The sequence below is a fragment of the Thermobia domestica genome, chromosome 10, assembly GCF_964235325.1.
Source record: "Thermobia domestica chromosome 10, izTheDome1.hap1.1, whole genome shotgun sequence".
In the NCBI taxonomy this organism is placed as follows: domain Eukaryota; kingdom Metazoa; phylum Arthropoda; class Insecta; order Zygentoma; family Lepismatidae; genus Thermobia; species Thermobia domestica.
Window position 1 is genome coordinate 258,591,728 of NC_137463.1, and position 144,179 is coordinate 258,735,906.

Below are 144,179 nucleotides of genomic sequence, written 5' to 3' on the forward strand. Positions count from 1 at the left end.
ATGCAAGAAGACATTGAAGAGAAATAATCAAACAAATATCGTGCAGGCAGCTGTTGAACAAAACCAACGTTTGTACACATTGTTTGACAAATTTGTTTCGTATTTCAGTTGATTCATTTTTGCATCAAATCATTGCCTGCAATAAAAATGGAAGGTACCATTTAACAATTTTACATACTTTATCCCATTACAGAGATATCTACCTCTTATACAAGCACATTTCAGATAACTTTGTTTCGTAGATACAATTTGCAAAAACTGAGGTTCTAAGTTGCAATTTCATCATTCCTTCCCGCTTCACCCACTTACGGAGGGAGGCTGGAGCGATAATTTTCTAGGAATTAAATTTCTTCCTTTGCATTATGACACTTTCACTCGAATAGTCTTTTCCTCTATTCCAACATTCTCGAGCCGTAAAATGATAAATACCCTCTGTGACTTCCTATTCGAATTTTTGTTCTGGTGTTTTCATATTGGTGGTACTGGCAGTTTTATCTGATACAGGCAACATGTCTTGTGGTTATTTTGAAAACGGCGATCCACATGAACAATCTTTTGCACAACGGTTTTTAGGTTTTAAAGATCTATCAAACGATGTATCACTTGCCACATGTTTCCATTTAAAATTTTAAAGTTGGGCCCCGGGCCCCCATGAAAGGCGGCCCTGAGTATCACCACGAAATCAAAATTCGATTTGCACCATGGTATTTCCTATTTGAGTTTTCGTTCGGTTTATGTATGTTCAACCGTTTTCGAGATATTTCCGTGGGAAGATTAAAATGGGCAACCCTGTATATATATCTAATACTCTTTGCACTGGAATGTTTCAACATAGAGAGTTCGCATATTGGAGCATTCATAAATAATGAACTATATTAGACTAGGAATACCGTTAACCATTAATTCACTCACTAATTATATGAAAAATACATGCTAATTATATACGACTTACTGTAATTATTTAATTTTGCAAACTTTTGATAATTGTGTCACTTTATCTACCCCCTCCAGTAAGTCTTTATGAGAGAGATTTTTCTTCAAAAATATTAAGTGGGGGAAAATTCCCTTTTATCCTCCAGGATATTGCACCTTGTCTACAGCGATTTCTGCAACAGAAGGTTGGATTAAATATTAAAAACTGCAAAAAAAAAAAAGAATCGACAATTTCATTTGTAACGTGTTAAATTTTCTTTGTGCGTATTTTCGCCCGTTCATATTCATACTCTTGCAGCACATACAGAGGTAAGTGTGCGCAGTTGTACGTTTTAGTTTATCATACTGCTGCATTCTATTTTAGATACATGCATGTGATGCAAATATTTTGTGCTCTAAACTTTAAATTCAAGTAAAAGTTTCTTTTATTTATTTATTTATTTATTTATTTATTTATTTATTTATTTATTTATTTTTGCTTTAACCATTATTTTTCAGTAATACATTGGTTTGATGAAAATTTGCGTACTCTTGCCTCTCATTTCTCTATATCTTCATTTTCGTTTGTGGTTTTTGATCTAGTAATAAATCAGTACAAGCAAAGACTTTTCGATTTCTCCTCGTATTTAATAAATTATAAACATTTTAGTACGTTTTTAAATATTTCTTGTAAACGTTTATATGATTGTTTATCTATTTAAAAGGTGTTTAGTTAATCAAAACATTCGCAAAACGTTTAACTAAATAAAGAGCTTGAAAAATAGTTTAGCTAATAAACTAAAAGATAAAGTTGCTGAACGTTTCGCGAAACGTTTATGTAATAAGCTAAAACATGAAGTAGCTTAATGTTTTGCAAAATATTTAGTTAGTAAACTAAAGTTTGTAGTAGCTTAACAAAATGAAGTAGCTTAACGTTTTGGGAAACATTTAACTAATAAACTAAAAGATGATGTAGCCTAACATTTTTATAAAACGTATAGCTAATAAACTAAAAGATCGAGTAGCTTAATGTATTGCAAAACGTTTAGGTAATAAAATAAAAGATGATGTAGCTTAACGTTTTGCAAAACATTTAGGTAATAAAATAAAAGATGATGTAGCTTAACGTTTTGCAAAACGTTTAGGTAATAAAATAAAAGATGATGTAGCTTAACGTTTTGCAAAACATTTAGGTAATAAAATAAAAGATGATGTAGCTTAACGTTTTGCCAAACGTTTAGGTAATCACATTTTTGTACAACTTTCAATTTCATCTTTTAGTCTCAAACACTTCGCAGAACGTGTAGCTAAGAAAAATCTTTTGTTACTTAAGTTTGGGGAAACGTTAACTCAAATTTAATATTTTCACAACAAAGTTTAGTTGTTGAGCCCTTTAGTTAATTGAACGTTTCACTAAGGGTGTAGTTAATAATGCTTTCATAAAACATTTTGCTCATTAAATGTTTCGCAAAACGTGAACTAATAATTCGTTTCCAACTATTAAACGCTTCAATAGGAAGACCTAGTTCCTAATAATAGAAATTACTAATTAAGACACTTGCAAGATATTAACGTTCTTTAGACAATAAAATTAATTTTATTCTGACCAAATTAATTTAATATTACGAGTACTTATATATCTTTAGCATTTCAATGACATTTTTAGTTCTCAGTGTTTTGTTATAAGGAACAGAACATGCGGAAAGAGAATTGCAACATAAAATGAGACAATTTTAACATGTAGTTGAATAATAAAATAAATAACATTTTGTACAGAACAGAACATGCGGAAAGAGAATTGCAACATAAAATGAGACATTTTTAACATGTAGTTGAATAATAAAATAAATGACATTTTGTACAGAACAGAACATGCAGAAAGAGAATTGCAACATAAAATGAGACAATTTTAACATGTAGTTGAATAATAAAATAAATGACATTTTGTACAGAACAGAACATGCAGAAAGAGAAGTGCAACATAAAATGAGACATTTTTAACATGTAGTTGAATAATAAAATAAATGACATTTTGTACAGAACAGAACATGCAGAAAGAGAATTGCAACATAAAATGAGACATTTTTAACATGTAGTTGAATAATAAAATAAATAACATTTTGTACAGAACAGAACATGCGGAAAGAGAATTGCAACATAAAATGAGACATTTTTAACATGTAGTTGAATAATAAAATAAATGACATTTTGTACAGAACAGAACATGCGGAAAGAGAATTGCAACATAAAATGAGACATTTTTAACATGTAGTTGAATAATAAAATAAATGACATTTTGTACAGAACAGAACATGCAGAAAGAGAATTGCAACATAAAATGAGACAATTTTAACATGTAGTTGAATAATAAAATAAATGACATTTTGTACAGAACAGAACATGCAGAAAGAGAAGTGCAACATAAAATGAGACATTTTTAACATGTAGTTGAATAATAAAATAAATGACATTTTGTACAGAACAGAACATGCAGAAAGAGAATTGCAACATAAAATGAGACAATTTTAACATGTAGTTGAATAATAAAATAAATAACATTTTGTACAGAACAGAACATGCGGAAAGAGAATTGCAACATAAAATGAGACATTTTTAACATGTAGTTGAATAATAAAATAAATGACATTTTGTACAGAACAGAACATGCGGAAAGAGAATTGCAACATAAAATGAGACAATTTTAACATGTAGTTGAATAATAAAATAAATGACATTTTGTACAGAACAGAACATGCAGAAAGAGAATTGCAACATAAAATGAGACATTTTTAACATGTAGTTGAATAATAAAATAAATGACATTTTGTACAGAACAGAACATGCAGAAAGAGAATTGCAACATAAAATGAGACATTTTTAACATGTAGTTGAATAATAAAATAAATAACATTTTGTACAGAACAGAACATGCGGAAAGAGAATTGCAACATAAAATGAGACATTTTTAACATGTAGTTGAATAATAAAATAAATGACATTTTGTACAGAACAGAACATGCAGAAAGAGAATTGCAACATAAAATGAGACAATTTTAACATGTAGTTGAATAATAAAATAAATGACATTTTGTACAGAACAGAACATGCAGAAAGAGAAGTGCAACATAAAATGAGACATTTTTAACATGTAGTTGAATAATAAAATAAATAACATTTTGTACAGAACAGAACATGCGGAAAGAGAATTGCAACATAAAATGAGACATTTTTAACATGTAGTTGAATAATAAAATAAATGACATTTTGTACAGAACAGAACATGCAGAAAGAGAATTGCAACATAAAATGAGACAATTTTAACATGTAGTTGAATAATAAAATAAATAACATTTTGTACAGAACAGAACATGCGGAAAGAGAATTGCAACATAAAATGAGACATTTTTAACATGTAGTTGAATAATAAAATAAATGACATTTTGTACAGAACAGAACATGCAGAAAGAGAATTGCAACATAAAATGAGACAATTTTAACATGTAGTTGAATAATAAAATAAATGACATTTTGTACAGAACAGAACATGCAGAAAGAGAATTGCAACATAAAATGAGACATTTTTAACATGTAGTTGAATAATAAAATAAATGACATTTTGTACAGAACAGAACATGCAGAAAGAGAATTGCAACATAAAATGAGACATTTTTAACATGTAGTTGAATAATAAAATAAATAACATTTTGTACAGAACAGAACATGCGGAAAGAGAATTGCAACATAAAATGAGACATTTTTAACATGTAGTTGAATAATAAAATAAATGACATTTTGTACAGAACAGAACATGCAGAAAGAGAATTGCAACATAAAATGAGACATTTTTAACATGTAGTTGAATAATAAAATAAATGACATTTTGTACAGAACAGAACATGCAGAAAGAGAATTGCAACATAAAATGAGACATTTTTAACATGTAGTTGAATAATAAAATAAATAACATTTTGTACAGAACAGAACATGCGGAAAGAGAATTGCAACATAAAATGAGACATTTTTAACATGTAGTTGAATAATAAAATAAATGACATTTTGTACAGAACAGAACATGCAGAAAGAGAATTGCAACATAAAATGAGACATTTTTAACATGTAGTTGAATAATAAAATAAATGACATTTTGTACAGAACAGAACATGCAGAAAGAGAATTGCAACATAAAATGAGACATTTTTAACATGTAGTTGAATAATAAAATAAATAACATTTTGTACAGAACAGAACATGCGGAAAGAGAATTGCAACATAAAATGAGACATTTTTAACATGTAGTTGAATAATAAAATAAATGACATTTTGTACAGAACAGAACATGCAGAAAGAGAATTGCAACATAAAATGAGACAATTTTAACATGTAGTTGAATAATAAAATAAATAACATTTTGTACAAAGTTTTAGTATAGAGCCATACTTATTCAACGCCCATGGATGATGATATGGTTAACCTACAGAAACATTATTTACTTCAAATTTTGCAAATGTTTGGAGCTAATCTTATGGGATTTGAAGAATGAATTCGACTGGGACAGATATCGAATCCGGATTTCCAACTTCAACTGCCAGAGACTTAACTACTATGCTACTTACACTGAGAAAAAGACCTATGTAGCGTATGTGAAAACGTATGTTACATGCGTATCCTGTAGTTTTAGGACTTAACGTACAACCCTATGTAATATTCTGCAGAAAATGTACAAACTGAAAATATATATTTCATACGTACTTTCCACATAAATGCTCCGAATAAACGTGCTTTCCGTACGACAGAAAAAACTGCATATTAACAGTAAGGGATATCACATATAGATGTACATATATATAATATATAGCTCACGTATGTAACATATGTGTGCGCGTATATCAAATATGGAAGACTGTTAGATGTCAGACATCTGCAGCGGTATAATGTAATATCCAAGCGAAAAACGGCATTACGTATGTAGCATTTGAATAGCCGTACAGATTTCCGCAATAAACATAAGGATTCCATACATTTGTACAATCCTACCGCTGTTCGGATAACGGATTTTTCTTAGTGTAATCCCAAGGATGTTATAAATAGAGGATCTACCCATGTGTATCTTTATCCTATTAAATTGATGAAGCCAAAAAAACAAACGAGGATTGGCACGTCTGATTGGCTACTCTCGTTTCCGATATCGTCTGATTGGATACTTTCGTTTCCGCCATGTTTGTTGGCTCAAAACATTGCGATCCTATTGGTCGGAGTGGGCAGAGTAAGGGTGGTGAAACTGTGACGTATGGCTTCAAGATTTTATTGTAAGGGCAGATCCTCTATTTATAAGATTCTTGTGTAATCCGGTATCTGATCAATGACTCTCAGTCTTCAACTATTCAGATCCCATGGACTGTATTCGTAACCCTGTTGTATTAGGATAACTCAGTGTCTATATTATTAAATGTTTTGACAGTTGAATTTGATATTAATATTGTAAACAAGAATATGAAATAATTTTTAAAATGTTTGTTTGTCATTTATTTAATATAGTGTTATGTTGTTATTAATTTGGGGAATTGTTTAAAAGAAACCTGTAAAACAATGGATTAAATCTGTCTTCACTGATAAACATCTTTAATATATTTCTCTCTGCTTAACAAATTGCAGAAAATATTTTTTGTTTTATTATTGCCAATAAAAATATTTTCCTTCGTTGAAATTCTAATCTTTTTGTAGAAATTCTCTCCGAAGTATTAACTTTAATATAATTTTTTTAAAATATTGATTGCGATAGGTTCAATCTTTTTAATAGTTTTAAATATTTATTAGGTGTAAACCAATAATGTATTTTACATTAATGTTAACAAATGTTAGAATAACGTTATTTGACATTAGCATTAAATAGTTAATGTTTGAAACTATTTTTAAATATGTTCAATGCTAACAATTATTTATAAAGTTTTCACATACTAAGCTTGTTATAACATTGAAGGTGACATTAAGTGATTGTTCCAAAATATGATTATACTTTAATACACACAATTGCGTGTGTAAGGGGGCCATCCTCCCTGAGCAAGATGTTATGGAAAAATAACATTTATTATATTAAGATATATACGAGGGTCTGTCAAAACTTTCCCGGAATTTCGTTGTAACTATTTATTACCACACTGTAGGTACACCGCCTTCAAACTAGGTTCCTTGAGAACATACGAACTTGTTCTACCGTTCCTGCCAATGATGAAAGTTCTGTTTTGGTATGTTCCGAAATTCAGCCGTCGTGTTGGTTTTGATGTCTTCTACGGCGACGAAACGGTGCTGTTTTCCTTATAGCACTGTCACGGTATACTGATTTTAAGGCTATCAAAGCAAGTATCTGAAGCAGATGTCCCCAAGTTGCACATGAACTTGATGTTTGTACTTTGGTTGAACCGCGATATTTCACTAACTGATCACCAAATACTCCTCCTTTTAGCTATACCAGGGGTGCCCACAGGGGGGGGCTATGACGCAAAGTGCGTCATTGAAATAGTTGGGGGGTTAAAAAATCTGTATAAACATGTTTGAGGGAGTGTAAAAAATAATCGAAAAGAAGATTTTTTTCATGGAAGAACACCTACGGGTAGACAATTGGGGGGTGCGTCATGCACATAAGGGGGGGCACCACTGGCTATACTATCGGTAAACTGTGTGTTATGACCTGTTCACACTTGTTATATTCATAACTAGGCAATGTAAGGACTGAATTGTATTGGATTGTATCATAAATGTCAAAACTAGAAAAAACATCTTTGACAGTCCTTCGTAAAATTCAAATGTTCCCTAAAATGAATTGAACTCCCTCTTGATGAAATTGTATATATGCTAATATATATATATATATATATATATATATATATATATCCAGTGGCGGATCCAAGGGGGGCTATAGGGGCTATAGCCCCCCCTTGACTCTCAGATATACACGGAATAAAATGGGCTTCAATCCTGCTTTACACTGGATAAAACGGCGAAATATGGTTTAGCCCCTCCCTTGATCATATCCTGGATCCGCCCCTGTATATATATATATATATATATATATATATATATATATATATATATATAATGACATTTACTATGAAGATGGTGTATTAATTTATAAAGAGTGATTAGTTTAAGGTTGATTGTAAAATAATGACACGTATCTATTAGGTAATACTTTATTTAATGACATTTTTAAAAGTTCCGAAACAATGTTTACACGAATAAAGAATATACAACGAAATACTTTGTGTATATATGGAAGGAAATTAAATTTCCAAACAAGTTTATGTATATGACAATATTATTGAAGTTTGTGTGTGTATTCCTGTATGTTTATGATTAATAAATTTCTTTACAAGAACAGTATCGTTGTCAGTATATTATTGATGTTGATTTATTTTCTGTTATCATCTCCAGAGCTGTTAAGTTCCAGTTTATGTTGGTACAAAATGTTAAAGAATTTTGCATTTTTTTTATATATATATATATAAAAGTACGTTCTTACACATACAAGGGTCATTCTAGGTTGACCGGGATCTTCGTACGTAAATAATCGATGAATATACGGATCATGATGAAACTTGCAGGTGATGTAATATATTCCTTCTCAAGTAACTAGCGCCCGGCATGACATATTTGGCGAATGCGCAGCAGTTGCAGCGAACATGGCGGGAAGCAGTGTATCTGTGGCTGTGGAGCAGCGGTGTGTAATAAAATCTCTTGTGAAGGAGAAAGTTAAACCAGCTGAGATTTTCAGAAGATCGCAAGCACAGTATGGTAAACAAACAATGTCACAGACGAGAGTGTACGAATGATGTGAACAGTTTCGCAAAGGACGGGAACGCAGCCGTCCGCTGGAAAAATCATGGCAAGTGTCTTCTGGAACATGAAGGGTGGATTTTCTGGACAAAAGAAGCACAATTAATGCCCAGTATTACTTTACATTGTTGAGTTATGCTGTACGAAAGTCCATTCACAAGAAAAGGCCTGGGATATTGTCTGCAAAATGTCATTCTTCCCCATGCCAATACCCGCCCTCACACGACCAATGTGACAACAACTCTGGCTGAAATGCGCTGGGAAGTTTTGCCCCATCCCCCTACAGCCCAGATTTAGCCCCCAGTGATTATCATTTGTTTGCACCCCTTAAAGACCATCTGGGAGGGAAGAAATTCGCGGCAGATGAAGCACTGCGGAAAGATGTCCTCCAATGGCTACGACAATAACGAAGTTCTTTCTACGCCAAAGGGACCAGGGAGCTAGCACGACGATGGCAACGATGTCTTAACGTGCACGGAGAATACTTTAAAAAGCTGACATAGTTTGGTGCTTCTTGTGCTATCTGTTTCCTGTGAAGTAATAAAAGTCCCGATCAACCTTGAACGACCGTTGTATAAGATGCTCGGGGAAGACAATGGTGTCACTTCGGTAAAGGAACGACTATGATTGGGGTCATCCAAGGATAATCGTTCCATTATCTTACTAATGTAACAGGTTTTGAGTAAATGTAATTTCTGTCAATATTCGATACGAGACAGAGATTAAACTTAGTCTCGTCTCGAATTATAAATGTCTGTCTCGATCTTATCTCGATTAATAAAGGCCCGTCTCGATACAAGACGAGACGATACTCGATATAATATGCTTTTGATAATTTGGTATCAGGTCCTTTAAACGAAGGGCGTTTTGACTGTGGCTCTTCTGACGCGGGACTATTTCGGCTCGGCTCTATTCATGTGGGGCTATTTGAACATAGGGTCGTTTTGACCTTGGCCCCTCCGACGCGAGAACGTTACGACCCAGGTCCTTTTTGGTGTGGGGCCGTTTTGATTCGGATTCTTATGCTGTAGGGCTATTTTGACCAGGGCCCTTATGACTCGCGTTCTAATGCCTTACCCTTTCGTCCTGGCCCTTCCGACATGGAATCAAGATAACGTGAAATGATACCGATTTATAATTATCAGTATCACTTTGATTTTGAAGTTATCAGAAACCGAGAAGGGATTAAATAATTTTCAGGACAATAAACCTGTGACACTGGGACACGCTTCGTAGTTAAAACCCAAAACTTTCCTGATATTTGGTAGTCTACAGACAGAGAACATTCCGCGAATACTACCTGAATGTTACTTTTCCACAATTGGCGAATATTCCCTGAATATTCTATGTGTCTAAACTGATCAACTGCGAACACATTCTGAATATTTGATTTTAATACTCAGTGAACATTCGAGGAATATTACTGCACTATCTTGGATTACTATTCCCAATTTGAAAATGAATTTTTAGCGAAACTTTTTGAAATGAACCATTTCAAATCGTATTGTAATGTGACTTTGGTTTCCGGTTCAGAGAACAGAACCGATATATCGACATGTATTTCGGTTCTGTTCTTAGAGCAGAGCCGGATTAAATGTTTTATTTAGATTCTGGTACAGGAATCCAAAACATTGTGGTTTTCAGTTCCGGTTATAGACCCAATATGTCGAAATGTGTTCCCAGAGCAGAACCAAATAAAAACTTACATTTAGGTTCTGGTAGCAGAATCCAAAATATTTTCAGTTCTATTACCATTAACAACCCTACCTTAAATTTATATCCTCCATGCAAATTGAGACTTTAGTGGTACATATACAGGGTGTTAATGCACTATACCGACAAACTAAGAGGTGATTCCTCACATCAAAATAAGAGAAAAAGTTCATATGGACCTATGGCGAAAAGTACAGTTTCAGAGCTAGGGCTGTCCAAAATCGCGGAAAAAAAAATCAAATTTCAACAGGCCTTATTTCGAATTCCAGAAACGTTGGATGGTGGTCCTTATCAGCGTAAAGCAAGCCACGCATACACAATCCAAAAGTGCATATTTTGTCAATTTTCAATACGTATACAGGCTATTCAGTACAGGGTGCAATTCTTAGATATGCTCTCAATAGAGTTTTCAGATATACTGTATGTAGGTACCTCCTTTGGATTATAACACTGAATATAATCATTGGATCCACATGATTATTGCACACAGCGTAGAGTGATTTTTACCTACTGGAACGTGTGAAAATCTCAAATTCGCTAAAAATGGACCTACCTGGTTTTTGCATCCAAGGATGTTATAAAATAGAGGATCTGTCCATACATATCTTCATCATATGAACTCATTGAAGCCGAAAAACAACTGACTTGTGAGCATCGTCTGAGCTGGCACGTCTGATTGGCTACTCTCGTTTCCGCCATGATTGTTGGCTCAAAACATTGTGATCTTAGTGGCGCGGAGTTGGCAGAGTAGGTGTGGCGAAGCTGCGACGTATGGCTTCACCATTTTGTTGTATGGGCAGATCCTCTATTTTATAACATACTTGCTTGCATCCAATCCTTCAATTGTTCAAGATTACCACCGGGAATCGAACCAGGCACTCTGTACAACAAAGGCGGGTTACGGCGCTATACATTAAAATTTATATGTATATGTCAAATTTGAGGGATATATTTACCACATATTCTCCCCAAATGATGCCCATGAATGCATTGAAAATAAAAGTCTGCAGACATCGACGAAATTCCTCAGTTTGTTTTAAAGAAATGTATCCATCTTATCTCGCCTACATTAACGGACATTATTAATGAGTCATTTTTACAATGAATTATCCCTGATACATTAAAACTCACATTTACCAGACCACGGGCGTGCCCTCCGGCGGGATGAGGGGGACGCGTCCCCCCAGAAATTTTCCAGGAGGGGATTGTCTCCTCCCAGAAAATTTTATAGTAGGTATTCTTCCCGAAATACCTCGGCAGGGATTCTTCCCCAAAACGTCGATTATCATTTGATGATTCCTAGAATGGGAAAAGAATTACAACTTCATTGAAGAAAATTCTTCAACAATTACCGAGGTATATAAATGAAGTACAATACATAGCGAGACTGTATTAGCTACAACGAAAACTACCATAAAGCGTAGATACTTTCATTTGCAGCGAAAAGTAAGTTTTGAAACATATCTTTATACCTGAAAATAGTAGATTTTAATTGAAATTACACAGTTCTTAGTACGTATTTTTATTTTGCACAGCTACCGCTTTGTGAAAGATTTATAACTTGCTTCTAAGACAAAATATTTCGAATCTCACTTAGTACTTTTCAAAATTTTCATGGTAGTTTCGGATATTTCTGATTTGAGCTTTTATCTTTAGTTTTCCAAGAAAGCGGTAGCTGCAAGACATAAAATGTCCTAAATAACTAAAGAGGTTCCGATCCCTCTACAACTATAGCACTATAAAAACAAAATAGAAAATGGGGAATGAAACCTTTCATAATATATTAACTCTTGCTATATCGGTTTCGTGTAAAAATAGCATTGTTGCCAACCTCGACAATCGATGAAAGACTTGATTACAACATTGTGTTTAATTTTGGAAATATGACTGAAGCGAGTTCATTCTAACGCACTATTCAAATTCGTCAACTGGGCTGTGCGCGCGTGCACCATTGTTTTTGAAGAGACATGCTTTGCAGCCTGTTTTCTCCAACAGTAATGATATTTAGACCGCTGTGTCCACGTGTGTATCACTGTGAATATAACGTTGATCTGAAGTTTTTCATCTGTTGCTGCTATTTAATGATTTTCGTTGTTTAAAATAGATAATTTGTCATAAGAAAAAGAAAAGAAGACAGTACGTGGACCAAAGCAGTGCCATTTTCGAAGAAAAGAAAAAAATAATTCAAATAATAGTTCAGCTGATGGGTTACCTGAAACCGACAATGGAAATTCAAACCTCAATACTAGGTCAACATCACCATCAGTGTCTATAGGAGAAACCTTTCAATCTCCATGTCTAGCAAGTGGTTCATAATCTCCCCACCCTTTCAAATTTTCAAAGCCCAATCAGACTTTTATATTACCAACAAATTTTCCACAAGTCTCCGGAAAGCCAAACATTGACATTTGTATCAACTTGGTTCTAGACATTTCCCTGGCTAGACTTTGATCCAAACAGAAGTAATGTCATTTTCTGTTTTTATTTTATGGAGTTATTGAAAAAATAAAGAGTTCTTACTGAAAAAAGTGCAAGACGCTTTCACTACTGTAAGATTTTGCAGCTGGAAGAAGACTAAAGAAAAATTCCGTATGTACGAAACTTCAAAATACCATAAACTGGCTGTACTGCGCTAAACGAAGAGAAAAAATCGAATAGAAAACCAATTAAACAGACAAATTTCAGATGAACAGCTGAAAGCCAGGTAATGTCTGAAAAAAAATAATAATTCGGAACTCGCATTTAGAAGACATGATTCCAGGTCCTGGAGTTTATTTCAGTTGATGAGCCTTCGCTCTAAAGATTTTCCACCAGTGAAGAGGTAGATAGATGGAAATATGTAGAGATGCGATTTCGTGGATGGTAAAATCAAGAACGAAGTTCTGGAAATCATGGGACAAGAAATTGTTTTTGGGTCAAAAGATGCAGGGGCCGCGATGGCTCAGTGGTAGAGCGTTCACCTCTGGTGCTTGGGATCCCGGGTTCGAACCCAGCCCCCGCCAAGTGAACTTTGTGGTTGACAAACACCGTGTGCGTGGGTTTTCTCGGGGTTCTCCCGTTTCCTCCCATTTCCTTCGTTCCACCATTTCATCCATTACTCATCATCACCGTCTCCTTTAGCCTAACCGGCATAACCGTGGGACGTAAAACTCAACGATTTCATTTCATTTCATTTTCAAAAGATTCAGTATATTTCAATCAAAGCTTTTCTTGTACGCTTTGTATTTTTGGAACAGTGTAGCTAACAGTGTAGCCAAACCCAAACTATTACTTAACCCAGTATGATGTGCTTATTCCGCAGCAAATACGAAAACTCGATTTAGGGGCCATTCAAAAATTTTGTGTCCCCTGAACCAGAAACTAATTATTGGCCAAGATCACAATCTTTTGATATATTTTTTGGATTATTCCTAAAATTCCAAGATTGGCCAAGATCGCAATCTTTTGATCCATTTGTTTGGATCATTTCTAAAATTCTTTTTTACATATGTAACAAAATCAAATCTCAAAACTCTCCTCTGTTCTCTATCATGTCTGATGGATGTGAGTGATGAAAAACAATTAAGTACTTGTGCCACCTGATTTAATGAAGATCTCTGTTCTCATGAAAGTTTTCTTGGGTTCTACAGTACATCAGAAACTTCTGGTGAGTTTATAGCTTACGTTATTCTGGATGCGATGGTGAGACACCAGCTTCCCATTGCTCAACTCAGAGGACAAGCTCATGATGACGAAAGAAATATGAGTGATGCAAATATTGCTGTTCAATCTATCATATGTAAACAGCAATCTTTTGCCTTGTACGTACATTGTGGAACTCACTGTGCTAATCTTGTGATTAAGGATGTCTGCAATGCGTTAGAAATTGTGAGAAACTCTTTTTTAAACAGTAATGACTATAAAAATCACTACTGGGATGTGAGATGTGGGCTAGTAGCTTTTTTCTTGGGCTAGTAAAATTTTGTTGCTTATTTGCATTCCTGCATTAAACCCTTGTGTCTCACTAGTTGGATTTGTAGACTCAGTCAAATAACGAGAGTTGTTGAACATTAAAAAAAATCTCTCTACGTTGGAAGACATGAAGACTGAAGGAATTTTAACATCTTCAGGATCAGTAGCTAGGCTTTTGCGGCTTTTTGAAGAATGTTCTACGTTTCTTGGGCTCACAATGGCCACAGGTATTATCAGCGGGTTGTAGCTTCTTAACAGGACACTTCAAGACCCATTTTCAGTTTCAAAGTGGGAAACAATGCAACTTATAAATGAAGACACGAATTTGAATAATATACTGTCACTGGCCTTAAATTCATTGTACTGTCATGACATTTACAAGTCAATGTGATGGCCCTGGAAACCCCTTTAATTTTAATATTTATTCAGCATCACCATAAATAGAATTTTTTGTTCCACTGGAATAGAACTTGTTACCCATAATTGGTAGGATTTATCCCAAATTGCAGCACTTTAATGCATGGCCTGATGTGACATTTTGAAAATTTGGAGAGGGGTGCAGTGTTTTCACCTTTCTTTAAAGTCGGTCCACAATGTTGAGTGAAAGGTACTGTCCCCCACAGAAATATTTTGGTGGGCACGCCTATGACCAGAACCTTATTTAAAGTAGTATATATAGAGAAAAAAAATTATCATCCAATCTCTTTATTTAGTGTTTCAAAACGTATTGAAAACCTAGTATATAAACGATTATTAAACTTTATTAATGAACAAGATAATCTCAAAATCGCAACACGGCTTTATAAAAGGCAAATCCACAATTACTGCTGTATGTGAATATATCAAAGTAGCCATAATAATTCTAGACTGCGCGGGAGAAACAGTATGTCAAAAAACATATGTTTACAGGAGGCGGTTTTTTATTCTACCAAGCATAAGTATGAATCACTTATACTAACAGTACCGAGAAGCGATTATTCAACTCATGTTTAGAATTGACTTATACCAAATTAAGCGGGGCTGAAGCATGACACATAGATCTTAAATATTTACTTATTTCATTTTGGCCAATTTCTGACAGTTTCTCCCGCACAGTCCAGAATTGTTGATCAAAAAAATCAATCCTGTAGGCATATATTGTGATCTTTCAAAAGCTTTTGATATGTGGAGCATGATATAGATCTTAGTAAATTAGAAAAATATTTCATTAGGAGTATTACTTTGGAATAGTTTAAATCATGCTTATTAAATCGTAAACAAATCGTACAGATTTTATTAGATCGTACAGAATCGTAAACGAATCATATGGACGAAGCACTAAAGGGCTAAAACTCTCATCAAAATAAACTCCAATGGGCATGTAAATAGAAAAGATGGTCCACAAGGACCAGTTCAAGGACCTAACCTTTTTCTTCTGTATCGTAATGGTTTATCCTTAAATATAGAAAATGATAATACAATCTTTTCTGCTGAAGTTAAAAAAATAAATAGCTTGCAAGAAACCATTGGTCTAACAGCCCAACTTATGCATTGGTTGTCTGCAAACAAGTTAAAACTAATGCAGTTATAACAAAGTGTATATATGACCATTCATCCTACAGAACACTACACCAACTACCACACATACCTATGACTCATGAAGTGTTTTTATGTTTACTAATATCGTAAAATGTTTGAATATGTATATGGATGATAAATTTTCATGCCAAGAACACGTACACAAGTAGCCCAAACTATATTTAATACAAACTATAGTCTTAACACTGAATTTACAATTAATTATGTCCTTGTGTCATTCCATATTATATTCTAAAATTAAATACAGGGTTGTCTTCTGGGGGACTTCGCCACAACTTTAGAAGTCCATTTCTGGGGGACTTCAGAATATACTATACTCAAACGCATATTTTTTTTCACACTAAACCCTAGACATACACGTAGGAACTAAATACACATTTCTGATTGGTTGCAGTTTGCGATTTTCCAAACCTTCTGGTGTATTAATTTTTTTAATTATAGTGATAGAAAAAATTGTCATTTTGTTGAAATTGAAGAAACAGCTAAGGTTAAATTTATATCATGGGGATCAAGGTGGAACAAAACGAGCCGTGAGGGACTTCTAGCCCATTCGTACTACTACTACTACTACAGCAACTTATACTAAGGATTCGTATAGCAAAACTACACGCGTAACGTAACTAAATCACTTTTTTGGGTATAATTTTCATCTTATTTTAATGAAAAAAGTGTTATGAAAATTTAAAAAAAAAAAACTTCCTTGGGCCGGGTTTGAAGCCATGCCAAAATTGATTATCATTACTAACCTGTTGCGCTAGCACGCTCGTTTATGAGGACCAACAGCAGCAGATGTTTCATTTCTGCTATATGCATACTAAGTGGCGAGAAACGGATAAATTCAACCAATCAGAAGTGTGTATTTAGCTCCTATGCCTAGGGTCGAGCGTTATTAGAAATATGCTATTCAAACAACAAAAATGTCATAAGAATCATTACAAATTCACAGAAACGCACTAGCTGTAAACACTTGGATACTATTAAAAAATATGGCGAAACTCAAAACTATCCTGCGCATAGAAAATATAATTTATCTACTTTGTATCAGAGCATCTACATATGGAGTACGAGGGTCACTACGAAAGTTTTGAGATGTGAAATAACTTACATACTTAAAATCAATTTAACAGTTACATTTTCTCAAAGTATTCACCATTACACTGTACACACTTTTTTATCCTCGAAAACCACTTGTGGAAGCAGTGTTGCCAGTCTTTTTCTTCAAGTGTTGAAAGTTCATTCTCGTAAGCCACTACAGCTTCTTCAGGGCTGCGAAATCTCTTCACACGCATGCGATCTTTGATCCTGGGGAACAGAAAAAAATCACACGGGGCCAGGTCAGGGCTATACGGCGGATGAGTCATAAGTTTGACCTCCGTAGATTCTAAAAACTGAATTGTGATGCTGGCCATGTGTACGGACGCGTTGCCATGATGAAGCAGTATCCCACGCAATCCAGTTCTTGAACGCCGTTCCCGAAGCTTGTGGAACACTTTTGTTAGGCAAACAGTGGTGTACCACTGAGCAGTAACGGCCCTTTCTTCTTCAAGTGGAGCAGTTGCAACATGGCGTTGCGACCATCTTCTTCCCCACACTTCGCGGTCGCTTCACTTTCGTGGGTGGATTTTCGTCTGGAAAAATCCAAACTGTAGACTGGCGTTTATTTTCATGGTCAAATTGATATATCCAAGTCTCATCCCCAGTAACAATGTCAGAGACGCGTCGAGAATTGCCTCCATCAAATCTTGCAAGCATTTCTTCACACCATTCCACACGCATGCGCTTCTGCTGTTCAGTAAAAATGTGAGGCACCCAACGAGATGAAACCTTCCTGAGCCGAAGATGATCATGAAGAATTTGTTACTGCTGGCGATACAATGTTCACTGTAGATTCAATATCCTTGAAAGTTGTTCTAGGATTTTCTCGTATCATTTGTTCCACAGCGGCAATGATTTCATCTGACACAGCTGTTGCCGGACGTCAGGCTCTCTCTTCATCTTTAAGCGATGTCCGGCCTCTTCTGAATTCACCAAACCACCGAAAAATTGTAGCACGGGAATTAGCAAGGTCCCCAAATGGCCCCTGCAAACGGTCAAGGCTTTGTGTCTCGTTCAAACCACTTTTGAAATCGTAAAGGAATATTGCCCGAAAATGTTCCCTTTCGAGCTCCATTCTAAACAGCCGAATACTGCTCACATCAACAAACAAGTGAAGGCGATAGGGCCACGCCGATAAGCGAGGCGAGTTGAAACTTGCCTCGCTTCTTCGCTCTGTATACCACTACCGAACGCAATTGTTGGAATTCAAATACTGTGCCACAACAATGCGTATCTCAAAACTTTCGTAGTGACCCTCGTATCACTTATCTATATGGATGTAAAACTGCATACATAAATAAAACTCATAGAAAGAGTTTATTGTCAATTTAATGTGTAAATTGCTTTTAAATAAAACATTTTACACAGATGAATATCTAAGGAACTCATTGTGCAACTCCAAAAAAATAATTAATTTTCCTATTGTACATATGGTCAGGCACGTAGCCAAGGGGTGGGTCCGGGGGGTCCAGACCCCCCCTTCAGAACCAGAAATGTTAAAAAAATAAGGAAGAATTAAACAAAAAGAAACGAGAAAAAGAAGAATCAGCGTTAAAAATATAAAGCTATAGCCAGCGTTTGGTTACTCTTTCTTATGAGGAGCTTTGTGTGGAGGAAACTGGGGGAGGGGGGGAGATCAAGTTGAAAATCGATATTATTGTAACGGAGCATTCCGAATTCCATCTATATCCATGCTAATCCTATGGACTACAAATGACGATCGATAAACCGGTTCGATCAGATAGACTCTCAGAAGAACTTAAAAAACTCGGAAGATTATATTTTTTTAATACTTTTTGTTACATTCTTTTACTCGAGATTCTTCATAGTTCGTTATTAAAATACTTACTAACATATCCTCATTTTATTGTCTTAAGAAACTAATATGGATGCGTTGCCAGTAAAATAGTTTAGATTGATCGAGCCCTTGGTGTGTAACCAGAGTATTTCATGTCATGCTTCCCCCCCTTCCTCATTACGAAATCCTGGTTAAACGAACCAATATATGTTTCCAGTAAACTAGTTTAGAATGATCGAGCCCCTGGTGTGATAACCGCCGTATTTCGTCACGGACCCCCCTATTATGAAATCCTGGCTACGTGCCTGATATGGTGAATACAAATAAACACACCAGGGGCTTGCCAGGAAGGTACTTTCTAGGCGGCCCACTCACATGTACGCACTGCCCCCTCCCTTGACCATAAAAGGGAATTTGTGAGTGTCACTCGGATCAAGTATGCTGGAAAGTCTTAAAATGCATATTTAAAACTTTTTTAGGTAGTAATTTCTCCCCTGACACTGACTGATTTGACGTAATACCCAATCCCCCCATTCTTCTCTTGCAACTGTACAATCATCTCCACAAGCTCTATTACTAAACACCAATCATGTGTGAAGTAGACATAATTTCGGTGATAACTGGGAAACAATAAACTTATTCTTATATTGTTTATTGCATATTTTAAAAAGCGTACTGCTGGAAGGCTTCCGTCCTTCCGGAAGGACAAACACACATCCCTTCATTGAGAACAAGGATGTTATAAAATAGAGGATCTGCCCATACGTATCTTTCTCATATGAACTCATTGAAGCCAAAAGACAACTGAGCATCGTCTGAGCCGGCACGTCTGATTGGTTACTCTCGTTTCCGTCATGATTGTTGGCTCGAAACATTGCGATCTTAGTGGCGCGGAGTGGGCAGAGTAGGTGTGGTGAAGCTGTGACGTATGGCTTCACGATTTTGTTGTATGAGCAGATCCCCTATTTTATAACATCCTTGATTTGAGAAGGTGCGTCCTGCCGGCAGGACGGAGGCTCGTGTACTGAAGTCTTTCCTGGAGAGCCTTCCGGTGGGACAGAGGGTTGTCCGTTCTATCATTAAAAAACATGACGTAAGTCACTCCTAATTCATGGACCTTTTTATTATTTTGTTTCAAGTTATGACATCATTTGAGATTTCCATTTACCTGAATACTTCAATATTATCAAAATTATAAAGCAGAGTGGGAAATCAAGGGTTGAATTACGAAAAATGTGAAAGGCTGTTTCCGCAACATCACACAGTAAAAAATGGTTTGTTAATTCAACTCAATTTTAACACAGGGCAGTTCTTCCAAGGTGAGTACCACTATGCGGTGTTCAACACAGACCCCACGGTGTTGGCGTTTAACACAGGGGGTGTGTTACGTCTTTAACACACAACCGGTGTTGAGTGGTGTTAAATTCGGATGTGTGTTAGTATTTTCGGTGTTGATTCGACACCATGTCAGGGTCGGTAGTGTGGTGTTAATTCAACACCCCCTGTATTAAAATTCAAGGTCAGACCACCAGATTAACACCGTTTTTGGTGTTAGTTTGGCTCCATTTGTGTTACTACGACACCTATTTCGGTGTTGAAGTAACTCCGTGTGTGCTGTTGATGTAACCACTTTTCTGGGTTGGAAAACCATGTGGTGTGAATTCTTACGCTTACTGAAGAGTCTACTTTTAAAATAAGAATAGTAAACTATAGAACACTTCATATATAAAATCTTCACAAAAATTCTTGTCGTCCACCCCGATATTTATTGTAAAGCATTTCTTGATGGTCCGAAACACAAACTTCACTAACATCTTGTTCAAGAATGATAGAAAACTTACCTATATCCTTATAATATGTTTGCCTCTCAATCGTGATTCAACTTGTTTTCCGCCATTTTTGAAGCACAGTCCCTGGTGTTGACTGGTGAGCTCTAGTGCAATGAAGAAGTGACACAGTAATACGATGTTGTTTCTTGCTGTTGACACATTTCTTCAGAAACATTATGAAATTTTGTATATATCTGGATTCGTTTAAGTATTTCTTTCTACCGTGTTTGTCTGTAGCTTCAATTCATAAGCCTTTATAATTAGATGCCCAACATATTTGGCATCATGCAGAAAACAACACCGAAGATTCTACACTTGTGTTAATTTAACACACAGGCTGCGTGTCATTTCAACTACCGACATTTGACACACAACTCCAAATGGAGAGTGAGTTATTCTAACCACCTGTTTGTGTTATATTTTAACACAATCATGTTAACACATAGGCATGTCGTTGAAATAACACAACGATTTTTTACAGTGCATGGGCTGGGAACGCTGGTCTGGGATTAGCTGGCTGTATTGCCTGTACTCGACATGTTATCGCCCTCCGTTCCGTTACTCCCATATGCGAGAAGTGCGTGACATGTGCCTTTTTATACATATATCACTAGTTAAAAAACGAGGCGAAGGGCCCACCGGGAAATTTCCCTTTTTCCCGCCTGGTCAGTACGGCCTTGGTAATTGAGATAGTGAGTAATTAATTCCATGTATACCATTATTATGTAGATTGTAAAAATCGTTTCTGATTTTCATAAATTGTTTAGAAGAAGTGCCCGTTGTGTTTGTTTTAAGAACCATATCTGTTTTCAGTATTGACAAGACGAGTTCTATACCATTTTGTACAAACGTACACGTAATATTGTTCACAAAATTGTTAGTAAATCAAATCTGATTAAAATTATTTATAGATATTGCTCTCGATACTCAACTAAATTTAATCTGCACTCAGACGTTTCCGTTACAGTTTTTATGCTCACTTATACCTATTCTTTACATGCACTTCCATACATTGTCCGTATATTGAGTAAGTTAATACGTGGGGCCTTATTTCGTAAAAGTCTTCCCTTAAATTGCATAGCATAATTTACCACAAAACTTGCAAAAATTAATTATAACTGATGAGCCTATTATCACCAAGGAAAACGGAAATTTTGCGTTCCGTTGACACATTGCGTGAAATGAATTGGGTGTCTGGGGTAGAAAATGGCGTACAAGAAAGAGGTGAACCGTATTAGCTTTTCAAATGTCTATGTAAATTCCTTGCAGAAGAGGATTATGGGAAGAGCTACGTCATAGAGTAAGCTATTATATCGGAGAGTTATTGAGTTCTGTGGTAAGGATCACTTTTTAACATTACTTTTCGTACTATAACTGCCATTGGATTTTCAATCTAGCAAAGAGAAGCTGTTTTGTACGTGTGAAGTGTTATTTCCAGTTTTTGTGTTCAGACAGAGGTGGTGACGTTTTGCATGATGTCATCCTCAGGCGATGTCGAGGTAATTACCAGCGTGGATTGCCGGCTTAAATTTTATTTTTTTAGTTATGTATTTTTGGGCCTTATACATTACCCACTCACCATGTACTGTATTACATAAATCTGTATATCTTTTTTAATGCTTTATTTACATAGTAACCTTTGTGAATCGTAATGCAGTGTAGTTTGTTGGTATACAAAAAATGGGTAAAAGAAGTAATTGTAGTAATTAATTCTATGCAAATAATTATAAGGATCTAATAGCATTTGTATTTGAAAGTTAGTATAATTGATTACACAGAAAAACTATGTAGCGCATGGTCAATTTAGAGTATTTCAACACAATAAGACCATGCGGCGTCAATTCGCCGCCTTGGCGCTCTTACCGGACGCCATCTTGACAATTGCGGGAATGCGCCGTTCGCGGTATTGAGCGTGTATAAGCAACGCCTTTGTTTATTTTTTTATTTTTGTTTTAAAAAAGGAGGTGGTTGAAAAGATGAGATACTCTATTAAAATTAAGTGCATTAATGGAATTTCAGAGTAAGTTCTACTTTGTATCATCCAATTGGTAGTTCCGTGAGACAAGTTATGTACTTCACGTGATATGTGATACCTGTATTCATCTTGCATCTTTCCAGGTATAACCAAAATGAGTTACTGCTCTCTGGGTAAATATTATTTTTAGATTGGCAAAGCCAGTACAAGCTTTGCACCAATTTTTATGGTACCAGTTAAATTTTCTTCAGCAAGAACAGTTATACACGTGTTTCCAAAACTGGTAGCGTCATTCAGGGGAAGGGATGTTGATATATATTAATTTCGGGGTATGTTTAGTACAAGGGGTCCAGAAGCACGTAAAAACGCAAAATTTACAGGAGAAATGAGTGATACAAGTACTTAGACGTAACATGACGTTACCAAATCTAACCTAACCTAACATAAACCAACGTAAGCTAACCTGAACTAACCTAAAGTAACGTAATATTAGTAGAAATAAGCGAAATTCTATCATTTTTTGGAAAATTATGCGGGATTCTTACACTAATGTAACATAAGCTAAACTAACCTAACGTAACCTAAACTAGCCTAACCTAACTTAAACTAACCAACCCTACCCCAAACTAACCGAATGTGAGCAGAAATTACCAAAATTGTAACATTTTTTAAACAAAAGAGCTGGACCCCTTCTGCTAAACATAGGCCTTAATTTCCCTTTATTCAGAACATTTGTTTGTATTCTTCGTGCAGATTAAGAATCCGGGTGCCTCGAATAATAATTTAGTCACGCTTCTTGGTCAAAATACTCTTCAAATTCATTCAGAAATGCAGTATTGTTCGCTGCTTACATGTGTATACATGTTTATTATATAGTGTTCGGGTTTACTTATGGTACACCACTCAAAGTAGTTATTGAAAAAAATATGATTCTCTCTCTAATTTTCTTCTTATTGTCTCCTAAAAGATTTGCACTGGGCAACATGAAAATATCTCGTGGCATAGATAAAATTCAAGAGGGCGATCAGAAGTAAGGCTTGAGTTGCCCCTCCAGTCTGAAGGTGCCCTTGGACTTTGTAACAAAAAAACAGTGCTTAAAGTATTACAAATTGTTACATTTCACTTAACTTCAATACTCCGTGGGCTTCACAAAAATTTAAAAGGTTTCGAAACCTTCCGCGAATGCTTCCGCATCCGGCAAATAGTACTTACTTCCACATATCTTTTCTCGTATTAAACATAACTCTCCTGCCGACCTTACATTCCTAAACATCGAATAAAAATTTCAGATTATCATTTCTTACCTCATTTCTCCTGTAAATTTTCTTGATTTTTATAAAAAGAAGAGTGGTATCTCTAAATTTAACCCAGAAGTAATTGTTGAAAAAATATGATTCTTTTGCGATATGCGTATACATAAGCCTTCCGGATGTGTGGCATAAAAGGATAAATTTTAATTACGGTAGGCCGGAATTTTTTCTGTAAAAATTCACTTTTTTTGATAACTAGCCTAATTTTGGTTAGGTTACATTACGTTCTACTTCCTTCATGATTTGCATAGATCGACAGTAGCATTCAAAATAGTGTGCACTGAATTCTCTTGTTTCACTATTGACCTGAAAATTAATTCAACAAGTCACACTGTATTTCTGTTCCATTTACTTTACATATTACTTCCACATTAATTATACTTTATTACCAACAACTCATTTCTACTGTAAACTTAGTTCATTATCCACTTTTGCCCCTACGCAATTAGAATTAATCCGTCATAAACACTACAGTGCTAAAAGCACAAACTAACAGGTGGTAAGTGGCCACTAAAAAGAACTAATACTATCTAACCGACTCAGAGCAGGGCAAAGCTGGTGTTCCTTTAGGGAGCATCGCGTCAGTGTTGGTGGTTATACACGTAAGCGAAGGTAGTGAAAAGAAGTGGATTTTGGCAGTGGTAAAAGTTCAGAAGCACTTGTCATGGTTTCATATTAATAATTCTTAATTTGTAAACATAAAATACTGGTTCTGTATACCATGCAGTAATAGAGCGCCGGTGGAAAATGGCGTCTAATAGCGTCGTGTTTCATATGCACTCGCTTCTTTTATCCGCCGTAAAGGACTTGTAATTATTTTACCCTAGTAACCCTACGCTTGTAAACTTAAAATACAGGTCTATTACTTCGTGTTTAATTCTGTTGTCTACAGAAATTCGTTCGTTATAAATGTCTTTTCATGCCAAGTATTGAATTTTACGTGTGACTTCCAAAACGTGGTTTGCCAAAATTTCACTAGAACCCAATAGGTTGCAAACATCGAACGAGAATAAATTTCAGCATAAACTATGGGTTAACTTTACAATGCCTTCTCCACCTGGTATAGTTACCCAGAAACAGGGTTGTTGGAATTTTCACCAGCCCAAAATTTCCCAGTAGGTTTTATTGGCTAAAACCCATAAAAGTTAACCTCAAAAAATACACTTCAAAACTTGGAATGAAATATTAATCGTAATATTATTATAATTACTTTCTTTTAATTGTACTTAGTGTATGCCTAGATTCAAAATTAGCATAATGTATGTATTTACGGCCAGAACACCATTGAAAAAAAAAAGTTTGGGAATCATTCAGGATGAGAGTTTCCATTTTAAGTGGGAAAGGGAGGCATTTTGTATAATTTGAAAGCGATTTACCTGTTGTTTCTGATCACATCACACGGGGAAACGGTTAAGCAGTTTGAAATGAATTTTTGAACGTAAAGAAGTAGTTATTTCGTACCCTGAGCTGGGATTTTTATATTACTTTGAGTCAAGGGCGCATCCTAGGAGATGGATTGGAGGAAATTCAAAATTCGTGTAGTATGTCACGAGCTCGCCAAGTGAGGAAGGTTAAACTCGGTATATGAACTTTTCGTTGAAAATAAGCTGGCATGTGTTGTAGTGTTTCTGAAAATTTTCGTTTTAAGGGGAGGGGGTGATTTTCCATAATTCATTTGTTCACATTGAAAGCGATGTTGTCTGTGATCGCGTCTCGGGAAGTGCTTGAAAAGTTTGAAATGAGTTTTAGAAGATATTTAGTACCTACCTCAAACTAGAATATTATTATGTAACTTTCTTTAAAGGGCGTAAGGGAAGGGGAAGGTACATTCCTAAGGGGAAAAAGGGGTTAAAATTTCATGCCAGAAATAGAATATCTTAGTACATTTTCATTGATATGCTTATTCTAAGGGGCAGGCGAGGCTCAAACATTTTCCTTGCGCCTAATTCACTCCGTACAAAGAACGGGCACTTAAGCTAGTATTTAATCAAAAGTAATGCAGCTATACTTCCTTTGTTTTTGTTACATACTTGGGTATTAATATAAAGAGAGAAAATGTCTCTCCATGTGTCACTTAATTACAAAAAGAAAACGCTTCACTTGAAATAGGAAATTACTAGATATATCTCTATCTTCTCAACACTAACGGCAATTACATCGTGGAACTCCCTAATTCTTCTTGCGTATCTGATGGAGGATCTGAAACACAGTAGAATTATTGTATGCTACAAAACCCCTTTAATCGTAAAATATATTGTAAGAAACCAAACTCGCAACTGAAAATGGGAAAAAATCTATTTCCAACATTTCAGTTCTTAAAAAATATCTAGAAAAACAAAATCCATTCAATAAAGTCATTTTTTATCTCTGGCTCCTGAATTTGATGTACTATCCCAGTATTTGCCCCGCGTGTTTTCATTGAAACTCAGGACGGCTGGCTCAGGGATTTGAATCATAAGTGTAAGACGAAATTTTATTCCTATTCTGTATTACGTAAAACTATCGACCTCTTTACTCTAGAGAATTGTGTACTCCCTACTTGCTAGAAATCGAAATATAAGCGAGTGTCAATGGTGCAAAGTGTGTGTCACGAAACGCGTATGGAACTTCACTGATTTCTTGTGCATTATTATTATTATTATTATTTATTTATTTATTTCTAAGTAAAATACAGTAGAGAAAGATGCATTTTCGGGATAACTCCTTCGCGAAAGAAGTGCTCGGGAAATTCCCGTAATTGAACACACAAAGCATCGGAAGTGAATACTTCAAGAATAAAACTATTTAGTTTACGCAGGTAGATATAATTTTCATTTAAAACATTTTGAAACATTTACTTTATAAAGTATGAATTATATCTTTGTTAATTCTGTTAAATTAGTTTTTGGGAAAGAAAGGTCTTGCAACAAGTTATCGGGAATTTCCCGTAATTGAATGCAAAAAATTTCGAAAGTGAACTTCAACAATGAAACCATTTATTTTATAAAGCATGAATTTTATGTTCATTTTAAATTAATATATTTGGTATTCATATTTGGCTGCTCACTGAGGCTCCTGTGATGACTCGATTTAGATTTGTTTGTCCCACACACACTACAGATTACAGCTTTCGATTTTTTAAGTTTAAATTTTCAAGGTACAAGTACGAGATCCCTTAAAAAGTAGCGGGTATCCACGCTACAGGATGCAATTTTTCGGTCTATCAGGTTGAAATTTTGGGGTAGAAGCATGAGACATTCAAAGATTGTGTTGGTGATCCAATGAAAAATTTCAAAAATTCATTTTTTCAAAACAGCAGTGAATAGAAAATTGTTGCAAGTTGTGACAATGATAATCTTGATATATATAAAATTTTGATATTTTTACCTCAAAGACATTGCAATTCGAAAAATTCCAATTAACCCCCCCCCCCAAAAAAAAAACATGGGTCAAGGTGATTTCGGTTTTTCCAAAAAGTCTAGGTTTTTCAAACTAGGGCTGACGTTCATCGGGGAGCACACTATCTGGGTAAAGGGAAGGAAGCGCGCCTGGGACCATTATGAGGTACCATCCCGGCATTTCCTGGTGAGAATGAGGGAAAACTAAAAAAAAAAGCCTCATTCAAGATGGCTGGCCTCAAAAAGCTGTTACAGTTTTCCGACCGAGTGTTCCCACCGGGAATCGAGCCCGGGCGAGAGCTTTAGCGACTGTGCCACGCGGGGCCACAGTTAACGATTTAAAAACCCTATGTTACGAAGAGAAGACAGCAGGATTCACCCGTTCAAAACGGGATTTTTCCTAATCATCCTCTGCATGATACTAGTTTTCATACTGTGTTGTACATGCATTTGAGTCTCATTGTATTATAATTATCTTCCATAATCAAAATAGCAGAACAGAAACGGGATTTTACTTATTTTCACTTTATTTTGGAATTTGATTTAAATCATCTGTTTTTATTTAAAAAAAAAAATCAAAGGATTTAAATCGGACTGATTTAATCAACCCTGGTTATTGGCCATCAAATTTGGAGTTCGACTTAGTGAAAAGTTATACGTGGTATGCTATCAACGATACTAGTCCGATTTTGACCAAATTTGGTTTGAAAAAATCCGGGTATTTTTGAAAAAGAGCAACCCACCTGGGTCCATATGGGTTTTTTTCGGTATTTTCGAGTTTAATTATTTTTTTTCGAAATACTTCAATGTCTTTGGGGTAAAAGTGTTAAAATGTAATTTATATTTTAAGATTGTCATTGTCGTGACTTGCAACAATTTTCTGTGTACTATTGTTCAGAAAAAATATGACCGCCATTTTGAAATTTTACATTCAATCGCTGAGAAAATCTATGCAGCAAATTTAGAATGTCTCTTGCTTCTACCTTCAGAATTTCAATTTAAGTCAGAAAATTGCGCTTTTGTAGCGTGGATATCCCGCTATTTTGAAAAAAAAAAAAAAAAAAAAAGCCGCCTTTTTAAAATTTTACGTTGGTATGCCGCCAAAATATATGCTGGAAATTTAGTGCGTCTCGTGCTTGTACTAGGGATGCAAGGGCTCGGAAGAAACAGGCTTTTTTGTGGAAAAGACTCGTGTTTTTTCTGCTTCGCTTTTTTACTTGGGAGATTTTGGCCTTTTTTCAAAATTGTGCTTTAAATTGATAAAGCAGACTTTGTTTCGTTTTTCTAAAACACAAAGCTCATTTAATTAGTGGTTGATGCAGATAATAATATAAAACCTCTAAAATAAACGATGAATTTTGAAAAGATTTTTAAATTAACATATTTACATTAAGAATTCCAAAGGATTAACCAATATATACAGGGTGTTTCAAAACAACACCGCCAACGTTTGAAAGGTGATTCCTGACACCAAGATAAGACAAAGTATAGACCAACCTGGGTGTACGAATGCTTCCTTTCGGATTTACAGGCTGCCAAAAACTTGACAAATGAAATTTAAACGCCTATAGCTTCAAAACTGTGATACCTTCCGTAGTCGGGTCAGGACTTCATTTAGAAAATGTGCACTATCCAAAGATACATGTTTCAAAATCCTAAGGTATTCATCAACTACCTTTATAAAAGTCGTTGCGGAAGTACTGCAGGATTCTGAAAAACGGATATTTGGATAGGGCACAATTAGTACCTAAGTGAAGTCTTGACCCAACTACGTTAGGTCCTATTGTATTAGAGCTATGGACGTCTATATATATATATATATATATATATATATATATATATATATATATATATAAAATTTATTTATTTATTTATTTTCGGCAGCCTATAACTCCGAAAGGAAGAATTTGTGTACCTACGTTGGTCTACTTTTCATCTTATCTTCATGTCTGGAATCACCTCCCAAACGTTGTCAGTGTTTTGAAACACCCTGTATAATATTTTTTTAACCTCTTATATACAAAAGAGTACTTTTTTTAAAAAAAAAGTATATACACATAACTAGCAAAATTGTATGTAGTATTTTTACTTCAAAATATCACTCTCTCTTTTTTAAACAAAATAAAACATGAGAGAAATACGGTGCCTCCGTTTCAATTCAGGCAGAGCATGTATTATCATCATCACAGATATTGTTGAAACTTTTTTATATACCAACTAGACATGTTTTTAAGAGACCCATATTTTTTTGTTGTAATAAATTTTCCCGCCAAGTAATGACGGCCATCAAAGACAGGGAGTGCAATTTATGAATTGTAGAAGACATGGAAAATGGTCAACTTCGGAGCCCCACCATTCAGCTATGGTGACAGGTAGTTATAATTCTTGTTGTGGTATGTGCATAGGTATCTAAATAAACTATATTTTATTATAGTTTGGTTTGCGCATGCTATCTTTTTCTACATAAATTAATAAATGAACGTCAGTTTATCTGAAAAGTCGAAGTTCTCGATTTTTTTTTGAGCACTTCCGGTTCCAATTTTAAAATTGTTTTCACGGTTGGTAAGACATAGCTACCCGCTTTCCGAAAAAAAAAAAAATTATCGGTTCTGTGTGCAACAGTTTTGTCGCAAAAAATTGAAAAATTTTCAAAAATCGCCATTTTTGGGCGCTATTTTCTCGAAAACACCATTTTTTAAAATTCTGAAATTTTGTCAGATGATTCAACTTTACATGAATAATGCACACACCAAGTACCATTCTTGACCAATGCTTCATGAATTAACTACATCCGTTTGAAGTTAGTGAAGTTTCGTTAACTTTGTCACAGTTAGCAACACTGCAAACAATAAAAGTGCAATGATTTAATGATGTTTGTGGTTCACATTCATTAAATGAAGAATAAAAGGTTTTCTTGACACGTTTATTATTATTTTGATCAAAAAGGCTCTCTGAAATAGTAAAATGAGCCTTGCCCCTTCTCCTCAGTTTTTTTTTTATTCCGAAGTAATCTGAGATGCAAATTACGATTACGAAACACACAAATTTTAAGTTTACTTGAAATGGCCATCAAGTAAATTCTGATCTATAAAAAGCCTGGACTATTACCTCAGTGATGATTTAAAATGTTCCAGACAAGATCTCAATTAAGTGCGATGTCATTATAGTGATCTAAAAAGGACAAAAAGTTAAAATTGAAACGTTTTCTTACGCGTTCCATCAAAGAAATTTACGGACTTTTGAAACAGATCAAATCCAGCATAAGAATGGACATATTCAACTAAAGTGGGACAGTCCGCAATCTGCGAGGGAAGTGTGTGTGTGTGTGTATTGTGGAAATTTTAAGTTAGTGGTTACTGCGTTAAAACAAATCAAAGGTGCAGCCTGTATTGAAGCTGTAATGAGTGATCTATTTCCTTTAGTAGTATGATCCGTAGATAATGACAACTGTCTTCTTCAAGAATGTGGTGAATGTCCTGGAGTGGACGGAATAAGTGTGGAGTCTTTTAATTATTGATCCTGATGAAAATAAGTGTTACATATGCCATATGGGAAAACAATGATCTCGTTAGAAAACTGTGCCACTTTGTTTTCTTATCGTACATTGCTGGTTTAACTTTAAGAATTTAATTCATGACCACATCAAGAAAATCCAAAGAGAATTAATTCCTACCGAAAAGCATCATATAAAATTTCAAGATACAAATTCTGTTTTACTTTATGTGGACTTCGTTGAAAACTGGACTGTTATTCTGCAAAGTGAAATTCAGAGTTATCACTGGAATACGAAACAACTGACAGTTTCGTTGTAATAAGCGACGTCAAAATACACGATTCGGCTTATGTATTCATAGCCATAGACAAGATTCTAAAAATACTTGAAGAAAAGCGAAAATATATTTTATAGAAAAAGGTTCGAATACGTGAAAAAAGTGAGCTCCCTCGTGGCTAAGCGGTTGGCGTGGGAGACCCGGGTTCACTTCTTGGCGGGAGCTCATGTGGTTCGGATTCCACGTTTCATATAGCCTCGCTGCTGAACACGACGCTAAACTCAACTCAACAACGTGAAAATAAGTGTCTACAATTTCCCAAACCGTATCAGTGATTTCTGATGGTGCTGCATCCCACTTTAAAAATCGCTTTCAGATGTTCGAGATGCAGACATGTTCAATAAAGCAGTGTTCGAGCAGTGAAACCGGCCATGCAAGGGTCTTTGCGACGTTATTACGGGGCAAGAAGGGGGGGGGTAAAATGTGACAACGCGGCATAACCTTAGCCAAAAACAAATACACAGTACTAAAACCGCAGAACAATTCGTGAGTATAGCGCAAGTACAAACTCCGGGTATTACTGTCGTTTTCTTGCTTGGAACTGAATTCAACAACTTTCGGAAAAAAAAAAAAAAAAAAAATGCAAGAATGGGAAAGTGTGCGACCGGTAACTGGTATTCAACGAAGTCACCCTTGACTTTAGGAAAATGGCGAAGTTTTTATGGCAGTAACGGGTCACCATGAACTTACTTCAAGCTTTCTCCAACATTGAGCTTCTGCAATTCAAAGTGTAGATTTAAGAAGTCTGCGAAAAGGAACTTTTGTTACATACATATACGTATGATAGCCAGTGGTGCATAGCAGAAATATTATGAATAAATCATGAATTACGTAAAGTTGAAGTGCTGTTTATGCTTCCACATGGACCTTCAGCAGGGTACAGGTTTCCAGAAGAGCATAAGAGAAGTGAAAATAAGTGTTTTGTGGCTATCGACAATGTGCTACGCAGGAGCAGGTCCAGGAAGGACTTCTGGGGGGAAAGGGGTTGTAATACTGCTACATACAGCTACTTCTAAGAGCTAAAAAGTCGGGGATGGGTTTTATTTATATATATATAATAACAAAGTTTCTTTTTCTTGGGGGGGGGGGGGTAGTCCCCCTGGCCGAGTTGTGAGTGCATCAACACCTATAAGAGCATCTGCACGGTTACATGTTATTAGCAAAGAAGACACCAAGCAAGCAAATGATTGGTCCATATAAAAAAAAAAAAAAAAAAAAAAAAAAAATTAAGTGAAATTTTGTTTCCGAAGACCATTTGAAGTAAGTGAACTTGAAATTTGTGTTTTTCGTAATCGTAATTTCGAAATAAAAAAATAAAAAAAAAGCAGTAGGGGAAAGGCTCATTTTACTAGTTGAGAGAGCATTTTTGATCAAAATAATAAGAAACATGTCAAGAAAACCTTTTATTCTTCATTTAATTAATGTGAACCACAAAAATCATCAAATCATTGCACTTTTACTGTTTCCAGTGTTGCTAACTGTTAACATCAAAGTTAACGAAACTTCGCTAACTTAAAAAGGCTGTAGTTAATATATAAACCATTGGTTGAGAATGGTATTTGGTGTGTATTATTCATATAAAGTTGAACCATCTGACAAAATTTCAGAATTTTAAAAGATGGTGTTTTCGAGAAAATGCCCAAAAATGTAGATTTTTAAAAATTTTACTATTTCTGAATTTTTTTGCGACAAAACTGTTGCCCACAGGATTTTAAAATTCGAACCGGAAATGCTCGAAAAAATTAGCAAACTTCGACTTTTCATATAAACTGACGTTCATTTATTAATTTATGTAGAAAAAGATACGCATGCGCAAACCAAACTATAATAAAATATAGTTTGTTTATATCCCTATGCACATACCACAACAAGAATTATAACTACCTGTCACCATAGCTGAATGGTGAGGTTCCGAAGTTGACCATTTTCCATGTTTTCTACAATTCGAAAATTGTATTTGGTCTAGGAATTAATTCGTGCGGGTGGACAAGAGATGGCGCAACGAACGGAGCGTCCCACAGTTCCGTGTATCCACACATGTGTTGCAAACCCCTGTCATCGCGTATCGTTCGTAGTATAGGGCAGTGGATTAAAGCGTCAACAACACCAGTTTGTAGTTAAGTGAACATGGCGCAATTTGTGCCTGATAAAGTGTTTTTGCGGGGTGTCCTGCTGCATTACTTTAACATGCAGAAAAGTGCGACTGAAAGTCATCGTATTTTGGTGGAAGTGTATGGTGACCATGCTCTAGCTGAGCGAACGTGTCAGAAGTGGTTTGCACGGTTTAGAAGTGGTGATTTCGGCTTAGCAGACCAAGAGCGAGCTGGACAGCCAAAAAAATTTCAAGACGAAGAATTGACAGCATTGCTCGAGCAGGATTCGTGTCAAACGCAGGAACAACTTGCAGCAGCATTAGGCGTTGATCAAACAACAGTCTCCAAACGCTTGAAAGCCATGGGAATGATTCAACAGATGTCACATTGGGTTCCACATGAATTGAAAGACAGAGACGTTGAAAGACGAAAAACCATTTGCAAATTGCTGCTTCAACGACAGAGCAGAAAGGGGTTTCTGCATCGAATTATTACGGGTGATGAGAAGTGGATCCATTACGAGAACCCTAAACGAAAAAAGGCCTGGGTGAAACCAGGTGAACCAAGTCCATCACAACCAAAACTAGATATTCATTGTGCAAAGGTTATGCTGTGCATATGGTGGGATATGAAAGGTGTGGTGTACTATGAGCTGCTGCAACCGGGTGAAACTATGAATGGAGAACGTTATCGACGACAATTAATGCGTTTGAAGCAAGCTCTGGCCAGAACACGACCAGAATGGGAGAACAGACATGATAAACTTATTGTTCAACATGATAACGCTCGCCCACATGTCGCAAAACCGGTCAAAACCTATTTAGAAAATGTCGGATGGGAAGTTTTACCCCACCCGCCGTATTCACCAGACGTTGCTCCTTCGGACTACTACTTGTTCGATTGCATGAACAACGATTTGATTGGACAGCGGTTTACTTCTTCAGAAGATATCGAAACATGGGTCTCTGACTGGATCGCTTCCAAGGATGAGGACTTCTTTCGCCACGGAATCCGTACATTGCCTGACAGATGGGCGAAAGTGGTGGCTAGCGATGGACAATATTTTTCTTAAGGTATTTATGTATTTTGTGTTTGTACTACAGCTTCAATGTGTGCGTACCAACCGCACGAATTAATTCCTAGACCAAATACTCCCAGTCTTTGATGGGCCATTACTTAGCGGGAAATTTTTTTCGACAAAACGAAAAAATATGGGTCTCTTAAAAACATGTCTAGTTGTTATATAAAAAAAAAGTTTCAATAATATCTGAGATGGTGATGGTACTTTTTTTTGTGTGTGTGTATGTGTGTGTGTGTGTGTGTGCGCGCGCGCATGAGTTGAAATGAAAGGCACCATACATTCATATAATACTCTTAAAGGCTGCACATCAAGAGCTTCGTTTCGGGTGTTTCTGTACATGCTTGAAATTTTTCAATTAAGGTTGTAATTGTCATATACATTGAATATTTCGAACAAATTTTTCATTGATTGCTCACATACGTAATCTGTTACCACCTATCAGGTGCTTCGAATTCTCAAAAACGGTAAAGTTCCGAATTCTGGAATGCACTGACTGTTCCTTAAGCTTGTTCAGAATCGGGGAGGTACAGAATTTTCTGTTCATGAATCATATGCGTAGTAGACTGTTCATATGAGCTTGTGGTTTCCTAGGCTCTAGAACATATAACCACTATCACGGTTTACCCAGTCCTGAAGGTTTCTGAATTTTTAACAAGAGGAATTCAACATATCGTTACCAAAGTTTTTTTTTTATTTTACAAAAAAAAAAAAAAAAAAAAAAACTATGAAATACATTTAAGAGGAGTGGAAAGAACCAATCATTGTTCCAATTCACAAGAAAGAAGACAAAATTTGTTTGTAATAATTATCGAGGCATTTCTCTTAACATTCTATTAACAAGATTGATCCCATACACAGATGAAATTATTGGAGATCATCTGTGTAGATTTAGGTGAAATCGATCAAATATCGACCAGATATTTACCATTGGCCCATTTCCAGATAATAGGAGCATATTTAGAGGGTTCCGATCCCCTCTCCGAAATAAAAATAAATATAAAAAACTTGAGGCGAAATTTGTGCTAAATACATAGGAGTTCCTCGGGATCGTAATACGGGAGATTTTGGATGCGTTAAAATATCGAATAATAGTTTTGATAAAGTAGATACTTTCAAATATCTAGGATCAATATTAACGGACAAAAACTATATTCACGAAGAAATTAAATGTCGACTAAAAGCAGGGAATTCGTGTTATTATTTAGTTCAAAATCTCTTGTCACGAATTCTGTCGAGGAATTTGAAGCTTAAAATAAATAAAACGATAATCATACATGTTCTTGTATGGTTTCGAAACATGGTCGCTTACTCTGAGGGAAGAAAATGGATTGAAAATATTTGAGAACAAGATCCTGAGACGAATATTCGGACCCAAGAGGAACGGGAATGGGGAATGGCGGAAATTTCACAACGAGGAACTACATAATTTATACGGTTTACCAAACATTGTTAGGGTCAACAAGTCTAGGAGACAGGTGGGTAGGTCATGTAGCCGGAATGGACGAAAGTAGGAACGCTTTCAAAATCTTAACTGGAAGACCAATCGGAAAACGACCATTAGGAAGACCTAGGCGCAGATGGGAGGACAATAATAAGATGGATCTTTCAGAAATCTGAATACAAAGTAGAAACTGGATTCAGTTGGCTAATTATAGAAGTCAATGGGGAGCTTTTGTGAACAAGTCATTGAAGTGCGGGTTCCATAGACATAGAGTGAATTAATTTTAGGTGAAATGTATGTACTTTATATGTATTTCGTGCTGCTAGCTAGTTCAGATTTTTTTTTTTTTTTTTAAAAAAAGTATGCCCCTGCCTAATATCAGTAACTTCCGTAAAAAGAAAAGTGTCATGTTAAACGTTGCTGTACGTTTTTTCCTTAATGTTTAAGAAACATTGCTTGGGATTAAAATTGGTTAACGATTGGGGATAATTCAAAATTAAACTCCAATACTGTCACTTAAATGGCATAATTAACATTTAATACTAATTCCTGTTTCTTTTTTCAGTTCGTGACTTGTATTATACGAGGAGAAAGATTTGATTTAAATATAAAAAAAAAAAAAATCATGATTTTTTCCCACCCTGCCAATAACTTACGAACCAAAGGCCTGCACACCAAAATATTGTGTGTGTGTGTACTGAACTCGTGAATGTCTATCACCATCCCAATTTTCGTTAAGATAGGTTGAGTTCCATCGATAGCGTACGGTATATGTTATTCTTTTGTTGATGTTTTAGAAAAGAAAATCCAAAGAAGGGTGAATTCAAAATAAAATCGTTAATTGGATTAGGAAAGAGTGCAAATGAGTGGACACATTCCTTTTTGTAGTTGCAACGAATTGTTAGATAATGTTGAACGGCAGAAGGGTTTGGTAAATAATAATAATAATGTTTTAGCGATGCAACGAAATTCTTATTTAAAATTTATGTGGAATGATTTACATTTGTTAATATTTTATTTTAAAAGAAATGGTATTAAGCATTCTCGCTTAAAGCCGGTGTTCTAAAGGTTAAACGTAACGTCATACAGCTTTAATTCTGTAAACTGATTTCATTAGGGTCTAATCGAATATCTGAGCCTCAAGATAGTGTTTCTGAACAGAGAATTAGATTTAAGGCAAATTTTATACCAGAACAAATATTTTAGTTCTAGTTGAAAACAAAAATAGTTTTGACAGTAGCTTTGTTTGTAGTAATCTTTTCTGGCTTTTGAGTGTAGGCAAGCAATAAAACAGATCAAAGTATAACTGAGGGATATGATGAGGTTGATAGGTAACTACAACAGCACCTGTAATATAGTGGGTTGCATAGTTTGACTCCCCAGCCAATACAATGCCAATTTGAAAAGCATACAAGATTGCCAATCCTGGTAATGAATGTTGTAAACGCACTTTTTAAATTGTAGAATCAACTACATGGAATCGAAAGTGGTTGGACGTTCGATTTTTTTTTAAAAAAAAAAAATGTTTTTTTCTTTTGTTAATTTATACCGATTACTGCGACGTCTTGGCTCCTCGTATGCCTCAACGCGGGCAGTTCTGTCCTTTTTTTTTTTTTTTTTTTTTTTTTAAATCACGTAGGTTAACTGGTACTCGGTTAGTAGATGCTCATGTAATCGGGCCTTAGGAGCCGGTTTGTAGAAGCTCGGGCGTAGTGTACTTAAATAACTCCATTTTCCATTATTTCCTTTTAAAAGAAAGCCGGCTTTTTTCATAAGACATCACCTAACTTGAGATAAAAAGTAAATAAGACATACTGTATGTAGATGCCAGTTCATAACTTGTTAATGGTAAATGGGTTTGTTTTGGTAGACTTGTGTTATAGGAGTATATATTTGATACATAGATAAAGCATTGTTTGTTTTGTAGAGTGACGTGAAGAAAGAACAGGAGGAGGTGAAAGAAGAACCAGACATGTCTGCAGACGGAGATCGCAGTGACCACGATGAGGAGAGCTACGTGGTGAAGGTTCGTGGTTTACCCTGGTCAAGTACAGTGGAGGAAATACTTAAGTTCTTCGGTAAGTTAGGGTCTTTTGCATATTTATTTATAAAGTATAATTTATTTTTTATTTTTTTGGTCGAAGCTTTGTTTCGTATATAATGTTCTTTTAAAAAAATGAACCTCATTTGAAACTCGGATTTCAGACAATACTACGAGGGAGGATCAAATGAAAAGCTTAAAAATATAGTCAAATTCCGTAAAGTTGGACGATTACTTCGATGTGACAGTAATATGCTTCGAGCTGCACTTAATGACCGAAAGGTGGCAGTGTGTTGCTCGAAGAACGACAAACACGGCAGCATCAGTATCAAGATAACAGCCCCACTGTCTACATGCACCGCGTTAGAACAGCGTTCGGTGATCCGGTTTTTGCTCAGTGAAGGTGTGAAACCAATCGGAATTTTTCGCAGGAAAGCAGCAAATTATGGTGATCCGTGTTTGTCCGAGCATACGATTAGTGTATGAAGTTTAAAGGTGGCATAATATTTGTGGAAAATGCTCCTCAACTGGAACAGGCTCACCGCGCAGTGACCGATGAAATTATTGCGTTAGCGGTACAGCTTGTAATTTATAATAAGCGTATCACGCTGAGAATAATCGTCACAATCATGAATATAGCTTTGGTTCAGCTCAACACATTGTGCATAATGTTCTGCATTTCAATAAGATGTCTGTAAGATGAGTCTCACGTTAGTTGACTGCTGAATTGAAAGATCGTCACATCGACGCCTTTGAAGAACTGCGTTGTTTCAGCGCCTAGGGTGATGCATTTCTGGACAAGATTGTTACAGGCAATGATACCTGGGTTCACTATCAGCAACCAAAAACCAAAAAATGAGTAAGGAATGGCGGCCTAGCTCTTCGCCGAATCTAAAAAAATTCCGCACTCAACAATCGGCAGGAAAGGTCATTCTCACTCTTTTGGGATGCAAAGGGTGTAATTTTGGAACAGTACTTGAAAAAAGGAATGATAGTAGCTGATAACTTGTACTCAAACCTGCTGAAAAATCAACTTTGCTCTGCACTCAGGCGTAAACGATAAGGACTTCTGTCCTCCTACTGCATGACAAAACCCGACTCATACTACCCGTTTGACCGTTGAGACTATCGATGGCATCAAATTTGAGTCTCATTCATCCACCCTATTCACCAGTCTGCCCCCAGCGACTTTCGTGTGTTTGGAACACTCAAAGAAGCTATGGGAGGCAAGCATTTCAATTGTGAAGAGGTGAAAAATGCGATGCACAGGTGACTACAATCTCGACCAAAAGAATTCTTCCAACGTGGTAATCCATGACCTTCCGAAGCGGCGGAATAGTTGCATCAGGGTTAGCCAAAGTGGGTCTGGCCCGAAAAAACCCGGTGGGTTTTTGAGCTTTGTGTTAGTATATTATTGGTACAACTAAGGTAATTATATTGAAAATTATTTTTATTAGATTTTGTACTTGGGCGAATTAGGTGCTTTCACAACATTCAACATAAGACTTTTATAAAGTTCTGAATGAATGAATAATAATAATAATAAAAACACTTGCCTTAGCTTGAGATAATTGTAGAACAAATTAATGTATGAATTATGCTTATAGCTTATTTGAAGACCCTCCATTCCAAAAGAAAGCGAACGTTTTAAAAAAACAAAAAAGCAATGTACATTTTGGAACAAATCATTTTTATTAATCAATGTATTCCCCTTCTGCATCGATACACATATTTGCACGCTCCAACAAGTTGTCAAACAACTTCTCCATGTCCTTTATTGGAATGGTCTTTAGGACGGCGGTCGTCGCCTTCTCAATGGCATCAATCGATGCGTGCCACTTTACTTTCATCGCCAAATGCAGTTTCGGGAACAGATAGAAATCGTACGGAGCGAGATCTGGTGAATAGGGCGGATGATGCAACCGAATAATGTGATTTTTGACCAAAAATTCAGTTACAAGCCGCGAACGATGTGATGGTGCATTATCGTCCAAAAGAGTCCAACTGCCGATTTCGCGATATTCGGGCCGAATACGACGAATTCTTGCCAGCAAACGCTTCATGACGCCCAAGTAAAACTCTCCAGTGACTGTCTGGCCGGGCTGAACAAATTCTTTGTGGATAATTCCTTTTGAATCGTAAAAACAAATCAGCATCACCTTAACTTTGACTTCACCAAGCGACTTTTTTGGGTGTTCCTTCATCCGGCGCTCTCCATTCAGCACTTTGCCGCTTTGTTTCGGGCTCATATTCAAAACACCACGTCTCGCCACCAGTTGCAATCGATTTCAAGAAGTTTCGATCCTGCCGGAGCACTTTTAACGATGTCTTTGCAATGCGCAATTCGATCAACTTTTTGGTCTTTGGTGAGTTTGTGTGGTACAAACCGTGAATTAACCTTCTTAAGGCCCAAAACTTGCGGTATGCGGTATGCGATTGTTTGAGGAATGCCTAATTCCATATCAATAACTTTCACCGACGATTTTTTGTTATGTTTGATGAATTCACGCACTTTTTCGATGTTTTCTTCCGATAATCCGGTTCTGGGACGGCCTGATCTTTCATCATCATCCAGCGTCTCTCTACCCGATTTGAATCGCCTGAACCACTCGTAAACTTGCGTACGGGATAGACACTCATCACCATATGCATTTTGTAGCATTTGGTGCGTTTCACTAAAAGTTTTACCCAGTTTAACACAAAACTCAATTGCAGCTCGTTGTTTGAAACTCATTTTCCGACCGATGTACACAACACACTGACAGTTGAAACGCAATAACTTTGTTGCCGTGCATCCAAATGTCATGACATTTGTACCAGTTGTGAATGAGGGTCTACGCCATCTACCGGTAAAATATTACAACAGATGGCACTAGTGGTACTATTTGTTTTCAAAAGTTCGGTTTCTTTTGGACTGGAGGGTGTAAAATATGCAGTTTTATATTTTAGAAAATACTTTCCGTGAATAGTATGCTCACCGATTCGGCGACGCCAAGGGACGTTATCCCTCATACGTTTAACAGGTTTAAGGCCATTGGTGCCGGTACTACCAGTAAATATGTAAATACATTAGTGAAACTATTAGTACCTTTGATGGTAACAAGTATTCTTCCGTGAAATCTGGTTTTCCAATAACAATAGTTTAGTTCAGTCATTTGTTGCTACTCTTCAAATAAACGTTCTGAAGAATCAACACTAGCAATAGTGTAAATATTCTTGTCAAATTTAAGAAGCTTAATGCTCGGAGTTCCGAAGACTACGTAACGGTTACTATTTCAAGTGCCGAATTCAAACTTCCGTACTACTGGAAGTTTCAATGTACAGAATGAAAGCTGCATTTTCGGGAAAAACACGTCGGGAAATTCTCGCAGTTGAACGCACAGAGCATTGGAAGTGAACTACAGCAATAAAACTATTTTACACTGGATGATATTCAATTTTAAGACATTTTGAAACACTTACTTTATAAAATATTAATTATATCTTTGTTAATTGTTTTAAATTTTCGGGCAAGAACAATCTTGGTACAAGTGCTCATGAAATTGCCGTACTTGAACGCATAAAGTATCTGATGTGAACTTCAACAATAAAACCATTTCAGATAAGACATTGTGAAACATTTATTTTATAAAACATATCTTTGTTTTAAATAAATATATTAGGTATTCAAGACATTTTAATTTAATTTTTTTTAAGACTGTGATTTATGATTCTTTTTACCTGCACCATAATTACAAATGAAAATATTTACATCGGTTTCTTGTGAAAGAAATTGTATATGATGAACATTTATCACCGTAAAGCAAAATTTACATGTTCTTCACATCCACTCCTTTGCAAACAGCTTTTTACCACACTCACATACACTGTCTTTGGAACATTAATAACAAATACATACTACACTACAACAGAAGTGTACCAACACACAAAAAAGCAAATAGGTAAACAAGTATTAATTTTGGAAGAATCAGAAATTATCTGGAAGTTCCACACAATTGGCACAATAATGTTTCAAAATAATTATTACAATTATTGCGGTATATATATTTTTTTCAATCAGACAATAGAACAGTATATATATAATCTTTTTGCACCTCCGCCTCCCCGACACAAGCATGTGTGTTTCACTATGTCACAATCATTTACTTTCCAATTACCATATTGACCTCATTTGTATAGTATACCGTCCAGTTGTATAAATTTTCGGTGTTGTCCTTTGTGTTAAAGAACACCTCATCTAGTTCCTTTCCATGTAGTAAGGTGCCAAGTACCGACGACACGTTGCCACGTTGGATAGCAATAGATATTCGTTGAATTAGGAAAGATGTTGAACGAACATTTCCAGTAAGGATAGAAATGCGTCTGCCTACTTTAATAAAATCAAGGATTGTAGATCCCCAAGCACCAATAGTCTCGATGGCAATTAAAGCAAAAATAAATTTATCAAGGAGGTTGTTACATTTCCTTTGCTTTTCTACCTCTGTACAACTAGCAACAGCTCCACCATTCATAACAGCTAAAGGGAGACTTGAATGGGCAAATGTATCTTGAATGACACGCGAAGTCCCATACTAGTGATTTGCCTCTAATCCAAGGAACTAATGTCATGCCATCAGGTCGTCTACCATCTGAACAACATCTGCATGTTCACGCATGGAAGGAATTCCAGGTGTGATAAGGGCTTGTAAAATATCATTCACAGAGGAGTGTCTACCCATGCTCTTCATGCATGAAAGGCCCGTTGGTTAACTTGATCCCCGCAAGCTGGACAACGATGTGGCTCTCAAATAGCTGAACCTAATCTTAAAGCGACAGCGATTCGAAATGTTTGTCATATGAAGACCTAATGGTGGGGAGGGTATTGCATTCAACCATGCCCCAGCATGTAGGAATGAGGCAGCAGGAATCCTGGCTATATCCTCTGGAGCAATAACTGACTGTAAGAGATGTATATGAAAATGTGCTGCAATTGGTATATACCAAGATGCCTGAGAACGTCTGTTAATTTCTGGAAGATATGTATCTGTTCAATTTTTCCATTTGGTAGAGCCTTCTTGAACCGTGCGATCTGGGTCCAGATGATAACCTTACGGAAGGAGAGCCTCAACTAAACGAAGAGATCCGTGGTAGGACGCTGAAAAGGAAGGAATCGCCTTATCCATGGATCGTCGAATACCAAATTGGCATGGTCCTTGGCACCCTTTGGATGATAGTAAATGGTTCGAACCCGCTTGGACAAACAGATCCAGGCCTCGTCTAACGTGACCACATATTTCCATTTGTCAGCCGCTAAATACCGTTCATAGAGCAGTTTGCAATGGACCCTGCGTTCCCGGATGTGTTTGGCTGTGAGTGTAAACACGTAGCTTATGCTTCACTTGCAGGCGTAAATCCTGGCTGATTATCCTCTGCACAGTTGATTTGGATCTTCTAACACTCCTGGCAATGTCTTTGTGGCGGCGGATTCTCCTGAGTCACCAATTTCTGCACTTGTCGAACCACATCCATTGTACGTTTGAAACGGGGTATTGTTTTCGTGCCACTGTGCGCACTCCCGCTTCCTCTGGCTGTGCATTTTTGTTGCGTTTGTGTATATTGGAATACCCTTCTTGGAAATGGTGAAACCCTTGTACGAACATTGTTTTACAATTGCACTGTAGCTGTATCCGATGTCGGAAAGAGCGGTGATGTACCCCTCCCAGGATGGGGTCACTTTTGAGGCATTTGACACTCGGAGCACTTCACTTTCTTCTACCGAATTCTCCACACAACTGGTTTCTGATTGCTCTGCTGTGCTTACTGTCTGTGATTCTAGCGCCCCTGGCGGACGTTCCACTTCGTTTCCATAAATGTGGACAGACCTGTAGCTGTTAACGTCAGCAGACTTGAATCTACAATAGATTGGAATTAAAGGAAATGTGCAGGCAAGAGGCATGAGAGGTCTCCCATGATTAACAAGAGAAAGCATTTAGTTTCGTAATAGAAGTAGCCATTTATTTTCCTTTGCTTGTGTAAAGCCACTGAAAAAAGAAATTGGTAACATACCACGCTAGTCTTACGAGATACTACAGTACTAAAACATGGAAAAGATTTCATTTTCAACTGACAATATGTTGTGATAACATAATGACTTCATAGTTCGGACTAGTTAAAAGTAACTCTTACCCGTATTTCGTACGGCCAAGGCGCTAGTTGTTAAGAAATTTAGTACAGCCTTTTATGCTTGTAAGCTCTAACCGTTTTGTTTTAAATATTTTTGGTAATCTCTACCAGTAGCCGTACGCACATATCAAGTTTCCGTACAGTTACATCAAATATGAGCCAGATTTTGTTCTAAATAAAATATAAATAAAGCACTATTTACCAGTCGAATTGAAATAAAAATATTTTAAGTGCAATTTTGATGCCAAATTTTAAATTTTTTTTGTATTAACGTTTGCTTAAGATTTGAAAGCTTGAACCTAATACTGAATTTTTGTGAATAACTAATCTTTCCAGATGACTGCAATGTGAAGGATGGGAAAATGGGTGTCCACATGACAATGTCCCGAGAAGGAAGGCCGAGCGGAGAAGCATACATTGAGATGGAGACGGATGATGATATTGAGAAGGCTTTGAAGAAAGATAAAGACCATATGGGACACAGATACATTGAAGGCAAGTCACAAATTTGAGTGAGTTACTAAATTTCGTAGAATGAACGAGTCGAATCAAGTATAGGGAACATTCAGAATCATATTAAATGAATCTTTCAAGAACGTTTTAGGTAGAGTGTAATTGAGGTGAAATATTGCAAAAATCAGATATTTTGTAGATGAATTCGACAGATTCGTTATTATTTTTTGTAAGTGTAATGAAGATGTTTTGAGGGAATGGATATTATGATTCAGTATCAGAAACTCCAAAAATGGCACGAAACTAATCAAAATTAGTTAAATACAGTATTTGTGAAATTCACTTCACATTCAGAACTTAGCTTAAAGGATAAAATAAGGTTATGCCATAGGAAACGATTTACTATATTTTGTAAAAGGATACTAGACCGGCCAACTGATCGAAAATTCACCCAAAACTTCGTTAGCTAACGTTTTAGGAACAGGGTAATTAGGTTCCTGCTAGCTAATGTTGTAGAAACAGGGTGGGTTAGTTTCCTCCATCCAGCAATGTAGGTTTTGTTTAACGTGACACGATTGTGCACCGAGACTAAGGGTGACTGTGATGATGAGATTGATGATAATGGAGGAACCATAGAACCTATACACTCAGTGTTTGTCCAACACAAAGCCCACTTTACGGGGGCTGGTATCGAACCGTTAACCTTACGCGCCAGGAGTGAGCGCTTTACCAGTGAGCCATCTTGCCTCTAAGAGAGTTCAAGTAAGTTGATAGCATATGTGAGACATTGTATGTAGCGTGACTATTCACTTACCAGAACCACTTATTTACTTTTATATATAATTATACAGGGTGTCCCAAAGGTCAGTTATACGTACTACATAGTTTATACGGTTTACCCAACATTGTTAGGGTCGTCAAGTCTAGGAGGCTTAGGTGGGCAGGTCATGTAGCTAGAATGGAAGAAAGTAGAAACGCTTTCAAAGCCTTGACTGGAAGACCCATAGGAAAACGACCATTAGGAAGACCTAGGCGCAGATGGGAGGATAATATTAAGATGGATCTCGCAGAGATAGGAATACAAAGTAGAAACTGGATGCAATTAGCTAAGGATAGAAGTCAGTGGAGAGCTTTTGTGAACGCGGCACTGAACCTGCGGGTTCCATAGGCCATAGAGTTAGTTAGTTAGTTAGTCCCAAAGGTCAGCACCGAGCTATTGTGAAAAATACAACAGGTAACATTAGTTTGAGAATATGCCACTGTATGAAAAATGTGTGTCAGAATACATCACCTTCCCGCTATATATTCGAAACATTTGAAGGTTTCAGAGGAGGAGATCATTTTGACATTTATTTTCAGTATGTTTGTTCAATAATAGCATAAAATAATTAGAAGCAAAAGACTTAAAATATGGGCAAATGTCTCCCAGTGTCAACATTGTTACAAGGGAATTTCGGAGAGGGGAAAAATGGTACTCAGCACTAAACGAGGGCACTTGATTCCGAGGAGCAAAGTTGTGGACTCAGGTCTACATGCGAAACATATTATCAGATCTTATCAGTTATTGTTATAAAATTGTCATTTAAAGATATTAGTCTTGGTATTACATGTTTGCATCTAAACGTTGCTTCACATATTTATGAAGCAATCCAAGATTTTTTTTTTTTTTTTTTTTTTTTTTTTTTTTTTTTTTTTAATATCGAAATAGGTGAATAGCAAACTTCTGTAATTGTCGTCTTATATAAACTAGAAAGTAGTCCAGCGGTTACGTGGCAAGAAAATGAAATAATGAAGCTAGAGATCGGAGATTTGAATCCATCTTATAAAACTTTTATCTTTATTGTAAGTAAAGTTCTGAAATAAGAAAAGAATAAAGATTGATAAGAAAAAAAAATAGGGGAGGTATGAAAAGAGCAACGTTGAAATAGTGATACAGCCATACGTATCGAGAAACAACGTGCTTCATGTGAGAAGTATCATTTGAACGAAATAACAGCTGTTAGTCTTTGCTAAAAGTAAAAATGTAGGAAAGAAAACCTAAAGAAGTCCTGACCCTTCAATGAACTTCCCATTCCTTGAAAAATTTCCTTTCTTCATTGATGCGCAGTTCCAGTAATTGTAAAAGCCTTCGATTGAAAGTAATTTTTTTAAAATGTTATTTTATATTTTTTGTTTTACATAGGCCAGAACAGTTTCAAATTAGTAAATTGTTTGTGCGTATCAATAGGAGCATTTTTTGTGTAACTGTGATTCCTTTTTCAAATATATTGTCATTATTTGGTGTTATGATTCAAGGATCTTGAAGGATCGTCGCCGCAGAAGCAAAAGCACCTGAGTGAAATTGATTCTACATGGATAATATTTTTTTTTTCATGTTTACTCTGCCTATTTCTTGGTAATGCAATGACTTTTGTCTAATAAATGTCTCAATATATCCCTTCCACACGAGTAACGCGGGGAAATTTGACATTTCAGTTTAGAAACTGGATTACATTTAATACCGCGTAAAATAATAATGTAGAATTGGTAAAGTACAAATAACCGTGCTGAACAATTTCACTGGCATCTGTAGGGATACACACGAAACGAGAATCCAGGCTTTCTCGCCTTGTCTCTTGTCGAACTTATAGATAAAACAAAAACAACTAAGTTTAAATCCCTAGTAAACAACTAAAGTTGTAAATTTTCTACATTCAGATCGATATGCTGCAAATTTCATTTATGACGCTTGAACAGTTGGTGAGCTAGTTATTTGCTTTTTTCCGAACTTTAAGCCCGCTAGTTTTTTTAATGCCTTGCGAACGTTTGATGTTTGGGTGCTTATCTGTCGCATTACTACTTTCCGCATTTTAAAAGATATTGCGAAACTAAAAATTAATCATGATTTGTCTACGTAGTCACTTGTAGTTAATACTTCAAGAAAATACCACGTAGCAGAATAGTGTGTTGTCAATGTGTTCCCTTTCGTGAAAGGATGTATATCTTCAGTTTTATTTTAATTTCATCGACGCACATAGGGCCAAAGTATCGAGCTACGACGACAAAAAAAAAAAAAAAAAAAAAATATATATATATATATATATATATATATATTCTGCTCAGAAATCCTCATGAGACGACTACGCCTATAAGAGTTAAAAATAAAAATCATTTTAAATTGCTGGTACGCAAATCGACGTAGGAAGTTAGATATCTAATCTAAATATTCTGTTACAATCATGCATTCATTCTACATCGTCATCCTCATCATCAACATGATCATCATCGTTATCGTCAGCTTCATCACCACAGCAAGGAGACACTCGGAGCATGCTCAAAACAACTTCATTGTATTTTGTTGGACGTTTGTGAGGTCTTTTTCGCGTATGTGTCACAACAGGGTCCGATGACATCAGCATCCAATTAAAGATGTCTCTGTTCGTGTTGTCTTGAAGTTGTTCTGGAGTGATATTGTCGTAAGTGTTCATAGTTTTTATGGCCTGCCTCAATCACATCTTCTGATAGTTGGCAAATGTAAAGATTTTATAATATCAGCCCCGTGTATTAAGTTTGTGAACACAAGCACTCATTTTGTACCAACTGTAAAGTGAAACAGCCAATTGTGCTGTTTCAAAGCAATACGTTTTAAATAGGTCTTCGTTGACATAGTGGCCGCAAACAATAATGAAAAGTATATTTGCAAATCGTTCTATTAATTCTTTATCGATTCCAGTTATTTGGGAAACGAGAGAAGGATTTTGGAAAAACTTTTCGCGCTGTGTTACCATTATTGCTATTGCCACCACCTTGTTTTGGCTGATCAACGAGGCCCATTTCTATAAAACGCAGGCGCGAGTTTAATTTTTCGATCTTTTACCCTTTCTTTTGCATTTGCATTTGCACCTCTGGCTTGCCACTGTTGTATCTCCAGTTTGTACGCTATATGTAGTAAATATTCAAAACATCTCAGATGTGCATGTAATACGGACAGACTATATTTGAATGTGTCTTCATCACAGTCTCTGTTCGTAAGTTGCGTTAGATCGTGAAAAATCTTTCGGAGTGGCTTTACAAACATTGCACGCTTGCGAACTTAGTGTCAGTCAAAACGTTGACAGTCTTTCCATCCAGCATTGTACAAACGGAAATATGCTTAAAATTTTATTGTCTTATTGCCGAGAACGATTATTTTTTGGCTGGAATTGCAATATTTGTACTTCGTCATATTCTGATTTCACATTGTGAACAGTTTCCTTTTTTATCTTAAAGGCAATTGGTCGGAATTACCTTGTCGATGATGGAGTCATGTTCTTACAAAATATTGTTTTTATAATTAGATTCACACACGTGCAATGGTACAATAGTACATAAAAGTATGTTGGAATCCGCGTATTGTGAATTATTCTAATTGAAGACTGAGATATAGTAAAATCGCTCGAACCATCCCCACGCGGCTACAAAGGAAGCGGAACACAATTGAAGGAAACCGCGTGTTTCTTTGTTACATGGGAGGGATAATTCAACATGTCCTTCCAGTTGAGGGTGGCCTGCCAGTTGACCTGCTGAAAAAGAAAGCGATGTTGCAATTTTCACCCTCTTGCTTACTGTTCTTCAGTAGTCTTCGCAGAAAGACAGATTTATCTAGTTGTTTTATCGTTACTTTTGTTTTCATTGCATCCTCCTTCCGTCTCCTTTAGCTTGGAGGGCATAATTCTGGGGCGTTAAACTGAAATATTTAATTTAATTTGAATTCGTTGTAATGAAAAGAAAAAAGAAATCAATCATTAGTTTCATGATATGTGCTTATATTACTCTTAAATATAGCATATTGTTAATATTATGTAACTTCCATAACGATAACGCTTGTACGAACCAAACATGTTAAGTAGTTCGCCCCTGTCCTCCCCCCCGCAAGGCAGTGCCGCAAAAGCCTGATGAGAAAAAAATACAATCTTTCTTTGCCGCTCCCAGAAATCCGTCCTTGACCGCCCTTGTCCATACTATTATACTGAATTCCTTTAATGATTGTTGTGTTTTATTATTATTGTTATTATTATTATTATTGTTATTATTATTATTATTATTATTATTATTATTATTATTATTATTGTTGTTGTTGTTATATAATGTATCCATCGATAATAAAAGTTTAACGATGGCAACAACGTATTACTTCGACACCGAACACGTGCCGTTTATGGCTTATTTGGAGTGTTATTTATGAGGGCGGTTAGGGCAAATTTTCTGCTTGAGTACAAAGGAAGCCGGTTGGGGACGAATAGAACGTCTCGACTATACTATCGATGGGGCCTAGATGGTAGCCATGGCCACAGCATATATAAACAAACTTTATATATGCTGTGGCCACCGCTACCATCTAGGTCCCATTTATAATGTCGATAGTATCACAGTCTTTCGAAATGTTCTGCAGCATCACATCACTCTGTACTTGTACTAAACGCTGTGTAGTATGGTTGAGCAGATCTTGCCGTGGCACCACAGCCTCGTTTTCAGTTATTGTAATATTTGCAGGATAACACTTCTTCGCTTCTGCTAGCACATTATATGAGGGATAAATATCTGCTTCTCTTTCTTTTGCTCCAAGTCTCATTGTTTTATAATCTTCCTTTGTCAAGCTAAGATCCACGAGAAGGCCTAAAGCTTAGTCAGGGTTGTACGGTCTTATAGTAGGAGATGATGTGTTATGGATCGCTTTCATATTTTTCAGTCTCTTAGGCGAAGACTGGATCGCTAATTTTACAACTTCGGCTGCAGTTCTCTTGCCCGATTTCACCAAACTTGATTCTGCAGCCAAGCACAGCTTTTCGGAACTGGCATTCTTCACAATTTCGTTTACAAGTCTTTGTTTACTTCGTTGCGAACTTTCTTCGAACACTTTTCTTGGTCTTCCTTTCGTTTTTCGCTCCGAAAGCTGTGGTGGTGTTGACGGACCCTCTGATGGTTGTAACACCGGAAGTCTCGATCAAGCCACTCCATATACTTATTGCTAAACCGCTCGTACATGTAATTACACGCCCGCCATTTTGCCAAAAGCTTTGATACAAATAATTGCACTACAGTTTTCAGTTTATTTCTGCATTGTTCAGAAAGTTCACTGACACCACACTTGTTTAATATATACTGTAGTAATTGTTCATTACATTTTAATGAAGACCTATTGTAAAAATGCCCTTTAAGTAACACTATAAAGAGTTCTCTTAATTTTCATGTTCTTCACAGCACGTTTTCACAACTGCGTGGAAACAATATGCTCCAATCAGGAAAGGGGGACGTCTTTTTTCCTGTGTTCGATATAAGATATATTGTCGAACTGTCCAAGAATAGTCGCGGTACTCTATAACTATATATACTAAATGACACCACACTAGTCCTTCATACAACCTGTACTATATTTATACTAAGCTCCCTTGTTAGGTTCAGTCATTTCAGATGTACGCTATATATCTAACGCTTCAATATTCGTATTGAAACCTTGGTAGGTCACTTTAGGGAAATTTAGCGCCAGCTATTTCTCCGTTAGCAACTCAGGCACAACTAACTGCTGTAGGCCTTCGAAAGAAAGCGCTTGCGCTGGCTACTATGTTGCGTTCACAGAACAAATTCTTACGGTATATCACGGATTGGTATATAGGGACTTGTTTTGAAGGCATTTCTGATTAGTTTCATCACAATATTTTTTTTTTTTTTTTTTTTTACCTATTTTTAGCGCCGTAATTTCGTCTTTCGGCCTTATGTGCGACGTAGCAAACTAAGCAATTACGAAGACAATTCAAAAACATTCAATAGTTTAAAAAAAAATCTTCGAAAAAGATTCTCACGTTGTACAGATTTTACTGTAAGCTATAGGCCGACACCTTATATAGTATAGGTTCTGAAATGGACGTGAAACTCCAAACGAACCGACCAATCGGCCTTGACACTTGAGTATCCCATGTTAACGAAATGAAGCAAATAGTGTATTTTATACTAGTGGGGTACCCATGATATGTTTTAGCAGTCAAATTCACATTGATATTTTAAATAATAGCACTTAAACATGTGTTACTCTACAGGTGTTTCAAAATGAATATCAGGGTTTTAAGGCATTTTGGTATTTACTAATATAACGTACAATTATAAATAATACATCAAGTGAAGAGCAACTTAAACAGTTTTTGCTACAAGTGTTCAATGTGAGCACCATTCCTAATATCAAGTCGATAGGAGAGCTTTTTCCCAAATATTAATTAGTGCGTTTGGAGTAATTGTTGCAATAATTGCTTCAATCTTTTTTAAATCTCTCCACACAGACGTCACTGGAATTGCTAATTCACAACTAGTCTTCCGAATTGGCTATTTCTTACGATTTTCTCACTCGTTCCAACACGTTTTTTGAGTCACGCTTGGTCGTCCGGTACTCTTCCCTTTGCACAGATAGCCAGCGTTTTTAAACTGTTGTTACTGTCTATGGATGTTATCACTTGGTGTATTGCAATTGAATTTAATACAGAATGCACGTTGCACTGTAACTACAGATTCAGTCTTTGCAAAATGAAAAACACAGTTTTCTGCTCACTAGTCGCCGTCTTTGCTACTAGCGCTAACGGCAGACAGAGGATACAGTTCATGCGCATATGTGCATACAAAACTGTTGCTCTTCCATTTGAGGTATTATTTATAATTGTAAGTTAATTGGAATAAATACTGCAAAGCCTTAAATCCCGGTATTCATTTAGAAACACCCTGTATTAAATAATGCATTTGCATGTCACTATATGTAAGTTAATAAAACTCGCGATTTCTAGAGGTTAAGCATTAAGCTTTCTTCCCCTTTAAGTAATGAACGTTGGTGTCTGTTCAAGCTAGATAGCTCCTTCTAACCGAGTACTACTTTTGAAATAATTTTAAAAATTAGACTTAAGTTTTTAGGGACATTCCAAACGAAGCATTTCACGGGCCGTCTTGGATCCATAGACCGCTCTTAGTCTTGAATTTCGTCTCGTTTTTGAGACTAGTCTCGTTTCTGCGCAACCCTAGGCATCTAGAACTAAATTGTATTTATTCTCGAAACATTATTTCAATAATTACATATTGGGTCGAAACCAGACCTTTGTCAATTCTATATATCTATCAGTATTTATTTATTTATTATTTTATTTATTTTTTTTTTTTTTTTAGTATTCAAAGCTAAAAGATCCGAGATGGAATGGGTAGTAAAACGTAGTGGTCTGAATTTGCAAAACGCAATGGATGATGGTTGCGTTAGATTGCGAGGGCTCCCGTTTGGGTGCTCCAAAGAGGAAATAGCACAGTTTTTCTCAGGTATGTTCATAATAGAATTAAACATCGCTGTTGCTTAAATTGTTCAGATCTCATATTCATTTAAAAAATAAAAATTACCAACATATTTCTTGTAATTGTTGAATGAAATTACTTTTTTTTTTTCTAAAAAAAAATACTTAATATTCTGAAAACTTGCTTTGTTGTCAATTTAAAATACAGTAATTAGTAATATTGTTAATTCATTGATAAAATTGACAGTTTTAATTGAAACTTTAACATTGAAAGCAAAAGTCAGTATTTATTTTAAAGTGTCTGTTAATGTAGAAGTTGATTTTTGAGTTTGTGTTGTATTTTTCAATAGCTTGTTTGGGGCTATAGGTTATAAAAAACTGAATTTTTAAGTTGTTTTTCCTTTTTTAACATGTGATCATGATAAGCATATTTTATTGGTTGGGTAGGGTTGGAGATAGTCCCCAACGGGATTTCGCTACCGACTGACTACCAGGGAAGGAGTACGGGGGAAGCTTACGTTCAGTTTGTAAACAAAGAAGTAGCAGAAAAAGCACTACTGAAACACAAGGAAAAAATAGGACACAGGTGGGGATGGGAGGGAAGGGTGGACATTCTGGTTTTACCCAACCTCCATAATTCTTTATATTTAACTGTGACAATCTTGGACATAATAGATTATCTTATAAAGTAATTCAGACGTGAGTATTTGTATTCTTAATTTATAGATAAGTTCGTACTGCAGTATATTATCCATGGATATTAAATTTTCCCTTTTTCTTTTTCTTTTTTAAATTTTACTTATTACATTTTTCTGACATTTTTATAGAATGAAATTAGTTAATGCATCGGCGCGGCAAGCCGGTGACCCGGATTCGAATCACGGTCCAGTTGTAAGGATTTTCATTCAATATGTATCTTTGCGCATGTAAAGAGGCTTCGGTTGATATAAAACCAGTTATTTGCTTGGTTGTTTCCAAAAACATGTGTATAAAAATCCAGTGGATAATATATATTATTTTTGTGCTAAGTAAGAACTTAACTGAAGCAGTGCATAGCCTAGTAATGGGATAGCAACGAAACTAGATTCACAGAAGTATTATATTGTACCCATTGGCACATTCTTCTTAATTGGAAGATTAGAGTTTTCGAAATTTGTAGTTTGTGTTCTGTAGAAGCACAAGTGGTAAATTAACTGGGCTTCGAACTACCTTGTGTGTGGTAATACTCTTTACCAGGATCCGCCAGATAAATATATACACTCTGTCATCCTGTATGATACTGGCATTGACAATTTTCTGAAATTTTAAGTATGTTGTAATGTGGTTTTTCAGTATTGTCAATCATTTTCAGTTCGGACGCTCGAGAACCTTCGCCAGATAAGAGGCATGTGCATGAGTCTCCATTAATACTAAACTCAGTTCACTCTGCTTTGCATTCCGTAGGTTGCAAGGTAGTTTGTGCAAGGAAGCTGTCATGTCCTTATACTATAGCAAAGTTTTTTCAATAATAAACTATGGTGTTATATTTTGGGGGAATTCGAGAATAAGTGCTAGTACATTCCGAATACAGAAAAAAAATTATTAGAATAATGTTAAGCATGCCTGAACGATCCTCATGTAAAAATATTTTAAAAAAATATAAATTATTGACATTACCTAGTTTATATATATATCGCACAATTATGTATGTAATCGAGCACAAGGATTTATTTACTTTAGCTAATACGATTCACTCATACAATACTAGGCAGAGTTGTAATATGTATATTATCCAACAGAATTATGCAAATTTTAGCAAAACTGTGTATATGAATTGTATAAAATTATACAACAAATTACCAACAAAGTATAAGGACATTAACGAAAAACGGATATTCAGAAATACTCTGTTAGAATTATTGTTAGAAAGAAGCTATTACTCTGTGGAAACTTATCTTACTTATAATATATAGAGAATGTAAATCATATCTGACAACTGTAATGCTTAATCGAGGATTGTCCTCATTTGTAAGCTATGAACAGGCAAATAAATATGAATATGAATATGGATACATTGATCACTGTAGTTACAGCGACCGCTCGTCGTTCCATGCACCTCAGACTTGCCTACAATGCGTTTGATTGCTAGGTGGGTTGGTGGTTCAGTACCAAACTCCCTTCTCCACTGACACTGCACTTCGATGGCATTTTGAAATCAGATAAAACACTTTAAAACATACTTACGTTGCTCTTATGTCGAGCATGCTTATGCCATTTTATTATCTCACTAACCGTGCTGACAATACACACATCTGTTGAGTGAATAAACCGTACAACATAATTTTAACTGAAAACGGTTGACAATGCCGCCATCTGTTGTGCGAAAAACCATACTACAACATACTTAAATTTCAGAACGATTGTCCATGCCAGTATCCTGATACAAGATGACAGTGTGTATATATTTATGTGGCGGACTCTGTATTACTTCTTCCCCTTAAGCTTCAAAAGTTTTTCTTTCTTTCAAGAGGAGTATCTCAAAGCAAAAATGTGAATATGTACTAAGCCCATACATTACTTTTCATTAAGTGACTGAATACATCTCTGAATCTAAACTAAAAAGTGTGGGATACCTACAGCTAGTGATTTGTACAGCTGAACATATTTTCTATATTGCGTGTTCACTTTTTTTTTTTTCTTCAAAAATAAATAAACCCAAGCAGATATAAGCAAAATGTTTTTATCTCCCGAAGTCATTAAAGTGCTTTAGTTTTCTTGGAAATTCCAGGCAGTAAGATATAGCATATTAAAAAGACTGTGATATCTTGGACTCGTTATCTACATATTTTATATCGAACAGAATATCAAAATTTAAGATTTTCATGCACTTACTGTTCTCGTGAATCTAGTTTCTGATCTTGTAGCGTAAGATATTCTCGTCTGTATTTAAATTGTATTGCTTGCTTGTGTAGGACTAGTGATATATTTTTAAAGGTTTTATCGTAAGAAAAAGTGTAAGTAGAATCTTGGTAGATTAACGAGGAAGTTATGAAAGCACGTCTCATTAGACTATGAACTTACTGTCCTTAAGCTTTGTTGTACGTATTAACTGTTTTATGAAGAAAATCAGATGGGTTGTGGAACCTACAGAACAGCCCCAGTGCGGAAGGGTGTGTTACAAATGCGTAGGTTGACGTTTATATTACACTTCAGTCAAAAATGATTGAATGACCATAAGTGGTGATATTCTAGTTTAATGATTTGTAATTTACAAATTAACGAGATGGTAACTTGTGGCAGTTTCCTCATTAGTGATTACGTAGCTTTGCTGGTGACTTTACTCGGATGACAATAATAAACGAATTGACATTTTTGAGGAGTGTTTTCCTGAGGCGTCCGCTGTGCTCGTTCTACCTCGGTTGACAATTACTTCCGAATGTGTTACAAGGCGGCAACATTATAAAGTTATCCCTTTGCACAGCAACCCTCCACTTGTGATTACCACCACGACATTTACAATTGAACCCATTCTCGCTGACTGTAACAACTTTATGGTTCGTGTACTTGGTTTCTTGGTCGATGCTCTGTGAGAAGTGTGTGTGTGGCCAATGATTAAAACTTAATCTACGAGGGAGAAGTCCGAAAAAAGTTTCCCCAGGCAACTGTGATAAAGTGGGGATTCAAGACCAAAAATAGCATGTGACATTAAGGATCAGACGTACCTTTATTTTTGCACATAGTTGCCACGTACATTGAGACATTTGTCATACCGGTCTATAAGCTTCAAAGGTAAAGTTCAGGGCTCTGCATACGGAAGAAGCATCGAATAGTTGTGAATTCAGCATTGTTTCCAAAGCACCTGCCGTCGAGAATCTGAGCCGAAATCAGATGAAAGTCACTGGATCATCCACGATCCTGACATTTTCGTCTGCAGTAGCTGTGCACACCCTTCCAGGTCTCGGTGTGTCCAGCACTTGCTACCGTCCCTCACTGAATTAGCCACACCATCTCCGCACCATTTGTTTCAACATCACATCAGTCCCATAGACTTCTATGAGGCGGTTATGGATTTCTGCTCCCGATGCACCACGTGCCCATTCATAGTGGATAACCGCTCGCACTTCCTCCTTTGACCACGACCTCAAAACACGCCTTCTCTGCATAGCTACCAGGCTCAGACTGAGAGACTCTACTCCACTTTGCGCAGGCACTGCCACGGCGCATTCTGCAGGATCGCGTGCAACGCTGTCTTGTGTCTTCATTGCTGTTTGCTTTCCTGGGGAAAACGAGACAGAAACTTATTTTCGGACTCTCCCTCGTATTTTGCCATTTCGCATAAACCCAAGAGTCACAATTGACTGAGGAAGACTTAAAACTAAAAGTGACGAGAAACTTCTCATAGTCGTGAAAGAATATTTATAGTATTCCAGCAAGATTGTAAGTGTAGAACATTCGACCATTCATTGTTTCAATATTTTGAGATCTCAATTTGAACGTCCGAAAATTTGCCCTCAGTGTCACCAGAATAACGCCTTGAAATGCGGGTAAACTACTCTGTTCAACTTTGCAGAATACTGAGATGCAATAAAAATGCGTATGTTTACCATTGAGTTTTGAAAACTGATTAAAATTGCTAAACGTCTGCAGTCTGCACACTGCGAAGATTTCATTTATTTTTGTTATATTTTAATAATTTCTATATTTCCGAATGCAAAGGTTTATGAAAATTGGATTCAGTCTGCCTTGAATGCTTTGCTTCAAGCAATGATGTTAAGAGGGTAGTGGCTAGTGATATTGCCAGCGATTAGGAGTTCACTAGTTCAAGGTTAATTTTTAAGATCAGATTATTCCCATATGACTAAGCTATAAAACCTTCAGTTTGATTTCGTTCTTCGTGTAAGTTTCCAGAGCTAGAATTTTGTAGTTTTGCTGTCTTGTGGATTTAATTTCACTAACACTCTTGATTTCCCGGTTCTTAAGTGTCCCTCGTTGCATGTGTAATATGCATCCTTCAGACTTGAAGCGGTCAGCCCTTAGGAAAAAGAACTTAACCTCAGTTGTGATACATATATTGATCATATTCGGAGAATAACCTTTATTATTGTTTCTAAGGAAGTAATGTCCAGTGTTTCGGATAATGGATCGAGTATGCTTGGGACTACACACACACTTCTCCCAGCGGTGCCGCCATTGTTGGAAACATGCGGAAAAGGCCTCTTTCGGAATGGAGTTGAGCTCGGCTGTCGTTGCTGCCATAATGTACTCTGGTCTAAAATCGTGTTCCTTTCAATGGCCTTTTGAATTTGGGGAACAGCCAGAAGTCGCAGGGGACCATATCAGGAGAGTCGAAGCACAGGAGTCTTCAAAAGTCTGAATCAAGTGCGAGGAATGTGCTGGAACATTGTCGTGATGGAGGCACCAAACAGCTGTTCACCACAAGTCCTGTGTCTTGAGCTGCACAGCATCACGTAGGCTACGGAGGACATTCTGTAGTGCTCTTTGGTGATTATTTGACCCTGTGGTACATACTCGTGGTGTACCAAACCGCGGGAGTCAAAGAAAGCAGTCAATATCACTTTGACGTTGCTGTGCACTTGGTGGGCCTTCTTTGCTCTTGGTGACGAGGAATGCTTCCACTTTGACGATTGGGATCTGGTTTCCGGGTTGTACCCGTACACCCAAGATTCGTCACCAGTGATGCTCATGAAGTCTAGGTCACTGTTTGCGGTGTCCAGCATGTTCTGTGTGATTTCAACTCGAAGTTACTTTTGCTCCGCCGCTAGCAGTTTCGTCACGAATTTCGCCGCCACTCTCTTCATGGTCACATCTTGGATCGAAATGTGCCGAAACTACGGTCTCCCATCACCACATCGTTCACGTTGGCAATGATCTGGTCAGGGCGACCGGAACGTGGCTCGCTCTCCACCGATTTTCGGCCGTCTTAAACAGGTTGTACCATTCCTTAATCTGTGTGACGAACATAGCATCATCCCCGAAAGCCGTTTGAATCTTCCGAATGATTTCCACCTGGCTGTCGCCCAGTTTTTGGCAAAATTTGATGCAATAGCTCTGCTCCAGTCGTTCCGTCATTTCACTTGCACTGAAAACCGTCGCGAACACTGCAAACTACCTAACTGAAATGCTGCTTGCCAGCAACTGACTGTAAATAGTTAGTAGAACCTTTGTCATGCCGTCCCATCGAGATGCTTTTTGTGAGGAAGGAGGAATGATGGCGGACTCGGCAAAAGGCTATTTTTACTGTATTTTAGAGAATAAATCGTTAGGCAAAAGAAATACTTAAAATGTGTATATAAGGTAAGTTGTGCGTGCGGTATTTCGAATTTCACGACCCTAATGTTTAAAAAAATAAAAAATAAAAAAAAAAAAAAAAAAAAAAAAAAAAAAAATTGAATGACTGCAGTTTTCCTAATTGAAAACTGTACGCTTTCTGTCTGAAGTCAGCACGTCGAGAGTTCGATAAATAACATTTTGCACTAGTTTAATCATTGCTATTAAAAGCTTGGGTCATGCGTTACAAAAGATTGTATGTCTTGGTATTGGAGAAGCTATGGGGTTCGATCCGATCTCGTGCCAAGTAAGTTTTGTTGAGGACGAACACCGTGAACGTGAGTTTTCTCGGGGTTCTCCCACTTTCTTCATTCCACCATTTTCATTCATTTCTCAATACCACCGTCTCCCTTAGCTCGATGCATAATGCTCGATGAAACTATAGTTTTTTTTTTTTTTTTTTCGAGAAGCTTCGACGAGTATTGCTGTGCCTGCTGTTTAAGTTGAAATTTTAGTTTTCGTACTGAGCACCGCGCAAGAGAATAGTTATAATCCGGATATCAGAAATTCTTATCCTGTGAGTAATTTTGAAAATTCCCCAGTGCCTTACTTTAATTAAACCTGATGAAAGTTGCGATAATACCTTTAGATGGTAGGCTTTGACGGAGTACTCCCTCCCGTTATTCGAGTCCTTCCGTTACCTCATTTTTAAGGTTTCCAGATAAATCTTACATAATTAATGAAGGTATTTGATTGAATGTTTTACCTTGAACTAGTATTAAATTCTTTGTGCACAGTGCAATTTACCGTAAAGTTTTCTCTACGTGAATTCCGGTTTTTGAACTTGTTCATAGAAGGAAACAGAAAAGGTAAATTGTGTAAATGTCAAATCAGTGCATCTTTGAAACGTAATAATTTTAACGTAGCACATGACCTAAACTAAAAACCGCTTTAAGAAGAAAGCAAATTATTTCAGTTAACAAGCTGAAGATTATCACAAGTTTATAAAAGTTTCTTCGGAACAGCATTCTTAGTGTGAAGTACTCCTCGTGATAATTTTCCTGTGGACGATTAAAACAGCTTTCATTTACATTGGTATTGAAATGCTGGATACCATATCTTTCTTGCTTTTAAGTTCTTTATGCAATTAAAATTCCTTCATGTATTGATCTTCAGAGAGATGTATGTATTTTGTAGTTTATATAGTTATGTGGTAAGGTTTTCTAACTTTTTGATAGTAGTAGTATTTATGCTAAGGGCAGTGCATGTTTATAATATGTTTCATTTTAAAGGCCTTCAAATAGCCACTAGGACAGTGTATACTGCCCACATTATATATTGTCAGATATTGAGAATGTTTTAAACTTCATCAGAGGTATGTGAAGTAACATTTTCTACCCAGAAGTGCAGAGTGCTGACGCTGATCTGCACGAAGCACATCGTCTAATTGGGTGGGTCAGAAGGTGAAGGAAGTGACAACGCCAGATGGGAGAAGGGACACGGGCGTTCTTCAGTTCGCCGAAGAGGTAGACACTCATCAGATGGGAGGTGATGGGGCGGGAGCTCCCTTTTATATTATTTTGATGTTAATCTAGGGTTATGTGTATTTGAATACTTTTTCTCTTTCATAGGTGTAAAGTCAGATCTATCTTGAATCACTTTTACTTCTTAGGATGTGTCGAAAGCTAAGTCATTTAATGTATTGCTGCTACAAATTCGTTTTGTACTGGAGGCCTGTTATCCTCGTATAACAGAGTTGGCCTGTGAAAATGGAGCTTGCTTGTAAGATTTAACTCGCTCTGGAAACTGAACCATCTGTTTCTTTAAGTAATAGAGTTCAAAATGCTGTACGTAAGCTGCAATTCAAAGTAATGTATTACTTTGAAATTTGTTACCACAAAGATTAAATTAAACCCTTGCGTGAATCAGAATACTTAAGAACTCTAGTGTTACAAATGTATTAACTCATTTAATTGCTTATCTATTGTACAGAAACAAAAGTTAGTAAATTTAATATTTTAACTACATAAGACATTAAGATGGACACGAAAACTCATAAACAGTTTGGCAAAATTAACAAATATAGTGGAGGAGAACTTTGGAATTATTTGGAATCTACAGTTTTAATTGTTAAACAGCACTTCGCGTATTTGTGTAGACAAAACATGAAAAAGTAGTAATCCAGGCCATCCGAATATTTGAGAAGCAGCATATCTACAAATACTAAACTAAGTTCATAAAAAATAAACAATAAAATAATCCTTAAATACTTTAAATGTTTAAAAGAAAGGAAAGTTTATCTTTGGGCTTATGCGACTTCTTGAAATTTTTTAAACGTTGGAAGCTAGTTTAAAGTTGAATATATACTTCGTATAAATCCATGAGAACGTTGATTAACTTCGGTGTAAAATATTCTAACAGTTTAATCCTATTCTTCAGGTACATAGAAATATTCCGAAGCAGTTTGTCGGAAGTTCGAGCTGCTATGGGGCCCAAGATGCGTCCCATGGGTTTTTCACAGAGGCCAGCTCCCTATGACAGGAGTGACAGGTTCGGTGGAATTAACAGATATGGAATGGGAAGAGGATCAAGAAGCTTCAAGGGTAAGTTTGGTTCTGTAAATATCCATACTGTTTGTAAATAAATAAATATCTGCGTATACGATATCTCAATAGTAGAGTAATCCTCAATGTTCGAAAGGATCGAAAATAGTTATTTTACATTTTGATGTCTGAGAGCAAAATCTGTCAAGCAATTATTATTTTACACAATGCGGTAATTAGGAAACTAGATTGTTGCTGCGAAGTTAGATTTTTTGGCACTGAAGGTTTTAGTGTTGAATCTCGCGTGTAACTTTGGAACACGTGCAAACATATCAAGCTGTTACATGTGTACGTCCACATATTTATCGGCATACACGCACAGAAGTTAGTTAGTTTAACCATCTTTATTATTCGATTGGAACCAGTAGGACGTTTGCAAACGCTCAAAGTAGTAAATAGAAGTTGGAGCAAAATGAATACATTTATATCTAACCGAATGATAGAACCAGAATTGCCCTCGGTTGATTTACGTGCATTTTTTTGTTTTTTAAATGACTATTGGATGACAGTAAATTTGTTTTTGAATGATATTTTTTTTTCTTTCTTTTCATAAAGGGTTTGGAGATTACGAAGACGGTTGGGGCTACAATGACAGTTCATGGGGCGGTGGCCCACGAGGTGGAGGCCGTGGTGGTGGAAATTTAAAGCCAGGCTTTGGATCCGGAAGAGGCGGTGGTGTTTGGCCAAATGAAGGTGGTCATTGTATTCATATGAGAGGTTTACCTTTCCGTGCCACAGAAGCAGATATTGCAGATGTAAGTATTTTTGTGCAAATATAGGGACTGCGTCCATCCTTGGAACTTTGAAAAGGTCATGTTTCAGGGTTCTTACAAACTAGAAAGTCAGGGAACTTAAAGAAAGTGAAATTAATTGAAAATTAGGGGAAAATTCGAAGCTGCTTCTGTCATTTTTGACTATTGTGAATCAGTAGTAGTGCGATGAATCAGTGAACTGGAATGGGTAGCGTTACTACGTCATTTGCCCTACTTATTTGGTGACTCAGCTCGTTGAGAAAAGTTCACTGAGTTCATGGGATGCATAAGATTTCTTGTGAAATTACGTGGCGTCCGCTTGTTGGAAAATGCCATTTGTTTTCAGAGGGCATTGGAAATTCGGGATTGTTTAATTAAATTTCTACGAGCAAAGCTGTCAAACACGAAACTTACAGAAATCATGAAAAAGGCAGCAAGGATTCCGTTCGAGTGCAAACTGGGTTTCTGCAAAATGGTAGCTACTGAATGCCAACCCTTCCTGCGTAGTACTCAGACTTTAAGAGCAATGGCCCTATCGTGTTTAATGTTGTAGGGAAATTATAAGATATGATTCGATGAGTGAAACCAGAACTACTGACGAGGGAACAACAGACTGCCAATAGATTCTAACTTCTGTGATTACAGACTTCAGCAGAGCAGTCCTTTAGAGTAGGAAGCAGTTAGATCTGTCATCGTTAGGTCTTAAGGTAATTCAACATTCATCCCATGTAGGTTAAAATTTTTTTTTTCTCTTGACGAACTTGATATGCACGATGATGTACTTACTGAAAACTCTTGAGAAAGAATGACTCTCTTTCAACAATCTGAACTCAGTTGAACTTCAGGAAGTATTCCCGAGTTGGAACCAGGCTGCTTACAGCAAGCTTTTTGCTGGCACTGAAGAATACAAACATGTATGGAAGATAGTAAAAATGGGTCTGTCATTCTCGCATGCAAACGCAGTGGTCGGAAGAGGTTTTCCGTTAATGGAAAATATGCACCAAGAGACTATGGTAGCAGAAAGGCATATTGATAACCAGGTGGAGGCAGGAAGTATTGAACATGTGCAGGTCACCAGAAGATTGCTTTACCTGAAAAGGTGCAGAGAAGAGATGCTATGAGGTGTACTTGCACTAGCAGGAGGAAGAGATTTAAGTGAGCATAACCAGGTGGAAGCTGAGAAAAGAATGTGGGGATGCACAACTGAGAGACTTGGAGCAACAGAGGATACGTCTGAAACGGCAAAATGATGAAAAAGGAGCCATTGGTACCGAACTGAACGAAATTAAGAAAAGGGCTTCTTTGACGCAAATTTCAGTAACCTCTGGCGCGAAGGTCGGCATTTGGTCACGATTTTGCGTTAATGTTTTTAATTATAGTTTAAGAGATTTAATTCGAATAAACTGCTGTTCTGTGGAGATATATATGTGATCTACATGTCCTATGTAGAGATCTGTGATCTTGTTTGTATACGTTTGCGGAGTCTTTTTTTAAAAAAGCGAAAAAGTAGAAACAATATAGTATGAAAATGAAGGTAGTCAGTAAGAAAAAGTCAAATTGGTGAGCTGTTAAAAAGGAGGTAGACTTTTGAATAGTTAAGGATTATTATTATTATATATATATATATATATATATATATATATATATATATATATATATATATATATATATATATATATATATATATATATATATATATATTTAAATTTCAAAATTTGAGGATTACGAAATTGTTTAATTTTACTATAAGTATAAATTTTATTTTCTGTAGAACTTCGTTTCGTAACCCATTCTAAGTACTCAAATGAAAGGTACGGTAAGTAGCTACCTAAGTCATTAGTAACAGAAATATTAAAATAGAATGTAAAATACAACTAGGGTGAGTTCTTAGTTCCAGAATATACATAAATTTTAGTAATTATGGATACTTTAGCTTGAGCTGGTTATGTTCACGTGCTGCTCAAGTAGAGTTTTCATTATTTACTAATATTCCGGAGATATTAAAGGCTTAGATTTAGGTATCTTTTTCAGTTCTATGTTGTCCCCAGACAGATCCATTGAAAAGTGATCAACTTGTAGTAGTGGATTATAGATGGTATAGAGGGTGGTCTATTTTTATACTGATAGTAAATATCCCAGAAATCTTCAAAGGCAGGGAACCGAAAGTTTGCACGAAGAAACTATAGGGATGGGGGCAACGTCCTAGGTATTTTGTAACATCACCGGACGAACAGTTTGCCAACTTATATATACGAGGCAAAAAAAAAAAAAAAAAAAAAAAAACTGGTCCAATAAATCATTATACTTACAGAATCAGTTCTCCGTGACATTATCACTTTCAAAGTAGTCCCCTTCAGCATTCGGTGCTGCCATTGCTGGTAACAGTTCTGGAACGAGGTTTTTGGAAGGCCCTTCAGGAGATTCTCCGTTTTTGTTTGAACCTCTTTAACTGAGGTAACGTGGCTTCCCTTTAAGCAAGATTTAACTTTGGAAAATAAAAATAATAATAATAATAAAAAAGTCGCATGAAGCCAAATCAGGTGAATAAGGATGCCCCATCACAGTAATGTTTTTGCTGGTCAGAAACTGCTTGACAGATAGGGCCGTGTGAGCGGCTGCATTGTCTTGGTGCAACAGCTATCCATCACTCCTCAACTGTGGCCTTATTTTCCTTTTTTTTTTTTTTTTTTTTAACGGAATCTTCTTAGTACTTCAATGTAGCAGTGTTGATTAACAGTCTGACCACTGGGAACCCACTCAATCATTACAATTTCATAAATGTCGAGGAAGACAATTAATATTGCCTTGAATTTTGATTTTGACATGCATGCACTGTCCCTTCCCCCTGAAAACCGCTTATGCCATTAAAACATATGTGCACGAGACAGTTTCATCGCCATAAGCCTCTGTTAATATTTGAAATGTTTCCGTGGCTGATTTCTTAAGTTTCACAAGTTGATTCTCTGTTCGGATTTTACATTAAACATTTTCCCGGCAGAATGCAGTTGCACGTGTTAACTCAATGACGCAGTACTCCCAACTGGCGTGATCGGTTAAGTCGAAAATGGCCGCATGGACAGAGGAGGTATGTGGGATGACGTCACCAAAACAGTTGATGCCATGCCATCTCCACTCTTTTTTCAAGCTACACATGTAGTCTCGTTTTTCTGTCACACCTCGTATATATATATATATAATAATATTTCAAACGGCACTGCGTCAGATCTTTACATATTTCAAATCAACACGTCAAACGATAACTTTATTATCACGTTTATTATTTAGTGCTTGCAAACTAAGGATGTTAAAGTATGACAGACATCCTAAGTTTAGAAGCTTCTAACGGGTATACAGCACAACGGAGGTTAATAGGATAATGCACATCGAAAGTACCTTAGTGTTGGGTACCGTGTTCATGGTATGACTTGCTTCGAATGAATAGGAACCAATTCACCACGGCTTGAGAATTTGATTTTTTTTTTTAAATACCTTATTTCGAAAAAAAAAATGCGTAGATAAGTATCATATCTAGTTAGTTGCGTGGTTTGCAATCGACGTACAAATTATTTTGCTGTTTACAGCACTTCGATATCTCAAATCGTTCCGTAGATATAACATCCTTACTTTGCAACACTGAATAATAAACGTGATATAATTAAGTTTTCGTTTGACATGTTGATTTGAGATATGTAGTAATTTGACGCAGTGTCATTTGAAAAGATATAACTCTATATTGGGTTGGCAACATTGTTCATCCGGTATTGTTACAAAATACCTAGGACACTGTCCCCTTCCGTATAGTTTCTTGGTGCAAAATTTCACTTATCTGCCTTTTATGATTACTGAGATATTTACTGCTATCATTATGACCACAGTAATAAGTTCGCATATTACTCACTTTTCTGAAAATAAAATTCGTATTTAACTTAATTCGTAGTTTGACTTTTAGCAATACATCATCCTCAGAATTGCTCCGGACATGCTCAGGCTGTACCTCAGAATTCCACTGAACTACACCTATTTTCATCTTTCTATCTTATTTTCTTGCTCCATATACATAGAAACACAATTGAGTAATTGTGTAGCTGGAAAGCAACAAACTTGAGAATAACAGTTAGTAATTTACTAAAAAGTTTACCCAGCAGTGGTTGCCACTTGTTCTTAACACTGAATATCTATAATGTGATATTACATTGGATATCGATCTATTTCAGTTCTTTAGACCAGTAAATCCTATCAACATTCGATTGATCTATGACAACAGCGGGAGAGCGTCTGGGGAAGCCGATGTCGAGTTCGCCACACACGAAGAAGCCGTAAAAGCTATGTCTAAGGTCAGTATATAGAATTCTGTACCTCATACTTATGAGAAAATTGTACTACAGCTTTTCAAAGATAAGAAATATATTCATAATTCCATGTGATAAACTTGAGAGAGTTAGGTTATCATCATTATTCTGGCAATTTCCATGGAATTATTTCACCAGTTTTGGTTTTTCATTTGCCTTGTGTGTCTGTCTAAAGGACACAATCACGGCAGTGTCGATGTGCTATGTCTTCATTTTGTAAATTGAATTATTTTCTATATAGCACTGAATTTATGTATCCTTGCCCGCTATATAAATGCACACACCATTTAAACAGTATGAAATCAATTTTCAAACACACTATCTAGTTCGAAATTAGTTTTTCAAGTCTCTTAGATTCTGTAATGAATGTGTGTTCTGTGTTATTAAACTAAAAGCAGATACATCCGTGAGAGGGATACGCAGTAATAATTATTACTAAAGTTTCTCTCACTCAAAGTACAGTGATTCAAGTCTGATATAAAAAGAAAAAATGCATCTGTTAGTTTATTATTATTATTATTCGAAATTAAATGATCTGAGGTTTTATACTTTTTTCAAGATAGTCGCAGGAACTAATTACTGTGAAGATATGTGTGTATTTTAACAAAAACGTTTCAAAAATCAAAGATACAAAAATGATCCAACTACAACCGCAGTTACAACAAAGTATTCTCAATAGAAGATGCTGTACCATCCCTCAAGTATTGCCATTATTATTATATATACTTAACATATTATAATAAATTTAATTCCATTGCACTTCGATGGGTCACTAGAACGGGTCACAAATCAGAAATGCCTCGTGATAAACAAAAATTAACGTAAGGTATAGCAAGTTTAATTAAAAAAAAAAAAAATCAATTTAGCGAGCAAAGAGACTAGTTAAAGGTTTTATACTTACGTTTCCTGTTGGAACACAAGGGCATACGGTTGAACTAAACTGTCTAATGCCGCCACAGTTGCAAATATAAAACCAGTCCTCTTGATAATACCATATTTTCAGTTGAGCGCCATATAGAATAGTGAATTATATTACAGCCACACAAAATATAGCACAAATTAAGTACCCATTTTACTTCGTACTGCTTACGACGAAAAAATTGCTCCCGTACGACAAGTAGTTTTCGTGGCTTCTGACCTGGTCATCGATGACGAGGGCCAGAAACCATGAAAATTGCCACTAGAGGGCAATACAACAGAAGATAACGTACACTCATGTCCAAAATTATTGTCGCATATCTATAACTGTCTTCTTGCAAGAATATTATTTGATAATGATTTTGCAGGGTACTTTTTATACTGATACTGTGTGTTTAATCGGGAAATGTATATTTGTGGTAAATTTCATAGGAAAATAATTATAAATACGAAAATTATAATAAATAATATAAAATGTTGCTAAATGGACAAGAAAGTTTTATTTTCGTTTTATTGTTCTTATTTACTGCTCTTTTGACATGAAATTTGCCACATAGCCTACATGTCTTTGCCGATTATACACATACTAACATTATAAGACATTATACACATACTAACATGCCGAGACTTGGCAGTGAGGAAACCGCACTCGTTAGGAAAGCAAACTACACTTAAAAATTTCTTTTAATCATCATAGAACAACTTTTGAGGTACTATATTACTGTATTAAGCGTCACACAATTCGTAACTTTTTTTTCCCCCTGTTTTTGTTGAAAAGCATGATTATTAGGGTTCATAATGGGTAAAATTGTAATCTAGTTTGACGTGTATTAGGCTTTTTCTAATTTCTAATCACCTCAGTATTATCCATTATTTTCGCTTATCCGGAATTCCATCTGCCGCCTATTTGATAAGCGAGACATTATTGTATGTAGGTTAAGCCCCCTCCCCGCAATAATAAGTTCGTGGGGGGGGGGGGCTTGGTAGCTAAGAGTTTAAACCTATACTGGTATATCCTAAGTATTTATAAAACTACACTACTCATTCATTCACTGACAATTCGTACTTCCGGTTGACGTGAAAGTTGAAATTTGGCATGATTGTAGCTTTTCGGGACTAACCCCTAGGAAAATTGCCAAAAGTTAATTTTAATCTTGAGGGGTCTAAAGGGGGATGAAATTCCTCATATTATTTAAATGAGCTCTTTCTTTGGACCTATAATCTCATATTTTAGGTACTTGCAATTAGAATAAAAATTTTAAAATGTATGTGCTTGTATTTTTTCTATAGCATTATGTAACAGAATTACTAAAAATAAAATTTTCCAACTTTAGAGTGGTTTTATGGGGAACTGAAAAATCTTTCCCATGTTATTTATGAGGGACATCTTCGACATCCCCAAAATGTTTGTGTAGGTACTTTCGGTAGGATTAGAATGATAACATTTAGTATAATTGCAGCTTCCAGGACTAACCTCCAGGAAAATTGCCAAAACTGAATATTTATTAGTTTTTAGGGAGTGTAAAAAGGAAATGAAAAATCTCCATATTAAATGGATGTTTTTGTGCGATACAAAATCTTTAGGTTAAAAGGAACTCTAAATTACGGTAGAATTGTGAGTTTAAGATTTGCGAGGTCTAGCTAAAACTGGTATAATGGAACGTGTTCGTTACAGCTGTTTTGTGTCGCTAGCATATTGTTAATCTTCACTGTTATTTGTATCTTCCGTTATCAATAAGCAGAGTATTAAGAAGCAAAGGCTGATACATCTGTGGTGCGAGGTCACAAACCGAGCAAATGCGGGGATCTGGGGACGAAGGCCCCAGCTAGTCAAAGGCTAGTGTAGATATATAAAACATTTTAATTAATATACATTTAAAGTGGGGGGAAAAATTGTAGAAATAATTAAGTAAAAAGCTAATAGTCACCGCAAGAAACAAACCACACCACTAGGAAGTACTTTCGAAGAACATAGTTTTTATCGTCAGCTTAGGCACACTTCGAAAAGGATTTAAACCATAGGAAAGAAATTATGGATAGGTAAAATTGCTTAAAAAGAATTTTAAAAATATGCGAAGTAAAAAATCTTGTCACTAGGAATAGACATATGTCAATAGTAATTCATTTGTCACTGTTTCCTTTTATTATTATTATTATTATTATTTATCTTCCAGACGGCGAAAATGTGTAGCAAAAACATTGCTCCAAATGATATTTACGTCGCCTCCAAATGACATATATATATATATATATATATATATATATATATAGTTGTTCACATTGACATTTAACCCTATAGACTCCACTACTTTGTTGGGAATCAGTCAAGATGATTTAAAATTTGTAATATACTTTTCTATGGGTTTAGGAGGAACTTGGGAGATCTTGATGTTATATTTATGCAATGCCTTCTTAATTTTTGCCGAAATACGTGGAACCAGAGGGACACCAATCCATTTCTCTTCTTCGGCATTTGTTGTTTGCCGATGGTGGGTGCAGTCGATCTCCCGTTGTACATGTTTGTACTAGAGACCTGCACGGGCCGAATTTTTCGGCCCGAGCCCAATCCAGCCCGAATGTACGTAGACCCGGGCCCGAAAAGTTTTGGAGATTTTCGGCCCGAGTCCGGCCCGGCCCGATAAGTTTTTTAAAATTCTTGGCCCAGGCCCGGGCCCGATAATTTTTTTAAAAAATTGAGCTCGAGCCCCAATCTTTCTCAAAATGTAGTACTAATTTGACCTAACCCTCAGAAATATTTTCTAAACTCTGGCTCACAACCTGACGCTTGCCTACCGAATAGTACCATTGCCTTCTAGAACTTTGCCTGTCATCGAGAGAACAAAATCTCAATTTCGTGTAAGAAAAATCTAACTTAATTGATTTTTAGCATAAGTGAAGATTGCAATATTGTTTTGCCGGCATTATCTTTCCCACCCCTTCTTGTCATATTTTGGGTTCAGTGAAGGTCAATATCAGAGCTCAATTTACCTGCAATCCTCTATAGTGAAAGTGGAGCTGCTAAGCAACAAAAACTGTAAATAGCTATTACATTCTTTGTAACATTTTTCACGGACATACTTCTTCAACGTTTGACTTTATTCCAACTATCGTTTAACGAAAGTCAATAATTATTAAAGAATTGCAATTAATCGGCCCCAGCCCGGCCCGGCCCAAAGAAATAACAGTCGGCCCGCCCAAGCCCGGCCCGCGGCCCATCCAGGTCTCTAGTTTGTACCACTTCAGTAATAAAGACTTTTGATACTGGTGGTGATATCATCATCATAGATAGTCTGCCCTTTTTGGCAGGTCACTTGCTGCAGCTAAGAAGATTCCATGTTCCACGGTCCTCCGCTAACCTCTTCATCTTCACGTATGATTTTTGTTTTTTATATCATCCATTAATTGTAGTCTCCTTCGCCACCATACCCTCTAGGACGTCCCTCATGATACAATTATTTCTTAGGCAATGTCCCAACCAGTTTCTCTTCCTCTTTTTAATAATTTCTAAAAGTGTTCTTTTCTCCCCCACCATTTCTAACACACTCATTCATTTTCCGCTGGACCCAACTATTTCTTTCCATTCTTCTCCACACCCACATTTCGAAGGCTTGCAATCGATTTTTCACTTTTACGTAATGTCCAGGTTTCCGCCCCATACAGTACAACACTTCACATGAAGTATTTTATGAGATAGTAATATAGTGATAAAAACAATAGTTCATTTGATTGTTCGTAACTAGTCTTGCTGTTATTATATTATTTTTTATTTATTTTAATAGGATAAAGCTCACATGCAGCATCGCTACATCGAGTTATTCCTGAACTCCTCTCCAAACAGTGGCGGTGGAATGGGGGGCATGGGTGGTAGCCAAGGCGGCGGCTTTGGAGGAATGGGTGGAGGCTTTGGTGGCGGAGGCTACCGAGGAGGTAAGGAATCATTCACACTAAACTGATTTTATTTGGTAGATGATAAACTTCTAAACTAAATTTCGCCTGGGTTCTGACGTCTACTACATAACTATTCTAAGCAATTTTAAGGCTAACAAGCATCTGAAATGAATTCCATTTATTTGTATTTGGAAAGGTCTGTCATTTTCCTAATATTTAAAGACTGCTTCAACCAAAAAATTACTATCTTGACAATTTTGTCAACTCAGCAAGTAAAACGTTTTCACATTTAAACGTCAATTTCATCATCGTCTTCCATTGAGTGAACTGCAGAAAGAGTATAGTCTGCTGCAGTAATTATTAAGACTCAGGATCAAGGTTTTGACTAGCTGTTTGGCGAAAACAAGAAAGAACGGAAAAAAATATTATGATGTTAGCTCTCTGCATGATTCACGTTAAAGCTTTCGTACAGTTACTGAGATTCTGTAATACTAGTTTAGCGTCTCATTCAGCAGGTAGGTTATATGAGACTTGGACCTACAACTTAACGTGGGATCCTAATCACATGAGTTCCCACCGGAAATTTAATTCGGGTCTTCCGCGCCAAAGACGCGTACACTGACCATATAGCCATGAGTAAGCTCTATATTAAGTGCCGTACTGAATCATTTGAGAAGAGAAAATGAGCCCTAGCGACGCCTCTATTGTCCCAGGGACATGAACGATACCTCGTTGGAAAGCTTATGGAACAACTATTCCATCGAGGTAGTTTTTCTGCCTCCCCGTTCCCATAGGTATGTTATGGGTATGACCCATAACAGTGTTGTCAGGGTCCGAAGAAAGGGGAAAAAAAATCACTTTTGATTTGCTTCTTCGTAGTCTTCTACGGGCTTGCCGCGGGGGTAGACAAACGTCACCTCGTTGAAATTTGTGTTCCATACGCTTTCCAACAAGGTTCATGCCCGTAGGACAATTAGGGGCGTCGCTAGGGTTGCCAACATAAGGGTAGACCACAGTCCAATAGCAAAAAATATATAGGGTGACTATCGGAGGTACAAGGTTTCGAATTTTTATCTCCCTTGCTTTTTTTTTTTTTATATATATATATATATATGATTGCATCCAATGTTTGGGCTACATGTCATTTTTTTCTGACATACGACGGCGAACAGGGTTGTTTGAGTTCCAGAAATAAATTTTTAAAAAAAATCTACGGGGAGCAACAAAAGTTACCTCCTTGGAATTTGTTCCATAACCTTTCAAACGAGGAATTATTCATGTCTCTGTGAGTTAGCACAGCTAGTAGGGCCGCCAACGTGAAGGTGTAAGATTTTTCTTTTTTTAAATCCCTGCCAGTCCTCGAAATATTAAAGCTTTTCTGTTAAAAGTTTGAGTGTATGCATGAGCAATGGCTTCAGTGAAGTTTGTCGTTAATATGACCCATATTATTTCCTTAGTGGCAGGATTGTGAAAAGAAAGAAAGAAAAAAAAATATTGGGTTTTATTGGATAAAATTTGGTTTTACTATATTGTGTACCTACATTTAAAGCCATGTTTCTACTTAAAATACCACGTTAGCATTAATGTTCTATTCTACACTCAGAGTAGAACACTGTTTTTTCACTTTACTGAATTTTTAATAATTTCTATAAAATAAAGAGGGACACGTCTAAATAGTTTTGAACTAACAACATGCACATCAAAAATAAGATTTTCTTAAAAAAATTGTCTAGCAGCATACATTGGACCACTTCACATGGATTTACCCTTATGTAGTCATATATGAATAGTTATTTGCGGAACGTATATAACTTACTGTAACAAACGAATTTTCTGATTTTGTATACTTGTCAGTTTTCAGATCGATAATTCGAATGCTTCACTTCGTGATATATCGATATGAGAATGAACATATGAATTCAAGATGTGAAAATTCGTTATCATGTATACGTATGTTGTCTTTCTCAGTCATTAGCAGTATAATGTTTTCTGTATTTTGATAATTACTAATTAGTATCACCACCAGAACAGTATCGGTGGTACAGTATCAGTTTGTTAATTTTTCCACTTGCAACCCTGCTTGCTCGAAACATTGTGCCTGAGAAATCCAGGTTATTCGTTCTTTGTAGAAGAGTGTTCGAGTACTTGACATTTTTGGTAGTTGCATTTTGGCACTGTTTTAAAACAAATATATTGTAATATCCTATGTGATGTCGTAAACAAGCAATTCCACGCATCAGTGTTTACAACCACCACCACATGGTTCAGCAAGAGGATCTCCCACCAGAGGGACCTATAATCGCATGTAGACGACGGCTTCTGGTATCTCCCACGGAGCAGAAGACGACATCGGAGCGAACGATGTAGTTTATGTTTCGCAGATAATATACGTAATTATTAATAAGCGTATAGTGTGATATCATTATTTGCTCAAGAAAAATAAACTAAGAGTATATACTGTAGAATAAGTTTTCTGGATCATTTTTGTCTCAAAACAGTTCAGGTGATTTTGTTCGTATTTCATAAAAAAAAAAATTCCATTAACAGTCGGACATTATTATAACAAAAGTCATTTCTCTTTGAAAATTAAGGAAGAAGCTAACTGACTTATGGGGTGAATTTTTGAGGATACTACTCTTAAAAACGAGCTCCTTCGTGGCTAAGCGGTTGGCATACGCGCCTTTGGCGTGGTAGACCCGGGTTCGATTCCCGGCGGGGGCTCGTGTGGTTCGAGTTCTCCATTAATCATTAGGCTCCGTCTCATATAGCCTCGCTGCTAAAAGGGACGTTAAACTCAAAATCAGCTCAACGACATCGGAGCAGCAGCGCCACCGCCACCCAAAGGACCCTATAAATTGGATGGACTAAGGCAACTCGATACCAGTTTTCTGGTGACCCTCCTACTGTCTGCTTCGGGACTTTAGGAGTAACCTAACCCCAGGGCCTCTAGTCTGCTATGGAACTACGCCTATCCTTTCTCCTGGCTTTGCCTGCTTCGGGGCTCTGTTGGCCATCTAACCTACCCACTGCTTGCTTCGGAGCTTTGGGCACCTAAAATCCACTCCTCTTTGTCTGCTTCGGGGCTCTGTTGGAGATCCTGTCTGCGACCTTATCGGTCAAAGATAACCTATAACTCACCTTGATTCTAGATAGGTCAATTTGTATACTATTTTGTAAAAATACTTTTATAAAGAAAAGTTTTATAATAAAACTGGTAGTGGGAGTCGATTCCGGACGCTCTTTTTATTAAATGCTCTACCCAAAATCCTATACGAGACAGTTTTACAATATGCAGAATGTCTCATTTTTAAAATGTATGTAGAGTTGTTAGGTGCTTGTACAATACCATATAGCCCATAAGTCAGTTGGCACTAGCACTGATAACTCACGTACGATGGAGTTTGTGAGCCTTACTGTAAGTAATGCTTGTTTGATACTAGGTGAGAAGTAATAAATAGAAAACCCTCTACAGAAGGAGTTTTACACTGACAATGTGGAGGAGTGGGGAATTTTTCGTGAATCATTTTCCGAACGTTACACCGCGAACTCGAGAAGATTTTGGAAACTAAAACAAATGGTTTGAATAGCGTGAGAGAGACCGGCGTTTGATTCTCGGTTGGAGCTCATGTAGTTGGGATCTCACGTTCAGTTGTATGTTCAAGTCCTATAATCTCACTGCTAAAAGGAGCCCTATAAAGTCAAATCAAATAAAAATAAAATAAAAAAAAAAAAAATGAATAGACTGGGACGGTAGGGTAACTTCCTCGCGCAGGTAGGCCGAAAAGTCTGTACAGCAGAGAATTTAAATGTTGATGCGCATTTTTTCCTTTTTTTTTTTCTTCTTTCTTTTTTTGACAACTTAACTTCAGTGTTGCGAACGTGTGAATTTTACGAGAAGCCACATCTCATGTACGAGAGCGAGTCCGAAAATGTTATCCCTAGGAAAGCGAATAGTAATGAGAAAAAGACAGCGGTTGCACACGCAACACACCCCGACGCAAATGGATATCGTTCGCCCCCGATCCTGCAGATGGCGCCGTCGCAGTGCTGCACAAAGCGGAGACGAGTCTGAGCTTGATAGCTATGTAGAGAAGGCGCGTTTTGAGGTCGTGGTCAAAGGAGGAAGTGCGAGTGGTTGTCCGCTATGAATGGGCACGTGGTGTATCGGGAGCATAAATCCATAACTGCATCGTGGAAGTGTATGGGCCTGGTGTGATGCCGAAACAAATGGTGCGGAGATGGTGTCGCCAATTCAGTGAGGGGCGACAGCAAGTGCTGGACACACAGAGACCTGGAAGGGTGTGCACGGCCACTGCAGGCGAAAATGTCAGGATGGTGGAGGACATGATTAAAGTGAACCGGTATATTACCATCGATGAAATAGCGGTGATGGAATCCGTATGCAAAGCCCTGAATTTGTCCAGGAAAGGTTTTTGAAGCTTATAGGCCGGTATGACAAATGTCTCAATGTACGTGGTACTTATGTGGAAAAATAAAGGTTCGTCTGATCTTTAATGTCACATGCTACGGGGTGATTTTTTTAAAACTCAGATTTCATTTGGGTCTAGAATTTCTATCTAAATAAGTCCGATTTTCTTGCGGTTTGTGGCAAATGATCAAGGAAGGATGGTAGATTTATTGGACTATGTTTACTGGTTTAAATTTATCCGGGATAACATCGATCACTCCTCAAGAAAAACAGCAAATTTTGTCAGTGTACCCTACAATTTGAATGAAATTTTGGATGTTTGAAGCAAAATTGCAGAATACAAATTGTCAGTGAGAGTACAAAATAAGTGTTAGTGGTAATACTCATAAATCACATGTTGAATATTTACACCAGTTTCTTGCGACAAACTACGGAGAGATTTCTTTGGCAACCTAAGGAGTCTATAACTGACATCTTCCACAGCATCTGGCTGCGGGGTCTGATGCTTCTGTCTCACACTCAGAAGCGATTCTGTTTCTTCCAATGTATTCACTAGCGACCATATTATGTTCCTGTCTGAGGCAAATAAGTTTCTAAATGCGCTGTGCGTAGCAACAACAGATTGGATATTACCCTGGATATTATTACCCTGGATGAATTTAAAACAGTAAACATAACTACATACATCTCCCATCTTTCCTTGAACATTTCCCACAAACCCCATGAAAATCACTTTAGTTACAAATTCTAGACCCAAATGAAATCGGTGAGTTTTAAAAAAAATCACCCTGTATTTTTAGTCTTGCCTTCTTACCTCTATCCACAGTCACCTGGGTGAAACTTTTTCCGACTCCCTCGTACCTACAATTTTTTGGTTTAAGCAAATTGTCCATATCACTTTTGGTGTGTATTTCATCTCTGCCTTAAAATTTCAATTTTGCCAACTGACTTACATTACTCGTGAACCTCAAATTCCCATATTTAGTTCATGAAGTAAGATCTTTCAGAATGGCCAATAAAAGTTCGTAGGCATTCACTAGAAGGTATAAAGATGATTTGTTAAGCTGTTATCACAGAATTAATTTTTTTAATGCTCGTAAAAATTAACTGCTGTAAGAAAATACAAAGAGCGTTGTTTGTTTACCAGTAGTAACTGAAGGGTAAGGTAAAAAAAGAAGGAATGTCACAAAACTACATTTTCGAGAAAACGGCGCTTTAATATTGGAAAGCTGTATAAAATGAATAGGGATAGTTAAATCTTTTCTCCGTTTTACATGGACATTTCTACATCTACGCATGCATGCATATACAGTCAAATAGTACCAACAGTCACCAACAGAGAGGACAAAGCACCCGTTAAAGCAACATTCCTTGCTTTTTCCCCTTACCCTTCAACTATATTATAATATTTTAATAAAAAGAACTAACTTGTTAAATAGTGTGGGAGATAAGTTATTGTGCAATGTACGAGTATAAATTGTAGAATTTGTGAATCTGTAGACTGGAAAAAAGCTTTGCATAAGTACAGTATAATAACTTAAAGAGGACCCCATCACGGCGAAATTAAAATACAGCTAATTTGACAGTAATTATGTGATATCTTCAAATAGGTAAAAGATAATTGAAAAATGGAACAAGAGCTCCCTAGAAAATATTTTACATGAAATACATTTATCACAACTCACTTATCTCCTTTCGATTTCCAGCCATTCAGAAAATCGTCATTTATTTTAACGTTTATAAATGGCTGCAAACGGAAAGCTACTCGGTGACTCGTGAAAACGGTACCTCATGCAAAATAATATTGTCTAGCGAGCTCTTATTCCACATTTCGATTATCTTTTATCTATTTGAAGATATCGCATAATTACTGTAAAATTAGCCGTATTTTAATTTCGCAGTAATTAGGCCTGTTGAATCGAGAACTTAGGTTCTAAAAATGAGTGAAACCAGTTGCTTGTACCGTGTCTTTATTGATGGGTGTAAGTTAATATTTCACTTTGATCAAATGTTAGTGGTTTTTTATTCACACGTGAAGCTAGATCCAAATTTCCTTTTAAGATTTTGTACTTCATCAAGTTAAGTAAAATGAAAACTTCGATGTTGTCATATTGTCATATATATATATATATATATATATATATATATATATATATATATAAAATAAAATTTTCTCTTTTCTCAGGAGATTCACTTTCCAATCCACGTCTTGGTCTCTCGGGAGGTTTAGGTGGAAGGTCGTCTGCATTCAATTCAAGAGGCCGTGGATTTGATTCAGGTATTTAGGGCTAACCTTAAGAATAGTTGACTGTTCACTCAGAGAAGTATTTCCAGCTTGAGCTTCGTGCCTTAGTTCGAAATGATGGAAGTCAGTGATGGCGCAAAAGTGTTATTCGTTCCTTTTTAACTGCGTAACAGGAAGTGTCTAACTGGCATCATAATATACTTCGATTTTTTTTTTTTTTTTTTTTTTTTTTTTTTAACGTTTTGCTTAACAAATTTGTTGTGCAGAGTAAGGCTTTTTGTAATGGGCCATTTTTCTTTCCTCCGTCCTTCTCTCAAAAAAGCAGATTTCATGGAGTAATTTTTGACGTTTCGTAGCTCGTACCCTAAAACTTCCTTAGACAAATGAAACAAGCAGTAGAATAGAACAAGATTCAGAAAATATATTATCTACATTCAATCACCTAAGCAGTTGTTGCCTGCAGGGGATTAAGTTGACCATCACTGATATAAAATATGCACCTCTGATTTAGTTGTTGAAAGTAGCAATAGATACACTGTATTTCTCCCAATTGTGATTATGATCAGCAGTATATAATAGATTACAGTCGTACACTGTACAGTTACAGCGTATTTGAGTGCAAACATTCGATATGCATGATTTCCAAACCTTTTTTGTTTGTAATGGTACTCTGTTCTGGTGATAGAAACACCATTTTAAGCCAATTCTGATACTAGGAACATACTAATAAGTACGATTAAAGACAGTAACACATTAAGATTATTATTTCAGTTCATGTTTTGAAGTATATTTTTTTATGTGGGCTTTTTTGCGTTTAATTTTTTTTTGTTTTTTTTTTATCAAAAAAAAAAAAACGGGAAAATTCCAACAACCCTGGTTTCAAACAATTCTTTAAGCTTGTGAGATGAATCTTCTTCCAGTAATGCCTTTAATTGTATATTTTGCAAATTGTTTTCGGCGGACCAAGACACACTTTGTCACTACGTTTTTTATAATCTTCTACCAATCTCTTCCAAGTAATTTGAGCTCCTCCATGACTAACCGGTTAGCATACGCGCTTGTGGCATGGGAGACCCGGGTTCGATTCCTGGCGGGAGCTCATGGTTCGGATTCCACATTAATCAGTAATTCCACATCCCACATAGCCTCGCTGCTGAAATGGAAGCTAACCTAAAAATCAACATAATCTTCCAAGTAATTTCAGTAGCAGATTTCTTAATAAAAGCAGAAAGTACGAAGAAATTATTATTATTGTACACGTCTAATGTCACTTTTCGCTTTGTTGAAATAGAGAACACTGATCTCTATTAAGCAACAGCAAAAATTAGTTCTGGCACCTAATATTTTTAGCGTACATGACCCTGGTCAACCTCCAGGGTCGTACAGTTGTAAACAACATATTTACCAAGATAATTCCCACGAATTTGTCTCGAGGCATGTGAATAGACTCATTGGAAAATATGAGCTCCTCCGTGGCTAAGCGGTTAGCGTACGCGCCTTTGGCGTGGGAGACCCGGGTTCGATTCCCGGCGGGAGCTCATGTGGTTCGGATTCCACGTTAATCAGTAGGTCCACGTCTCATATAGCCTCGCTGCTGAAAGGGACGCTAAACTAAAATCAACAACAACAACATTGGAAAATATTGTAGTCTTAGAGAGTGAAGTACAAATCATGAATCTTAAGTAATTAGAGAAAAAGAGCAGCCTCCTAAGTGAAAGTAAAATTTTCTTAAAGAATCCGTGATTTTTAAAAGGGTTAATAACGTTTTTGAAATCACTGAAAACTAAAATCTTGACTTCTTTTGATTATAAAATAAATGAATTATAATCATCTTGCAGTATAGATGAAATGCTTTGGAATACGTTTTCCAGACGAATTAACGTGTTTATTACCTACAAACATTAGTTCAACACCAAAGTGATTGGCTGCTTCGATACTTTCTCACTATGAGCGAACACTTAATTCATGGTACTTTTACAATATCTCGAAAAAAAAAAAAATAGTTTTCGTTGTAATAAGAAAAAAGGGATAAGCTTAATAGAGAATTACTGACATTTATTCCAAATGATCCAGGAAGAAAAAAAAAACTGGCAAAAACTTTGCAAAGATTCCGACCAAGCTTTATTTGTGTTGAGACCTTTATTTTGATGTCCTCAGCATATCCTAAAAAGCAATCTTGATTTGACAGGGTGTCTATCGGTCACGAAAGTCACGAATGTCACGAAATCAGAAAACGGTCATCAAAGTCACGAAATTTAGCATTTGGGTCACGATTTTTTTTTTTTTAACTGTGCAAATGTAAGTACAGATTAGAAAATTTTGTTCTGTAAAACGTCAAAATTTACCACCAAAAATGTTTATGGTCGGCCTTTAGACGCTACCAAATCGCAAAGTACGTTTCTATCGCATGGATGAAGATTCGGCCTAATTCGCACCCAAATTCGCTCTTGAAAATGTTAGGAAATTTTATGATTGGGTAAAGAAAAGGTCACGAAATTTCATTTTGGAATTTTTGTAGACACCCTGTTTGAGTCTTGGGTTTGTACGGATGTGACTTCTAGTTGTGTGCAGTTATCTCGAGAATTATTTTTTTCTTTCTTCTAGGAAAATAGTTACGAGAAAACTTAATGTGTAAAGTTCTAGTCGGAAAAGATCATGAAGACTTCTTTTTTGTTTCCTCGACGACTCAATAGTTTTTGAGTAAAAGGCACAGTGAAGTTGCTATATAAAATAAATAAAGAGTAGTCCTTATTTTTCGATTTCCAAAGTTTTCTTAGTTTCACACCCTACAATTGTTCCCTATCAGACCATGAGAAAGGAATTCAATTGAATGTGAAATAAAATGGTGTCACAAGCGACCTCAAGTTTTAAATGCATTTACAGTAACTTGAGATTTCATAAATACTGTCAGAGGTTTAAAAATGAAATAGACACAGTGTTGACGATATATTGATATCCTTTTGCAAGATGATAGATGTAAGTTTGGAGCATGAAGAGCACCAATCACTTCAAAGTTTCCACCTTGAGTCTGGATGCAGGCCCGGAGTCGGCGGTCCACTCGGTACAACAGTGTCGATGGGAAAGTGGCGGGCTGCCTTGAACCCACTCTCTTCTTAAAATCCACATTAGGTTATCCCTTCTTGCTGGTCATTTGATTGAAGCACCGACCACAGTTTGTAGTCGACCGGGTTCAGATCCGAGCTGCAAGAAGGGTCCGTCTGATATGATTAACTGAGACGTTGACCATGCCTTGTGCGCAGGACCAGAATCCTGTTTGTTGGGGAACATGGGGAAGGTTTCACATTGGGTGCCAACGCTGTGGTTCAGTACATGGCAGTCGATGTCTTCATCCCTTTTCACAAAATGTAGCTTGCTCACATTCCACTACACCATGACTAACACTGATTGTGATGAGACCTTTTCACCCTGGAAATACGTTCAGCGGCTTGCTCTGATGAAGCGTACACATGGTCATTTTGAGCATTGGACTGCTCACTTGTGATTAGCTTCTCGTCGGAAAAGAGAATTGTCCTGTGACTATTTCCTGCGTAACGCTTGCGGAGAAGTTTGGTTTTTACCACTCTGGACATACAGTCAGGAAGTGACTTGTACGTCGTTCGTAGGCTGTTGAGTCGCAGGTTCATATTGAGCACTCGTGATACGGTTGGTCTTGAAATGGACATCTCTCGGGACATCATTGATTGAGTCTTGACGGGATTTCGCCGAATCCTTGCAGCTACGGCTTTAATTGCCTATGGTGTCTTTGCTATACGTGGTTCGCTACTACGCTGCCGGTAATTGACACTTCCTGTTTTATTGTAACGCTGGATGGTGCAGTAGACAAATTATTCACTGATTTGGAGAAGTTTCGGGTAGGCGAAGATCCGTGGTGGTGGTGGCATACCTACCTTGTGTAGGTCTATGATTGCAATGCGATTCTCGTAGTCGCCTCACTCCATCGTTCCTGTGAAATGAACACTTCGTCCAGGATACGCAGATGCGAGTAGTCAAATTACCATGGTCAAACGGTCAAAGTTTGACTATGAAGCAACTTCGTATACAGTATGAGGTAAAGATACCTGGTACATTTGGAACGTCTAGAGGGAGTGGAGTGGGATTATGTATCTTGGATAGAGATAATATAGGTAAAGCAGCATCTGTTACTGTATAGTGCCATCAAGGTAGCCATCTTGGATTCACGGTGTCTTCACTATACTTCAAAATTTCTAATAGGAAAGGGATGATATGATATATATCAGTGGTGTCCAATTATAATGGGCCTGAGGGCCATAACCGTCTTTACTAGTAAGGTGGAGGGCCGCAGCTAATAATAATAATAATAATTATTATTATTATTATTATTATTACACCACAAGAAAAATATAGAAAAATATATTTGAAATATTACATACCTATTCAATGTGACTAATGAGGGTGACTAGCTGCGTTTACAAGGACTGGGGTATCTACATCCATTCCTCTTGTTGTAAAAGATGTAACCCGCAGAAGATGTAAAAGAGAAGGATCTCCAAGGCAGCTTCTGGAGCGATTCTTTACAACTTTCATGGTGGAAAATGCACTTTCACACAGATAAGTACTACCAAAATTGACACTATTTTCCGACACAGCTCACAAATGTTAGGGAAACGTTTGTTAGAAAGTAGCCTGAAAAATCTACTCCTTTCTTTGTTCTTGTCTGAAAGAATGGGTCAGTCTGAAGGTCACAAAGTTCGAGCTGTAAGTTTGGAGGTTGTTCTTCGATGTCTATTGTCAATGGATTAGTAAATAATGCAATGTCGTGTTTTAGTTTGTCAAAATCTGAGAATCTTGCATTAAATCCATTCGTGACACTCTCGATGTCTCTACAGAACTCAGAAAAATAAAATGCTTCATTTTCAAAATCTAATGTCAGACGATTGCAACTTGGAAAGTATGCTAAATTGCGTTTATCACAAGAAGTGGTGTATTTCTTACGCGCTATGGCTTCTAGGCAAAGTTCGAGGAAGAAAGGGTCTGATTTAAAAAGTTAGATCAAATATATATTCGTTCATTGAAGTAATCGTCCCTTTCAGCAACGATTACATTACCGACTCCAGTGTTGCCATGGGTACCCGCGCCTTTTTGTTGTATAGAAGCGCTAAATGGATGCCTTATTCCGAAAGAAGAGTGGAAACATTAAAAGAATGAATGAATATAAAATAAAATATTAACAGTTATAACAATCGTAAACCATGAAAGCTTTGTGGGCCGCAGAAAATGGCTTGGCGGGCCGCATGCGGCCCGCGGGCCGCCATTTGGACAGCCCTGATATATATCGTTTCGAAGTAGGTTTTCACCGGACATATCTTCACATGATTTAAGTACAGTTAATTGATCAGAAGCAGATAACGAAAGTTTCTAAATGGGTTCTATGCTATTGTTAATAATCATCCCCCTCAGTCTTCAGAGCTTAACTTCAATTCCAAATAACTTTTTGGAAGCCTGGAGATACTTTAAATGCCTTTTTCTTTGTGTGCCAGCCATCTGCCCATCATGGTCACTCGAGGGTTTAGAAACGTAAATATTACAATCTGTAAGTTAATTTCTTCTGGAGATATTTTCACTCACTTTAAATAGTAGAAATTTTTAATGTAATTTTTATACACTTCAAAATTCTATTGTTTATTATAGTGGAGTGCGCTGTTTCTGTTAAGATATGATTCATTCTATATCTTTGAAACGATTCATTGTATGAAAGTGTAAGCACCTTTCTTGTTCTTGTAACAGTTTTGCTCAAAAAATTAGTAATTTTGGAGATAATTGCTAAGAACTAGAACTCATTCCCTTTTAACCCGTAAGTATTCGCGCCCTTTTTTGTGACAGCAGTACTCGCGCTGGGGTCCAATAGACCCCCAAATCGATATTTTTTTTTTCACAATAAGAAAATTTTTTAAAAAATAATTAAGACAATATAGCATAATTTTAAACATGTTTTTAAAAATATTTGCTGCAATTAGATTTTTTGTACTCGTTTTGAGATATATTATTATACTTTTTCATCAGGACTTCTGGCTAGCAACACAAAATTTACCTGTTTGGGGGTCTGTGTACACCCCGCGCGAGTACTTAAGAGATAAGAAAGAAAAAAAATGTAGGTGTTCCTCAGGATATGCTGAGAATATTAAAATAAAACTCTCTACAAAAATCGAGTTTGGAATTTTTTGCGAAGTCAGTCTAATTTTACTGGGCTAAAAAAGATTTAAAAGAAGAAAGCTAGTCTGGAAGATTTTTCTTCTATCGTGCATTGTGCTTACTTATTACACGTAGAAGAATAGATAGCAACGAAAGTATGTCGTCTGATGTTGAGTATTACATTGTTTCATCTTGAGATACTCTTGGCTTTTGGTACTGTTAGATTCTTCGTGTCTTCAAATGAAATGAAATGAAATCTTTGAGTTTTACGTCCAAGGTTATGCCGGTTAGGCTAAAGGAGACGGTGATGATGAGTAATGAATGAAATGGTGGAATGAAGAAAGTGGGAGGAAATGGGAGAACCCCGAGAAAACCCACGCACACGGTGTTTGTCCACCACAAAGTTCACTTGGCGGGGGCTGGGATCGAACCCGGGACCCCAAGCACCAGAGGTGAATGCTCTACCACTGAGCCACCGCGGCCCCCTTCGTGTCTTCAAGTTGTTACGGGGAATACATATGAGGTATTCTAAAAATGGCGCCTTTAGACCACAGAACACTGTTCTACAGGTCAAGATAAAGCAAAAATGTATGATGGTATACCCTCCGGGGCCTCCTTCAGTATGGGGAATCAAAATTTCACTATGTGGCACCGTTGCAGAGTAACTTGAAACTATTAACATTATTCTACGAATCGATCAAGCAGTTACATTGGTTGCTACACTAATAAGTGATGCCAGCGTCAATTTATATCAACTTCATATATATATATATATATATATATATATATATATACAGATGGTGATCAGAAAAACACTGGTGATGGAAACACCTGTAGTTGGCAACACGTCAGATGTATGGGTTGGCAGTGGTGTCGTGCCGCCCGCAGCGCCGGATCGCTGGTGGTGGTGTGTTAGGTCGGTCTCCATACTACGTCAGGCGCAGTGGAACAGCAGTGTCCAGTGGCTGCAGCAGACGGAGGTAGTGTAAAATGGGAGACCTCTCAGATTTTCAAAGAGTGCAAATTGTTAGTGCGCGGTTATGTGGAGTGAGTGTGACGGCAGTGGCTACTGTGTTAGGTGCGTCGCGTGGGACAGTGTCGAAGGTGATGACGGCCTACACAACACACGGGAAAACCACATCCGGGAAGCGGGACAGTGGGCGGAAGAAAATCATGAGTGACAGGTCATGCCGGGTATTAAAGCGCATTGTCACGCAGAACCGTCGTACCACTGCGGAGCAAGTGACGGAGGAACTCAATCAGCACCTCCCCCACCCTGTTTCGACAATCGCAGTCCGCCGCGAATTACATGACATGAACTTACGGGGTCGTGTTGCACGGGCCAAACCGCTCATCAGGGACCATAACGCTTTCGCACGCCGCAAATGGTGCCGCAACCATGCAACTTGGACCGTTGAGGACTGTAAACATGTGATATGGTCGGATGAGTAATCCTTTACCCTATTCCCAACCACGGGCCGTGTTGATGTGTGAAGAACGCCCAAAGAAGTTTATGATCTGCAGTGTCTCCGCCCAACTGTGAAACATGGCGTCGGCTCGGTCATGCTGTGGGCCGCAATATCATGGTTTTCATTGGGCTCAGTGGTCACACTTAGCGGACGAATCACTGCCAACGATTATGTCGCAATTTTAGGAGACCACTTGCATCCTATGGTCCGGATGTTGTTCCCGGACAATAACGCCATCTTCCAGGATGATAATGCACCCATTCACACAACTGGCGTTGTTGCAGCGTGGTTTGAGGAACATCGGGATGAAGTTCAACACCTCCCCTGGCCCGCCCAATCCCCAGATCTCAACATAATTGAACATCTGTGGTCCGTCTTGGAAACACGACTCCGGCGACGATTTCCACCTCCATCCTCTCTCACAGAACTGGCCGATACCCTGCACGAGGAATGGTGTAAAATTCCACTTGCTACCATTCATGACCTCTATGCCTCCATTCCACGTCGCATCAAGGCTGTTCTGTAGGCGAAAGGTGGACCAACACTTTATTAATCTGGTAAGTTGCAATTTCGTTCAGGTGTTTCCATTTTTCTGATCACCATCTGTATATATATATATATATATATATATATATATATTGCTTTATTTTGACTTGTACTGTATAATAATGCTGTGTGGTCCGTGGGCGCTATTTTTAGAGCACACGATATATACTCCTTTGTGTTGTATATCAACTTTTTTTTTTAGTTTGTTTTTTTGTGATATAGGGTTCTAACTCAGGGCGTATGTATATCTGTGTATGTATGTGCACGTGCTTTTCGTACCAGAAATATTAGTTCGTGTAATATCTCGATTATTTGTACAACATATAATTTATTCTACACCTCATTCTGCTTAGTGTACACATTTTATTGCTCTGCTTGATATTGCTTACAATGTTGCTTACAATAATAGAAAGTCGGTAATGTATGCAAATGTTAACACATTTTAGTTTCTTTTAGTATTGAGTAATTTGAGTTTGTATTTGAAGGTTTTGTCAAAGGCTACCAAGAAGTAGTAAAAATGTCTTGTATTATTTGTCTATCCTTTTATTGTGTGTTATTACTACTGCGGGAAAATTGGATATGGGTTTGATTTGTATTGTAAATTCATTACCGTAGAGAATTAACTCCCCTTTAGTATATATCCAGTGGTCGCCAATATGAAAATAATTTTACTCATAGTATTGGGCCATGTACATGAATCCCGAAATTAATACGAAACAAATTTTCGTACTGAATTTATTCAGTAGGTGATGATTCCTATATCAGAGGATCAATTAATTTGTGGGGAAAAATAATTATTACTAGAGGCTTATTGCGTGAATTAATGTAGATTTAATATTCGTTTATTACCTTCATTCAGTTTAGTTCGATTTATAAGTAATGTTAGTAATAACGAACTTGCTTCTAAGTTGTTGAGCGTTCTCGTTTTTCCAGGTCTAAGGATGGGATACAGCTCGTCTCTCTCTGGACGACTTTCAGGGAAATGGTTCTAACATAAACATTCTGAACCAGAAATGTTTTAACAGTGGGTATATGGTCTCATTTAAAAATTTACTAAGCTACAGAATTAGTGGGGAGGGTTTAAGATTGATAATATAGACAAGTATTCTTTAAATAATGTATTTCAATAGATTAAATAATTTTTAGGAATTTTACTGATAAGAGATACAAATAAATTCCAAATAAGTATTAATTCGGTTATTATTAAAATTGTAATGTGCACTACGCGGAGTACTATTAAATATTGATCTGATGTACTGCTCTTTATCACTGAAAAACAGGAAAAAGATTGTGCAACTTTAAGATGAAATTATTTTTCCCTAACTCTTGACCTTTTTTTAATTCTTTGGCAGTGCTTTCTTAAAACTTTATTTTTTCTTAAGCGCAATTTTTTCCCGCTCTGTTGCAGTGGTGCACTTGCTTTTGCTTGATTTTTTTTTCTTTTAAAAATATGCCCGATTAAGTTAATACTTCGTTGTAGAATTTGATTTTATGTGACACATTTCTTAAAATATCTGCAGCAACGGTTTCCTGACACCTTGAAATTCTCGTGGCGAATAAAATTTTTGGGATACCAAACTTTATTTGAATCTGTTCGTGGAAGTTTCGTAGGCTGAATCGGGTCCCCAGAGATTACGAATAATCCAGAGGCTATATGTGAGAATGTAAAAGCGCTATTAGCATATTGTCAGCCGTGTATAGTAAGTGGATCCGTGAATCGTGTGGAAGTGGAGTGTGATGTTTTTGAGCCAGAAATTTTTCTGTAACTCCGATATTATTTTCCGAGGAGCGTAAATTCTTCAAAATATCTACAATCCCATTAAAAAGTTACTTTTATTAATAGTTTGGGATTATTTTTTTTTATTATTATAATGTAGTACTAAGAGTAATGTGATTAAAGATTTTCAGGCGCATCTGAAGTAGTACGTAGTAAATTTATAGCTTAGTTGTATCAAAGATTCAGAAGCGTCATAACTAGATTCAGATCTCAACAGAAAACGTAAAATATCTGTCTTAACTGCTAGCTCACCTAAGTAATATTCCTTTCATGTGTGTTACAGCCAATATTTCAAGTGCTTTTGGGCAGGCACTTATCTTCAGAGCTTAGGCTAAGAATCTTTTCTATGCTGTCTTCAAATAGTGTCTGTAACAGTGGTGTTTATAAAAATGTCTATAATAATAGTTTAATTTGGTTAGTGTACTAACAAGTAATCACTTTTTTGTAATCTTATCCTTGTAATCTACGGTAAATGTAGTTACATTTAAATATGAAGTGGAGTCCGAAAATAAGTTTCTCCAGACGACTGTGGATAGAGGTGGGGATGCATGTGACATTAAAGAACAGACGTACCTTTATTTTTCCATGTAAGTACCACGTACATTGTGACCTTTGTCATACCGGTCTCTAAGCTTCAAAAATCCTTCCAGGAAACATTCAGGACTCTCCATACGGAAGAAGCGCCGAACAGCTTTTGTGACTTTAGCATTGCTCCAAAGCATCTGCCGCCGAGAGTCTTCTTCAAAGCCGGAAACAAATAGAAGTCACTGGGTTCGAGATCACTGTATGGCAGAAGGGAAAGCGCTCCCACCCAAGAGTTGCAATATGGTTTTGAGTTGCCGTCGTTGAGTGTGGTCTCGCATTGTCTTCTAACAGAACACCAGATGTGAGAGGGCCGTTCCGAATCGTCTTCAATTTCGACAGGGTATGACAGCACCGCGCAGCAGTGATGGTTCCAACCTCCAGCAAGAACACCCCGTGCGTGTCCCATAGCTGCCAGGCTCAGATTGAAAGACTAATCTCCGCTTTGCGCAGGCACTGCGACGGGCAGGATGCCAGGCGAAAGATACCCACTTATGTCTGAGTTTTGGCGCGTGCAACCGCTCTTTTTTTTGCCTCGTTGCTGTTTGCTTTCCTGGGGAAAATGAGAGGGGAAATTTATTTTGGGACCTTCCCTCGTATCTCCCAACCGACAATGTTCAGTACCAACTATATCACTAAAATAATATTAAAGATTGTAAAATGAACATGAATTTGCAAGTGTTAGTTTGACAACATTGTACATATAGGAATTTAACCATCCATCGGTTGGGGAGAGAACAGTATTTATTATAGAAGATTACAAGAAAGTTTGATAAGTACATTAACAAAATTATAGTATATTGTAAATATTTTTATATACACCATTGTTGGTATGGATACTGTGAAGACTAGTAAAGAAGAAATTCTAAACCAGGGATGTGCAAGTTGGAACAAGGAGTGGGCCAGCCACACAGGACTTACTGGCGTCGAGGGCCGTACGAGACAATGTACAACATTTTTCACAAGAATCGAATAGCCATATTAAATTTATAAAATCATTCGTCGTACACTAATATTGCAAGAACATAAAAACTGTTATAACGGTAACCAAAATATTTACATACTAAAGAAAAAGCAGAAGATCTGTTTACCATTTTAGTGGACCAGTCTGCCAATATTTGGTAGTACACTCTACACTGCATGTTCCAACGCGGAGGATATTTTCAAGGCGGACATCAGTTATCCAAGAAGAACTTTCAGCTCATTCTCAGAGATTACGTAAGAAATTCATTTTCAATAACGCGTCATGCGGGCCGGATAAAAGGGCTCAGCGAACCGGTTGTTGCGCATGACTGTTCTAAACCTAAGCATTGGAGGTTGTGCCCCCGGGAAGTACTTAAAATATTGGCTGTAAAACACACAAAAGGAATATTATTTAGGTAAGTTAGTAATTATTATTATTGTAACGTTTTCCACATCTTGTATGTTTCAAGAACTAGGAAATTTCGATCTAAAATTGATAGTTTGATTGTAGAAATGTGAGCATCTGGAGCACAGATAATAAAATTTGACTTTTGTAATAGTGTAGAACTGACGGAATAGTGTTATACCTTCCCTATTATGACGTAATAGTTTACGAATGATCATATGACAAACAATATCGGAGTGACATTTTGTTTCATACTACTGGGAGTATTAGACCGCTATGAAGGTCAGCTTTAGATATTGTTCTTTGCTTTTTTTATTATTTTGAAAATTGAAATTACATATTTCCATATATAATCTTTTAAATATGTGATTTTATGAACAACTGTTCGTAAAGTATATTACATATAAGCATTATCAATGAAACGATCTAAATCAAAATTAGCAAAGAAAGAAGTCTACAGGCAAATGTATTTTTGTTTCGATAAAAATAGTTTTAGTTTTACGTTGTTCATTCTTAATTTTAAATTTTCTGGTAGTGTTTGTTTCGAGTTACGTATTATGTGAGAATAGTTAAATTTTGTATCATGTTGCAAGCTTATTTGTATCTTTTCTAAACATTTCTCTTCAAATGACGAAACCGTACTGTGCCATCAGATCAGCGATGCTAAACAGAATAATAAAAAAAATAAAATATAATTTTGAACTGATACTGTATGTAGTTCGATCAGAGAAGGAAATCCACACATATTTAACATTTACCTCTGATTGCATCTTGTAAAATCTCCGTATGTTTCGAGAAGAGCAACGTGACCTGTTGCAAAGATCTCCAAAGGAGGACTCAAGAGATGGGATTTTTTCGTAGATTTTTACTTTTTTCCTGTATTGACTTGGTATGTGTTATTTTGTTTAGTTCTTTAAAATATGAATTAATTTCTGCGATTTCTGGAGATTTATTATTTACAGAATTGAATTCAATTAACACAGTTCCACGAGAAATTGATACATACTCCTATCAACTGTTGCTTTCCTTAACTATTTACGAATGAAGACTTCGATGTTAACGTATGGGGCTGTATCAGATTGGGGTCTTCTACTTGTCTGTTCATAGAAATAGGGTAATTATAAATGATTCATTAACTGTGAAGGGGCTGTATCGAAAAGTATATAACGTACAATGAGGATGATATAAGAAAATATACAGAAAGTGAAAAAGTTTCAGACATACTCTTACAAATGTTCGATGTGAGTTTCCACAGAACTTTGTTGTAGTCTAGTTCGCCCCCACACCTGTTTCGCATGTGTCGAAAGGAAAATTTCACAAACATTTAGATCGGGAGATCTAGGAGGCCATGACAGGAGCACTAAGTTGTGAATACTCTGCTGCATAGACATTTTGGAAACCAGGTTTGTGCTGCCATCTCCTGCCATGATTACGAATATGAGGAATTGAACTTCCAAATGTGTTCTTTCGTTTCATTATTAGCACAGACCAAGTATATTGTAAAGTTTTGCTTATGCAGGTATAGGTAGAGCTAAATTATACATGGGGACATTTCCCCTACTACCGAATTTTATTATGAAAATTTCCTTATTATAAATGATGTAATACAAAATCACTCTAATATAAATAGTTCACTAATACTGGGTAAAGAGAAGTATCCCAGGGCCGATCAGCCTAGTGAAGGATCTCCACAGAGCTCTGAGCAAGCTAGGTGGAGTGGACTTAGGATCCCCACAGAGTTTGTTCGGAACAAACTAAGTGTCCAGGAAAGGAGGCCTAGAGCTCCGAGCAAGCTAAAGCTAAATAGACCAAGAGCCAAGGGGGGATACCCCCCTTTTAGGGAACTTTTGCCACTATATTAGAAATGTTCCTTAGGGTCCTTAGAATCAAAAAAATTGTTGTTGGTCAACACATAAGTGCAACACTTGGGTTCTGGGGCCTTGGAACCCTTTAGCACCCGTATATATTTATAGATATCGATGTGATCTCTTTAAATGACCGTAGATTAGACCGTTAGTGCAACACTTGAGCAAGTTATACCTCAATCGATTTGTAAGGATGCTTTCAGTTTACGTAATGAACGGGACAGAAGAAAAACTAATTGAGGGATATTTGAGAAAATTTCCCTTAAAAACGTCCCTTCTTGTGATTCTTTTAGTTATTACGTGGCAACACTGCGAACTACGTGAATAATAAAATGTATTTGTGTGTCCTAACTTAAACTTTCGCTTTGATCCATCAGCTAGCAGCAGAGGAAATACATATTTATAGCCTTCACAGAATTCATAATAATTGATTTTCATGGAAGTACGAGTATGACTTTGTGTCAATGTTCCGTTTTATTTTTCTATAGATAGTTGATCTTCTCATTCGTTATATGACAGATTCCCAGTACTCAGAATCCCCCAGGATGGTTTTATGGTGTGTTGGTCCATGATATAATAGAAAGTAATAATTTTACTGTTGTGTAGTTACATTATGTTCTTTTGAAAATACTTGTTCTGGTATTCTACAATGAATACAACTTCCAAACACGTCTGTTGGTATGTGAAGTTATCAAACAACTCTCGAAGTTACTTCATAGGGCATGTATTCTTATTACATGTGCACCCAGATAATCGCACTTAATATAGTATGTAATATGTAGTCATTCTTTGTGATCTTGTCTGCCTGTAAGTTGATAATAGTAGCACATTCACCCGAGATCCACGTGTTCTCAGTTATTCTGAAGAAGAATGGTAAACAAAAAGGCAGTCAGTCAGACGACAATTGCAACCAGAAAAAAGATTGCTGTTGTGAAAAATCGAAAATTCTTTGTAATACACTAAGCATAAAACGAAACTGACATGAGGAGACGAAATTTCATCGAAAAAGCTTCCATAAAAATTTGCAGGTCAAAGAACTGCGGCAAGAAAGTGACACTGCAAATTGCATCCAAAGTTCTACAGAATGCGACACAAACAAGCACAGTCTATCGCTGGGACAACCAAAGTTTCACAAAATTACCACGATTGCTAAGTTAGTCTACTGAATGATGTGTACACTCGGCGGAAAATTGTACACTCTTAATGGATAATTCACCATATTTGGAGCGTACTGCTATACTGTTAGAGATTCAAGAAGTGGATCTCATAGCAGCCGAAATGAGGTACCACAATTTGTACCAGATCGTCGAACTGAAATTGTTCATTAAAGAAACATACCAAAAGATAAGTTCATTGAAGGCGCACTCTGTACAGGTACGTCAGTGTTTTCGTTATTGAAACACATTTACTGTTACTGCGAGCTTTTATTAATCACCACCAACAGGTGTGAGTTCCTTCGTGGCCGCCCACGGCGGGAATGCTACATTCTAAGAACTCACATTTCTTATGCAGTTTATATTTACCCTTTTAACTGTGATACGCAAATCCTCCGAAATTATTCTATCAAAAGGGGAAGAAAACAGAAGAATCTTTTTTATAAGTGATGGCTGGAGGTCATCACAGCTTTCGACAACACAACTATACATTGCTGTTTCTAATTCCAATATTTGTGAATGTAAAGGCGAGTGGCCCGTACGGTTGAGCAGAGCTTTTAATTCTGTACGGCTTGCGAGATATCTGACTGTTATACCTAGCAGCATATGTTTTGACATCAACAGTGTTACATCTGAAACAGCTGAACAAACATCTTGCGTTAAAAATTTGGCGACACGGGTTTCCGAAGACTTGGACATGTATTACTTGCAGCTAAAAGGATAAATATAAACTAAAAAATGAGATGAGGTAAGTCTAAACTCCTGGAATGTAGCAATTTTGCCGTGTGCAGCCAGGAAAGAACTGACGTTTGTCGATGCTACTCAACAAAAGCTCGCTGTAACAATAAAGCTGCTTCAGTAACCAAAACACCGACATTCCTGCAGAGTGCGCCTTCAACGAATTTATCTTTGGGTATGTTTCTTCCATGAACAATTTCAGTTCGACGATCTGATACAAGTTGTGGTACCTCATTTGTGTTGCTATAAGATCCACTTTTTGAATCGGTAACACAAGTGATTCATCTTCCTATGGCACGTTCAGCTGTTCTTGTGACACATGCCACTAGACTTTCCCATGAAACATCCTTTTCCTTTCTTCTTGATCCTCATTAGCTGTATTTCTTGCAAAATACGCACTGCTCCTTGTTCAACACGATGTCTGTTACATACTGTCGTATAGCAGCACGCTCCAAATATGGTGAATTATCCACTAAGAGTGTACTATTTTCCGCCACATATTATTCAGCAGATTGACTTAGCAATCGTGGTAATTTTGTGAAACTTTGGTAGTCCCAGCGATAGACAGTGTTTCTTTGTGTCGCATTTCGTAGGAATTTTGGATGCAATTTGCATTGTCACTCTCTTGCCCCAGTTCTTTGACCTGCAATTTTTTATAGAAGCTTTTTTTCGGTGAAATTTCTCCTCCCACGTCAGTTTCGTTTTATGCGTAGTGTATTACAAAGAATTTTCGATTTTTACCAACAGCAATCTTTTTTCTGGTTGCAATTGTCGTCTGACTGACTGCCTTCTTTTTGTTTACCATTCTTCAGAATAACTGAGAACACGTGGATCTCAGGGTGAATGTGCTACTATTATCAACTTATAGGCAGACAAGATCACAAAGAATATAACAAATTGTTTAATGTTATTGCAGTTAAAGACTACATATTACATATTAAGTGCGATTATCTGTGTGCACAGGTAATAACACATGCCCTATGAAGTAACTTCGAGAGTTGTTTGATAACTTAACATACCAACAGACATGTTTGGAAGTTGTATTCATTGTAGAATACCAGAACAAGTATTTTCAAAAGAACATAATGTAACCACACAGCAGAAAAATTATTACTTTGAAATAATTTCTATTATATCATGGACCAACACACCATAAAACCTTCCTTGGGGGGGGGGGGGATTTCTCACAAGGGAGTATCTTATATTAATAGTAGCATTGCTCAATCAAAGAATGCCCAATCAATAGCGGAGTGAAGAAAAGCGAGAAATCTAAAATTTTAAGAGTCGACACCCAGAAACACGAGATACAGAGCAAAGAAGGAACGAGATTCATGTGAAGATAGCAATGCAAAAGACAGATTGACACAGAAAGAACTTCAAAATGATTAAAGTAATCAAAATTACATATACACAACAGTATAGTAAGCAAACATTATACTCAGACATGCTCAATATCATACGTAATGCAGTGTTGCCAACTGAGCACAAAATGAGGTTTTGTTATGTGGCACGGAACACAAATTATAACATCTAGAAAATCGACACCGTGCTTCATCTCTATTTTCGTATTTCAGTGATTATATTCTTGTTTGTGGTCTCATATTTTTGTTTTAATTAGTTCGAATCGTGTACTGTACGTACTTTTCTACATTTAAGATTGATATAGGAATTCATACAGGCCTATCCTTAAACGTTGGCAACAATGTACATCAAGTGTTCACATATGGTTCTACTCATAATTAGATTTTTCAGATGTTATAATTTGTGTTCCGTGCCATTTAACAAAACTTCATTTTGTGCTCAATTGGCAACACTGCATTACATATGTTATTGAGCATGTCTGTGAGTACAATGTTTGCTTACTATACTGTTGTGTAAATGTAATTTTGATTACTTTAATCATTTTGAAGTTCTTTCTGTATCAATGTGTCTTTTGCATTGCTATCTTCACATGATTCTCGTACTTCTTTGCTCTGTATCTTCTGTGTTTCTGGGTGTCGGCCCGTAAAATTTTAGATTTCTCGCGTTTCTTCACTCCTCTATCGATTGGGCAATGCTACTTTCAATATAAAACTTCCCTTGTCAGTACTGGGAATCTGTCATAATATAACGAATGAGAAAATAAGCTAGAATAACTTGTTTTCTATAGAGAAATAAAACAGAACATTGACACAGTCATACTCGTACTTCCATGAAAATAAATTATTACGAACCCTTTGAAGACTTGAAGGATCAAGAGCAAATTTTCAGTTCAAGTTGAAATAAAACGGAACACACACATACATTTTATTATTCGCGTAGTTTGCAGTGTTGCCACGTAATAACTAAAAGAATCGCAAGAAGGGACGTTTTTAAGGGAAATTTTCTCAAATATCCCTCAATTAGTTTTTCTTCTGTCCCGTTCATTACGTAAACTGAAAGCATACCTTACAAATCGATTGAGGTATAACTTGCTCAAGTGTTGCACTAACGGTCTAATCTACGGTCATTTAAAGAGATCACATCGATATCTATAAATATATACGGGTGCTAAAGGGTTCGAGGCCCCGGGACCTAGGTGTTGCACTTGTGTTGACCAACAACATTTTTTTGATTCTAAAGACCCTAAGGAACATTTCTAATATAGTGGCAAAAGTTCCCTAAAGGGGGGGGGGAACACCCCCTTGGCCCTTGGTCTAAAAGGTTAGATTTCTCTCAAAGCTCCAGGCAAGCCGAGAGAGTAAAGGTGATCAGCCCTAGACAGATAGTAATTACTTGTTTAGATAGCTTTTGGTTTTATATCTGCACCAATGTTGCAGTGGTATCCTGTCTCCTGCCACTGTATGAGCTCATAGTAAGACGCACATGGTTGATGTTTATAAATATGAATACTTCTTAGTTGTTAGTAAACAGAGCCATGTGCAGGATAGTACAATATATATTATGTTATTCGATATTTTTCACATTTAAACCCGATGAATCACCCAGTACCTTTTAAACTGCAATCAGTGTCTTTGGAACATCGTCACAACGTAATTTTGACTGCCCGTCAATTATTGAACGGTACATTACGCAGCGAGAGTATCAAGACTACTAGCGCGTTTTTAGTAGTATAGGCTACGATACTGTATTTTTTTTTTCCCTGTCTAGAAAGTCATTTACATGATTTGTCACTCATATACAATGATGGATGTACTATTGAAGGAAACCTATAGTTTGTATTAAAAAGGGGAAAGTGATTTTGTAGCTGTGTTTACTTGAATATTAGAAAGAAACTAATGCTTTCTTTTTTGTTTTACTTTAACAGGCATAGGAGGCAGTTTCCGTGGAGGCTACCAAGGGAGCCTGGGAAACAGTATGGGATATGGAAGTCAGATGAGTGGAAACTATAATAATTCTTACTTATAAAAAAGAAATAAGAAAGTTATTCGTGATGTATTTCTTTGTATTCCGTGGTTGGTTTATGTGGAGCTAAACGCATAGACTTGTCTGAAACAAAATTTTGTTTTTAGTTTCACATTTTATTTTCTTCTACAGTTTCTGACTAGTAGAATTATAATAAAGTAATAACAATAATACGTATCAAATTTTTGTGTATTTAAAGAAAACGAATTTTATTTCTTAAATATGCACAAGACCGACGTACGCATTAGTTCATGATGTAATAAATAAATATATATAATTAATGGAGTACAATATGCATACATTTAAAGAAAAATCTTGAAATTACTGTGACTAGAATTAGCCAGTGTACAAATCGATAGTTGTATTTGAAAAAGGTGTCAATCCTATAAAAGGAACGAAATATCGGAAAGAAATAAATGATCTATATATTTGTTTTCTCTCAATTGTGTTGTAACACGTATTCCACTGTCTGTGAAGTTGACTTTCAAATCAATAAATTCACTTTTGTAATTTTAACTAATTGTTTTTTATTTCACCACTTTTTTGAATTTTCATTAATTATCATCAGTCTTCCTTAGCCTTATAGCATAATCGTTAAAGTAAAGAGAGGAAAAACAGAGCCAGTGGGAACAAGATCACTTCAGAGGCCATAAAACATTCTCAGTATTGAAAGTGGACCTCACTTGAAAAAAAGAAAGTTTGAGAGGCTCTGAAACAGAACATTGATACCTTAGGGAGTAAAGAAGTTTCCAGTTTCTTGTTCTTACAAGCTAGAAATCTCGGTGCGTAGTTTGGACAGTTGTCAGGTACTTACCAAATGGGTCCTAAAACTATACCATTTTGTAAGCATTAACTAGTCTGATTCCCAAAATCGTCGATAACTGTGTGGCCTAGACGTTTAAGTAGAAAATGAAGTACGCGAGGATGAAAAGTATTTAGTTTTCTTAGGGATGAGTTTGAAAAAGCTATATCCGAGATTAGGAATGGAAAGGCAGCAGAGATAAATAATATACTAATTCGAATTTATTAAGAATATGGGAGAGAACGTCAAGAAAGAATTGTTCGACTCTGCAGTGAAATATACGAAACAGAAGAGTGGCCAAAGGACGATCATGATACCGATGGCTAAGAAATCGAACCCAGTGATGTGAGGATTATACAACTATTAGTCTCATCTCATGCAGTAAAATTTTGCTTCGAATTCTGAACAGAAGGTTATGGACGAACAAATAATGAAGTTGAGGAACAGTTCAGATGCAATTGGATTAAGGGTCATCGGTGAAAGGTTTATAGAAAAAGGGAAAGGTATGTGGTATTTATTGATCTAGAAAAGGCTTTTGACCGCATGATTTGGGAATTATTGGAAGTTCTAAAGAAGGTTGGGTTTTAATGGAAAGACCGAAGACTCATAAGAAACTTAAACAAGAACCAACAAGTAAGTGTTAGAATTGGGGCGGAAATGACAGAGGAGAGTGCAGTTGGAAGGGGAGTTCAACAGGAATGCTCTCTCTCGCCAACGTTATTTAATATTTATCTAGAAGAGATAGTGAAAAAGAGCCTACATAATGATGACGGCATTTCAGTAGGAGGTAGAAAGATTAGGTGCATACTCTTTGGAGAGAGATGGTGTTTGTTGCGGAATCTGAAGGGAATCAATGTTAGAAAACTTGAGGACGGGTTGTGAAGAATATGGGATGAAAATAAATGTTAGGAAGAGAAAAGCCATGACGATTGGAATGAAGCGGTCCGTGTCGGAGAAGGAAGAAAATAGAACAGGTGACTAATTCTAGATATCTCTGTAGTAGTGATATGAAGTGCGAACGTGAAATAAAAGCAAGGATAGGAATGGCGAAATAAGCCTTTACGAGGAAGAAAAGTGTTTTCTATGATCTTTAAATAAAAAGTTGAGAAAGACATAAATTGTTGGGATTGCACTGTATGGATCAAACATAGATACTACGTAAAATTGATGAGTTGGAGGAGTCAGTACTTGCTAGTTTAGAGGAAGTTTTCAGGAAAAATTTGAGAAGTCAAAAAAAAAAAAAAAAAAAAAAAATGAGTATTATTACTTTTGTAGAAGACAACAAAACCAGTTACCAGTCAAGTTTCGCTCAAGGTTAAGGATTTATTTGTATAAGTTGTTTAGGTAAAACTTCCAAGTGAACTTTGTGGTGGACAAACACCGTGTGTGTGGGTTTTCTCGGGGTTCCCAGTTTCCTCCCACTCTTCATTCCACCATTTCATTCCTTACTCATCATCATCGTCTGCTTTAGCCTACCCGGCATAATCGTGGGACGTAAAACTCAGATTTCATTTCATTTAGGTAAAACTTCTTACACGAGATGCAAATTTTCCTTCAGCATTAGTATCAGTCTCGACAACTGAGAACGTAACTAAGGTTCCTTCAAACTCAACGAGGCAAGAGAATTTTCAGAACGCTGAATCTCTTTATGCCGTGCAGCAAATCACATATTTCCTTCAATTCACTGCGGTCTAACTGTTGTTTGTTTGATTTCTAAGCTTGCTCTTCACTTACAGGAAAAGATGTAAACAACAATTGTATTTTCACTCTTTTTATTTGATGTTAGATGAATTCGTGATTTGTAGTCGAAATAATTGATCTTTCATTCAACAGTGGGGGCACGGTGGCTCAGTGGTAGAGTGCTTACCTCTGGGCGTAGGGTCCCAGGTTCGATCCCTGGCCAAGTAAGTATGTGATGGACAACATAATGTCCGTGGGTTTTCTCGAGGTACTCCTCGTTTCCTCCCACTTTCTCATTCCACCAAGTCTCCCATCACCATTCACTTGCTTTAATCATAGTTACCCTTAGACTAAAGGGCATAATCGTGGGACGTTAAACTGAAATATGTCATTTCATTTTAATTTTCCATTCAAAAAATCCCGCCACGTCAGACGAATTCAGAGATACAAGAAAGCGAGAGGTGAGTTTCAAACCAGTCGATATTTTAAAGATATTTAAAAAAAACAGAGGATGTATGCTGTCTAGAAATTATAAAGTGGCGGACTCTTAGTGTTAGGGATACGTACGAGAGAAGACGGGTTAGAGGAAATGTCTTCATGTGAGACAAAAACAGTTCTAGGTATAATACGTAATACATATTCTATGGAAAATTTGCAACATTCTGATCGGGCATGTATACAGAAATTTGGGGGGGGGGGCAAAGCTTTTGGAGGAATCAAATTCATTGAGGAAAAATTATACCTAGGTAACTCGTAAACTCATCTATAAAGTAAACTAAATTTATAGAAAAGTTAGAATTTTGGAATGGTGTGAACTAGGGATGAGCAAAACCGGTTTCTAGAATACCCGAAAAACCGGTATTTCGTTTTTTCACCGAAACCGGTTTCGCTTTTCTCCAAAAACTCATTCGGTTTTTCACCGAAACCAGTTTGGTTTTCGGGCCGCGGTGGCTCAGTGGTAGAGCGTTAACCTCTGGTGCTAGGGGTCTCGGGTTCAAACCCTGCTCCCGCCAAGTGAACTTTGTGGTGGACAAACACCGTGTGCGTGGATTTTCTCGGGGTTCTCCCGTTTCCTCCCACTTTCTTCATTCCACCATTTCATTCATTACTCATTATCATCGTCTCCTTTAGCCTAACCTGCATAACCGTGGGACGTAAAACTCAAAATTTCATTTCAGTTTGGTTTTCTCCAAAAACCGGTTCGGGTTTTCACAGAAAAAGTTTTCGATTCTCTTCAAAACCCGTTCGGTTTCCAGCGAAACTGGTTTTGGGTGAAAACTTTTGGAAAACAAAACTATTTCTGTGGAAACAAATTCAGTTTCCGGAGAACAACGAAACACTATTCTGGTCAGAAATAAAACAGTTTGGATCCGGTAAAAAACCAAAACGGTTTGAGAACCGATAACCGGTCGAAACCAGTTTTTCTAAAAAACCAAAAAACCTGTTTTTGTGCCCACTAGTCTGAACCACAGGACTGTTCACTGCTTACGTCCCAGATTTTCATAAATATAGGACCCCACAAATTGTTAGGAAAGAACTGACCAACGAACATAATGACGATGAACTTGCAATATTTTCCTGCCATTTTGGGCTATTCGATTTTGAGAATTTTCTTTTGTTTAATTTTATTTTGAAATTTTGTTTCTTAATTACTTTTATTTTCAGACTATATTTGTGTTAAATTGGAACTCTTTTTGTATCTTTATTTACTCACTCATGCAGACTACTCAGAGCTTCTTAAAGTTGACTCGTAAATTGTGGGCAGAGTTTAATTTTTTATATTATTTATTTTCTTATCTTAAGGAATATGCATGTATGAATTTTCGACGTTTGGCCTTTCAATATATAGCACAATATAATAGAAGATTAGTTTCTATGGAGTTCGGTTTAACAAAATTCCGTTATTCATTTACCTTTTGAGTCCGTCCGGGAGACAAAAGTATCAAGAACGAATTGATCAATCATCAAATTTAGTCAAACTTTAGAAGGTAAAAGTTAAAGTTCATTTTTAAAGTTTTAGTTCACGATACTCAAGCCCATAGTGGTACAAATTAACCGTTTCCGGTTTTAATATTGATTATTATAGGATGAAAAAGGTAACAGATAGCGAGAAGCAGTTACCTGCAGTCAATTAAACGTTTTTGCACTTAGGAGCAAATAACCTTACAGGAAGAAGCTTGATCGTTTTAATAATCAAGGCTAAAGTAAGTAATATTTAGCGTCTGGCTTCAGGTGGCATGGTAATGTAGCGGTAACGTAACGGAGTTACGGTTAATACAGCTGTCCAGCATAGGTTCGAATCCTGTTCACGCCAAGCTTGCATTTTTTTACAAAGTGACAATAAAGAATCGATTCCTCATATTATACTTGCAATGCTTAAGAATGTGGAAGCAAACACCTTTATCATGATACAGACAATTTACGAATGTTGGTTGGGAAAAGGCAAGGAATTTACCAGGATATTCGAAACACTTCATTGATCTGCAGTAAACACTTTTCGTGTTATCGTTCGGGGAAAGAAATATTACAGCATTTGTTGAAGAAAGTTTGGATAAAACAATCGGTGGTGTAGTGGTAAAGTAACAGACTTCCAAGCGGGAAACCTGGGTTCGATTCCCCACCAGGTAATATAACTTTTTCGCATTAAATAATGGCTGCAAACAGAGATTTATCTTCTGTTGGAGAACTTACAAAGCATCTTGGCGAGAATTCGAATAAACAGTGTGTGCGTTCTTCATCATACACTGTAATGATAAGTATGTTTCATATGTATATTCGTCTCTCTCTCTCTCTCTCTCTCTCTCTCTGTTTCTTGACGTTTCCCTATCCTATCGTTGCATCTTTCACTTCTCCCCTCTCTCTCATGTACACACGCACTTCATGTGCGTGCTCCAAAGTTAAAACGGAGCAAGAGACCGATAGACCTGGTCTGAAGAATGTAAGTAACTGACAACTTCAGCGTCGAGTTTTTCGTGCTCTGGGGATAACATCTCCAGTCCTGGTCATCTCTGAAAGAAATACTGTTTAAACGCATGGAATAAGCAAAATACGAGGGCTGCTATATATATTTCTGGCCTAATAATGAAAATACGAATATTTATCAACGAAAATGGTTTTATTGTTTTTCAAAATATTCTCCATCAAGATTTATACACTTTTGCATGCGCTCAAACCAATTTTCGAAGCACTTTTTCCACTCCGATTGAGACACCTCCAAAACATGGTTTTTGAATGCTTCAACAGCATTTTCTGGCGACGAAAATCGTTGACCACGCATTTTTTTCTTGATGTGTGGGAATAAAAAGAAGTCATTGGGTGCCAAGTCAGGGCTGTACGGCGGATGACCCATCACTTCGACGTTTTGGCCGGTCAAAAATGCGCTGGTTTGAGCCGATGTGTGAGAGCTCGCATTGTCATGGTGCACAATGATTCGTCTTCTCTTGTTCATTTTTCGAATTTCTCCGAAGACTTCAGGCAAACAAATGGTGGTGTACCACTCAGAATTGACCGTCCTACGTTGCTCAAGCGGAACAGTCGCCACATGACCAGTTATGCCGAAGAAACAGGCGACCATTTGCTTCGAAGTGCTTCTTCCACGAACAACTTTCGTTGGATTTGGCTCGTCTTGGAAGACCCACACGGTCGATTGCTGTTTTGTTTCGGGCTCATACGCATAGATCCATGATTCGTCACCTGTGACGATCTTATAAACGTCTTTTGAAGCACCGCGATCGTATTTTTTCAGCATTTCTTTACACCAATCCACACGAGCTTTCTTTTGAGCGATTGTCAAATTGTGCGGGATCCAACGAGAACAAACCTTTTTTACGGCCAGGTGTTCATGCAATATCGAATGTATGCTGGTGGAAGAAATGCCTAGGCATGCCTCTATCTCACGGTAAGTCACATGACGGTCTTGCATTATCAGTTCACGTACGGCATCGATGTTTTCTGGCACAACGGCTGTTTTTGGACGACCTTCACGGAATTCGTCTTTGAGCGAGCGTCGGCCACGATTGAATTCGTTGTACCAGTTTTTCACAGTGCTATAGGATGGTGCTTCGTCGCCATACAAAGATTTAAGTTCATCGATGCACTCTTGTCGTGATAATCCACGTCGAAAGTTGTGAAAAATGATCGCACGAAAATGTTCACGAGTTAATTCCATTTTTTTGCCAAGTTGATTTCTTCAAGTACCTGTAAAAGAAAAAAAAATTGTCGTAAGTCAAAAAGTTCTGAGTACATTTATGCTACAAAATGTCAAACTTTCCAATGGAAATGTCAGATTGCACCTGGCAACACTTAGTGTTGCCTAGGCCAGAAATATATATAGCAACCCTCGTATCTTTATCATCTGGGTTATCGAGTCTCAGTCGAATTACCGGGTCAGTACAGGTTTGAATCCTCAACCCAATGGTGGTCCATAAGCTAACCAACATAATCCGACTGACATTATGATCCGTTTGAGCTCTAGCGTGTTCATTCTATCTGTGCAAATTACAACGTTATATTCGCAGGAGATGAAAGTGATGCTGGATGTTCGGAAAAGACTATACTAAACGCAATGTTAACTTGAGAGCCGCATCACAAGCGCATTAGTACATGTCAGCGCGCGAACCTTTTCACAGAGCAGCGCCTTTGTATGTGTGTGTGTGTGTTTTGGTTTGGCTCTCAATCGCCAGGGTTTCAACTGGCGCTGCTCTGGGTTTCAGCTGATATGCACGGAGCGGTGATTTCTCGTCCTTTTCCTGCCGCTAACGAAAAATATGTTTCTTGGTGTATTTGTTTTAATAATTCATGAAGACACGACAATAGTAATAAATGTATTGGAAATTCGCACGTCGTGTATTTGCAATCCTCACAATTAAAACCCGAGAGCATGAAAACTATTTTGCTTATTCATTTCAATTGATTAAGGTAAGAAAGGATAACAAATGAAGTTATTCTCCTATATCTACCTGGAAAAGGTCAATCATAAACAGAAACATACAGCAGCCACCCTCCCACACAATAAATTAAAAATACGATTTTTTCTTTTCTCAAAGCACAGCAACTCTACATTGGCAGAGTAAACCAGCTGCGAACCGGCAACAATCATATCAACAATTTCTTCAATAGTTTTGTCTGCATATTTTTCTCTTAGTCGAGCGTACACATTGATGACAATTTACTTTGCTTGACTTTAAAGAGGTTTCCCTTCCTCGTGTTTGCGATAATACTGAGAAGATGATAATTCGGATTCATTCATATTTTCAACTTCGCGCTTAACACTCTTCATGGTTTCAATTTCAGTACACCCACGTACCCACTCTAACGCACGCGGGAAGACGATATTTGGCAGAGCAGTGTTACTCTCTGCACAAAAATTGCAGAAGTTACATGTGAGTCCCGTTCTTTCTTTTGTTTTATTTATCAGCAGGCAAAGAAGGTTCTTACGGGGTAGCTACTCTATTTAATTTATATATCATATAAAAATATTAAGCCATTTCCTATCCATTGTGGACGGTTTCTAAGATTGATCAATTAACTAATTTTACTGGTCCTCTGTTTTTGATATAAGATTTTTCAAGTTTTTAATCTTGCAACACTTGCAAGAGACTCGCATCTTAGCTGCCAGCTTTTCACTCCTTTCTTTCCTTCTCTCTTTCCGATTCTGAGTCGTGACGTCATTTTCATAACCCGTTACTAATACATCTAGTACCTTTTATTTTAAATATTGTTTCTGTATTGACATTTTTTATATACTTGAACTCAATTAGCTCTTTGAATTGATCTCCTAAGTAATATTTTACGTGTGTAACGTGAAGAACTATGTAATGTGCGCGGAGTCGCCTGAATTGAAGCTGGGTATCTCGGCTATCAGGATAAGGTCGCGGCGAGTATAGAAAATGGCAACCTCTTTGGTTATTTGAAAACAAAATTTTATTTATACTAGTTCGACACAAATTTGTTTCCACCTTATAATTCAATGTGATTTATTCACGTTGAAATTTGAAACATGCAAGGTATGCTACATCTATAAGGATCATACAATTTTCCATTTGAACATTTGTAACTTTTCATTATGATACGGTTTGGACTTTTAATATAGGATATTTGTGGTATAATAGCACTCATTCAATTTTATTTTTCTCTTTTTTTCTTTTCGTTTCTTTCTTCTTTTTCGTTCACTTTGCATTAGTACTCTGGAATGGAAGATATGACCTACGCTACCTACTGTGTTTATTAGAATGTAGTTTGCATCAGTACGTCTAATGAACACTACCGAATTTACAACCAAACCACGCGGAAACAAAGCATGTGTTAAACTGTTGACATTATCTTAGAAGTGTCTTTGAGATCTACAGTTCTACTGGAAATTGAGTATGCTATCCTTTTTGAAAGTAACTTAATGAATGTTTCAAGCATTCTCTATATATTCGAATAGTCCTAAAAAAAATTAATAAAAACAAACGTTATTTCTATATTACTGTTGGATTTCTGGTAACGGAACTTTATAATGTTAGGTTCTTTTCTTACTAAGTTTAGAATTCCACATTTTTATTCTCCCTTTTCTTTTTCTTTTTTTTTTCTCTCTCTCTCTCTCTCTCTCTCTCTCTCTCTCTCTCTGTGTAATAGACATCCATTGGTTTCAAAATACATGTGTAGTTTGAAATTAGAATTGCGTTCATGTTGTTAGCTAATTTTAGTATGGGAGAGAAGAAAGAAGGAGAGGGAGGGAGTCTCCCTACCAGACACGATTATGGGATAAGGTGTATATTGGGTGGCCTAGCTGCACGGCGTTAGTTGTCGCAATTTTTTTGATGTGGAGTGTACCAAATTCAGCTCTTTTTGTCATTCATCGGCCCGTTGATACCATTCTTCATTCCATTTTTAGCCCATTTTGTGGAAAAGTTGGTACAATTCTACCCAATTCAGTACCATTTAACAAATACTTGTCAGTAAGACTTTTCCTACATCTCACGTTACCCATACTGCGTGTTGGACTCCTAAAAATGCTGTTGAACATTCATTCTGTGACGTTGCACCGCATAACGCTACGAACTTTGTGTGGAATATTCGTAATTCAAACTATACTGGGAAACAAATGACGCTAGATGGGCGCATCCGCGCCACGCACGAAGACAAGGAAGGAGAAATGTGGTGGAATTTTAACTTCAAATGATCATAATAAAAAGCGCACACACGTTGAATCAAATGTTGAATATTCTGAAGAAGACCATGTGTGCTCAAGTAAGTCTGTAATTTATATGTCGTTGCAAAGGTTCTACACCACGGTTTTTCGGGGTATGATTATTATTATTATTATTTTGTTTCTAAAGATTACTTTATAAAAACAGTACTTTCTTGATTTGGACTCTTGGAAGGGAAGAGAGGGATTGTTCTAGAACTTTATCTCTTTGAGTTTCGTGTTGTAAAGCCATGTATTACACTGGTATAAAATAATGATGAATTCAGTCCTTTTTGTTTCAATTTGGTACTATTTTTCATCCCACTCAGAGCTAGGACTGTGGCAACACTGGGTAGTAATCTGGTTGAACATGGACTTGAACAACATCGGAAGTGTTGCTATTCATCTCTATTAGACTGCGGAAACTTGGACTGTAAACTAATATCCGTCTTTTTCGACTATTTTATCTTACTCTTTCGATTCTCCCTCGGTGGGACAGGGGTCTTACCCCTACTGGTGGCTGAACTCAAAGGTCATCAGAATTGCTACTTATCAATTTCAAAACCTATGTTATCGACACTAACATCAGTCATTTTCAATTATTTTTCCATTCTCGATTTCACCCTTCCTCTAGGGTGCTAATAATGGCTAAAAGTGAACTTAAATAGCCTCTGGAGCGGTACTCTTTATCTAAGTGACCCCAGAAACAGTGGATTCGACATTAATATTGGTCGTTTTCTTATCACTTTCATATCCCGTCGACTCCCCGTAGAAGGAATATTGCTCATGCTATCTCTATGGTGAACTCATTACAAATGTAACAAATCGCCAGTAATGATTCGCAACAATGCAACTAATGATTCGACACTAATGTCGGTTAATTTCGATAATTTTTATGTCTCCCCTAGGAATGATAGAGTATGTCCTATTCTAACTGACATCAGAACTTTCACTTACAGACTACCAACACACTTCAACTCAGGGATGCAGAAAACAATGGATTAGACAGCAATATAGTTTATTTTCAATTATGTTTACCTGTCACAACCCTTCACTAAGGAATACTATTCGGAAATGAATTTGGATTCGGAGGGCATCGTAAGGGTTACATTTTATCTCAACGACTCCGAAAAGTATGGATTCCACACCAATATCGATAGTTTTCGTTCGTTTTATGTCACTCATCCTACTCAATTTGGACTTCCATTTAAATGGAGCGCAATTAGGAAACGACCATTAGGAAGACTTGAGGCGCAGATGGAAGGACAATATTAAAACGATCTCCCAGAAATAGGAATACAAAGTAGAAACTGGATCCAGTTCGCTTGGGATAGAAGTCAATGGAAAGCTTTTGTGAACCCGAAATTGAATCTTCGAATTACCTAGGGTACAGAGTTAGTTAGTTTACTCCTGCTAGAGGTATTACCCTCACTGGAAGATGTATTTGGACATTAGGTTCATGGGAACTGTTACCAATGGACTCCATAAACAATGTATTCAGCACTAATATCATTCGTTTCCGGTCATTTATATTTGTCTCCCTTCCAACCCACTCTAGGCGTGTACGGTGTTTTAACCCCGAAAGTACTTTTATCCATACTGTAAGTACTATAAGTGCCAAATTTCGTTAAAACTGCTCTAGGCGTTCCAAAATTATTCTGGAGTTACACACACACACACACACACAGAGAGAGAGAGACCCCACACACATACGTACATGCATATATACATTTATATATGTACATATATAACGAAAAATAATGAAAACGCAAGGATAATTGTTTTTTTCTGTGCAGCGTGACTTTGCCATCAATGTGACTATGTACTAGCACACATTGAAATCGACTTCCTTCTCTAGAAAACTGAGTGCCAAATTTGGCAACGTTGCAGGATGTCAAAATGGTGTTTTTCGTATCAAGTAAATTAACACTGGACGTCGAATGACGGTGTATATGCACCGGAAGCCAAATTGTAGAAGTTTTAAAAGGAAATCAAAATTATAGAATTCTATCTCTCTCTCTCTCTCTCTCTCTCTCTCTCTATATATATATATATATATATATATATATATATATATATATATATATATATATATATATATATATCGATATTTGTGTATGAAAGTACCGAGTGTTCAAAAATGATCTTTACAAATTTTATCGTGTAAGTCATAAAAGGAGATAGAAAGGTGCAGGTTGCTGCATAATGTTCACACATCGTAAAGTTTTGTTCTATACTAACATTTCCAACAATTTTTTTTTTTTTTTTTTTTTTTTTTTTTTTTTTACTTTGCAGGTAAGACATTGACTAAAGTGGCTGCCCACGGGAGGCGGCACAGTCTGTGGAATGGTGGATTGAGAACAAATCTGCTACCCAGGTCCAGCAGACCTTCAGGATGCATTAGAGACGCAAATCCCCATCACGTCCGGTCATTCGGCAGTGGTACATGAGGTTCAAGGAAACCGGAAATTTCGTGTAGAGGACGAGTTGCAGGAACTCCGAGCTCGTATCGGCGCAACACTCACACTTTACAAAGGAGATACTATGCTGGACATGGGCGGAACTACAATATGACTTAGATATTCTGCATGCTACAGAAGGTACCAAATTTCACAATAGTAAATCCCTACGTTAAGCGGGTTTGCATATCCAGGCTCCTAACTATGAAAATATTTACGATCACTCCTACCCCAATCATTTCACAGATTCAACCTGTTGCATATAAGTTATTAGGACGTAAAATTGAGTGTAGTTTATACGAAAAAGACCTTTATGCATTGCAAGACCTGTAACGCCCAAATATTCACCACAAACTTATAGTGGTATAAACAAAACAAAAAAAAAAAAGTGTGGAGCAGGAAACTACTTTACACAAAATTCTAAAGAAGCTTAGTGAAGACGTACGAACTGGTCGAGCGGTTTGGGTCAATAGTTTATCATAAGTTTATGTGTTCAAACCCTGTAGGAAGTATTGGTTTCGTTTTTTTCCCCTTAAAAGTGCGTTCCTATTTTCATCAGAGGACTGAAAACATTTCTTTGAATAAATCTTTGGCAACTACCTTTTTCTCTCATATTCGATTAGAAGGGAACAGGGCCGCAATTAAGGGGGGGCAGAGGGGGCACGTGCCTCGGGCGCGTGGTTGGAGGGGGCGCCAGAAAGAAGATAGTATATCAATTGTTTTAAAAATCGCACCCTTTCCCTTGAGAAACTTATACTAGAGGTTAAAAGAAATCAAAAGTTTACTTGGCCTTTTCCATGGGACCTCTTTTAGAGAGAGAGAGAGAGTCTCATCTAAATAGGTGTAATGTCATACATTAAAAACCTAATATTGCATGCATTTGTTCCCTTGGGCGACCACAGAGAATCCGCCCCCCTTTCCTTTTCCTACCACAAGGAGCTGTTTGTCTGTATAATTCCATTGAGTTGAGTTGATTTTAAGTTTAACGTCCCTTTCAGCAGCAAGGCTATATGAGACGTGGACCTACTGATTAACGTGGAATCCGAACCACATGAGCTCCCGCCAGGAATCGAACCCGGGTCTCCCACGCCAAAGGCGCGTACGCTAACCGCTTAGCCACGAAGAAGCTCTATAATTCCATTGAGAACAGCTCTGAAGTTTAAAACGCTGTTATCAATAGGGGCGGGGGCGAAAAGTTACCGATTTTTGTTGCTTGCTGGTGGTTGAAGAGTTTAGCTCAGACGCGCCCCTGTAATGTTACGTAATTGCTGTAATGTTTTTAAGCTAGAGGGCAGTTTTGTGGCGGAAAAGATAAGTTACACGCCTCGGTGTATTTAATTGTTTCTTGTACGCTTACCAAGGGATTTTGCGCGTGAAGGATGTATGAAGTTTTATCTATTAGTTTTGCTTGAGAGCTTTTCGAGGCATTTTGAATTGTAATCTATCAGTCCAACTTATGCTTTATTATGCTTTATTGTTAATTTCAATCATTGTTTTACATTAATCGTGTATAATGTATAATATTTACTATACATTAAATAATCTAAATATCTTGATCTATTTATTAATATTTTATGAAGCAATTTCTTTCATATTTAATGAACTTTCTAGTTAATGCACTGTAAAGAGATATGCTTTGCTCGAATCAGTTTTTTATATCACTTATGTGCACCTTAGAGGTGCATATATACAGAAAGGTGCACAAAAAGTACAGAAAGTGCTCATGTTCGAGAGGTACACATAACAATATAGTGTGGAGTTCTTTTGTGCTTCATTGTTGATGGAAAGTTTTCTTCTTTTCTCCACATCAAAGGATTACACCGAAAAATTTACAGAAATAAAAATAAGCTTTTCATTGTTGCATTGTTATGTTCTCAATGATTTTGCATTATAAATATTTTTTTAAAAAATATTAATATAGTATATGTTAAACTTGCAGTTAAATAGAATTTCCAAGAATTATGCTATATATTTTAAATTATGCTTTATTTTCTAAAATTATGCTTTATTATTCTTTAAAATTAGTTTCTTCTGGACCCTTAGAGAACCACACCCATGTTCAAGGTACCAACCATATGTCTAAATTGCTATTATGCTTTTTATGCTTTTGGGTTGCTCTATTTATAATATACCAGATATTTTCAAGTTTATTTTCTATTGTTTTTATATTTTTAAATGAAAGCTTATGTACAAAATTATTTTTGGGTTTATTAGAACTAAATGTTATTTCAATTATAACTTTATGATGTACTAGAAATTTTCTAGTTTATTTTGTATTAGTTTCTTATTTTAATATGAAAGCGTATGTTCATAATTATTCTTCGGGTTATTAAAACTAAATGTGTTATTTCAATTAATAACTGTATAATGTGGCAGATATTTTCTAGTTCATTTTGTTTTGATTTCTTCATACAACATTAAAACAAAATGTATGTACAAAATTATTCTTGAAACTTGTGAGCACATAACGAATGTAATATATTCTTGTGGTTAAAGTAAGTTTGATTAAAGTACTTAAAAATCGATATAACTGGTTTCATTAAGAATGTTATTTACAGTTGCAATCCATAAGTAAGTGATACTTTTCGACTAAACCTGGGGGGGGGGCGCCGAATTGTGTGTTTGCCCCGCTTGACAGAAACCCTAGTTGCGGGCCTGGAAGGGAACATTATATGAATTGCAAATCTAAAATCCAAAACTGAAAACAAAATATTAAGTATGTTCAATATTTCATTATTATCCTTTGATTTGTAATGAAAAACTAATTATAAGCATTGATGATTTCAGAAGATTTTCCCCGGGTAATGGTCAATATATGAATGAGAGGAAATTGATAGAACATTATTAGTCCACTTTGAGCATGATCGAAGATATGGCCACGAATTTATGTCGACAGGGTCTCAAACTCTCCCACAGGTCATAGCCTGAAATCATCACTGTTTCAAAGGTTTCCTTAACAAATACCTAGGTAGAATATTACATTTATTTCTCGTTCTACGTTTTGAAATAATAAAATCATAATTTTAAAGACAATTATAATACGATAAGCATAAACGTTTATAGAACTAATGAAGTAAATAGTATTGTGTAAGTTATCGGTTTCTAATCGAATTAAAACTAGAATATTCGTTTGCATCGCACTTTAAAGTAAATCCTCTATCTATATAATTCTTACTGGAAAGCATGTTTAATTCCAATTACTTAATCAATATTTTTAATAATATATTTTTATTGTAATATTTTTGCTATTCAATGTCATATACACTTCATTTCCCAAAGCAAAACCTCGCAAATGTATAGTAGGCTAGTGAATATTATCAAATAAATTATCATTTAGTTTACGTAAATACTGCATCGCCTGATTTGAAACTTCGTATTTTAAATAATAATAATAATAATAATAATAATAATAATAATAATAATAATAATAATAATAATAATAATAAAAGCATAGCCATGTCTTATAAGAATTTCAGGCTTACTTAATAAATGCATTCAACGTGGTCTCTATTCGAAGTTCTATTTATTCGAATCCGATAGAAATACAAAGAGAAACTTCGAGAACAGGTAAAAGAAAAATGTTTTCTTTGGTGGGACTGGAACTAACCTTTAAGAGTTCCTTTCAAGTTACAAATGCCTTAGACACTTTGTTTCTTGTCTTTAACTTAACTGATTCACTGAACGTATCTGAGTAAGTTGTCTTTATTTTCTACTCGGTTATACACGTTTTACAATCATTTCTTTTAAGCTTGAACGATAGGAACACAAATGCAAAAACATATAGGTCAATTAAAATTCCCCCACCGGGAATCGAACCGGGGACCCTGTACACCAAAGGCCCACGTGCTAGTCACTAGACCAGCAGTAAGAACGAATGAAATCTGTTCTGAAGTGTCTGAAATTTATGCCTATTTCGCCCTGATGTAATATGTCTATTGATGTTTTTATGTTTACCGTATTCGGTACTTTGAGGAACGATATATGTTATTCATATAGGTTCTATTACGTATTCGTCCATAAATAACGTGTGGTCAAAAAAAAAAAAAAAAAGACAAAGGTTTCAGCAAGTAACTCTTTATTATACACTTACAATAATGTGTCAGTGAAAGCATGTAAATGCTGGACATGTACTGCAGACATAGACATCAATGGATTGCACTATCTGGTCCATGTTTAGCAGCTGAGCGCACATTCCTATGTATGCCTGAGAAAGAGTTTTGCCAATACTGGGAAGGAAGTTCGGAGAAGGTTTTCTTCCACCTCTTCATCAGGATTTCCTTGGAATTTGCTTCCCATTCATTGGCGTAGACCAAAGCCTTGTGAGTTGCCCAGAATTCCTCAAAAGGGACATTTGGGGGGTTGTCTTCTTTGCGAACGTACCGAATTCCCAACTCGTCAAGTTTTGCGACAGTTGCCCTCGCATAATGAACTGATGCCAAATCAGGCCAAAACACGTATCCCGCATTATTTGGGTAATGTTCCTGTATGTATGGTACCAGTCGGGCCTCGATACACTCCGTTATGTATGTATTCGCGTTGATGGCACCCCCAGAGGTCATGAAAAATGGCTCCGAAGCCCCTTTGGGTCCAGCAGCGAGCCATGCCATCAGTTTTGGGTCACAGTTTGCCTTCCTGTTATATTTGATGTCCGGATTTGTATCCTTTCCGTTCTTCGTGAAGTACTTCAACGGCCTGTTGCATTTGAACGGATAGTAACTCTCATCATCGACGATGACATCAAGTGCAAATGGACGTTCTCTGGTTCCTTTGAAAAAAGTGGCGAGCCTTTGTCGTTGTCTCTTTGCTTGGCCCTCGTTGACTTTGGGGGCATTTCGCTGCTTCCTTTGTATGTACCCCATGCTCTGCACTACTTTTTTCATCGTTGCATGGTGATGACCATACTTCCGTCTCATCCACCTGTACGATACACCAGGCCTTGATGACATTCTGCGTGCAAGGGAACGCCTTTGGTTTTTATACAAAATAATCCTTGGGCATCCACTTCCCGCATTCCTTTTTGACCCTTGTCCACTCTTGACTCTTCCTATTGTTTTATAAACCCACGACCTGGCATATCCAAGCCCTAGGAACTTCTTCACCACTTCCGCAACTGGAACATCAGAGTGCAGTTCAAGGAACAATTCAACCTTTTTCCGCCTTTCCTCTTGTTCCGACGCAGCCATGGCTCTGCACGTGTCTGTTTCCTTCTGAGTCTTTCCTGTTTACTTGTCAAGATATCACTGTACACGTAGGCGTGGCTACGTCCACCACCCTGTTCCATATACCAGTGTTGCCACCCATTAAACTTTGTCTGTTTTTTTTTGACCACACGTTACTATATAAATTATCAGAATTATTCATGATCTTTCATGGAAATTCGCTGGTGCATGCACAGTACACGCACAGTGTAATTGGAAGGTGAGTTCAACAGAGATTATGTATTTCGCCGACATTATTTAATAGCTATATAGAATAGATAGCGAAAACGAGTCTACTTAATGAAGATGGAATTTCGGTAGGAGATGAAATGATGCGATGTATACGGTTTGGGGTTGATATAGTTGTTGTTGCAGAATCTAAAAAGAAAATTAATAAGATGTAGAAAACTTGAGAAAGGCTTCTGAAGAATATGGGATGAAAATAAATGTTAGAAAAACAACATCCATGGTGATTGAAACGAAGCGATCGGTGTCAAATATAGAAGTAGGAGCGGGAGAAAAGAACAAATGACTAGTTTTCGATATCTGAGTAGTATTATTAGTGATGATATGATATGCGAACGTGAAATAAAAGCAAGGATAGAAATGGCGAAAGAAGCCTTTAGGATGAACAAAATACTATTTTGTAGGACCTTGAATAGAGTTGAAAAAACTCATAAAAGGCTTCGTGTACTGTATTTTACTGTATTTATAGGCAGAATCATGGACATTATGCAAAAATGATTAGAAAGAATTGAAGGATTTCGAAATATGTGCGTGGAGAAGAATGGAGAGAAATAGCTGGGTCGAGAGGAAAACGAATGAGAGGGTTGTAAATGGAAGGAGAAAAATATTATTAAGAAAAGAAAGAGAAATTGGTTGGGATATTGGTTAAGAAGGAACTGTATCATGAGGGATGTGCTAGAGGGTGTGGTGGCAGGAAAAAGAGGGAGGGGACGGATTAGACTATAGAAACAGAATTAGGTTATTGGCGATATCAAAACAGAAAAATCGTATGTGAAGATGGAAAGGTTAATAGAAGATCGTGGAGCATGGCAGTTTCTCAGCCGCGGTAAGTGACCCGCTGGTAATGGCAGAATACTTCTGATATAATGATGCCGATGATGTACGGTAGAAACAGAAAAATATCATTACAGCCAGGGGACACCCACGAAGAGGTCCACCGGGCCCGAACCCTCAAAAAAAATTTTTTTTTTAATGATTGTGTTTTGTCTGTTGCTTCCTTAATAAAACTATACTTGATTTAACAGTGAAATTATTATTGGTTTATTTCCGAAGAACAAAGAAAAATTTAAATATTTATATTGGCTAATCAGTAAGCGCAAGAATTTCCCTGGTTTTCCACGTTATATCGAAAAATTCCCATTTTCTCTTTCTGCTAAATTTACCTATGAAATTTCTCTAGATTAGGGAAATATCCTCAAAGTACGAGCACTGCTTGTTATTGCTGCAATACGCATGTAACTTTTACAGCATGAAACTAAAATATCAGGTTATCAGGAACATATTTTTTTCTTTAGCATAGCACAAATACACTCCCTTTTCGAAAGCAAAATATAAAAATTGTTCATGTGGGGCACAACTTCCTCTACTTGGAAATTATTTATCGTTTACTCGGATGCAGAATAACGCCGTGTGTGTGTCTTGCAATATTGTACCCCTCCCAACTTTTGACACTTTGAACAAAAATTTCTGGGTGCGCACCTGATTACAGTTTATACCTTAAGAATGTAACTACAAACTTCAGTTCATAAATAATACTAATACTAATACTAAGAAGGAGGAGGAGTAAAAGCAACAAACGATATTGAATAGTGACTTTTGAATGGGTTTTATATGCGTAATTGCTTCAGCTTAGCAGTTCAAGAGTTCGGCTTCTTTTTTTCTTTCCTTTCTGTTTTTTTAGTATATCTTAATAATTTGCTCTGAGAATCGTAACTGTCCAAACATTACTACAGTATGCTATAAATAAAATAATAACAATAAGACTGATTTATCACACATATATAAACAAGAAGAAATTATTACATCAATAAGTGAATTACTTGAAATACAGAAATAATTTACATTAATGAAGCTATCAAATAAAAAAAATCGCATACAGCGCAAGTCGAGAGGTCGCTATACTGCCCACTATCACATTGGTCCAGGTATTTTATTACATTCAAGCACCAGACCATAGACCCCAGGGGGTGCTCTTAACCTATGTCCCGAACCTCTACTTTCACGCTCTTCTCACAGTGACGTCACCAGCGAGGAACTTAGAGCTTGTCGTCTGCTTGGCGCGCGAAGATTTGCTAGTAAGACCACAAACAATTCTTTATTTATTTTGGGTTTTTGCTATGTTAAATTGTGTTGCTTTCTTTTCTAATGGTGTACGTGGACGAATATTATTTAATAGAGAAAAGGTCTGTCTATATCTTGGAAGATTTCTTTACGTGGGATTGACTGTACAGACATGCAATATTGCAAGACAGTGTGAACTTGAGTACGTGTGTACATATATGTTTTTACGTGCACTTGTCTTTCATCTCCAAGTGTTCCACATTATAGAATTAGGGATGTACCGATTTATCAGTATCGGTAATATCAGCCACTTTTGGCAGTATCGGTATCGGCATTGGGAAATAAACACCAATATTTACCGATACATTTTTCAAACTATTTTCAGTTTGTTTAATATTAACAATGACGCTTATATTTCATCGGTTTCTTTTCGAGTTAAAAGTTGTTCTAAATTATTATCAATTGTACAATCAATCGATTTCTTTATGCATGTGTACGCCTTTGATTTGCACTATTCATACTTAACTGATAGTTTTAGTCCCTCCATGCCAAAATAGTGAAGAAAAGACAAAGGTCCTCAGTCAGGATCATAGGCACCCGAAGAAAATTTTCTAGGGGAGCCAATTTCCCGATTTCAAAGTAAAATAAAGTAAGTTTATTTTCCTTATTCTTTTTCATAAATTTCTATATATGCATGAAGTTCATAATTTAAAATTATTTTTTGATATTTTTTCTGCTTATTGGTCCTCTAAATGTTTATTTGAGTTAGAAATCAGAGTAAAACTCCGGGACGTCGTGTGGGTAGAACAGATGGGGCGATTGCCCCACGCCTTGCACCACAAAATGGAAGAGTTTGACCGTTGAGGAAAACTAGCAGGTTAACTATTTCTAATTCATTGTTGAGATTAGTGTTGTCCACGAGACGAGATCGAGGCGAGAAATTTCTCGTTTCGTCTGCAATTCGAGACGAGAACAATCTTTTAAATTCGTTTAAATTTAAAAATATGGGAGTTCTCGACTCGTTTTTGAGGCAAGTTGAGAAACTTCATGAGTCTCATTGGCAACACGAATTCACCCAAGTATTAAACCTTAAACACCGGTTTAGTGTTGCATGGTTCATCGTTAAAAAAAAAAACAAAAAAAACTATAAATTGATAAAGTGATTGTAAGAACACAATGAAGAGCATTCAAAGATACACAAGTCATTACACAATATACTACAATAATAAATATGGTTTAACTGTTGTTATATATCATCCTTCGTGGATCTCTCGTGACTTTAAGAGGTCAGGACAAATTTTGAGTTGATTTTGAGTTTAACGTCCCTTTTCAGCAGCGAGGCTATATGAGACGTGGACCTACTGATTAACGTAGAATCCGAACCACATGAGCTCCCGCCGGGAATCGAACCCGGGTCTCCCGAGGACAAATTTTGTACATACATTTACACAAGAGGCTAGAGAAACTTCGAGGCGAGAATAAAAGAGCTTTTTTCGAAAATCGATTCTAGAAGACGAGAAAACCTAATTTCTCGTCTCGTCTCGACTCGTAACACTAGTTAGCATACAAATATTTAGATATAAACCAAATACATTTTTCCGGACTGTGTACTATTAATGTCACGAAGTGCAATCATAGGTCAACAATGGTTACATAAAATATAATCTGTGATGGATAGTCGACATGACGTTTAACACGGATGAACTCCGTTCTAATAATCATGTGGAGAAGATATGAATTGGCAATTTTAAACTTTAAGCCTGCGTGGCGTATATTGAACAAAATAAATTGCTAGGCTTCAAAGGGCTTCCGCAACTGAATGCATCAACGATCTTCTTCTTTTCATTATTATTATTATTATTATTATTATTATTATTATTATTATTATTATTATTATTATCCATTGTTTTAAGTATTTATTGAGATTTTCTTATCAGTAATCACAAAGTAATCCATTTATGCCGGGTGTCGAACTTTCCTTATCATTGGTTCCGCAATTATTTTAACTCCAGGCACCGGAAATTTCAGAGATTGCCCTGGTAAAACACATATTTATCTGCAACTTTGCTTAAATACATTCACAGCAACATTTCAGATATAAATACATTTAAAATGTGATTCTAATTCAACAATTATCAATCTAATCAAAAAATAATTAAATGGTCATGCAACACAGGTACATCGTTAATTTTCCATAATATAAATTGCGTTAAGATGATGTTCTATTTATTGCTGGTTTATTTATTATTTATTTATTTGTAATTTGTGTGTAGGAGAATGTTGTGACAGCGAAAATGTTATGCATAAAGAAAGAAAAAAGACATTCTGGCTGCTTCGTACACCTCTATACCTACTTGCTGCTCCTCGCTGGTGACGTCACGCAAAACGAGGAGCGAAGCGTCTGTGCGAATAGCCCAACCTTTCCTTCTAGTAACCTTGATAGACCCATATTTTAAAAAAAAAAAGTCCATAGGCGGACGAATATAGACTATTGAACATGTCGAATACAAGCATCATTAAAATTGTTATGCGTAAATTGAGGTAAATTAATAACATTAGTTTCATCCAGTATAAAAATTCTGGGGAGAGCCAGCTTTGCTTCTAGGGGGTGTGCCGGCACCCCCTGGACACCCGCTAGTTTCGCCTATGTCAATTCCTGATATATGCTTTTGCATATATGTGGAAGTGGTGATGCCTTGAGTCGCTCTCGCTCGCTCGCTCGCTCACTCTCTATTTATACAGAATATAAAAATGGATGTATGTGTGTGTTTCAACATAATTCTAATATATCTAGAGCAATTTTAACTATATTTCTTACAGTCTGGAAAAGAGTACTGTCGGGATACATATCAAAAATGCAAGAAACGAGTCAACGTTAGTATCGAATCCATAGTTTCGTGGTCGCTTAGATGAATAGTTCTACTTTCAATTCAAGTCCAATTAAGCTCCCATTAGCACCCAGTGTGGTTACGTAGCGACATAAAAATATCGACATCAACCGATATTAGAATCGAATCTTAATTTTCAGTGCCGCATTTCCCATTACTCCACATTAGTCCCATTGCCTAGAGGGCAACATATTTGCAGAGTGCAAAGTTTAAAACTTGAATAATACTTTAATTTTTTCCGTATGAAAAAAGTTAAAAATCAAGAGCAAATATACTATTTCATGAACAATCCTCTTTTACTATTGTAATATGTTTAATAAAAGCGTAAGAAATTAAAAATAATTCAGAACATGTTTCACATTTGTTATTTTTTGTTACGTAGTTGTAGCTGTAGCCAAAGGTGGCCATTTTCCACTGGGCTCGCTCGGGCTCGCACTCACCTGTCTCAGCTGGGCTCGCGCTCACTTCTCTCAACTGAGCTCGCACTCACTCGGGCTCGCGCTCATCTCTCTGGACTTGGCTCGCACTCACTCGCGCTCGCGCTCACCAGTCTCAACTGGACTCGCGCTCACCAGTCTCAACTGGACTCGCGATCACTTCTCCCAACTGTGCTCGCGCTCACTCGCGCTCGCGCTCATCTCTCTCGACTGAGCTCGCACTCACTCGGGCTCGCGCTCATGTCTCTCGACTGGTCTCGCACTCACTCGCGCTCGCGATCACTTCTCCCAACTGGGCTCGCACTCACTCGGGCTCGCGTTCACTTCTGTCCACTGGGCTTGCACTTAGCCGGGCTCGCGCTCACTTGTCTCAACTGGACTTGCGATCACTAGAACTCGCGATTATTTCTCCCAACTGGGCTCGCACTCACTCGCGCTCGCGATCACTTCTCCCAACTAGGCTTGCGCTCACCCGGGCCCACGCTCACTTGCCTCAATTGGGCTCGCGGGTATATGATGGGTATAAAGAGGTATTAAAATCTAGACTTTGACTAGCAGTAGGTCTAATTCAGTAGAAAATAGAGCTATTAATGCTATATATCAGTTGTCAGATATAAAAATAAAATAAAGATGTTGCAGGGTTTAATGTATTAAACGTGGGCGGACTTTGAGGAACTTGAAATAAAATGCTCCAGATATTTAAATCTGGGCTTTGACTACTAGTAGGCCTAGTTCCTCAATAGAAAATAGGCTATATGACTAACGTCATATAGGAGTTATCAGACACCAGAAGAAAATATTAAGAGTGTTGCAGACTTCAAGTCTTAAGGCTGTCATCACACTTGCAGACCAATACTCATTAAATGAATCTCATTCTTATTTACTAAGATCAAAACAACTTGTGAACAAAACAAAACAAAACAAAACAAAAAAAAGCTTAGTGTTAGTAAATGCGAAAGAAACTTGTTTGAGTGTTTGCAAGCACGACGGCAGCATTAAGAAGCAAAGCCTATCTGAGTATGATGATTTCGTAAAATTAAAAAAAAAAAAAAATCACCAGTCCTGTTAGCAAGAAAATTCTATTATGTAAGTACTCATGCCTTATCATGAAATTATTTTAATGCAGTTAATGAATTGTCAGGCTTATAAGAAAAATTTGGTTCGAAAATTTCCAGGTCCAAAATTAGGCTTACTGTCGCCCATGCTTCACACATTAAACTTTCAACATCCCTATTTTATTCTGATATCTGATAACTGCTATACGACATTAGTAGCTCTACTTTGTACCGAGTTATTTGGCCTATTTGTAATTGTAGTCAAAAGCTAGATTTTAATATCCAGGGCATTTTATTACAAGTTCATCAAGGTCTGCCCACGTTTAATACAACGCAACTCCGCAATGTCCTTATTATTTTTTTTTATACCTGATAAGTCATATAAGATAGTAGCTCCATTTTCTGCTTAGGAAGTAACTAACACCTGAATTTCAATATTCGGTGAAATTTATTACAAGTCCTTCAAGTGCGATGCAAACGAATATTCTAGTTTTAATCCGATTAGAAACCGATAACTTACACAATACTATTTACTTCATTAGTTCTATAAACCTTTATGCTTATCGTATTATAATTGTCTTTAAAATTATGATTTTATTATTTCAAAACGTAGAACGAGAAATAAATGTAATATTCTACCTAGGTATTTGTTAAGGAAACCTTTGAAACAGTGATGATTTCAGGCTATGACCTGTGGGAGAGTTTGAGGCCCTGTCGACATAAATTCGTGGCCATATCTTCGATCATGCTCAAAGTGGACTAATAATGTTCTATCAATTTCCTCTCATTCATATATTGACCATTACCCGGAGAAAATCTTCTGAAATCATCAATGCTTATAATTAGTTTTTCATTACAAATCAAAGGATAATAATGAAATATTGAACATACTTAATATTTTGTTTTCAGTTTTGGATTTTAGATTTGCAATTCATATAATGTTCCCTTCTAATCGAATTTGAGAGAAAGGTAGTTGCCAAAGATTTATTCAAAGAAATGTTTTCAGTCCTCTGATGAAAATAGGAACGCACTTTTAAGGAAAAAAAAAAACGAAACCAATACTTCCTACAGGGTTTGAACACATAAACTTATGATAAACTATTGACCCAAACCGCTCGACCAGTTCGTACGTCTTCACTAAGCTTCTTTAGAATTTTGTGTAAAGTAGTTTCCTGCTCCACACTTTTTTTTGTTTGTTTTGTTTATACCACTATAAGTTTGTGGTGAATATTTGGGCGTTATAGGTCTTGCAATACATAAAGGTCTTTTTCGTATAAACTACACTCAATTTTACGTCCTAATAACTTATATGCAACAGGTTGAATCTGTGAAATGATTGGGGTAGGAGTGATCGTAAATATTTTCATAGTTAGGAGCCTGGATATGCAAACCCGCTTAACGTAGGGATTTACTATTGTGAAATTTGGTACCTTCTGTAGCATGCAGAATATCTAAGTCATATTGTAGTTCCGCCCATGTCCAGCATAGTATCTCCTTTGTAAAGTGTGAGTGTTGCGCCGATACGAGCTCGGAGTTCCTGCAACTCGTCCTCTACACGAAATTTCCGGTTTCCTTGAACCTCATGTACCACTGCCGAATGACCGGACGTGATGGGGATTTGCGTCTCTAATGCATCCTGAAGGTCTGCTGGACCTGGGTAGCAGATTTGTTCTCAATCCACCATTCCACAGACTGTGCCGCCTCCCGTGGGCAGCCACTTTAGTCAATGTCTTACCTGCAAAGTAAAAAAAATAACGTTGTTGGAAATGTTAGTATAGAACAAAACTTTACGATGTGTGAACATTATGCAGCAACCTGCACCTTTCTAGCTCCCGATATATCTGTAATAGAGATGGAATGGAAAATTCATTTTACATGTATGGTAGCAGGTCCTACAGGCTGTGGAAAATCATTTTGTTAAAACATTTCTTGACCATTTTAGTAAGTTTTTTAAAAATATTGTATGGTGTTATGGTGAATGGCAGCCGTTGTATGATACTCTTTCAAGCTGCACGTTTAAAGAAGGTTTACCTCAAAATAATGAATTTCAAGCACACGAGGGACCACATCTTGTCATTATTGATGATTTAATGCGTGAGTGTGACCATCGGATTGTAGATATTTTTACTAAGGGTAGCCATCATAGAAATATATGTGTAATATTTATAACAGAATATTTTTCATCAACAAAAAGGAATGCGGGATATTTCGTTAAATTGTCATTATATTGTTTGTTTTAAAAATCCTAGAGACCAAGTTCAAATTAATTATCTGGCACGACAATTGTATCCAGGTAATACAAAATTTATTCAAGAAGCATATCAAGATGCAACTCGAATTGCACATGGTTATTTACTTTTTGATTTAAAACAAAATACTCCTGATGAGCAGCGAGTTCGAACAAATATCTTTCCAACAGATTCTTTTAATTATGTTTATGTACCTGTAAAAAATAATTGCAATATGGTTTATATTCTAACAACTATTTGTGCTTTAACAGCCGTAAAAAAATGATTAGTAAGGAAAATGGACATTTGTTAAAACTTTTAGCAAAGTCAAAACCGAAAGCACGTAAGGTAATTTTACAAAATGCAGATCCTGATTTAATTCGCTCTATTTGTGAATGTTCCTATAACGTATTACAAGGAAATGTTCCATTAAATAAAACAGAGATAAATAAGCTAAAAAATATAAAAAGGAACAGATATTTGGTGAAAAAAGGTCCGTCATTAAAACAAAAGTAAAAACGAATAATTATACAAAAAGGTGGTTTTCTTACTGCATTGCTTGCACCTATTTTAGGGGGTATACTATCTAGTTTAATTAAATAATTATGCAAAACGCACAAAAATGTATTTTAATCTCACCAGAAAAATTACATCATTATCAAACGATATCTAATCTTGATGATGAAATGAAAGAAATTTTAAATAATAAAAGTTTAAATGCAGAAGAAAAATGGACAAGATATAGAGAAGTCTTACAAAAATATTTAAATATAATTCAAAAACCGACAGCAGTTACACCAACAGCAACTACTACTACTACTACTACGGAGGAAGAAGAAGATGAGGATGATGATGATGAAATAATATCTACTCTCCCTGAAATTTGTAAACGTAAAGCAAGACCTTTATTACGTAAATTGAAACAAAATCAAATATTCAATGGGATGATAATGGAAATGTGAATATTAATAATAAATTAATTCCAGGTGCAAATATAGTGGATTTGATATCCGATTTTGTTAGATGTCGTAAGAAAAATATTTCAGTTGCCGGCTGGAAACCTTTTGCTACACTATTAGCAAAAGCCAATATACCCTTAGAGTACATTGGTAATCCTCAACGAATAGATTACATTAGAAAACTAACAGAAGACGAAGAGGATGGTCCTCCACCCCGTAAACGCAAATGGTGTACTTATAAGCAATAATACTAATATTCTATTGTAATCTATTGATATTTTTAAGTATATAGAAAGAAAGAAAGATGAATGAGCCGTACTTTAATTATTACACACATCAAGCAGGAGGTGATTATAACGTGTATAAAGGTACAGCATATCAAGAAGGTTATGGCATTGGTAGTTTACTAGGAGGTTTATTTCGTACTGTATTTCCTTTATTAAAAGAAGGTGCAAAAACTGTTGGTAAAGAGTTGATACGTACAGGAATTAATGTAGCAGGAGATGTACTAGATAATAATAGACCTATTGAAGAGTCTTTGCAAAATCGGTGGCAAGAAGCTAAAACAAATTTAAAAAATAAAGCTCAAAATAAATTAAATCAGGTGTTGGAAGGATCTAGAAGAAAAAGAAAGAAAGTTCATTTTAGTGGTGGTGTGAAGCGGATAAAAAGATCCAAAGATATTTTTGATTGATTATGGTGCAAAGTGATAGTTTTTATCTCACACTTCCTAGCAATAGTTCTATGAAACATTTTCTTCAAAATACTCTTGTTTGTTATACAACTAAATTATATCATCCTATTGTACTGGAGAAGGGAGTGTGGGAAACAGCTGTTGTTGAAGTACATTATACAAGTTCATTTCAGAATGTTTCCAAATATACAAATAATATTTATTACCGTATCATGAATACAAAAAACTGGAACATAACTCAAATCTTACCAGGCCACTATTATCATGTTGATGATATTCTATCTCAAATTAATCATAAAAGTGATATATTAAATTTACAATTAAAAGTCAAAGCATCTGTAAAACGAATTGAGCTTAATAGAGTAATAAAAGATCAAGAGAAGCATATAGAAGTACGCCTATCTCCTGAACTAGCCAGAATACTAGGTTTTGATCATATTCAACAGGAAGATATAGCAGTTGTTCATCATGCTCGTTATCCACCTGATTTACAAAAAGCGCTACCTACACTTATGTATATTTACAGTGATATTGTAGAACCACAAATGGTAGGTGACACCATAGCTCCATTGTTACGTATTATAAATACAAATATTACAGAGCATGGTATTAATAATGTACATATTTTTGATAATCCTCATTATGTGCCAGTGCAACGTAAACAATTTGATCAAATTATTATTGATTTAAGAGACAGTACAGGTAATCCACTTCCTTTCCAATATGGCAGTGTATGTGTAAAATTACATTTTCGTAGACGTAATACGGTATTGTAAATTTTACCATGTGTGAATATTAATAGTAAGAAAAATGCAGTGTGAGTGTATGAAATCAGAATTAGATTTATTTGCTGGTTTACCCACTCAAACCAGTATTATAGGTAATAAAATAGTTCCATATAAGCCTGTGGCTTCAATAGCTGATAATGCACCAATAGAATTTGTTGTCCCCGCCCATGGGGATGACTATATTGACTTACCGCACACAATGTTTTATATTAAAGGTAAAATTACTAAATCAGATGGTTCTAATTTAACTTCTGCCGATAAGAAAATCGGCCCTGTAAATGATTTTCTCAATGCAATGTTCAGTGAAGTGCAATTATATTTAAATAATCAACTTATTTCCTACTTTTCACATACATATCCATATCGATCGTATATTGAAAAACTACTAAATTATAATGCTGAAGCTAAAACAACGCATCTTCAAACATCAATGTGGTTTAAAGATACTGCAGGGCATATGGACAGTGTGGCCGATAGTAATGTAGAATTTAAAGAACGTTTTCTTCTCACTGCTTTAAGTCAGTCATTTGAATTATTGGGTTATATTCATGCTGATATTTTCAATCAGGAGAAATTTTTACTGAATGGTGTACAATTGCGTATTAAACTAATTCCAGCTAAACCTACATTTTGTCTAATGGGTGACGCAGATGCTGATGGAAAAGTTGTAATTACAGATGCAACATTGCTTGTGAAAAAAGGTTGATGTATCACCAGCAGTTAAAATAGCACAAAATAAAGTATTACAAAATCGTAAATTTAGAATAAAATATCCTATAACAAAAGTGCAGGTGAAGACAGAAGATCTACCACAAGGAATTATGGATAGTACACTTCCAGATCTGTTTTCAGGCATGGTGCCTAAACGTATTATTATTGGTTTTGTTACTAATACTGCTTTCAATGGTACTTATCAAACAAATCCATTCAATTTTCAACATTTTAGTATGACGTTTTTTACAGTGTATGTTGATGGAACTCCAGTCCCATTCAAACCATTACAACCGGATTTTGATAATAATCTATATGTACAAGCATATTCTACGTTATTTACAGGTTGAGGTATTTATTATTTTAATCAAGGTAATGATATTTCACGTGCTGAATATCCTAATGGTTATACTCTACTGGTGTTTGATTTAACTCCTGATTCAAGCGTAAGTGCTGCATTTCATACTAGTCCACAACGGCAAGGAAGTGTACGTTTAGAGGTTCATTTTAAAGAAGCACTGCCATCTCCTGTAACAGCAATTATTTATGGTGAATTCTATTCAGAATTAGAAATTGATTTCCAGAGAAAAATATATATTAATTTAAAAAAATGTTAAATACAATTGAACTTTATGAAACATTACAACAAAATTTGCCTAAAGATCATTTTATTGGTTTATATGCTGCTGATGAGTTACCTTTGTTTATTCATACATTTCCAGCCGCCATAATTATAAATACTGATTCTAGTGATAAGCCTGGTGAACATTGGGTTGCTGTTTATATATCTAATATGTGTGTGGGAGAGTATTTCGATAGCTATGGTATACCTCCCTATATACAACATCATATAAGGTTTTTAAAACGGTGATTTATCTCAATTTTGTGGACATTACTGTTTTCTATATCTAGCATGTCGTGCATCTGGTTATTCACTGCACGATTTTTTAAACAAATTCTCACTTACCACTATTGATGCTAATGATATGCTTTATTCATTTGAGAGTATGATGATGTTATTTTTTTAAACTCCGCCATTGCCGGTCCCAAGCCCTGGATGAGAAAGGAGGAGGGTTGGGGTGTTGCTACTCCCGTAAAAGAAAATAATCTCTGCTATGTTCAAATAGGAGTGGAATGAGTCTTATGTATCTGCTGTGTGTTCGCAGTCTCTGTCTGATGCGCTATGTTCAATTAAGGGTTGGGAAAGGAAACGAATACACCCTCATTATTGTCTTAGTTAAAATAGGGGTTAAAAAATATGCTCATAAAAGGAAACGAGTTCATCCTTAAAATGGAGGTCATAAAAGAGAACGAGTTCACCCTAAAAATGGACTATGCTCAAATAAGGGTGGAAAAATAGGCCCACTGCTATGTTACATTAAAACGAGTACACCCCTAAAATATGCTCGTAAAAGGTAACGAAGTTCAAAACGAATACACCCCTATTCTCTGCTATGTTCATTATGTTCAAAATATGCTAAAAAATAGGGAATGAAAAATATGCTAATAAAAGGGAATGAGTTCACCCTTGCTCTATGTATTATCTGCTATGTTCCAATAAGGGTTGAATATTATTTATTCTCTGCTATCTTCAATTAAGGTTGAAAAATAAGACATACTCTTTTACTAGTTCTGCTATGTTAAAATAGGGGTTGAAAAATATGCTCATAAAAGGGAACGAGTTCACCCCTAAAAATGTGCTCATAAAAGGAAACGAATCTTATGTATTATCTGCTCTGCTATGTAATTTCAATTAGGGGTGGAAAATAAGCCATACTCTTTTACTAGTTCTGCTATGTTAAAATAGGGGTTGAAAAATATGCTCATAAAAGGAAACGAGTCCACCCTTGCTATATTACGTATTCTTATGTGTTATCTGCTCTTCTATGTGTTCGTAATCTTATGTAATTTCTGTTATCTTAAAATAGGGGTTGGAAAATATGCTCATAAAAGGGAATGAATACACCCTTGTTATGTTACGTACTCTTATGTGTTATCTGCTCTTCTATGTGTTCGTAATTTCTGCTATGTTAAAATAGGGGTTGGAAAATATGCTCATAAAAGGGAACGAGTTCACCCCTTAAAATGTGCTCATAAAAGAGAACGAGTACACCCCCTAAAAAGTGCTCATAAAAGGGAACAAATACACCCCTAAAATTGAGGTCGTAAAAGACCGTGGGTTCACGGTGTAAGGTGCTCGATTTCCCAGGGGCTCCTGAGTTGTTCTATCCTGTTCCAGGTCTGTTCCAGGTTGGCCCAGATCGATCCATTTTCTACTACTGAAAACAATAGCCATTACCAATAGTACTCTAATGCTGGATAAATACGTCATTACAGCAAAATATCAATAAGTTATGTCCTTATTATATTGCTTCGATTCTTATTAACATGAAAATTATAATTTGTAAAAAAAGGCTGGGGTGGGATTCGATCTAGTGTCAAAATAGTGTAAGAATTACTAATCCACCACACTACCCACCTAACCACGGAAACTACGTTTTGCTTGGTCTCTTTTTCTTAACAAATAAATGCTAATATCCATAGCGCATGTCACTTCCAACCTCAAGACAGGAGATTTCCTCTTTGTTTCTATATTTCCGTACGACATCATGGTTACAAAAACTAATTTATATTTGGCAGACAATCTACACACTAGGTGTTAACCAATAAATGCAACATCTTACTCCACTATCCTGTTCCTTGATCCAACTCCTCGACTTCCCTACTGAATTCCCTCCGCAATCGTGCTCTGCTTCTGAAAAATCCGTAGAAATCATAATTGCCAGTATACACAAAACCGAGCATAATTTTGTTTTTTGCTTATATTTTTATTATTTTATTATATTTTTTGGAAATATCTCCATAGATGGATTGCTTTCTATTATCTCTACATACTAATAACTGAATTTTACCCATAAACGTAAGGAAAATGGAATAAATGCGAAAAATCGTGAGTTACAGTATACGCGCAATTTTTATTGCGCATGGGAGTACGGCTAGTAATTCTTAAGGTGTGTCCCCATTTCTGACCTGTATGTTATCAAAGTTGGAAAGACCATTTTGGAACATGCTATATATTCCTGCGTAACTCTGGAACATCTGAAACAATTTTAATAAAACTTGGTAGACGTAAGACATTCAATCAGGAAAAAGAATATTGTAGGAGTAAGACACCCTGAAGTGGTAGGAGTTGCAAGAAGCGACATAAAAATAATGCAAAACGACTGAAATGAGTGTGTAGTTCATAATTTCTAGGGTAGCTGAAATGAATAGTGACGCACCCAGTGCCGTTTAAATGAAACTCCACCCCCATCAGCAGAGGATTGGGGAAGGAGGTGAAGAATAATATGTTTGAAATGACTGAGATTTATGTTGAGTTGATAGTTTTCGGGGTTGGGAAAAGGTTCTCCATGTTTGAAGAACAGGCATTTGTATTAGTATGTGTGTGTGTTGTGTACATATTCACTCTTGACCTCGAAGTAAATTATTCACTTTTGACATTTTTATGACCATATCTTTGCGGTGAAACCGTATAAATTTCATAGAATGTAGTGATAGCCTTCAGAGCTAGATTAAAAAAAAAAAAAAAAAAAAACATTTAAACGGCTGTAGTGTTAAAAGTGTAATTAACACGTTAATATCCCTATTTTCTCGCATAACCTTGACATAAGCACCTACCGTATTTTGATAAGATATGTTTTGTTTAGAAGAGAGCTTTTCCTCGGTGGTCATGCATAAACTTCTTAGAAATCTAACAACTGTCTCCGAATCTGGAGTGTGAGGCTCACCGACAGCTGTCGTTATTCATGGATCACGTATAACTTTGAGAAAGGACTCAAATTTTCTTTACATAATTTTATTTTTTTGAAAGGATATGCTTTCTCCAAGATTTCGTGAAAATTGAATTACGATCTGACATATAGTCCCTGAAGCTAGCCCGTCAACGTCTTCACTTTCCGCTTAATTTAAACATAGATGACGTGCGTGAAGCTGGCCCATCCCAATTGAGCACATTTTTTAAAAATTATACCAAAAAATGTGCTTCCCAAAATGCAAAATTTTAAAAAATGTGCTCTTCAAATTACCAAGAAATTAGAAGAGTAATTTGGGTGGGGCTAGCTTCACGCTAGCCCCGCCCACCCAACGGAGTGCTCCCAAACTAGTGCCAAATAATAGTGCTAAAAATGTGCTCCCAGAAAAGCCTCAAAACAAAAAATGTGCTCAATTATTTACCGCAAATCAGGGTTGCCAGGTTGGGGGTCAGCGTGAAGTTAGCCTCGCCCACCAAACGGAGGGCCCCCAAACAAGTGCCAAATAATAGTGCTAAAAATGTGCTCCCAGAAAAGCATCAAAACAAAAAAATGTGCTCAATTATTTACCGCAGAAATAGTGTTACCAAGTTGGAGGTGATCCATCTAATACCAAATAGTAATGCTAAATTCCCTTCCAAATTAAATGTCAATTTTTCTACTGGAAATATTGAGAGTTTACATAGGTATGCACATTTTGAACCCGTATGTTTTCTCATTGGTAGATTGGGAAATCTTGATCCAAAAATCTTGTTTCTCTGAAATTAGTTTGGAGGGATATATTGGCCGCGCATAATTATTATTTTTTTAAAGTTTTTTTTTTATTTTTTTTTACAACGTCATTTCACGCTTAGGCCTACCACGTTTAACATAATGCATACGTGCTACAGTAATAATTTGTTTATAATAACTAGTTAATGGTGATATCTCTAAGACATTAAGTTAGTCATCTTTGCTACTGCATGTAGTACATCGTGTATGAAGAAATTCCTTAAATTAATATTCCTGAAAACATTTAAACATTTACTTATCGCATTTCTCAGCTTCATTGTTGAAAAAAAAACGCTTTTTCGTTCAACAATCCCTTCACAGCGGCTCATCCTTCCCTTATCTTAGTGTTTCACTCGCCTCTGAGTTATTTTTTCTACTGTACTTACAACAATTCAGTTTATTGGAAGAAGAAACTTGAACCTCAAAAGTACTTCGTGAGTGACTTGCAAGAGTTCTAGACGGTTTGAATTGGTTGCTCTGTAATAATTTATCGTAAATTGGCAGTAATTAAATTTATATTCTTTCCTGGAGAACTTAACAATTTAATAAAATATAATCTTATATACCCTGAGAAATTTTTAATTATGATAAAAAAATACCGATACTACAGGTTAACCGGTTTAGGTTCGGTTAAAGGTTTAAACAAATCTGTCGCTTTATTTCAGAAACCAAACCATATTTCGATTCGACTAGAAAACAGACACACAATTGAAGCTTTTCCAGGATATTCTTAAATCTTAAAAAAAAAAAAAAAAAAATCTAAAAAATGTAATGATTTCGTTCAGGTTAAGTAACTTTGAATCTTTTGTTTCATTTTGGAAACGAAATTACGATTTCTCAGTCTTTTTTAAGAGTAGCCTACTTTTTCTATAACACACAGTATCAAGAAAAAAATAAAATCTTTTTCCCCGTTTTCGGTTACCTCTTTGAAACAGGTTCATATTAGAAAACTGCACTGTGGTTTACGATTCCAGGAACCGTCCAGGAACCAATGTCGGACCATTTGGTTGTAGTGCGACATCTTCAAATCTGAATTTTAACTAGCTCAGAATTTGGGCCAATTTTTGACCATTTTTGTCTAAACCAAGTAAACATTTTGAACCATTCAAATAAACGAGAGAGGACCATTTCAAAATTTGCCTTTTCGATTCCTGTTGTAGGACATCTTCAAATTCGAATCTTAACTAGTTCAGAATTTTGTCCAATTTTTGTCCAGTTTTGTGTAACCAATAAAAAAAAATTACCATTCAAATTAACCAAGGAGGGCAATTTCATAAATTGGCCACTTCGTTCAGCTGTAGCGACATCTTCAATTTCGAATTTAAACTAGCTCAGAATTTTGTCTAGTTTTGTCCAACCACGAAAAAATATACCACTGAAATTAACCGAGAAGGATCATTTCAAAATTTGGTCACTTCGATTACCTGTAGTGTAACATCTTCAAATTCGAACTTTTCTAGCTCAGATTTTTGTCCAATTTCTGTCCACTTTTGTCCAACCAAGGAAAAGAATTGAACCACCCAAATAAATGAGGGAAGGCCATTTCAAAATTTGGTCACTTCCATCACCTGTAGTGCGACATTTTCAAATTCGAATTTTAACTAGTTCAGAATTTTGTCCGATTTCTGTCCATTTTTGTCCAACCGAGAAAAGTTTTGTATCATATTCAAAATGTTGGCCACTACGAACACACGTAGTGTGACATTTTAAAACTTCAATTTTAACTAGTCCAAAATTTTGTTCTATTTTTATACATTTTCACCACTGAGGGAAAAAATACCTTCAAATAAACGAGGGAGACCTTTTTAAAATTTGGACCTCTTCAATCACCTGTAGTGCGACACATTCAAATTCGAATTTTAACTAGTTCAGATTTTTGTCCGTTTTAGTTCACTTTTGTCCGTTTTTCTTCACTTTTGTCCAACCAGAAAAAAGTTGTATCATTCAAATAAACGACGGAGGGCCATTTCAAAAATTGGCCACTTCGATCATCTGTAGTACATCTTCAAATTCAAAATTTAACCAGCTCATAATTTTGTCTGATTTTGGGACATTATTGAACCATCAAGAAAATGATTTGTACCATTCAAATTAATAAAGAAGGACAATTTTAAAATTTAGGCCACTTTGATCATTTGTAGTGCGGCATCTTCAAATTCGAATTTAATTAGCCCAGAATTGTGTAGCCTACATTTTTGTACCACCCGGAAGAAATTTTGTACCATTCAAATTAACAAAGGAGGGATATATCAAAATTTGGCCACTTTGATCACCTGTAGTGCGACATCTTCAAATTTGAATTTTAACTAGTTCAGAATTTAGTGGTCGAAGTGGCGCAAATTTTAAAATAGTACTCCTTTGTTAATTTGAACGGTAGGTTCATGATGGTACAAAATGTACAAAAATTGGACAGAGCTCTGAACTAGTTAAAAGTCGAATTTGAAAATGTCGTAAAACAGGTGATAGAAGTGGCCCAAATTTTGAACTTTCTTTCCCTCCTTTGTTAATTTGAATGGTACAAAATTGTTTCCTTGGTTGAACAAAAATGAGCAATGATTGTACAAAATTCTGATCTAGTTAAAATTCAAATTTGAAGATGTCGCAGTACAACTAAATGAACTTCACAATGCCTTACAAAGTTCAAGGGTGTGCAATAATATCCACTTATATAAATCAATTCATCAATAATAAATACTTCTTGAAAAAATAAAAAAAAGAAGTATACATAGCACAGGGTGAGCCAAAAGTCTTAGGACAGTCGAATTAATTCCAAAATATGCAACAGATAGGAATGAAATGTCACTAGTCATGTTACCTTCAAAGGAGAAAACGTCACAGACCATATTGCGTTTCCAGCGGCCACCCTTATATCCGCGATCTTGGATTTAACTTCAAAATTTCAAATGGGAATGGATGTGTGTAGCACTGAATTTCCTTCTTCGTCTTCCTTCTTTAACTTAAAAAAAAATAAAATGAATATAAAATGATGATGCTGCTGATATTATTGTGTTTGTATGATGTTCCCTTTCCTTGAGACTACAGGCTACGCTGAATGTATCACTGACTAGTGACACCGAACCTACTGGGCCCGTATGGGCTCGTCATCAACAGTCACTGATACACTCACCAAGCCAATCATCTACGGAAAATAGAACTCAAATCTTGCCCGAAAATGTAAAGATTCCAAAGTCTCCTCCATCTCAACTCACAGTCCGGTATCCAGGCCTGCAGTTCATTATCCACATCCCATCCGGAAATAAGTTGTGAACCACGACTACAGACACAGGACATCGACCTACGAGTGGAGCTGGCAATGAGCACAATGAAGATCTTAATGTTGTCTGTAAAAGCCCTATCTAAAATAAAAAAAATTACAAATCCCAAAACAGAATTTTGTCGTGCAACTTAAAAAAAAATCCAAACTGAGATTTTGATTTAAAACTGATAAAATAAGAAACTTTCTACAGATTCGGTTGTTTCCAACCCCGGTCACAGTAAGGAAAAGTCTCTTCCCTTGATTCACAGCTATTTCATTTCCCCAGTAAAATTATTATGAGTGTACTGCTCTTTGCTTTGATCATGCTTCACATAAATATCAAATATAACTGTAACTCAAATTTTACTTCTTAAAACTACAAAAGAATTATATTCTGTACTTGAAAAGAAAGATGTTTTCACGGCTAGTAAATTTTATTTGACAATATTTATGTAAGTTGATTTAACAAGAAATTTGATAAAAAGAAACCTTTACACTTGCTCATACTGACATACCCATCTGACAAACTAACATTATCGATTTTCTAACTTTCAGAGCCTAAACATTATTTACTTTTCCACAGATATTCCTGAAATATTCATATTCATTAATATTCCCAACTTTCTTGTCTAATATTTACATTAGATCGACACAAACAAATGAAGATAACACAATATAAATACATTACACTATTGAAAAAAAAAACTTCACTACATTTGGTTGTGGTTAGCTACATTTTACTTTCTTTCTCTATTCTTTTGGTGCTCAAAATCCTCTGTGCATTGAGATTGCGGCCGGCATAGAGGATTTACGCTTTTCGCTACCTCTCTTAAAGCTCGGACCCACTGGACAACCTAGCACAGGTAAACACTCATATAACATATTGGCACAACTTAAACCTAAAATCCCTATCCTAATCTAGCTACACTATACTAACTTAACCTAAGAAAAGAAAAAAAAAAGTCATACACATATTATGAAGCACCATTCTCACTCATAGAATTTATATTTATGTATTATTACCTGAATTAAATTTGGTTTGCACTAGTTTCCTACTTACATGAATCCATTCCACGTCGATTTTTTCAAACTGAGTTTAAAATTATGATGAATAGTTTCTACTAAATCCCCTCAAGGGATTTCCTTAGTGGTTCAAAAAAATATATTTACATCCACAAATAACTGCGATGTCGTTCCATGTGACAAAGGAATGCCACTCAACTTCTTCTTCCCTGGTGCTAACACACGAAGCTCAAGATCTGATTATTTTGCCACCGTCTTATTCTGCTTCTACAACAATTTCTCGCTGTTCGAGAACGTAAAAGTTTTCCAATTAGCACATTCCATACGAGCAACACTGATGTAAGACGAAAAAAAACAATTCACAGGTTTAAAATACTAGTCACTTTTACAATTTTCTACAGACGACGCACACTGTACGTCTGTGTCCTATAATGGCTGAAGATGCAAGACAAAAGAACCAAATCACAGTTTTAAATAATTATTTTAACAAATTGATACAGACGCCGAACACTGCACGTCTATCTCCTATAGCTATTGATGATGCAAGACAAAGAACAATGAGAAGATGATCCCTAATTGGAAGAGAATTGTGACGTAACTATCGGATGATAGGCTTCGGTGCTGAGATCAAAGAAAGCCGAAAATCTCTGCCACAGCTGTGATTGCGGATGACCCAATCAAATAATTTCTTCCGAAAACAAAGAGATGCACCAAGAAGAAATTATGGCTGACTTTCTTAATTTGGAATTTTGAAGAAAATTTACGAAATTAAAATTTTAGTTTCTTGTGAAGATTCCCTATGCCGAAATATCTATAAAAATAAACTGAAAACCATTGAAAAAGCTAAAATATACACTTATTTTCTAAAATAATGTTATATTTTTGGCTATATACGTAAAAATATACAAAATATAATTACTAATCATGTATTCTTCATCTAATACTTGTTGAAACGATTTACTTAACTGAAATTACGCAAAATTTGCGACCTACAGTTTTCTCCTACGAAATAAAACTTGTTTTTCTGACATTCTCAATAAAGTTAAAATTCCCTTTCAATATACAAGGTGCTCAAAAGCACCGGGCCATGTTACGTTATGCCGAGCATAAGGTAACACTTCATCTTCCTTCATCTAGTACCAGAATTTTCTCAGAAATTTAGATTTGTAATTGTTTTTTTGACTAACTCTAACAGTTTTTACGATATTTAATGTTTGTTTTGTTTTCTCTCGTTTCAGGTTCACTAAGTGAAGATTGTCCTCACCAAGTCAGAATGCATAGATATTGTAATGTTGCACCCGTACAAACTGCAATTATTTCAGCATCTTACTGAAGATGACACTGATCGTCAAGTACAATTTGCAGAGTGGGCCACGCAACAAATTAAAGAAACACCGGGTTTCGCACATCAGATAATTTTGTCTGAAGAACCTGTTTTCTACGTCAATGGCGAAGTTAATAAGCAAAACCATCAATATTCGTCTTATGTCAATACGCATTGGATTTATTCCAGCAAAATGATAGCAACACCGAAGGCAATGGTATGATGTGGAATTTGGGGAACACAAAGGGTCCTTTTTCATTGATAGGACTCTATTGCAGATGGCTATCTGCTATTACTGCAAGAGGATGTGCTTCCAACACGGTTATCCGAAAATGGTAATTTTCCCACATTCTTCCAACAAAATGGGGCTCCGACTCGTTTAGAATTTATCTGGATCAACAATTTCTGTGGAAATGGATTGGACAGAGGGGACTTGTTGAGTGTTCCCCACGATCACCTGATTTTACGCCTTTAAATATTAATCTCTGAGGCCACGTAAATTCGACGGTAAACGCAGTGAAGACAGGCCCGTGCTGGCCCACCGGGACACCGGGACGTGTCCCGGTGCGCCCTCCGAAATATCACAGTATAAATAAACGTACAAGAGTTTGTAATAAATTCTTACAGTTTTATTGGTAAAAAACCCGTGAAAGGTGCAGTGCGCCGTTTACATTAGGCGCCCTTCCGAGACCACATCAAAGATGAACTATTTTATTTACTCTTCTGTACAGCACAGTTCTGTACAATAAATACACACAGTTACTGTTGGCGAAGAACCCGTGAAAGTACAGTGCGCCCTTTACATAAGGCGCCCTACGAACATCACATTATAGATAAGTGGTTTTAGTTATCCTGTATAAAAGCTTTGTTTAATAAATTCAAATACTGGCTGGTAGTACAGAACCTGTGAAGAATACAAGGCGCCCTTTACATAAGATGCTCTGCAAAATATCACATTATTTTTTATTTATTTTATTCTTCTATATTTCAGTTTTGAATTATAAATTCATACAGTTGCTATTGGCAGAGAACAGGTAAAGAGTATAATTACTTACAAAATATTATAAGGTTATATAGCTATAAAACGAAACAATGTGATACATCAAGAATAATTCGGATAGTCAAACGTACGATGCATTTATGTAATACTACACTGACACTAGTCTCTAATTTACGATTTTTACAGCATCGAAGCTTTCACAGTCTTAATATGCATCCATATATCCGAGCATATTGATTGGTCCGAGCATATCCGTGTTTTAAAGCAGTGTTCGGATAATCAGTACCTGCTGTATTTCTGAAATATAGCTGTATTAATTTCCGTAAAATGTGGTCTTCCTGTCACCACGGCACAGCGTGTCCTCAGGTTAGGATCGAGGAGAAGGCCTCTGGGATATAGAGGTTAGCTGCGAATATACTGCATAAGCAGTTGCGGACAGACAAGGGGGTGATAAATCCAGCTTGAGAATTTGGTGTGAGGCTAACAACCTCATCCTGTAAAAAAAAAAAAAAAAAAAAAAGGATTGTTCAGATAAGTTCGCAGAATCCTCGGATCAGAACTGATAACTTGGCACGAACTCCACAAAGTAAAATTGACATGAGATTTGGAACATGGAATATAAGGCAGGCGCGTTAAAATTTGTAAAAAATGAGTTTGAAATAGAGGTTGGACCTAGTGGGATATCAGGAAGTTAGATGAGAAGGAAATGGAGGAGACAAGTCGGGAAATTTTACGTTCTTTTACGGAGAACAAATTAAAAATTACCAACTAGAAACAGGCTTTCCGTTCACAAACGAATACGTAATATCAGCAATTACATAGGTTGAATTTGCTAATGATAGATTTTCTTTTACTTCTCTTAAAAGTCGGTGATGTAATATTATAGTTTAAAATGCACATGCCCCAACAGAAAATAAGGATGGCGATTTAAAAAAATACAGTTTTTACGAAAGAATAGAACGGGTATTCGATCATCTCCTGCAATACCATATGAAAATTCTGTTAGGCGGTTTTAATGCGAAGGTAGGACCAGAGGGTATTTTCAAACCGATTATAGGGAATACATGTTTGCATAAGGAAGGTTGTGACAACGGCGTTAGACTCGTGAACTGTGTAATATCCAGAAACCTTATCGTGAAGATTACAAAATTCCAACATCGCGACATTCATACATATACTTGGACTTCATCAGATGGAAAAACACATACTCAAACTCATCATGTTTTAATAGACAGAAAAGAACAGTCTAGCACAACTGATATTCGATCGTTCAAAGGAGTTGATTGTGATAGTAAGAGAGAGACTATGAAGAAAGGAATAAAGGAAATATTCAATATCTCAAAACGGAACGGTTTATTTTTTTAAAAAATAGAGGAGAGTCAGGTGAGAGGGGAGCCAGATTGAAGTGTCGAATAGATTCTCGGTTTTAGAAGGTTTGGAGTGCACTAGTGTTCAAGATACTTGATTGAAATTAGAGATAACATTAAAATTTCAGCAAAAGAAATATTGGAGCACGCAGAAATACGTAGGAACAAACCATGGTTCAACCAGGAATGTACTAAAGTAGCAGAGAAGAGAAAACAGAAGAAACTGCGTTGGCTACAAAATCCGAACGAAATAACTGCATAAAATTTCATTGTCATCTGGCAGAAAACTTCTAAAACTTTTAGAACAAAGAAACGCGACTTTTGGACGTTACAATTAATTAACTTGAAGATAATAGTGAAAACAAAAACATTCGGGACATGTATAAATGCATCAACAAACTTAAGAAGGGTTATCAACTTCGTGCTTATATATTAAAGAAACCTAAAGGAACAGTTCTCACTGATACAGATAGCATCTTAAATAGATGGAAAGATATCTTTGACGATTTGCTTAACACATAGCCAAAAACAAATGCGCGTGGAGAAAGTGAAATGCATGCAACATAACCGTATATTCCAGAACCTAACCAGACAGAAATAGAAATCGCTATTTAAAAAATTAAACACACATCTCCGGGTGTAGACGAAATTCTAGTTGACTTAATTTTAGCTGGAGGAGAAAAATTGTAGAGCAAAATACACAAACTCATTCTCATTGTCTGGAACAAGGAGGAATTACCACAAGAGTGAAGAGAATCAATCATTGTTCCAGTTCAGAAGAAAAGCAACAAAACAGATTTAATAATTATCGAGGCATTTCTCTTCTGTCAACATCCAATAAATCCTCTTAAACATTGTACTAGCAAGATTGACTCCATACGCAGATGAAATTATTGGAGATTATCAGAACGGATTTAGGTAAAATCGATCAACTATTGACCAGATATTTACCATTCGACTAATACTTGAAAAGAAATGAGAGAATACAACATCCTGGCACATCAATTATTGACTTTAGACTCTGGTAGGAGGGAAATATTGTACAACATGCTTACAAAATTTGCAATACCGAAAGAGGTAGATTAATTAAGATATGTTTAAATGAATCCCAAAGTAAGGTTCGAGTAGAGAAATTCTTGTTCACGAGCTTTCACGTTGAGAATGATCTGAAACAAGGAGATGCGTTGTCGTCATTATTATTTAACTTTGTTCTGGAGAACACGATAAGGAAAATCAAAGACAGCAATCAGATCCTAGAGCTCAATTGTATTTGCCAGGTTATGGCGTACGCTGATGTTGTAAATTTAATAGGAAATGATAGAACAATAGAAGGGAATGAAGAAATCTTAATTAACGCTGGCAGGGATATGGAGTTAGAAGTAAATGCAGAGAAAACTAAATATATGGAAGTTTGTCGGGATAGTAATACTGCATTTTATGGATGCGTTAAAATACCAAATAATATTTTCTTTCGACAAAGTGGATACTTTCAAATATCTACGATCATTATTAACAGACCAAAACCATAATCACTAGAAAATTTGATGTCAACTGAAAGCAGGGATTTCGTGCTATTATTCAGTTAAAAATCTTTTGTTGTCGCTAATTCTGTTGAGGAATTTGTAGCTCAAAATATAAAATGATAATCGTGCCTGTTGTCCTGTATGGTTGCGAAACATAGTCACTGAGTCTGAGGGAAAATTGCAGACTGAAAGTATTTGAAAACAAGATTCTTAAACCAATATTCGAACTCTAAAAAGAATGGGAATGAGGAAAGGCGGAAACTTCATGAGGAACTGCATAATTTTATACCGTTTACCAAACATTGTTAGGGTCATCAAGTCTAGGAGGCTCAAATGGTCAGGTTATGTAGCCAGAATGAAAGAAATTAGAAACGCTTTCGAAGTTGTAACTGGAAATCCAAATAGGAAAATGACCGTTAGGAAGACCGAGGCGCAGATGGGAGGACAATATTAAAATGGTTCTCGCAGAGATTAAAATATAAAGTAGAAACTGGGTTCAGTTTTCTAAGGACAGAACTCAATGGAGAGCTTTTGTAAACGAGGCAATGAGCCTCCTGCGTCCATAGGCCATAGAGCTATATTAAGTTGTTGATACATTTAGCTTCTTTTTATTTGACAGAAATGTTATTACAGGAACTAAATGTTATTACAGGCTATTTACGTTAATACTGAAACAAATTTGGTGGTGATATTGATATAAAATGGCACCCATACTTTCTTTCAAAGTCTCTCTCTCTCTCTCTCTCTCTCTCTCTCTCTCTCTCTCTCTCTCTCTCTATATATATATATATATATATATATATATATATATATATATATATATATATATATATATATATATTCCTGCTTGTATGGGCGCCCTTTTAGTACACTTGTCCACCGCCCTCATTAGTATCCCAGCACGGCCCTGAGTGAAGATATGGAATGTTGATACCTGAAGAGCCCAATCCGTAAAACCATATACTCTTTACAGATTGAAGTGTTATTCAGAGTTCATACAGAGTGGGAGCACTGATTAATATTGACGATTGAACAGAATGGGCAGCATGTGGAACACACATTGTAACGAGAAGTGATACGTGTTTCTCATAAATGTCTCAAAAACAATTAGAAATAGACAGTGGCGTATTCAGGGGAACTTCCGGGCTTAATCCTCCCAGAAATTGTATTTACTATATCAAAGTAAATTAAATATCTTGCAGAATTTTCACATTTCCAAGAACAAAGTAAGCAGAGCCTCCTCGAAACAAAATCGTAAATACGCCAATGGAGATACTAAAAACAATCACAATCTGAATTTCTGAGAAAATACTAGAGCTACACAATGTGTCTCACATACCCCTTCCCATTTGAAATTTTGAAGTTGAATCCAAGATGGCGGATATCAAGATGGCCACCAGAAACACGGTATGGTCTGTGACATTATCCTTTGTATATAAAATGCGTATCTGTTTCACTCCACTATTTTAAAATTTTAAAATTTACTCCACTGACTTAAAATTTTTGGCCCATCCTGTACAAGAATTCACTCTAGACACAAATTGTTGCTAGCGTTCTTTCTAGCGCAAACAGCTCGGAGAATAGGCAAGTGGTTAGCGTTTTTGGTTAGCAATCGGGGGTCCACGGTCCCGAGACCGGCCATCCTGACTGTTTCTCCCGGAGTTTTCAGTTGCAATAGGCGAAATCTTTAGCGGTACTAGAACTAAAGAACATTCCCGCCTTCGATTCACTTGCTCAAATATAATCATTTGCGCAGTATTTTAGAGTAAAATGGCCCCTGAGCCTATATACGTATATTAGCACAATTCATGAAGTATATTTAATATTAATATCTTAGCTCTCAGTTAGGTAGGTGCGGCTATCACACACTGACCCACAAATTGACGACCCTTTTTGTGCGCTAAATAAATGACCACATTTTTTGTATTGATGCTTTTCTGGGACCACATTTTTAGCACTATTATTTGGCACTAGTTTGGGGGCCCTCCGCTTGGCGGGCGGGGCTAACTTCACGCTGGCCCCCAACTAAGCAACCCTGTTTTTGCAGTAAATAATTGAGCACATTTTTTGTTTTGATGCTTTTCTGGGAGCACATTTTTAATACTATTATTTGGCACTAGTTTGGGGGCCCTCTGTTGGGTGGGCGGGGCTAGCTTCACGCTGGCCCCCAACTTGGCAACACTATTTTTGAGTAAATAATTGAGCACATTTCTTGTATTTATGCTTTTCTGGGAGCACATTTTTAGCACTATTATTTGGCACTAGTTTGGAGGCCCTGCGTTGGGTGGGCGAGACTAACTTCACGCTGGCCCCAAGTGGGCAACCCTGTTTTTTCTGTAAATAATTGAGCACATTCTTTGTTTTGATGCTTTTCGGGGAGAACATTTTTAACACTACTATTTGGCACTAGTTTGGGGTCCCTCCGTTGGGTAGGGGGGGGGCTAGCTTCACGCTGGACCCAAATTGGCAAACCTTTTTTTGCGTTAAATAATTGAGCACAATTTTTGTTTGGATGCTTTTCTGGGATCACATTTTTAGCACTATTATTTGGCACTAGTTTGGGGGCCCTGCGTTGGGTTGGCGGGACTATCACACACTGCCCACAACTTGTCGACCCTTTTTGTACGGTAAACACGTGAGCACAGTTTTTGTATTGATGCTTTTCTGCCAACACATTTTTAGCACTATTATTTGGCACTAGTTTGGGGGGCCCTCCGTTTGGTGGGCGGGGCTAACCACGCTGGTCCCCAACTAATCAACCCTGTTTTTGCGGAAAATGATTGAGCACCTTTTTTTTTATTTGTTGCTCTTCTTTGAGCACATTTTTAGCACTATTATTTGGCACTAGTTTGGGAGCCTGCGTTGGTTCGGCGGGACTATCACACACTGACCCACAACTTGGCGTACCTTTTTGTACGGTAAACACGTGAGCACAGTTTTTGTATTGATGCTTTTCTGCCAACACATTTTTAGCACTATTATTTGGCACTAGTTTGGGGGCCCTCTGTTGGGTGGGCGGGGCTAGCTTCACGCTGGCCCCCAACTTGGCAACACTATTTTTGAGTAAATAATTGAGCACATTTCTTGTATTTATGTTTTTCTGGGAGCACATTTTTAGCACTATTATTTGGCACTAGTTTGGAGGGCCCTCCGTTTGGTGGGCGGGCCTAACCACGCTGGTCCCCAACTAATCAACCCTGTTTTTGCGGAAAATGATTGAGCACCTTTTTTTTGATTTGTTGCTCTTCTTTGAGCACATTTTTAGCACTATTATTTGGCACTAGTTTGGGAGCCTGCGTTGGTTCGGCGGGACTATCACACACTGACCCACAACTTGGCGTACCTTTTTGTACGGTAAACACGTGAGCACAGTTTTTGTATTGATGCTTTTCTGCCAACACATTTTTAGCACTATTATTTGGCACTAGTTCCGGGCCCTCTGTTTGGTGGGCGGGGCTAACTTCACGCTGGCCCCCAACTG

The 144,179-nt window shown here is 36.5% G+C and overlaps 1 protein-coding gene across 5 annotated transcripts; it reads left to right on the forward strand.

Moving 5' to 3' along the window:
- Positions 1-21,886: 21,886 nt before the first annotated feature.
- LOC145663171 (heterogeneous nuclear ribonucleoprotein F-like) lies at positions 21,887-97,764 on the forward strand. 5 transcript variants are annotated; one of them, XM_081729502.1, is made up of 12 exons: positions 22,049-22,205; positions 37,741-37,891; positions 44,353-44,511; positions 52,627-52,770; positions 53,190-53,328; positions 61,449-61,612; positions 62,168-62,367; positions 66,579-66,698; positions 71,411-71,558; positions 78,134-78,226; positions 87,313-87,407; positions 97,151-97,764. In XM_081729502.1, the coding sequence occupies exons 1-11, from the start codon at positions 22,179-22,181 to the stop codon at positions 87,369-87,371; spliced, it is 1,404 nt and encodes a 467-aa protein (XP_081585628.1). In that variant the 5' UTR covers positions 22,049-22,178; the 3' UTR covers positions 87,372-87,407; positions 97,151-97,764. The 5 variants fall into 5 exon arrangements, with proteins under 5 accessions (XP_081585629.1, XP_081585628.1, XP_081585627.1 ...); XM_081729501.1 differs by having other exon boundaries at positions 87,313-87,403; XM_081729503.1 differs by lacking the exons at positions 22,049-22,205; positions 87,313-87,407 and adding an exon at positions 21,887-22,042.
- Positions 97,765-144,179: the final 46,415 nt, after the last annotated feature.

Excerpts from the sequence above, each read along its gene's own strand:
- LOC145663171 (XM_081729500.1), top strand. The coding sequence starts at position 22,179 with ATGATGTCATCCTCAGGCGATGTCGAG. Across the intron at positions 22,206-37,740 it reads CATCCTCAGGCGATGTCGAG|AGTGACGTGAAGAAAGAACA; the intron begins GTAATTACCAGC and ends TTTGTTTTGTAG. Across the intron at positions 52,771-53,189 it reads AATAGCACAGTTTTTCTCAG|GGTTGGAGATAGTCCCCAAC; the intron begins GTATGTTCATAA and ends TTGGTTGGGTAG.